General features: G+C 39.6%; 11 protein-coding genes across 35 annotated transcripts in view; 5 read left to right on the top strand and 6 right to left on the bottom strand.

Annotated features, from left to right (window-relative positions):
• Window positions 1–1,505: 1,505 nt before the first annotated feature.
• On the bottom strand, window positions 1,506–6,488 carry fbxl22 (F-box and leucine-rich repeat protein 22). The gene is made up of 2 exons (XM_027003318.3): window positions 6,001–6,488; window positions 1,506–2,591 (listed from the first exon to the last, which is right to left on the bottom strand). Exons 1-2 carry the CDS (start codon window positions 6,333–6,335, stop codon window positions 2,243–2,245), a joined length of 684 nt encoding a protein of 227 aa, XP_026859119.2. The 5' UTR covers window positions 6,336–6,488; the 3' UTR covers window positions 1,506–2,242.
• A 2,329-nt stretch (window positions 6,489–8,817) lies between these two features.
• Window positions 8,818–16,441, bottom strand: usp3 (ubiquitin specific peptidase 3). Of its 2 annotated transcripts, none has more exons than XM_027003294.3 (15): window positions 15,960–16,441; window positions 15,404–15,464; window positions 15,081–15,212; window positions 14,831–14,914; window positions 14,249–14,330; window positions 13,931–14,013; window positions 13,029–13,142; window positions 12,303–12,416; window positions 11,652–11,798; window positions 10,869–10,975; window positions 10,712–10,792; window positions 10,482–10,600; window positions 10,249–10,362; window positions 10,106–10,173; window positions 8,818–9,761 (listed from the first exon to the last, which is right to left on the bottom strand). In XM_027003294.3, exons 1-15 carry the CDS (start codon window positions 16,048–16,050, stop codon window positions 9,581–9,583), a joined length of 1,578 nt encoding a protein of 525 aa, XP_026859095.2. In that variant the 5' UTR covers window positions 16,051–16,441; the 3' UTR covers window positions 8,818–9,580. The 2 variants fall into 2 exon arrangements, with proteins under 2 accessions (XP_026859095.2, XP_081568098.1); XM_081711972.1 differs by having other exon boundaries at window positions 16,341–16,435.
• Window positions 16,442–16,868: 427 nt separating this feature from the next.
• On the bottom strand, window positions 16,869–19,551 carry LOC118240952 (boophilin-H2). The gene is made up of 6 exons (XM_081711973.1): window positions 19,476–19,551; window positions 18,228–18,419; window positions 17,863–18,039; window positions 17,728–17,775; window positions 17,536–17,614; window positions 16,869–17,426 (listed from the first exon to the last, which is right to left on the bottom strand). The coding sequence occupies exons 1-6, from the start codon at window positions 19,546–19,548 to the stop codon at window positions 17,330–17,332; spliced, it is 666 nt and encodes a 221-aa protein (XP_081568099.1). The 5' UTR covers window positions 19,549–19,551; the 3' UTR covers window positions 16,869–17,329.
• A 2,311-nt stretch (window positions 19,552–21,862) lies between these two features.
• ca12 (carbonic anhydrase XII) lies at window positions 21,863–33,859 on the top strand. 2 transcript variants are annotated; one of them, XM_081711969.1, is made up of 9 exons: window positions 21,863–21,997; window positions 23,723–23,743; window positions 26,482–26,661; window positions 27,995–28,137; window positions 30,698–30,793; window positions 30,900–30,963; window positions 31,112–31,269; window positions 31,624–31,750; window positions 32,432–33,859. In XM_081711969.1, the coding sequence occupies exons 4-9, from the start codon at window positions 28,018–28,020 to the stop codon at window positions 33,106–33,108; spliced, it is 1,242 nt and encodes a 413-aa protein (XP_081568095.1). In that variant the 5' UTR covers window positions 21,863–21,997; window positions 23,723–23,743; window positions 26,482–26,661; window positions 27,995–28,017; the 3' UTR covers window positions 33,109–33,859. The 2 variants fall into 2 exon arrangements, with proteins under 2 accessions (XP_081568095.1, XP_026859084.2); XM_027003283.3 differs by lacking the exon at window positions 21,863–21,997 and adding an exon at window positions 22,175–22,319.
• A 6,271-nt stretch (window positions 33,860–40,130) lies between these two features.
• On the top strand, window positions 40,131–50,284 carry man2c1 (mannosidase, alpha, class 2C, member 1). Of its 7 annotated transcripts, none has more exons than XR_014123093.1 (27): window positions 40,132–41,066; window positions 41,363–41,488; window positions 41,569–41,692; window positions 41,784–41,854; window positions 42,286–42,463; window positions 42,572–42,761; window positions 42,852–42,958; window positions 43,058–43,168; window positions 43,348–43,440; window positions 43,647–43,763; window positions 43,849–43,944; window positions 44,029–44,174; window positions 44,267–44,390; window positions 44,481–44,602; window positions 44,687–44,772; window positions 45,029–45,190; window positions 45,339–45,421; window positions 45,500–45,594; window positions 45,686–45,790; window positions 45,895–46,051; window positions 46,160–46,303; window positions 46,447–46,556; window positions 46,644–46,723; window positions 46,806–46,948; window positions 47,034–47,137; window positions 49,993–50,095; window positions 50,253–50,284. XR_014123093.1 is itself a non-coding variant. In XM_081711967.1 (27 exons), exons 4-27 carry the CDS (start codon window positions 41,663–41,665, stop codon window positions 47,328–47,330), a joined length of 2,769 nt encoding a protein of 922 aa, XP_081568093.1. In that variant the 5' UTR covers window positions 40,134–40,541; window positions 40,995–41,066; window positions 41,363–41,488; window positions 41,569–41,662; the 3' UTR covers window positions 47,331–47,609. The 7 variants fall into 7 exon arrangements, 5 of the variants coding, with proteins under 5 accessions (XP_026859107.2, XP_081568094.1, XP_026859106.2 ...); XM_081711967.1 differs by lacking the exons at window positions 49,993–50,095; window positions 50,253–50,284 and adding an exon at window positions 47,216–47,609 and having other exon boundaries at window positions 40,134–40,541; window positions 40,995–41,066; XM_081711966.1 differs by lacking the exons at window positions 49,993–50,095; window positions 50,253–50,284 and adding an exon at window positions 47,216–47,609 and having other exon boundaries at window positions 40,134–40,541; window positions 40,995–41,066; window positions 41,259–41,488.
• neil1 (nei-like DNA glycosylase 1) lies at window positions 47,612–51,605 on the bottom strand. 6 transcript variants are annotated; one of them, XM_027003312.3, is made up of 10 exons: window positions 51,467–51,605; window positions 50,000–50,446; window positions 49,747–49,866; window positions 49,200–49,296; window positions 49,035–49,116; window positions 48,527–48,648; window positions 48,413–48,440; window positions 48,253–48,320; window positions 47,975–48,167; window positions 47,614–47,896 (listed from the first exon to the last, which is right to left on the bottom strand). In XM_027003312.3, the coding sequence occupies exons 2-10, from the start codon at window positions 50,440–50,442 to the stop codon at window positions 47,835–47,837; spliced, it is 1,215 nt and encodes a 404-aa protein (XP_026859113.3). In that variant the 5' UTR covers window positions 50,443–50,446; window positions 51,467–51,605; the 3' UTR covers window positions 47,614–47,834. The 6 variants fall into 6 exon arrangements, with proteins under 6 accessions (XP_026859116.3, XP_026859113.3, XP_026859111.3 ...); XM_027003310.3 differs by lacking the exon at window positions 51,467–51,605 and adding an exon at window positions 50,736–51,325; XM_027003315.3 differs by lacking the exon at window positions 51,467–51,605 and having other exon boundaries at window positions 47,612–47,896; window positions 48,563–48,648; window positions 50,000–51,325.
• Window positions 51,606–51,612: 7 nt separating this feature from the next.
• commd4 (COMM domain containing 4) lies at window positions 51,613–53,447 on the bottom strand. Of its 4 annotated transcripts, none has more exons than XM_027003316.3 (8): window positions 53,368–53,447; window positions 53,090–53,161; window positions 52,817–52,882; window positions 52,691–52,730; window positions 52,418–52,537; window positions 52,173–52,253; window positions 51,890–52,066; window positions 51,613–51,708 (listed from the first exon to the last, which is right to left on the bottom strand). In XM_027003316.3, exons 1-8 carry the CDS (start codon window positions 53,368–53,370, stop codon window positions 51,668–51,670), a joined length of 600 nt encoding a protein of 199 aa, XP_026859117.1. In that variant the 5' UTR covers window positions 53,371–53,447; the 3' UTR covers window positions 51,613–51,667. The 4 variants fall into 4 exon arrangements, with proteins under 4 accessions (XP_026859117.1, XP_026859118.1, XP_081568097.1 ...); XM_027003317.3 differs by having other exon boundaries at window positions 51,890–52,063; XM_081711971.1 differs by lacking the exon at window positions 51,890–52,066.
• A 3,248-nt stretch (window positions 53,448–56,695) lies between these two features.
• sema7a (semaphorin 7A (JohnMiltonHagen blood group)) lies at window positions 56,696–73,575 on the top strand. Its single transcript, XM_027003307.3, has 14 exons — window positions 56,696–56,828; window positions 57,161–57,300; window positions 57,947–57,985; window positions 58,267–58,362; window positions 58,480–58,582; window positions 59,452–59,562; window positions 59,904–60,046; window positions 60,280–60,458; window positions 60,689–60,797; window positions 61,324–61,519; window positions 61,991–62,106; window positions 62,539–62,684; window positions 62,827–62,882; window positions 62,989–73,575. Exons 1-14 carry the CDS (start codon window positions 56,738–56,740, stop codon window positions 63,369–63,371), a joined length of 1,908 nt encoding a protein of 635 aa, XP_026859108.2. The 5' UTR covers window positions 56,696–56,737; the 3' UTR covers window positions 63,372–73,575.
• Window positions 73,576–93,444: 19,869 nt separating this feature from the next.
• LOC145657436 (immunoglobulin superfamily containing leucine-rich repeat protein-like) lies at window positions 93,445–96,896 on the top strand. The gene is made up of 2 exons (XM_081711965.1): window positions 93,445–93,701; window positions 94,444–96,896. Exon 2 carries the CDS (start codon window positions 94,453–94,455, stop codon window positions 95,764–95,766), a length of 1,314 nt encoding a protein of 437 aa, XP_081568091.1. The 5' UTR covers window positions 93,445–93,701; window positions 94,444–94,452; the 3' UTR covers window positions 95,767–96,896.
• An 8,237-nt stretch (window positions 96,897–105,133) lies between these two features.
• Window positions 105,134–109,175, top strand: islr2 (immunoglobulin superfamily containing leucine-rich repeat 2). The gene is made up of 2 exons (XM_035520896.2): window positions 105,134–105,386; window positions 106,129–109,175. Exon 2 carries the CDS (start codon window positions 106,138–106,140, stop codon window positions 108,268–108,270), a length of 2,133 nt encoding a protein of 710 aa, XP_035376789.1. The 5' UTR covers window positions 105,134–105,386; window positions 106,129–106,137; the 3' UTR covers window positions 108,271–109,175.
• Window positions 109,176–110,525: 1,350 nt separating this feature from the next.
• The window catches only part of stra6 (signaling receptor and transporter of retinol STRA6), a 14,774-nt gene continuing 3,403 nt past the window's right edge, over window positions 110,526–121,896 (bottom strand). For 7 of the 9 annotated variants that reach the window (XM_027003193.3, XM_081711959.1, XM_027003192.3 and 4 more), the window contains exons 3-19: window positions 121,856–121,896; window positions 121,020–121,086; window positions 120,181–120,263; window positions 119,888–120,021; window positions 119,183–119,349; window positions 118,619–118,744; window positions 117,925–117,995; window positions 117,248–117,318; window positions 117,103–117,164; window positions 116,843–117,005; window positions 114,525–114,600; window positions 113,946–114,079; window positions 113,503–113,620; window positions 113,181–113,282; window positions 112,860–113,023; window positions 112,286–112,423; window positions 110,526–110,941 (exon numbers count right to left, since the gene is read on the bottom strand). The exon at window positions 121,856–121,896 is cut by the window's right edge. In XM_027003193.3, the coding sequence (XP_026858994.3) occupies window positions 110,688–110,941; window positions 112,286–112,423; window positions 112,860–113,023; window positions 113,181–113,282; window positions 113,503–113,620; window positions 113,946–114,079; window positions 114,525–114,600; window positions 116,843–117,005; window positions 117,103–117,164; window positions 117,248–117,318; window positions 117,925–117,995; window positions 118,619–118,744; window positions 119,183–119,349; window positions 119,888–120,021; window positions 120,181–120,263; window positions 121,020–121,086; window positions 121,856–121,896 (1,971 nt within the window). In that variant the 3' untranslated portion in view covers window positions 110,526–110,687. The other 2 variants (XM_081711963.1, XM_081711964.1) reach the window with 2 other exon arrangements.

Here is a 121,896-nt window from a genome sequence, read left to right as displayed (position 1 = left end):
TACAACCATCTGCTTTTTGTCACTCTGCAGTATCTAATGAGTCCCCATATTGCGATGCCAAACAATTGCTCCTATGTAGCTGTCTAAAAATCTACGAGATTTCATCTTGATTACATAACTCCTGGGAGTGGATTGGCAAGCACTTCAAAAGAAATATCTTACTGACATTTTAGGCAATCAAATCATATTATGCTCTGTTTCATGTTTCACGGCTACATTTGCTCTTTGGATCCCAGAGTAAATGAAAAAGGCCTGTAAAAGCTTAAAAGAGCTAAGATATGACTGGAGAAAAACAGTATGAGTGTTACAATAATTTACTCAAAGCACTCATTAAACATTCTTACATAACGAAGTCAGGGTTCGATTGTTGCTCAACAACCTGGAGTATTACTGGGGTATCCTTCCTAATGATGATCTATGATTGGTGCGTCGTAGTTTCATAGTCGTCCTCCGCCCGCATCTTTATCTTTGCACCAAGCTTCATAATCTCATCGTAAAAATTGGATTATATGATTTCGAGGGCGGTACAGTGGGGAAGGATCGGGTAGTTCGTCTCCGACTATAAGGCCCGCCTATACCTGCCTTAAAACTCCCATTAACATTGAGCTCCACGTATATGTGCAGAGGTCGAAAATTATATCGCTTTGTTTTGTTCAATTAGCAACGATGGGCTAGAAAATAGTTTTTAACTCCATTTGAATTGACATATTTTTCATTTACGAGGAAATCTCAAAGATTATGGAAGACTAATCATGCTGCCACACTACAGCTAATATGTTTGTAAACACAGTACACGGGACCTTTTACAAGACTCAGGGTGACTACTCCAGGCTATCCACAGACTGCGTCTTAAATTACTATTCGAATGTTAAACTGTCCCATCAGCTGCAGTTACTCAGAATTATAAGTTATTCTTTGAATTTCGGATTTTAGCATGGGCAACGAGAGATTCGTAAATACAAATGATCAAAAGGTATTTGAACATTGTCTACTAGCGAATTGCCCGGGTCACAAACATAATTAAGATCACTACATATTGTGGCAAAGATAGTATAGTATTTTTAAGGACTACTGCAGCACCTCATTACTCTTTCCCGGCCTCCGCAGCCTTTTCCGGAGGTTGTAACGTAGCTAAACCATAGGTCAAGTACAGCACATACTGTCCCACCCAATTCAAAATATTAAAAAATCTTTAATCAGCTCTGAGAGACTACCACCGCGTCCGGAAAGAACCCCGTCCATGCGGACACTATTGCTTAGCGTGAGTCTGAAGACAGAACAACTATTGTACGTTGTGATATGAGCAGTATCAGTCTTTGTGTTCAAAATCGACGTGGGTATGAGCGGCAAAAACAAAACGGCCAACAAGATTCTTAAAGCAATCAGAGGGCTCTGTTTGGTCGAACAGAGCAGCGTAACTGGGACGCCGTCCAGTATATAAACTGGCTATTAATAAAAATCTGAGATTATGTAACTGAAACATATATCTTTATCTTTATTAAAATTCTGTCATTCACATATTTATTTTATTAAACACCTTTATTAACCACATACTAATCATTAATTAAAAAACCCAATAGCTTAAAATTCTTGTAAATTACATTTCTGTGAAGTGGGTGAGGAAAATATTGATTCATGTTCTATATGGCAAAGTAAAAAAACAAGAAGTCCGAGAAACAATAACAAATATAAAATTATTCGAGTGAACCTTTCATCTCATTTGTAGCCACCTCAACACTGGAAATGTTCCTTTTGCTTTTGGAATCATCATACGCTACGCAATTTTATAAATGGTATATATTTAAACCATGAGCAGGATCACTGTGGAGTTTTACAGTGTAAGATAACGTCTTTTTCTTTCGCAGAAAAAAAGCTCTGGACTGTATGCATGGAAAAGTTACCGAAACACCAGAAACACATCTCTGAAAGACTCATTAAAAATGCCTGGTAGAAAAAACTTTAATAGTCCTTGACATATTTAAAACAAAATGTAAGATAGAAACTTTTTTTTACCTTATCTTTAAAGATACAGTGACATCAACATAATAAAATAACAAATATATTTTTTTAAATTAAAAATTAAAAAACAGAAAAAAAACACTTGCAATCTTCCTGAAATTGAAATTCTTTTGAAAATGTTTTTCTTAAAGTTAAAAGTAATATCAGCTGACAGCACCACAGCAGAGCTGATTAAAATGTTCTCCATCTTGCCTTCTGTGAATGAACCCAGATGCCACACCCCTCAGGAAAATATGAGGACCTTTTGCAAAGCCCTTCTGCTATGCAGCCTCCGTTCAGGCTGGCTGTCCGGAATCATTCCTGCACTGCGCTCAGCGCTCAGCCTCAGCCCGGGCCTCCTCTCCCTGATGGCCTGCAGTCCTGCTTGGGTGATGTTCCTGCAGAAGTCCACCCTCAGCTCCTGCAGGGCACTGCCATGGGCCAGCGTGGCATGCAGGACAGCATCCGTCACCTGGCAGCAGTTCTCCAGGAATAGCCCCTGCAGCCATGTGCAGTGCCGGAGCACACTTATGATGTCACGGTCCGTGACGTGTCCGCAGCCGGACAGGGTCAGGGACAGCAGGTTTGGACATCTTAAAAGAGGGCAGTCATGTGAGATTCAAAGTGAAGAGAGGAATGGGGAACATATAGGGGTGTGACATCTTTCAATCATAAAACATATTTAAAGACATAAAACCTACAGAGCAGTTGCACTGCTAAAAACTGGACGGATAAATACAGTAGACAGAATAATTGTCAGCATTTAGCTTCTTTGTATGTGATGCCTGGTTGAAAAGATTAAGTTGTTTTCTTTTATTCATTTTTCATTTAAAGCAAAAGCACAGCTGCACGCTCCACATAGCTTTTACTGTGAGAACATGTGTTTTGCTTTTGAAAATAGATGTACTAGTTGCATGATGAAAGCTCTTAATTCACCAAGTGAGAAGCCCGCAGACAGGAATGATCTAAGGCAAGCCTGCGTCAGTGGCATGGTAAACAACACTCACAGTGACATAGGAATCCAATTCCCCTGACAACAGCGACATCTCAGACAGTAACCTGAACTAACCACAGATATGTCTGATTCACAGGGAATTTATAGATTAAACACAGCAAAGATTCTGCTGTGGTTTGGTATATCAATTGTCACTGTCACAAAACTACTATTACCCTTGGCATTGGTTTTGTGTTTATAAAGTAACCCTTTTTTTAAAAAAAAATGCACTATTTTACATACTACACATTAGACCTGGTCACAAAAGATTCTGCTGTCAGTTATTTATAGATTCAATGGATTTGTTGCAGCCTGCCTGTGAACTTACATAGGACTAGCATGCAGAAGACATAGTCTCTCACACACACACACACACACACACAGAGAGAGAGAGAGAGAGAGAGAGAGAGAGAGAGAGAGATCTGATGGCTGCCGCTTTAGGTTGTCATTCACATTTACTGATGTGGATTACATAAAGGCTTATGTAATCTTACCATTTAACCACATGTGAGGCCAGCGCATTCCAGTGGCCTGAGAGGCAAGGCAGAGATATACATGACTCTTCGCTCCCCCATTATATAACCATATCCTCCTTTTTCATGGCACCTCCTTCCTTTTGTGCAGATATGGGGGAGTTTTGATTTGTTTGTTTGTTTGTTTTTTGTAAGTACATGGATTTTATTGAAATGAAGCAACCTGACTGTCTGACAGTTTCACACGTCTGTCACTCCTTCTGTCTCATATGTTCTCTTTTTCTCTACAGACAGACACACACATGCTGTCTTTTGTGTTACTCCAAATATCTTCAGTCCTGCTACAGCTACATATTACAGTATATGGGCAGAGATAATGTCATCTAATGGATATCCCATACACAGTTCTCTATCAGTCATGGCGTTTTAAGGTAGTGCTGTACCACAGTGATATAACATCCCACAGTGAAATACACAGAGGAGCATACAAGCTGCACAGCTCCCAGCCAACCCAGTTTAAGCCAAGAGCACCACAGTGCAGCCACATGCAACAGATGACTGTGGTCTCGGGCAGTTAGGCTTTTTATTACACCATTACATAATATTCATCCTGTCTTTAATATGACATAATATGTCCTGTCTTTGTGCATTGGTACAGGGCTTTAGCCTGATGGTATCCATATACTCTAGTCTATTGGTACTTACATAAATATAAGATTTTCAAATAGATAGCAAAGCACTTCTGTAAATCATTTTGCATAAGTGTCTGCCAAATACTGTACATGAAAATAAGAATCGTGTAATTAAGAATTTCCTCTGTGTCAGAAGCATAGGGACTTTGTGTAGATTTACAGAGCCACATAACATCAAAAAGTATACTTTCGACTAATAAATGCAAAACAAAAAATCAGTTTTCAAAAACATAATAGACTACATTAAAGATAAAAGGCCTAAGCTATTTTTTCTTGCATAATCTATTAGTTTCAATCGAGTTGCAGGACTGTGGTAATGTTACCTTGGAGCTATTCATGACTTATGCAGTGACATTAAATAACAGTCAGCAGAAATTAAATGAAGCTAGACACTGTTATGAGAAAGAAAACTGGAACTTAAAAATTCCATCTACAACTCTCACCTCAATGCACTCAGCATTTCATAGGTTTTCTTTTGAATGGTGAAATATGTACTGGTCTGTGTGTTTGTGTAGTATGGAAGCAAAAGAGGCAGAGAGGCAGAGAGAAAGATGGAAACAAGAATTTCACCCTCAACAAAGAGCTGATTGTAGGCTCCACCTGCAGATGTAAATCATTGCATGGAGGCAGACAGGGGAGGGACCAGACCTCAAGGTGGGGACTAAACTAATTTCTTTGGCCAGACAGTGAAAAGTGTCCTTATCCCACTTATGCCCTCCTATGATTTCTTTGAGTGACAAGCACACTGTAGGAGGTTTAACAAGCCTGCCCAGCCTCCGGTGCCTCTGGGCAGAGATCACAGTGCCTCAGAAGCCACCTTATGGCACAACACAATGGGGCTGAGCTGCAGTGCATTTCACAACAGCAAGCAGTCATTACAGGCTGTTGGAGAAACCTCTGGCACTGTACCTCAAGAGCAGTTAAAGCTCAAGAGGGCAATTCATCTCCCACACGCTGTGCACTGCTCATCTGCTGTATACTGCATGCTGCTTCTCAGACTTTGTGGTAGGAGTGGTTGAGAAGGCACCAAGACAAACAAGCTAGAGAAATGGAAGAGATTCTCAGACTCTTTTCTATATTGATGACACCCTCTAGAAATTGACAGGTTCCTACGTAGATTTTGACATTAAGCAGGGACTGTTTTAGGTGGAAGTATATAGTTAGCTCAGACAAGTTGCCATGTTTAAGTGATTTTTAGTTTCCTCTTGATATAGAGCAGGCTTTAGGAATGCCAAAAGATAGGCAGTTCACGTTCAGACATTCTCTCCTTAGGGGAATACTGACTGTTGAATTCATTTTCAGAATATGTTGGTCTATACTCGCAAGCAAATTTTTCTGTTTGTCATCATACTGATTTTTAAAAAGTATAATTATTAAATATTAAAATTAAATATGTTGTATTCCTGATACACTATGATATATAGCTTTTTTTTTTCCCTTCTAGAAGGGTGAGTTTACACCCTGTGGTTTTGAGTGACAGTTTCTTTGAGTGACGTGCCTGAGTCAGAGGGTCTGGGTGTATTAAATTAATCCACAGGCAAACTGTGACATTTACCTGCTAATGTATTCCCTTTCCAAATGCAGTTAATAAACAAACAAAAGGACACATGAGCACATTTTAAAGTATTTGATTTATAAGTATTCTAATGCATGGCAATTACTGAATATTTTAAAAAGTATTTAATAATGTATTAAAAAACTATGAAAAAGACTATTTCAAATTATTAATACGTGCAAAAAATCCACTCCTTTTATTTCTACTGCTATATTTACCTTCTCACATCTGCAGCGTGGTGTGACATGGGAATAAAAGGGAAAGAGTTTAGACAATAAAAGCACTCACATGTTGCATACACGCTCCAGAAAATGGCTAACCAGGCTCTCGTGCTTGCTGCAAAGGTCCCTCTGGAATGTTGTCTTCATCCAGTATTCTATGTTGCACACTTTGACCCTGCTGGAATGCCAGCATATGTTCAAGTACCTCAGAGATGGGCTCAGAATGAAGTTATTTCTCCTCAGCTCACAAGGGGAACAAAAATGGAGGAGTGACCACAGCTGAGGGTCCAGGAACGCTTCGCGGAGGCGCATGCAGGTCAGAGACAGATTCCACCGAGTGTCCTTATCCAGGAAAGAGAAAAGATGCACTAAGCACTCTTGGTTAAGATCGGTGAGCTGCATGCCAAAGTGAATACAGAGGGAGAAAAGTAAAAGAAAATAGTGCAGAGGCCTCTCTGGCCCAGGCTGAAAGCTGGCCTGTTGACGCACACCCAGAACAAGGGCAGTAGTGGGGCTGCAGTCTGATCTGTGTGGCCTGGATACATGACTCCTTCTCAGGCTCTTCCTTATGCACAGTAGCCTTGAACATATAAGGTCGTAAAGAATGGGAGTTATTTTGAGAGGACAACAGCAGGCACAGTCAAAAATGGAAATGTGTGAAGCATGAGCACTCACACACACACACACACACACACACACACACACACACACACACACAACAAACACACAGTGCTGCTCCATCTGTCTCTCGTGCCTGGACAGGACAGATGTTTGGACGGCAGCAGCTGGTGTTTATCACTCACAGTGAAGGCTTTTATCGAGGTAGGGCTTTCACACTCGTGCATTCAGGAGGAGGGGAGAAGCAAGACAGCAAGTTGTTTTATGAGGCTGAAGTTCCACCCCAATCAAAACTTTCTCATGTGGCTACAAAGTGATCTATGCAGTCATCTTCATGACTGGTGGGAAGTAAGAAGTGGCTTGCAAATGAACAGGCTGAGCAATACGGAGAAACCAAACACTGATCTGAGTGTGCGTGATAATGTGGGCCGACCTGGACTGAAAGACCATGGTGAATTGATTTTGCAATTATTTCTTGACCACAGAGCAGAAAGTACATTTGTAAGCCAAGTACGCAGGGGTGGGAAAACAGCACTTCAGATGAGCAACTGGAGAGGAGATTTCACTCAAAAAATAAATGAACTATGGCTGTCTGACTTCTCAGGCTCATCTGATAGGGTTAGGTGCACTGGTGCATACCGCTTGGGCCATGACAAAGCATTGCCCTGGAGAGCTGAGATTACAGTCTGCACCCTGTGACTCACTGTCACAGAGTCATGACGTGTAACGGCAATAAATGAAGTGGCAGCCCTCCCTAAAGTCACGGCAACGTGAGCGTATCGGCAGCGGCTGGGGAAGGGGAAGGGGGAGGCAGGAGAGAGGGAGAGAGAGAAGGCTTGAGGTGGCATTGGCTCAAGTCGTGTAACTGATGAGGATCGTGTTGCAGCCTTGGACAAACATCTGACTTTGTGTGTAGAAACTTGACAGAGATAGAGAGAGAGAGTGCGAGCACATAAGCCTAACTGAGCAGCTGTTCCTTTTCATAACACAGGAGGTCCTATTCCTAGTATGTCAGGAACACTGCCTTTGTCGGCACGTGGCGCGTGAGCTGCCCCAACATTTGTTCTGCTACGCTGACTCTGCATGTGTGCATGTGGGGGCAGGCAAGTGACTTTTTTAAAATATATATATATATATAAAAGTAACAAATATGAAGGGGCAGTAAACACAAAGCTTAGAGACGCATTTGAGCATGCCCTACGACTGTGGCTCTGAGTGCTCGACCTTCTCAAAGCTGGTCTTTAACATTTTACACTAACAAAACTGAGATGGTTACTCTGACGTGGATCAATTGTAGAGAATATAGCATGCCGAAGCCTCACCTACATTTGTACACTGGAACATAACACCAAAGTGGCCAGTATACCCCCTTTAAATATTCAATTGTCACAGAAAGATCACCCATAAAAATACATACATGTGACTGCCAAGACTGCTGGTTCTCAGTCCAGTACTTGGTCCATGTTTTTGTTGTTTCAGCTCTTCATATGATTACACAGTAAGCATAGCTGCAGATCTGTGGATCACCAGGCTCATGTGTGTAAGAAGCTTGAACAGACTGAATAAGTGGACTGGCCAGAGGTCTCCTAGAACCAGATTGAGAATCTCTTGTATAGGCATCATTGACAGGGCTTGCTAATCCAGGTGCACATAGCATGTAGGCATTTTGTGGTATAGCAAAAACTACCGGATATTGTAAAATAACATAAATCTTATCCAGTAATTCCCTCATGCAATTATCCTCACAAATAGCTGACTGATTCCATATGCCATAGTTTCTTGTTTTCCCAGATAGACATAGCATGCTGCTTCACAGCTACAATAACGCATTGTATTATATTGTGAGCTTGCTCCCATATGTAGCCACTACTGATGTAGTATTACCACACCTGGCACTCTGGCATACTGACAGTTTAATGCACCATCACTTCAATCCCATACAGTCACCAGAAGATTAGCACCACTACATACTGGCACTGTGTATATTGTATTTTGTTGTCCTGTACACGATCTGTATATTATGGAGTGTATGTATATTACCTGTATTGCTTGAGTTAGCAGTCAAATTGAACCAAATTCATTGTGTCAGTATACGTGGCCAATAAATCCGATTCTGAGGAATGTTTACAAAATTCCTTTCAGTGTACTTAGATCATTCTGTAGTGCAAAGAACACAATTGATACTTGTTGCTTTTCATATGGATGAAAGTTGGAAAAAACAAGTTGGAAAAGTTCAATCATGACCTCTATAACAGAGATAAAATCCTTTTAGAAGTTATTTGCCAAGCTGACATCTTTATTGCATCTGTAAAAGACAGCAAGAAATTGAGTGCGCACATGACATGGTAGCATCAGGTTTTAAATTATGGATTATGCTTACTACCATAAACGGTCTGAATGATCACACATCCAAGCTTACACAATCGCTGTTTCATGGCCTAGAGGAACCTCACTTCAAAAGTCCTTTTCACATTTATGTGATGTTTGTTGGAGTAAACCACTTGTGATTAAAAACAAAAACCTTTTATTGTAATTTTGACCCTTATCAAGTTTCACTTTAGAAATAATTCTATATATAACAAATAGCAGTAAGAAAATATTTGAGGTTGAAACATTTAGTTAATTTACATAAAATCCTTTAAATGGACCATAACTGACCTGATCTGGGGAAGAAGTGAGCAATGTCTGCCAAAGACATGACTGGCATTATCATTAGAAGAAAAGAACAATTAATAAGACAACGGGACATTATCATTCACAGCCTCTTCCACTGCTCAGCCATTTTACTTTACATAGCTTCAGCATAAACAAAGCATCATTCTCTCTCAAAAGGACAATTACCTTTGGACAAACAAAAGCATCAAAAACCAACCAACAGAAATGCTTCCTTTAAAAAAAAAAAAAAAACAACAAAAGCAGCAATTAGGTTTAATTGAGGTTTTTTCTGTTGTTGTTATAGGAGAATAATCAGAGTGGGACTGTATGAGGGAGACCATCATTCTGAGTGCTTCCTTGAACAATAAGGCTGTTTAAAGCCGAGACCCAAGCTCTGAGTCGGTGCTCTCCTGCACTGTCTGCTCTGTGTAGAACAGAACGTAGGCCTTGGCTTTGGACACTGTCTCGTCACTGACCAGAGTCACAGTGCTGTCATTGAAGTGATACCACTGGCCCTCGTGAAGCCCATATGCTGTATAATGGCCGGACCCCACACTGTGAGGGGAAAAACAAGGTTAATTCTTAGTATAACTGTACCTTTACCATTGTAGCCTTTACCATTCCTCTTTTCAAAAGCAAAAAAGAGAAATGCAAGAAGAAAAACAAAGAAAATAGTAAAAAAATAAAATAAATTAAACTGACAGAAGGCAGTAAAGCTTCATGTTGCAACAGCCCCATCTACTGGTGAAGTTGTCAAAAATAAAGTGGAAAATCATGCACTTCAATTTTAAGCTACATTAACAACAAAAGGTCCCGTTACACTACACATATACAATTAAGCAGCACACAGAACTAATAGCACTTTTAAAACTAAGACAGCACAGGAGACTTTTACTTACCCAGATCCATGATGCACCACTACAGCAGCAAGGTCATACAGGCAACTCTCAGGAAGGATGCTTTCAGGCTAAAAACACAACACAGTTTGAAATAATAACAAAAGCACAAGTAATACAAGTTGAAGGCAGAACACAAGTCTCACCTCCAGTAAATAGCACCTCATGTCCAGGCCATGCAGTGGGAACTCTACATAGGTATCAACCTTATTCCTCAGAAAAGCTGTCCAGTGGAACCTCTTCAGGTGTAAACACAGGACCTGCGATGGGGCGATGAGTAACAGCATAAGCCATAATGAGGAAGTATGTTTGGAATCAAAACCTTAAAAACTTGTGTTTTTTTTAAATCCAGTTCTTAAACACCAATATGGCCCCTTACTTTAGGCAGTTTCTGGATCCAGAATTTCTTGGTGGACTTCTGTCTTTTTTTACATTTATGGCACATGTAAAGCTCTGTTTCATCAAGCTCTTCAAGGTCAGTAAAACTAGAAAGGCAATCTGGAGAAAAATCCAAAACCCAGTACATGCACACACACGCACGTACACACGCACACTTTAGTTTCTTTACAGATCACCATTGCATGTTACCCAAAACATCCAGCTGCTTACCATGCAAGGTGCAGGCTGGGCCTGGCTCTTGGTCCTTTGCACGCTTCACACGGAACCAACTGGGAATGTCCAGAGAAAGGTCTGGAGGAAAGACACTTTACTCACCCAGACTGCTCTAAACTCATACAGATGGGATATCTTGGAGGAAAAGATTCACCTAAGAAAGGGTCAAACTTCTTTGACTCGGTTCCACATATCAAGCAGTTGACTTCATTCTGCAGCACTCCACCAAATACAGACGTGACAACTGTGACGATCCCGTTACTGAAATGCACAAAAAGGATCAGAGAATATCAGATGGAACGCCACATATGCCCTACTTGCACATTATACACTTTTCATTGCATTCGGTGTGTCCTCTGAAATGTTCCTCCTCGAGTCTGCATTCTGTAAGACATCTCCCATGGCCTGTCTTCCATTACAGGATTATTCAACCATACTGCTAAACACAACCAAGTGAGCATGGCAGAACACTGCACTCCTGTTTCACTACGCCCGGCAAATACACTTAGGCTGCATCCCAGAGCAGTGGGATTCGTGCGCTCAGCATGTCTAACACAGGACTGGAAATGTAATCAAAACCGGATGGCTGCTACAGGCGCCTGAGTGCAATCCAATGGCTGTCTCCTGTGCAGCACAAAGTGAGCACTACAGTTATTAAGCAGGAACTAATATCCTGAACTACAAGGAGAGCCCTGCAGAGCAGGACTTTAATCTGTGGTTCTCCACTAGCCCATCTGGGCATGCTTCATTACAGAACTGTATAGTACTGATATTCTGGGACCATATGCAATCGCTCATTATCCGTCACATTCTGTACAAATTCATCGAGTGGCTGATAGTGGTGTGCCATAAGAGCAAAGATAGAAGTGCACCAAGATAAAATAAAAAACCCCACAGAGCCCCGTGGTGTCACGGCTGCTGTGTGCTCAGGTCTTACATGCAGCATTTGCCATCTGAGGTAAGGATTGTGGTGTCTGGAGGCAGGCTGGGACCAGGCACTCCATTCCTGCTGCCCTGCAGCTCTCTGTGCAGGTGATCCAGCAGGTATCGCAGGAACTCATGCGCATCCTGCTGCTGGTAGCCCCTGCGGAAGCACGCAGCACACCACTGCAGGGTTAACAAGACGCATTTACCTGTAACTCATTCAGGAAACTCACTACAATTTAGACGAATGAACAAACAATTTACATGTAGATTAATGTTTGGAAAAGAAATTCAACACTCATTGACTGAACAAAAATGAGCCCATCACAATCCAAGTCAGTCTGTGTGTATAATATAGTTTCCCAAAGAGCCCAAGACAGACAGAAAACTACAATTTGGCTACACACACACACACACACACACACACACGTCCCAGTTAATCTGTCTTGACCACCTCTCATGTAACTGAATATCTCTGATAACCAGAAGAAAGTGAAAATAAATGCTGTGTTTCTCAGCTCTGAGGGCAGAACTACTGAAGAGTTGAAGCCTTAACAAAACACGAGAAATTCTATTGCACTATAGCGTAACTCCCAGAGTCACAAAGGCAGACAATGGAGCCTAAAATAGTGCATGCGACTTTCTTGTACACAAGTCACATTACCTGAAACTTGGCATTATTTTCCAGATGACATAGAAGAGGGCATCTGGGCTGAAGGCAGTCTGACTGCCCTGCCAGAGAGAACACAACGTCTTCCTGAGCTCCTCAACTAGAGACCTGACAACACACAGGAAAATATACGTCAGCTCAGGATGGATACACATCAATACGGTCACACTCTCAGCCAGGTTTTTAAGGGAGATAAATTATAGCATTTACTTTACTCAAATAGCAATTTGAAAGAACAGCTCGCTTCTTGGTTATAGCTCATCAAAAAGCAAACACAGTGAGGCACAGGATATTGCTTCATATTATTGTGATTTCACATCATTGCTGCACTCTGAGAAGAGAAGATGCCCCGGTGCCGATAGTCCCACTGCAGCACAGAAACTGTTCAGCCTGTTCTAGGCTAAAGGCATGCTCAAGGGCCTGATTGCAATCACCACTTGACTGGTGACTCATTTTAATAGCTTGCAACCAAACAGTGAGCAGACTAGGCTGATAAGCAGAACTGCTCCTGAAATTATACTGATCAAGAAAGATTTATTTCATCATGCAATACTACCTTGAAACCTGCAATCAAGGTTAATCACTACAAAAAGGTCATAAAATGGCCTCTCAAAACACCATTTCATTTAAGACACTAGTTTCCAAAGAATGCTTTAAAACTGATTCGCGAGTATGATGCAAACCCTCCCCTACTCCCCCATCCATTGGAGACGACCTTACACACTGCTGTCCCCCTGGCTTCTTGTATGGTACATTCTTCTTCCTGCAGTTTTCCCGCTCCGTAGTGCCATGGCTGGCATGTCTTTAAAATAGCAACTAAACTGTGGAATGTTGCTGTGGAGGAAAGGGAAAAAAAAAAAGAAAGAATAAAATTCAACTTTCACACAACTGAGGAAGATAAACATGTTAGTAAAGGAATAGTCCAAACTTTGATTGGTAGATGTACTTATATTTATAGACATATATATTTGTTTTAGACAGAAGATTAGAGAGGCCAGGAGATGCTATGATCGGTTAAAGATGTGGCAATGTCCCCACAATGGACTAGGAACACAGAGAAGGAGCAAATAGGTGTGTATAGTGAAAGGTTAGTGCCCCTTCACAGCCACATGTCAAAGCACTACTAGCTGTATTATGTGTACAGATGATAAAGGACACTAAACTAAAATAGTTTTTACTATAATACTATTCGTACAAAACGGTGTAATCATTTATTTACACAGAATGATTAACGTATACATATAGATTCACCACTCACCATAGTAACCATGCGCAAAATTAAGTCAAATATGTTTCGTGAAATAGAGGTTTTTGACCATCTGATGTGAACCACTTCTAAAGATTGAAATCACTGACATGAGTTCTGGCTTATACCACTGTGGTATTTAACAGGCAGGTCAGCTACTCTGAGCCTGGCTGTAGTCAGCAGGCAGTCAGCCCAGTGCTTCTGGCCGACATCCAGCATCCATTACTGTCAGCTGACTGGCCAGATGCCCCGCGAATGGTTCAGTTGCTTCAGAAGAGATTGGGGTGCATTCCAGACCCAGCAAGCCACGCCACATACACCCTGCCTCCCCACATATGCCATTGTGCCCAGAGCCAGACCCACAAGCAGCCCTTACCTCAGTGACTGGAGGATGGCATTCATGAAACATGTGTTGCCAAGGTTGCGCAGGCCAGTGGCGCACAGAGCAGGAGAGACATCCTAAGAGCAGGTAGGCATAAAAATGTCTTAGAACCAAAATTATACACAAGGCTGAAGAAAGAAGTTGTATAATTTCTCCAAATCACTTTCTGAATATGCACTAAAGCCATTTGCCACAGACATCATTCAAATACTTACTATGTCACACCCACAATCCAATAAAGTCAACGCAACATTTAGTTTTTGTAGAGCAAGACAAAAGACTAGTTCAGAGATTCTTGGAGTGCACACTTACAAAGCCTTCTGGCACCCTGCTGTCAGGAGAGCAATCACCTGAAAGCTTTCTTTTTCGTGGTCTGTCAGCATTTATCATAGAGCTGAAACAGAGAATTCATTTGTCACCTGTTGAGCATAGGTCACATTAACGAGAGTTTAACAACGTTTCACATAAGGCTCAAAAGGTTTCAATCAATATACAGAATATATGTATGAAAAATACACAGTCAGGAAGTAAACTCTGGCCATTGGACCAGTAGTCAGGGTTAGGACCTGCTTATCATTATGTGAGTAATCTTTACCACCAACGGCAAATAAGCAAAGAAATGACCTGCAATTGGAATTGAAAGGTAACTTCAAAAAACTAGAAAAATCATGGGTATACTATCCCACATAGACAACCAAGACAACTGAACAATATTTGGTGAAGTTCTAGTAAACAAGTATTTGCACATGGTCAATAAACCACAAAGAGTATGGACAGTGATATATGCACATTAAACTTTCACCATTAGATACTTTAAAACTTCTCCCGAGCACTGTCAAGTAACCATCAGGTTGCTAGTGCATTCTCTCTTCAATGAGCGCAGACAGTACTCACTTCTCTAAACTCTGAAGATGCTCTCTCACTCTCTGGACCAGGCCCATTTTGGTGTCATTCACCACAAAGTCATCACATCGATAACTGAACGGTATTAAAACAATAAAGTTCATTACAAGAATGCAAGAATTCTTGGGTAAAGACAAGTTTATAAGAAACTTATAAACATATCTGACACTAAGAAAGTTTTAGTGGCAAATATGTTTTTAAAAGTGTTAAGTTAAAAACCTGGACTTCAGGTGAGACAGACCAGAATGTGCTATAGCTGCTGCAGTCCATACACACAGAGTGCTGCTGTAACTTCTCCTTCTCTGGTTTGCTCTGACCACTTGCTGCACTCTTAATCTCCTCAAAGTGCTTCTTTGCATGGCCATTGACATACCTTACAAAAGATAATTATTTTTTTTAACCTGTGCCACTGATCCTCTGAGAAAACAGAACAAATTTAAATAGCTATGTCACATCACGTGATAAAATATTAACTTTGCAATTGTATTTGAACAGTAAATAAATTACATTTGAGACTAAAAAAGTTGATATGCTATCAGTGTGTGAGTGTAAGCAAACACTTACCTTCCACAATGCACATTCAAGCATGTAAGGCAAACCCAAGGACTTTTGTTTGACCGGCAAACTAGATAATCAGAAAAGAAATACGCTTTCAGATCCTAATATCCTAGGAAACCTAGGTCAAGCGTTTTTTGAGGTTTCTTCCATTTCTCTCTATATCTATATCTATATATATATATATATATATATATATATATATATATATATAAACAAACTTTTTCAAAACTAAAAATTTGCCCCCCGGGAAAATAACGGTGCCACAGCGCCGTCCATAGGAAAGCAGACGAGACTGCATAGCAATAATGAAGACAACATATTCCCGTCCTTTCAACAAACTAACCAAGCTACCTCATCAATACATAATCGAGCTAACCTCAACAAGAACAAAACGAATCGGTACACGAAGGCTGTCTGAAGCTGTGTAGCAGGATAGTTAGCTACTTTGGGTAATTAGGTTATTCTACCTAGCAGTAACCACTCATCTTCTAGGTAGTGATGTTAACTGCCGTCTTTTAATAACTTTACCATGGCTTTAAATGTCTAGTCCATGGCAACTCACCGCTACAGCACCATGAAGAGGGCGAACCGTGAGGGAAGCGGGCAGGATCCAGCGAGGCGCACACGCTGGAGCCCAGATGAGGGCACTCCATGGCCAACGTCGCTAGATAACTGATTTAACCTAGACTAACTTCGAGATAAGCAGCTAAAGCTAACGCCACCCCCACGAAATTCAGATAAAGTCTGTAAAAACAGCAGACGAAATAACGGCGAACTGGTTTGTATAGGCGGCTAGTTAACCGAGAGCACTAGGCCAGCCAGCCAACGTGTTAGCTGGCAAGAAGATCTTGACTTCGGCTGCATCCGCCATCTCCGACGCAAAGTGGCTACAAAAATGCGAACGCGAGGTACATTTTACAAAAAGAAGCCGCGGTTTGCTTGCCCAGATCGTCGGATGCTACTCTTTGTCACCGACACCGTCAATCTTGATCCATAGAAAGCGGCGTGCAGTTAGACTAGGAAGTGGTCACGAGGAAGACGGAGCGCTAACAAATGACGTCAGAAGCCCAACGTGGTTGGCGGAACTAGAGGAAGGCCAAGAGACCTAAAAATACTCTACAAACACCTAAGAAACTTAGAAATACTCTACAAACACCCAAGACACCTAAAAATACTCTACAGAAATCTATGAACACCTTACACACATTTAAACATTGTTAAATTGCAGCTGTGCGAGGTTCACAATTTTCTAGGCAGTAGCCTAGAAAAATTGCTTAGGCTACTCTACACTGTTGTGCCCATCTGAATTTTGAACTTTTTCATTGTTGAAAAGCATTTCGTTTATGTATTAATTATTTAATAGGTTCATGCATTTAATTTTTAATTAGACTATTGCAAGTTGTGTCTTTATCTTTTTTTAAAAATGTATCTTTATTTGTTTTGTTTTGTTTTTTTGTATATTCCAGTATATTGTACATTCCATAATGTGTCACCATTCTACAAAAAGCAAAACTTATGTTGTAGATGAAAATTTAAATTGCATGTTTTATTTTACAAAAAATATAGGATTGTTGGAAAGATGATGACACTCTACAAAATAAAATTAATTACATAATTATCAATCAAACAGATTCTTTTATATTTTTCCAGTGTACTTTTGGTACCCGATCTGAATAATATGACCTCAAAAAATAATATACCATGAATATAAATGACAATGACATTAATAACCTTACTCTCTTAGTTCATCAGCTTGCATTGTTATGGTTGAAAATATGCATATCTTAAAGGCAACTTTACAATGCAAATACTTTTCATTAATGTTCTGTAGTGATGACCTAAGATGCTGATAGGCTTTTATGTTGTGTCAGAGATATGGTAGGAAGATCAAGTATTGATGCTAACTTTTGGCATTCAAACTGCATTGTGTACTCATGCCATTTCAGTCTTTTCTTTCTGGAGTGGCATGTCTAGTCCAGAAGACTTTTTATCTTCTTTTGCCTTTGCTTTGCTTTTTTTAGAACCAGGCCTGTTAAGAAAAGATTACAAATTTTTCAGTGAGAATGGAATTGTAAAAAATATGTTCAGAAGAACATTCAGATGGTAAAATACACAAATATACACAAAAAGACACTAACTTGTTTTTTAACATCAGAACAAGCACAATGGTGAGAATGATGCCTCCAATAATGCCCAAACTAACTCCCAAAATGACACCTGTGGAAAACAACATTAAAATAATAAACACTGTAAAAGCAATATTTCAAATAAGCTTAATAAATAAATAAATAGATGGATGAATAAATTCATGAATTAATTAAAAAGCCTACCAACTGATGTGTCTGATTCCACATCCTCCTCCTTCTCCATCTGTTTATCTGTTCACAACAGACACCCCAAATTTAGGCACTGCCTTTTGTGTTCTTAGACACATAAAACATGTAATTAACATATTTTATATTTACCTTTTAGTCCAAAACATGTAGTATTGCAACGTTGAGGATCCAAGAATCGGTTTCCATTGCCCACACAACCAGTCCAAGAGAATATTTTACACTTTCCATGTCCAGAATCATAGTAATACCGCAGATAATTGCCGTAGCAGTCCCCTGCAGCCTTGGGTAAGTGGCATGCTTTGGTTTCTGGAAAAAGATGTGTAAAATGTAACTTATTTTATAAATACTGTGTCTATAATTTATTTCACCAGTAGGTGGCAGATTTCACATTTGTCAAGACCCTAAAATGTCACTTTATGATAGCATAACAAGAAAGCGATTAAAATTAACATTTACACTAGACATGTGTTATGTTAAAGCTAAAGGAAACTCACTATTTGTTGGATAGACAGACTCAGCTCTGGCTGAGCAGTTTCTCATACAGTAAATCTCAGCAATGAAGCGATTTTTGTTTCCTCCCTGCCCCTGGTATCGGAATGGGTAGCACTTGTCTGCAGTCTTGTTGTAGTACAAGTAGACTACAACATTTGATCCTGTTCCCTCGTCTTTTGGCAGGTCACAGAATGCTAGATTTTGAGAGAGATATTGTATAATATTTTCATAAAGAAATAAAACCATGTTACGTGTCACAAAATATTTATTGGTAAACAACCTACAATAAATATCAGTAAAAAACAAACAAACCAAAAAACCCAGAGCGAATAGCCTGGAAAACCTGTCAAATTGTATTATCTTTCTTTTTCCTCTAACAGAAGTAAGGAAAATAGGCAAATGGGAAAATTTACTGCCTTGAAAGAGTAATGGTTAACTAGTTTGATGATTGCCCACACCTAGTTTTTATGATGGTTGTAAAGTCAATAAGATACATGAAACTAAACCTTGGTTACTATATATGAAGTTTGTGATCTAGCTCTTCACCTCACAAAAAGGTTCCACATTTGACACACATTCAGTCAAATATTTGTCCATACATATGACCTAAATATGACTTCCCTACATGAAGATGAATTATTCCAAAGAAATATAATTGCAGCAAAGAGTAAATATAAGGAAATTAATACCAGTGGTTTAGTGGATTATCCTAACTGTTTTGGTGCGTAAATGTGGTTTATAGTCCTATTTAGACAATGTAAATAGCTTCTTGCTTTGAAAAGACTACTGATTATAGTTGGGAATATATCCCAATATCCCAATATTTTGTTTATTTGTTTAGTAAAAGGCCTTCAAAGCCATGGGCTATTTTTTACTCACACACAGGGAGCAAAATGGAACTAACTGGTCCAATAAATCTAGGGTCATTGTCCAACTGAATTCATATTTTGCCAAAGCCAAACTCAATAAAACATAATGATTCTGATATTTAAAAATGTTACATTTTAATATCCAACAGCAAATGAAATAAATGTAATTTCTAATCACCTATAGTTACATCTTGAATTGTCTCTCACTAAAGGACTGAATCGAAAACATCTTACTGGAAAATAGTTTTGACAGTCTAATTATAAGTATGCATGTAACACAGGGTAAAATATGGCAAAATATTTTGATTAACATATTTGGAACCAAATATTGTACTGCGAATAAGGGAAATATACATTTGAGAAAAGTATCAGTATACTTACGTGGTGTAGTAGTCTGGCCCTTGATACAGTAAGATATAGCAAAAAGGATCAAAATTACACTTAGATGCCTCATGGTGGAGTGTTCTGTGATGATCTAGCAGAAGTGAATGAGGGTTCATAAATTACAGTGAAAAAGGGAAGGACGTTATGACCTTTGTACTTTCTTATGATAAGTAAGCAGAAGAAACTTGAAGGGGAAGAAAGATCAATTTAGTTGTAACACATCCTCTGCTATTGGATTAGCCTATAACCCAGTGAGATCAGATTGGATATTATTGAGTATTTTTTTGAATGTCTGAATGTTCATTTTTGTAACATATTTTATCACGTAATACATAATACTACTTTGTTAATAGTTCAACCACTCCTGAATCCTACATTTGTTATCTTGAATGGTGACATGGTTTACGGTAGCATGGAGTAAAATTCTTTTGGGTATGTACATATTTAAAACAAACTGCAGGGAGCAGGGTATAAATATTATTAGATAAATGAAAACAAGATTCCAACACACATGCTTAGTGCTCCCAAAAGGGATTTAATGTAACGTTTCTACCAGAAAGTCTTCATGGGCATGCCTAATAGTATCAGAGGACAAACCCAAATCTATAAACACAGGCAAATAGCCTATGAAACATGGGCTAATTAATGAAACAAGGCATTATTAATTAAAGGGCCCCTATCATGGAAAATGAAATTTCCTTCACTTCTTTGAAATAATGAATTTTGAAGATGTATGTAAATATTGTTAAAGTTTCAAAACACAGCCTATAAAATGAATAGTTATGGTCCAAAAATCTGATTGGCTGAGCTGGGATGGAAGCCATTGTAAAATTACAACATGAGAGAACATGAGAGGGAATGTGTGATTTATCTGCAGTGGATCATCAAAGCTATTGCTTATTAGCAATAACACACAACCTTGAGCATTCTATTGCGTTTACACAACAATTCTAAATAAAGAAAAGAAGGTAATATGTTTTAAAATTGGTAATTCCTTCTGCAAACATCACTATTGGACAGACACCAAGGGTGAAGGTGTTTTAAAATGCCCTTACACATGATAAAATTGCTGTAATGCACAGCCTCCTATGTCTTAATACTTTAGTTCACCCTCCCAGTCCATACAGTCCATAAAAACTGCAAAAATGCCTGTTTTGAAATCACTGTTTCTCTGTGGTCAGAAGAACAGACTCATTTATCTTCACCCATTCAACCTTCAGCAGTTTAGCCCATCCCACTTACATTGCAGTTCTCAGACGTGTTTCACTCATAGATACAGTGTATAGTTTCAACTCTGAGTGCTTGAATGTGGCAAAATAGGATAGCCAATTAGAACATGGCTCATTTATCTTATATCTTTGTTAAAAGCACAGAAACAGGGTGTTTAAAGGATAAAGAGGTGGGAAAATGGTCGAGTAAAAATGAATTATGACTGTTTTTGGAACATAAAGCTGCACAAACATTGGAAGTAAATGTCAGAAAATGATAAAAGAAAACTAGATTTTCATTTCCTGAAGGAAATACATAGTGAATGAAAAGAGATGAAAGTATGGTTGCTATGCTGTTACTAGGTGGTTGCTAACTGGTTGCTATGGTATACTAGTTGGTTGCTATGGTCTTACTAGGTGGTTGCTATGGAGTCCGAAGTGTGCGTGTGCTCACGTGTGTGTATATGGCAGAAGAGTGAGCAGGGTAAGAGAAGCGAGGACCACGCTTCTCTGCTGTGTCTGTGAGACTGTAAACTATTGACTGCAGTCTGCGTGAAGGCTTCTCTGAGACCTGCCCAGACCTTCGAAATGGAGTTTGAATGTAGTCTGTATGTTATGCGATTCAGGCTGTATTAATTGCAGAAAACTGGATAATAATAATAATAATAATAATAATAATAATAATAATAATAATAATAATAACAACAATAATAAAAACAACAAGTATGAGGAATAACAATATAGTGCTTTTCAAGCACTATAAATATATGCTATATGGGCCCTTTAAGTCATCATAGTGAGAATCCTACTTCGTTAGCAGCATGATTTTTATGGCAGATACAATAACCATTCAGACAGATTCATGTCACGGAGGAAGAGCCATTGAAAGGTTCCTCGTAAATATTAAGATAACTTTATCTTTATCAAGCTAACTTTATCATGGCCCTTCCACAACAGATCACTGCAGTGGTCATCGCCAGCCCACCTGCGCTTAAAAAGATTTTAAAAGTTTAAAAAAAAAAAATTTATTTGTTTGTTTTTTTTAATTAAATGATTATTTAAAGTCAAAATTAACACGAGCTAATAAATGTTCACTTCCTGTTCTTTACTGTTACGATTTTTTTAAACCAGCACAATCGTCTCGTAATCGGAGCCTGTGCGCAAACTCGTATAGGCTAACTAACTCATCGCTTCTCTGCCAGTTGGCTGCATTTTAAACTTCAGAAGCAGTGCCTCAAATTTCAGCCGCACTAATATTAATCTTAAATTTTGCCTGGCGTCTATACTGGACTATCGAATTCTCAGTTGGAGGTAAGACTAAAAGTTAAACGTTTAGATATAACAGTTTGTTTTACATTGCCTCAACCTTTTGTGTATATTTACACTTAACTAGCTTTGCATGAGGTTATACGCTCCAAAGACAAATCAAGTAAATAAGACTTTGAGGAGTCGCTGTAATCGCTGTGACGTCATGGCCTGAGAAGCTGAACTTGTCGTATATATAAACGCCGCATCTCAATACGTTGTTATAATTTCTCTTCTGTAGTATCTTACGGAGGATACAAAAAGATCTTTTTTACGATGATATTTACTCAGTTAATAATCCTAATAGTTTTTCCGCTGTCATCCAGTGGTAAGCATCTTTATCTAAACCCAAACGTATTAAGTTTTTCTTTTCTGCTCGCTCTTGATCGTTTATTAACGAGTAGTTTAAATAATTTATTGTTTAGACTTATGCTACACTATTTTAAATAGTTTACAAAAGCTACTATTTTTTACTTGCAGACTAGCAATGGCTAGTTATACAAATTTGTTTGACTCTAACTTCTCTGTATTGAGATTGTCTGTCTGTGAGAGGTTTAGATTTAAGATATTTAGCGTTGGTCAGTCTTATAAAGATCTAATGTTCACGGAGTTAGTGCAGAGTTAGTAACCATAGAGATGTGGATGTGAGACAGCGCATCAATATTAAAGTTTCTGGATGAGAAGACTGTAGGCTGCAATTTAAATTGCCCAAGGTAGAAAGGTTTTAAATTTGATTGTATTTAAACAGTACCTGAGAGTGTGGTCTATTTAAAATTTAATAGTGCTAAAGTCAGCATTAGACGCTACTGTTTTGGGGGTATTTGGGTTATTTTATTGCTTGAATTGGTAGCCCCCAGTTAAAAGTAGTGAAAGCCACATGCAACCCATTTGCCCTGCATAGGTGCTAGCGTTTCTGAGCCTAATATCATTCCTTGAGAAGTCAGATGAGAGCAGCTGTTTCAGCTGCAGTCAACGCTCAGGACACAGAGAGAATGAATGTTTTGGGAAGGGGAAAAGTTTGTGGGTTAAATTGCTGTTTTTTTGGTTTGTTTGTTTTTTTTAAGTTTTTTTTTTTATTACTTCTTGTTTTGGAAACTCTGCATCATGGAGCTCAGATTGGAAATATAATTGTTTCCTTTGCAATTAGCAAAATTGTTCAGCACTGCACTTTTTAAAATAACTTCTATCACTTCATGAATGCTGGTCACTGTTGTCTATGAAAAGATAAATCATGTGTGTGCCAGACATTTCCACAGGTTTATCAGAAGGATTTCTAAGGATTCTATTTATTGTTCTACTATTCTTTATAGCCTGTTTAGGTCTATCAGCAGAGAACAGCCTTAGTGTGAACTGCGTCTCAATGCTAGGATTTTATAATTCTCCACTGATACCCAGTGATCAGCCTTAGTGTGAACTGCATCTCAATGCTAGGGTTTTAACATTCTCTACCAATACCCAGTGATCTTTTTGTGGAGAAGACTGGGGCCCAGACACTAGGCTTCAGAGTGGGACTGACGGAAAGTTCTGGGCAGTGAGGAGCTGGCAGGAGCCATTGAGATGGGGTGCCTCTGGAATGCATTATCTTCACTGATTTAGGACTCTGTGTGTCACCACTTTAGTGAGAGACCTCTAAAGAATGATGAGCCATACACTGCAAACCCCCATTTAAGAAACTTTGCTAAAGTTCTTAGATTCACAATGTTTTATTGAATGTTTCTCTTTCTGTTACAGGTGGAAAATGGACATACAATGGTAAGTAAATGAATATCAAAGGTGGAACTTTTCCATGTAATATTTTTGAGTGCATAAAACCATTCTTAATTTAGTATATGCTAGAGGAACATTAGTAAAAAATATTTTCTGTACCTGGGCACAGTAATAAGAGATGACAGCATTGTGTTTTACTCTATGCAGAACAAATATAGTTGTCTTTCTCTTTGATAAAGTGATTTGATAAGTAGTATAGGAAGGAGACAGATATTATGGTAAAAGGGTAAGAAAGCATCTGCTAGATTCCTTTTGCCCTTTGACATGCATACTATCTTGCAGCAGTAGTTTTGGCAGACCTGAAAGAACAAGTAGCTCTGAGTGGAGAGGAGCTCTACAGAATGACTTGACTTTCTCACAATCCTCATCCTACAGAGCTTGTTACAGTCTGTTCATCACCATTGAGTGATTTACATGATGCTTTTTTTAGTGGTTACTATAGTTTGCATTGTTTGAGGTCAGACAGTTTTAATTAACACTCCAAGAACCAATATGAACTGTGATAAAAGCTGCTATCATTTCATTTATTTTTTAAATGCATTATTCCCGTCACTACTTGGGTCTTGGTTCTCATTTAGACGATTCTTTAGACTTGCAAGATAACAATGAGAGATTATGAAATCTTTTTATTACTCTTTTATATTTGCGATTTTATGAAATGTGGTTATTGTGCAGATTTATAATTTCCATCCTCAAGTTGAACCCCTTGGGTTCAGCTGATCTGATTTTTATTGTGGGTTTAAGTTGCTAGGTGGAGTGTTTTTATCCCTTAAAAATGCAAGAAATATTCTCCTATATCAGTGCCAATCTGATCAATAAACTAAACAAACCTATAAATGTGGGCAAAAGGCACTCCAACGTTCTGCCATTCTTGAAACATGATTGTGAATAGTGTACAGGTATGAATGACTGTTTAACACACAATGCCACTAAGGTGTTGGGATGATCCATCAGCAGAGATTGGTCCCCTGGACTCTTAACCAAACTCAGATGGGCTGAGTGGTCCTCTCTGACCTCCATTCATGAGAGCCCTCTGGCATTCTCTACATTCAGTCATTCTCTGTTGTAGGAATGAATAACCTTGCCCCAGCAAATTCTCAGATAACCAAGCAGACAAAAAAATGGGTTGCTTGTGGCTTTACATATCTGAACTAACTGTTGGATGTTCATGTTAACTGAGGCTTTAGGATTTTCTGGGTTTTTTATGCTATACATTGTAAGTGTCTGACCTTCTAGTTTGTCATGCTATACTTTTAAGTCATCTTGGAGTTCTTGCTACCATGTCTATATGGTGCTCTTCAGAATGAGCAGCTTGAAATCACTAAGGTATTGGCCATATGCAATGAATGTGGTTACAGTAATCAAACTCGGCCCAATTTAAAATGGCAAATTAAATGGACAGTGAATAATTATGGATAAAAGAAAATGTGTTGCTTTTTATAGTGAGTTTTCCTTTCTTCACCTTTTAGCCTGATGGCCTTTTATCATGCATCATGATTATTCCTTATCTATTTATGTTAAGTGCTTTTGTTTGATAGAATGGAGGTTTTTGGGTGCAGTTCTCTGTACCTTCAGGCAATCCTGGCATTTATTCTGTTCCAGCACTTCATACACAATACAGCTAATTAAGGGCTGCTGAGCTCTGGATGGCCTGGAAAAAGTAACCTGGCACAGGGTAAATATGTGGACCAGCCTGGGGACCCCAAGGACTTGACTAGCAAACTTTGAATTATTAAATTACTTGTCTAGTGGGTAAATGTTTACCTTTTTTGATTAATTTAATAATTGATGTTGAAAATTTAAAAACAACCTGGATAATCTGTTTGCCTAAAAAGAATTTGTGAATACATCTGCCAAACTATGACTTTCCAGTGCTGTAGTTGCTGTATAACACTTATGGGGAATGCCCACAAAACAATCACTCGAGAAGAAAGGAGTCATGTAGAAAGAGATGTGAGCACAGAGCAGCACTTGGCAAAGGTTCTCTTGTGCTGAATGATTGAGCATAACATTTCAGAACACAGAGATACTGCAGATGTATATGATTTTCCTCTGTGAGGCAACTGCATGTACCCATGAAAGGTTGTCATTACTTCTTGGACACACAAAATTGTTTCTCTTATATTACATAGCAACTTTTTTGTTCCTTTTTTGGGGGGATGGTAAAATCTTCAAGCCACTCACTGGATCATGTCACAGAGCACTGCATGATTTTGTAGTATGTCTATTGTTTTACTGTTTACTCACATCGACTGTTTCAGAATTCATACTGAGTTTTCATTTTGTGGTCAATTTTGCACATAATGATGACAGGATAAATTTTGACAAGGGGTCCAGCTCACAGATCTTTATTTAAAGGACAGTCTATGCCTGGAGCCTCTGGAAACATAGACTTTGCAGGTTACAGGGTTGCTCTGTGAATATTGCATGTGTGCACAAGTTTATTGCAGATGCAGACTGCCTGGCTGAAGTCTTACAGACTTGTAAGATGTACTCATAAAATGCATGCATACTTGGAGACTGGCATTGTTATTCTGTAGAGTTAATGTTACTGTAAGTTAATGTTCTCTGTAAAAACTGTTACTAGTAAAGCTTTCAAAAGGGCAACATTTTTTCGGAAACAGTTTTTGACCAAATTAATTAGTCTAAAATTTCATGTAGACATGCATAATGCCTTATGATAATTTATGAACCCAATTCTGTGTACTGCACTCTGGTTTTAGGGCCTGATGGCGAGGCCCACTGGTCGAAGCACTACCCATACTGCGGAGGGGCATTTCAGTCTCCCATTGACTTCCAGCCAGAGCTGCTGCGATATGACCCAGACCTGCTCCCCATCCAGGTCTATAACTACAACTTGTCTAGCAATGAGCAACTCACTCTCAGCAACAATGGACACTCAGGTATGGGGAAACCCTTTTTAAAAATATTCATTTGAATACTGATAGTTCATTACATTTCACCTTCTGGTTTGAAATAAGCACTGGTATAATTTACCATGCCATGCATGCATCTCTTCATAAACTTTCCAACTTTTCCATTTTCATATTAAATGCACTTCTTATTTACACTTTGCACACAGCGAAACTGCAGGATTAACTGTTGTTAAACTAATGGGGATATGTGCAGCAACCACAATGCCTAAAATGATCTTTCTTCTCAAGCCTAATTTCTAGCTCAACAAGAAGTAAATGACAGGAGGATCCTTTTTGTATTTCAGCCACAGCAATTTTCTGTATTCACCCTCTTATTATGATAACTGTCCGTGTACGTAAAAGCAACAACCAGCTCATATTTTGGGAGAGTAAAGTATGGAGTGGTCTTTACCTGCGACGTGAGTCATGACAATGTTTTAAACAACAAAGCTCTTACCATGTCTCAGTCTTTGATTGCATTTTCAGTCATAATTCAAGCAAAATATTAACCATGATGATTACCCTGGAGAAAAGTAATACTACAGAAACCAGAGTATAACATTTTCTTTCTCAATCATACATTTTATGAGCAGTTGCTTTGTGAATTGTTTTTACTTTTGAGTCTTCCATTTCAGCAGAGACTCTCTCTAGAGGCAGAGTTGCGCATATAAACAGGCCACACAGGCTGGCAGACATGTGGGCCTTGCCCATGTTGAGCCTCACCCAGGTCAGGCGTGCGTGTGTTGCTATGGGCAGCCAGGTCAGGCAGCAGTGTGTGTGTGTGCTGCTATGCTAGGCTGGCTGAGCCACAGCCGCTGACACTATGGTGCAGGAATGCTGATGAAGCTTCCTGTGCATCACTGGGTTCCTCACTGTATTACAGTGTGTTACTGACAGCTGTGTTACTGATGCTGCCCTGAGGCAGCCCTCAGGTTTTAGTGACTGGCCATGTATTAAGAGCCAGAGATGCTCTGAGCCCTTAAGTGGACAGACAAGATACAGCAGTAGCAATGACTATAGTTGACTGTTTTGAGGTGGTCTATTCTAATCTGAGTGTTTCTAGTGCTCTAGGATGAATCTCTTCACATTCATTTATGATTGTTCATTGCACCTCAGCTGGTACTATTAAATACATGTTTCATCCCAACCCTTGGAAAATGTTTATTAATAATCACCAAATTCTTAAAATAAGTTCATTGAAATAGTTTCTAATACCCAGAAATCAGTCTGAACAGCTGAACTTGTGTTTTCTTCAGGTGTGAAGATCAATGCATACAGTTTTAATTTGTGACTGAGGTGTTGTGTGGTTTTTCACCCACAGTGCAGCTGTCTCTGCCATCACACATGCATCTCTCCAGCCTGCGTCACCTCTACACAGCAGCTCAGCTTCACTTGCACTGGGGCTCCCCAGACATACTGGCTGGATCTGAACACACTGTCAATGGCAGGCAGTTTGCTGCTGAGGTGAGACAACATTCAGGCATACACACACACTCACTCACACATACACGCACACACACACTCACACATATACATACACACACGCATGCATACACGCATGCATACACGCATGCACACACATACACACTGTGGTGGAAATTTGAATAAACAGCAAGTCGGACGTGATTAAAAGAGTAATTTAATAAAGAAAATAGAACATACACAACACAGCTGTGTGAGAACTAATGCTCTGAAGCAAAAGCTCTAAAGGGGTAGACTGACTCTGCTCCTTATATCTGAACTTCACATCCCGGAAGGGATGTTCTGTCATCCTGTTTACCCATTTCCTGCTCCTTATCGCGATAAACACTCTTGCACATACCGGGATGCTCTGTTCCACCAGGACGGACACAGTTTGCTAGTTCCTCTTTATCAGCATTAGTCGCATGACACATGCAAGATCACGAAGCAGCTGATTCAGCAGTTATTTTGTTCACACAATATACAGAGACAGAGTGTGCAGACTAATCTATTCATGCAGGATTATATAATAAAAGGATTAACATGATTATATATGAATCATTACATATGAATCACATGATAATACATGATCAAATAATATTTTCCATCACAACACATATACACACACATACATACATACTCACACATACATACATACACACACACAAACACACACATACATACTCACACACACTCACACATACACACATACACACATACATACTCACACACACTCACACATACACACACACACACTCAAACATACATACACACAGTCACACATACATACACACACACACACATACACACACACACACATACATACACACACACACACATACACACACACACACACACACACACACACACACACACACACACACACACACACACACACATATCGCTCAGACTATAAAAAGATTCAGGTGATTATTCACAATATACCTTTATTGCAAGGTTAGGATTAGTTGCCTCAGTTGCTTTGAGTTAAGCTCATGATTTTGAAACACCAAAATGCAGCATTCATATGGTTCACACAGCATACCATTTGAATAAGGCAGATAAAGCAGCAGAGCTTCAAATGAATTTGGTTGCCCTGGTTTTCAAAGAATACGGCCTTTATGTTGAGGTAGAAAGAACTTATGGTGCTTTTACAATCAACTCCTTATTTGGTGTCTGGTTTTGTAGCTTGCATTTTAATCACAGCTCATTTTTGTATTTCACAAACAGACTGAATTTGATTTTAGGTTCAAGGGCATTTGGATTTTAGGGTAGTGGAAATGGACGCTTGCATGTTGGTGTCTCGGAGACCAATAAATTATACAACTTGATGTACTGTATCATTATAAAGTAATATAATTAGAGACATGCTTCTTTCAGAAAATGTCTTTGGGCTATATATACATTCAAACTGAAACATTATGACCCAGTAGACATTAACACCGTAGTCACTTTGTGACTAGTCAGTGTGTTCAAAACAAATCACTTGTTCAACATTGAAACCAGGCACTGGCATTATACAGCTACAGATCATGCATTTGCACATATTTTATGAGCATGCCTTACAGGCTGTCCACGAGGGTTCATCCAGGCACTGACATTTAAATCTTTTTTTAGCAAAGTCTTTAAGGGGAATAAGTGTAAAACATCACTAATATTTATCATGTATTCCATAATCACCTATGGAATAAGGGGGTGTATGCTGATGAGGATATAGCATGAAGTGGGGCTTCCTGTGGTTTAGCATGCCCCTCTCTCCTGCCATTTTGAGAACAGAGGCTTTTTCTCCCCTTTTTGTTTTTTCCTCCATGGCTGTCTGACCCCCAAAGCCTTACACAGAAATTCTTGAAGACATTCCACTTGGAGATGGGAGACTCATGGTAAATTGAGCTTGAGTAGTGGAATTGCCTCCGTTGTATCAGTGCTTGCATCTCATCTATACCTTTCCCAGTGTTTGCGTCAAAGGAAATCTTCTCTGATGCAGCACATACCCCTTAGAAGAATATATTTTCTATGGAAGCCCTGAATGGTAATGTTAAATTAGTGTGTTTTGTAGTTTTTCTCCTGCTATTTATTTGTTTGTTTGTATTTTAGTTACCCCGACGGTTAATGGGGGGTGGGGGTAAGTGTTCTGGAGTCAAAATTCTCCCTCCTTTAAAAAAACAAAAAAACAAAACACTTTTTAAATTTTTACTGAATAATGTTTCAGTTCAATGGACTCGACAAGGCAATGGTGTGTGTGTGTGTGTGTGTGTGTGTGTGTGTGTGTGTGTGTGTGTGAATTAATGTATGTCATTTATCTTTCGTCCATTTGGCAGTACTGGCACGTTTTCTCTTTCACATCACACATTAGAATACTAATGGTTATAAACTACAAATGGGAAAATCTAGCAAAGTACCATTGTGTAACAGGCAAAGGCAAATATATGCTGCTTTTTAATAACGGCTGTGGACATAAAGCAGCTTTACAGTAACACATTGTATTGGCCTAAATGAGAAATGTCAGGAAAATGTCAAGTTGCTTTTTTTTCCACTTTAACCTCTTTCTCCATGGTTGGTTTAGATGCATGTGGTGCATTTCAATTCTGGCAAGTATCCCAACATCTCCATAGCAGCAGACAAGTCTGATGGTCTTGCTGTGCTGGGTGTTTTCATTGAGGTGAGATGATGATTAATGTTTAGATGCAGCATTACCAGTTATAAAAATTCTTTCAGTTAAGTGTTAATAGTTGTAAAAAAGTTCTTATTTTTATTTTTTAAATCAGGTTGGAGAATTTAATCCTGCTTTTGACCGATTCCTCAAATTTGTTAAAGGCATTAGATATAGAGGTGAGTTCTTTCTTGTTTTCAGTGAACCACAAAATTCCATTTTCCAATGTCATTAAGTATTTACTGCATTATGCAACAGTTGGCTTCATGCTGAAATGCACAGTAATCCTCCACTGTAGTGACACTTGTTCATACTACAATGTACTAGACCAGAAGGTGCAGGTTCCAGCCTTTAACATCCAGGATTTGCTGCCTGCTCAACTGGACCGGTATTATCGTTATGATGGCTCTCTTACTACCCCACCCTGCTACCCCAGTGTGCTGTGGACGGTGTTCAGTATGCCTGTCACCATCTCTCTCAAACAGGTATCCTGTGATATTTATCTAGTCTATAAGCACTTAAAAAATTTTTTTTTAACCTGATACAGCTGCAGATGGTCTAACTACCTAAGGCTGCTTTAATACAGGGGTTCTTTAGCAAGAAGTACAGTAAAAACAGGTGCTGTTATGAAGCTAGCAAGTGTTTCCTGAAGGCAATTGTTTTAGCTGCACCCAAAGCTAGCCTACCAGTTGCAGTCATTCTGATAGCTGCTTTAAATAGAAAGAGACGTTTAGGTTTTTACAAAAATATGCAGTGCTTTAAGATATTTGCAAGTAAACAAACTGGAGGCTATGAATGCATGGACATTTTATTTATTTACTTTTGTTCTGTGTTTACAGTACAAGGCTTTAGCCACTGGACTGTTCTCCTCTCAGGCTCAGGAGTTTGACCCAGTACCTCTGCTTGGGAACTATCGTAAACCCCAGCTAACAGACAATAGAGTGGTTCTGGTGTCCTTCCAGGAGGGTGAGTACTGTATGGTTTGCACACTCTGCTGGGGATGCTAGTGGTAAAATCCACCTGCTGAATGCATGTGAGACTAAATGTTTGGGGAGATATAGGGATGCATCAATGGGTTCTGCTGGGAAATAGACTGCAGAAATTACGTTTGCTTGTGCAAAGGTTTTTTTCTTATAGTTACTGATTTGTGATGTGTATCCAACCAGCCACCCTCTTTCTTGTAACCTTTGACAACAAACTATTTCAAGCAATTGTCTCGTCAATTGCATTTCCAACCAAATTGTTTGGGCTTCAAAGCAGATGCTTTTTTCCTGTCTTGTAAACTGCAGCTTTACGGAGTGCCCTCCGTAGCACCTCATTCCAAAGGCCGTGTATTTGTAGTACTGCAGAAAGCAACATCAGCAATATAATCACTGCAGGGCTGCTTCATCTCTACAACTTCTTTTCCTGCAAATGGCGCCCTAATCTGAAAACATGCCTTTCTTACGCCTAATGCCTATGGTTCTGTCTGTAAGGCACTTTTCCCCCCTGAAGTTTAAATACATGAGTATTACAAAAGAATAACAGATTGGCTGTCAATGGCTGACTTCTTTACAGCTGCTGCTTCCTGCTCACCCTGAATTATAGCACTCAAAGCCTTCACTTTCTGTAATTTAACGGAACGTCTTTCCGTCCTGTGTCTGGCAGTCGGGGGACAGCATGGTAGTCTTTTAGTGGCATCTCCCATGCAAAGGAGGCTGATCATCCAGCAGCTGCTGATGGGAGACGTTGCAGACGTGATGGATGAAGGAGTCAACCATCTTTTGCCACAGCTTGCACAAAAGCGATGGGCAGCTAAAAAGTGGAAGAACAATCACAGGCACCCACACTGGAGTCAAGTCACTGAGAAAAAGCAGAACAACCAGGTGTCAGGAACACCTGGAAAAACTCTAGTCTGGAAGAACACACACATAAGCCCCTTTTGGGGAAAGCATGGTATAAATGAGGATTCGCTGTCTTATATATACCTAGAAAAAAATGTAACACTTCAGCTGAGTAGACATCATACAGATATTCAGGTGGTCAAAGCTTTGCGAAAAGCAGTCTTTCCTCAGCTAAATCTGCAGAGCTACTTAAACTGCAAATCTGACTTGGACCTGCAGACCATCAGATGCCTTCTCCGTACACGACTCACAGATGAGTCAACTGAACTGGAACAAGCCCTTACCATAGCCACCCTGAGGCAAAAGCAGAAGCCCATGGCTGAGTACCATGGCTCTGCACTGACCAAGCTAACAGGGCAGGCCCCAGTGACCATCCCTAAAAATGCCCACAGCATGGCTCCAGCAAACCTCAGAGAGCAGCCCACAGAGTTGGAGGATTAGAACCCCACTGAAGCCATAAACACAGCTTGCACACCGCATTACAGTAGTTATCCAACTATTGTGCAGGCCCAGAATGTTCAATTCAGCTATATTAAGCATTACAAGTTCTTATCTTAATCTATGTAGAAATAATTGTGGTTCTTTTGTCATGCAATTGTTCATGGGCTTAAAAAGCATGTTTTGATTTAATTTCATTTTTCAGCAGTTGGAGATTTGTTCTTTTATTATTATTTATTCTCTTCTACCTTATTCTTATTAAAAAATTATTTTAGAAAAGTCCAATTTAGTTTTAGAAAAGTCTAAGTCTTACCAAAATGCCAAAGCCAGTTGTTTCAGTTTATTAGAAAAGGTTTCAGTCTGGGTCACATACATTACAAAGTAAATCAATTTCATGGAATATGGAAAAGGACCATTAAAGATGGGGGGGGGGGGGGGGGAATGTGTTTTAAGCATTTTAACATTGTGTGTGTGGTTGCTTTTGGATGTGAGTTTTGACCAAAGGGAAAGCTCTAAAGAGTATTTATGGATTGACATGGTGTGTGTGTGTGGTGTGTTTGTTTGTTTTTTGTTTTGTTTTTTAAATATATATAAAGTCTCTTGGACTGTAGAATAAAAGCATTACATAAAGTGCATAAATTCCAGTAGTGTTGCTTTTGGAACACATGGTTTATTCTGAATGCTTTGTCAGTAATCTCACTGCTAATAAGTGAGTGTCTTTTGTGAATGTAATAAACCCACTGAGTTATTGTTAGTTTACACACTGCAAGTTACTTGCCTTTTGCGTTTTCCTCCACCCAAACAGGAAGCTACACTGCAACATCAGTACTGTATCATTGTTCCTTGATCTTTTGATCTTTGTTGTGAAATCCCCGCAAACGTCGGTTCCTCAGAGTATAGACACTTTCTTGCCTAAAATGCTTTAACTCCTTTTTTCTCCCCCCCACCCCAAGGTGACTTTAGCTGGACAAGCTGGGGTATGTTATAGTGTGTTCGTGTGTGTGTGTGTGTGTGTGTGTGTGTGTTCGTGTTCCAATCTTCTGACCTGACTAGCCATCACTCACAAGGATATGCAAGTCCTAGTCCTACACTGTGTCCATGCATGCATGTCCATTACTCATATAAGTTAGAACGAGTGTGGCCACTGAACTGTGGCAGCAAGCTTCCTCTTTGACTGACCATGGTGCAACTGCTGATGACATCAAATTTAACATAAAACATGTTGATACATTTGCTGCTTTAGACCTTGTACCTATGTACATAATCAAACTTTACCCACTAAACCACCGAACCACAGCATTGGTCTAATTTTGTAACATCTGTTTTGTTATCTGGTAGTTCTAACTACTGTCCCCCTCTTTGTAACCATCCAACCACACTTATCCAGTTTGAATGACATTCCATAGTCGTTGCTGTATTGCCTGGTGAGATGACTTAGTGAGTCGACGTCTCATTCACTTCTGGCATACAGCTCGATGTCATCCATGTACAGGAGGTGGCTGATGGTTGCTCCATTCCATAGTCATTCTTGGTGATTCTTTCACTGTGGGAGTTTATGCAGAACAGCAGCAGGGAACCCATAAAAGGGCATTGATTTGCATCTCCGACAAAAAACAAAAAACCTGTTTTACCATTTATGGCATTTAGCTGACGCTTTCATCCAAAGCAATTTACAATTATGACTGAATGAATACAGCTTGAGCAATTGAGGGTCTTGCTCAAGTGCCCAACAGTGGTAATGTGGCAGTGGTAGGTTTTGAACTGGCAACCTTCTGATTACTAGTAAAGTAACCACTATATTATAAACACCTGAACAAACTGTTTTTGTATGATAAAGGAATAATTTGAGATATTGAGATGAAAGCTTATTTTCTCAAGGTAACAACATAATTAATTTCATATCATATGTGATAAACTAGAAAATGAATAAAGTTGAAAAATCTCTCCATAACTGCAGTGCTAATGAGGAATAGGCCTAATTAATGGAGTAGCATTTTGGGGATTTTGGCATTTGTATTTCTGGCACTGTTCCACCTTATCTAATATACAATAGATTCAAATATTTAACATGTTTTCCTGTCCTAAGAAGATACTGTAAAGTAAATAAAACCTTTTTGAAATATTTCCTCAATAAGCCTAGTATGTTTTATTTATTCCAATAGAGCATCTCATTACACAAAATAAACACCTATATAGTAAGTTGAAAAAATACAAAAGTTAAAATAACAGTCATTTCCTAATCAATACTGGGAAAATACTAAAAACAGTTCAGACAACAAACAGCAGCTTGTAAAAATTGATTTGCTTCAGATTGTTACAGAGTACATTACAGGAACAACAAAGTTGCTAATACTATTTGTAAATAGCAACTGTGGTGGTGTGGCTTAAAAGTAGCAGAATGCATTACGTAAAAAGTGTCAAATTGCACTTTACAGTAATTTCTTAGGACACTTTATTCATATTGTAACATGGAGCGATTATGAGGCAAACACATTCGTTGAGAAGTGCGAGATTTATTAAGGGCAGATCCAAAATCCGGGTCATAATCATGTTGCTGGGACAAAGAGCCAGCATGAAGAGTTCTGGGATACACTGCAAACACAAGAAATAAAAATACACTGAAACAAAAAAGGGAAGCAGGCTACACTGAATAACAAGACTTGCATGAGCAGGGGTATGCACAAACAAGTATGACAAGCAGTTTCAGTGGAGGCTCGGCTAACAATGACCAGCAAAATAGGACAGAAAACATGGGGTGTATATACACAAGGTAATAACGGCTAGCAAGAAACAGGAACTAATAAAAGAACTAACTAATGAAACAGTGAAAACCAAACCAATGTTCATGTTTATCATAATTATATCAAATTAATCATGTCATTATCTCAAGAAAATGTTTTGTTTTCTCAGTCCCTCAGTAAAATGATTCAGTTTTCACGAAAGACGTCTTGTACAATAAAATACATAGTTTGAGATTTCAGTAAACTAAAATAAATTTATCACAGTACAATAGAGCAAAAAAAAAAAGCAAATTCATGGCCTTTTAGGCCTTACGTTTTATATATACAAACATGTAGTACACAAAGTTACCAAAGAACCAGAACATTTTGGACAGAGGTCCTTCATCAGTTGTGCAAGCAAAATTCTAATGAAATCCTTTTGTATTCCACTACAATTTCTTTTACTAAAGTATACTGCCGATGCTCACCTGGAATCTCTAACTCATAGTTTCTTCCCATTGGCTGCCAGCTGGTGGGTCGGATGATGCATCCATGGCAGATGGGACTCATGTATCGGTCAGACTAACCGTGGTGATGTCTCTACTTTTTTCTTCCTTGTCAGCATTGACACATATAGATCTTTGTTTCCACTCAGGCATTCTCTGATGCTCTGTGCAATAGACATTGGACTAACAGTCAACAGCCTGCCCAGTAGTCCAAGTGACTCTGAAGTAGTCCAAAAAATAATGCTTGCACCATCCTGCTTTGTAGTTGATGTGGTTTTGTTTTTGCTTTGTGACCAAATAAATCCACTCGTTTGACATTTATGTTCACATGTCAGGAGACTTGCTCTATGCCCAGGTTCTAAAATTTTATTTTGTCAAAAATGTAGGATGTAAGGTCACATTAGTCTATTAATAGCATACAAATTAGGTTTAGATTATTATCTAGGACCTCACAAAATACTTCTGACAAAATATTTATAATTCTTTCATTCAACTTTGTGACAAATGGCATGCTGTGGTCAGTGTGCTGTTCTGAATAACATAATGTGTCTTGAATTATCAGAGATCCAATCACCTGTAACTGAATTCATATATTTTACAAGCACACTCTCATATTCATGTAATATGTCTCTCACACCCATATAACAAAAGAAAAAGTCAATCACAGTCCTTTTCTTACAGGTATACTGACATCTGTAGTGGTGGCCTCTGGGATGGGGCTCTTTCTGATCACTGCACTCAGCTGGTGTGTTTTGAAGAAAAGGTAGGTCACAAAAGATTTTAAGTCTTTCATTTTGTCACCTAATTTGATTATATAGTAGCTGTTTTAAACATTCTAAATTCAAATCTCTAATATACACTTGTCCTTGTTTTGAACTAGTAAGATAGATAAGACACACCAACAACTGTTATTATGTCCCCAATCCATGTTTCTCTACACTAACACCAGACATTACACATCTGCAGCTGTTTAGCTGGATGAAAAAAATATTAGTGACTCAAGCTTTATTATGTAAAGCTGATGTCAGCACAATTCTTGAAAAAGACATGTTAATTAATATATAATTAATGACTATAAACATGTGTTATTTACCAGGCTATTTCAGGAGTCAGGCCAGTCATTGTGTGACAGTATGCATGTCTTATTAGACAGGGCCATCCATCTAGAACCTCTCTGTCATTGTAGCTTTGATATGGCTTGCTTTGAAGAGTGGCAGACTACAGGAACTGACAGACAGTGGTCAACATCATTGTGACTAAATATCTGTCTATCTTATAATATACATTTCTACCGCACTAACCTCTGATAGCTGTGTCAGCAATGTCAGCTATGGCACACTGTGGCCTAATTGTTATAGGTTAATGAGTCCAACAAAGCTGTGACATTTTGACATATAGTATTTATTTTTGCTAAGAAAATCTAAATATATTTTTGTCTACCACAATAAAAATTGTAATACACAGTCTTCATAAGTGAAGTTCACAGCACCGACAACCTCTCCAGAATTTACAAGTAAGTGTATAATATAGTGCTATATTGTGTCCTTAGATCACAGGCTGAGCAAAAAAGGATGAAAGCCCACACGCCAGCAGAGAGAGAAGAAATGATCTCAAAAGTATAATGCACTCTTTACTTCTCCACATCTGAAGTCCTGTGCAATGAAGCATGTTCATAATTTTGCGTTTGAAAGTACCCACTGAGCTGAATCACTGAGAAGGACAACATAAATTTTGTATTTCTGAACTTATGGTTTTGGAGCTGGCTGGTTGCATGCATGCACATTTAGGTGATAAAGAACCGTGTACATGCAGTGCTCACATTTTGCCCAGTCAGTCTCCCTCTAGCCGCATGCCATTATGGACTCCCCTCTTTGATTTATTTTTTATTTTTTATTTTTTTTTGGACTGATGCTGCTAGAACTGTAAATCCAGACTCTGACAGAGGAGATGATAGGATATGGCTGCATTTTTTCTTATGTTTGGGAGAGCAACAGATGTCACTGGCAGAATTTCCTATATCTAGCCATTGCACACTGAAGACTAAGCTCCTTGCACAGAGTGCCAACAAGACTGCGTAGGACAAGACCAGCAGGACAGGGTTCAAGTTAGGATGCCCTCCATCTGTGGTTCACACAGGTTGTGGCATCTCTGTCTTTCCCTGCAGCCAGACATGGGGGAAAAGCACAACCACTATCCAAGCAGAGAGCACATTATAGCTCACTGTTGATCCGGGGTGGCACGAGACGGGTAGTTATAATGGTTCCACCCTGTATTTACTATTGTGTGATTAGAATAATGAAAGGGCATTATTCCTCATGCAAATGGAACACAGTTCATTCCCAATGAACGTGGTACAGAAATGGCTCATTGTTTCTTGCCCTGTATGTGGGCTGACCTTTCACCTTGCTGTCCCGAGCCAATCATGAGACAAATTCTCATGCTCTCCCTGTCTTCTCTGAAGTTAACTCAGTGAGGACATTAACCTAAAGCTAGCCTGACTTCCCAGAGAATAGGTCATAGTGAAAATTATACTGTTGGAAGTGTGAATTCAGTTTCTAGATTATTATGTAGGTAGTATAAAGCATTATAATATTGAAATTCTAAGAACTTCACTGAATCATCATTGATTTGAATGGTGTATTTTCTCACACAGGTTGGGAGTATTTTACAACATCTGTATATTATATGCCCCCATAAACCACTGGCAGAGGCATGTGATCTCATGGTTTGCTGTTAAATACTATACATCATAACCCCTTCTGAAAATCCCTCACACATTCTCTACATTTTTGTCTTTCAGTTCAAGATCTTGAAACATGCACATGCATAAAATTACTGTTAGAAGTAGTTACTGAGGAAGTAGTGGCATATGTGTACTTTGTGTACATTAGCATGGTCTTTTTAAAATTATGTTCTAGACCTTATTAATTTAGGTGTATAATGATTAAATTGTTTTTAACATTAATGTTTTCTGGCATACAACTGTTAAAAGCACACTGACAGAATGAAAAACTGGCACATTGCACGTTTCCTTCCTTAATGACTTTTTAAATACAAAACGGCTTAAAATGTATTCAAGGATGGCACCAGGATTACAACTGACTAGCACCCAGTTATAGCCATAGTTACAACAACTATATAATAACAGAACACAGAGTACACCGATCAATTGTTTTAATTTCCACCACCAACAACCATGGTTTCACCATGCCATCTCAAACTATTTGAGGAGGAAGACTGAGAAAAGAAGTGTTGGTGATAATCTGACCCTAACACTGCAGAGCTGAGCCGTTATCCAGAGGGAAAAGTCATCATATGCAGAGCCATTCTTGTTCCAGAGAAGGCGACAGCTACAAATTAAGGAAAACAATGTCACAGAAACTTTGTAAACATAGTTCATAGCAAGACATCACGTAATGCTGTCAGACATCTGCATAAGCATCATAACGGTACATCACTCACTTCGTATGTTCATGTTATTTTGATCCTCTGAACATAGGGGTAGCCTAATGAAGCGCTCAGAACTATTGTTCTTTCAACTGGCATGTTGAGTGTGTTGTGCAGCCGTCAAGTGAAATGCTGGAAGCAGTCTGATAACCTAAAGGTGCTCACAAGGTTTGATATAATGTACTTTCCTTTCAGAAAGGAGTGGAAAGATCAGAGGCATGAGGTCAGAGGAATGAAGATCAGAGGAACCTTCCTCTGGCTGACAACCGTCACCACAATATTAACAATTTTAAGAAGAAAAAAAAAGAAAGAAAAAATAAGCAATTAATGTCTATTCCAACTTTCTAGAGGTCCCAGCCTTGTCTCGATGGTGTGCACGTGTCCGAGACCCATCCAACAAGAGAACGTCCATCAAGGGCAACGGTGAAGTAGTTGGCTTGGGTGGAGGTGTGGTGGGCTACAAGAGGGAACATCAGGGGGTGGTGGGAGTAGCCATGGCAGCTGAGACAGGTTGAGGCTCAGTAACATCATGACATCAGTTGTAGGTGCACCTCAGCAGAAAGAGAGACTAGATTATTAGGCATGTCCGGTTATGAGGGTGTGTAAATTAGGGAACTATAATGTGCAACGATGGACTCTGGCAGATCTAGCTATGGCAGCACAGCTAAAAGGAAAGAGCCAGAAGGAACCACAGGCATGAGGGCACCCTGGAACGTCAGCACTCCGCCGCTCTCAGTCAACAAACTTGAGTGACAAATGAGAGGTGAACTGACAACATCATAACATCCCAGTTTACCATTACTTTCAATGCCCATGGACCCCCTGACCTACACCTTTACCAAAGATGAGAAGTACTTAATAAAATGCCTGACTGCACAGGTTTTCATCCTAGCCTTAAATATTGAGACTGTGTCTGAACCTCGAACATTTACAGGAAGGTTACTCTATAGTAGATTTTCTAATTCTTGGTACTAGTAAAGAGCCATAATATATGTTGCTAACTGTCTGAACCTAAGAATTCAAGAGTACTTACATGCAACATCCACTTCACCTAGAAAATCATGTGCAAGAGCGACATCTAGAGCTGACCTCTATGTTCTCACTAGTTCGAGCATGCGTTTCACTTCCGGGCATAAGTGCAACAAAGCGACTGGTAATTCATGTTAATGAGTTTTTTATTTTAAATCATGTATCATCCACCGGTGCTGAAGAACAGGAGGACTCTTTTGGAACGTTCAGAAAAGTTTATCTCTGACACATATTTCACCGACTGCAATCTCAGAGGAAGGTATTTGATCTAGTTTCTTCTCTTTTTGGTTGACTACCTATGTCTATCTGTACGTGTATTTTGCTTGACGACAAGAAACGACTGAAAATCCAAAATTGTAAAGACACTCGTTTTAGAAATGCAATGGTTCACACCTCTATATGTACTGCTACTACTACTATTACTACATTATTGTTTTTTATTTAATTGCAGTACTGTTCCGAAGAGGTTTTTGTGAGGGACTTCGCCCTTCTGCCAGTTGCTCTTTTTTTAATGACATAACAGCAGTAATTTCAGTTTGGGTTCGTTCATTTCAGGCTTTATGGCGATACTCATCAGCTCACGTCTCTCTCAGTATCTCAGACTGCAAAGCGTATCTCATACTCCGAGGCTGTCCAGCAAAACTTTCAGCCGTGCAAAGTTGGTGACGCATTCGGATCCACGTACGTTTCCACAGATCTTCAGTTTCTGTATGGGATTTAAATTAGAAAATCTTTGTAATTTATACTAAGCATTTTGTCAGGTGGTGGACATGCTGGTTCAAAGTTGTCCTGAAGATTCCAGAGGCTTGGAGAGGGAAGGAGGTTCATCTGAGATGGGAGAGCGATGGGGAGGGAATGTTGTGGCGGGATGAGCAACCTGTCCAGGTAAGAGTCTGTAGAATAAAATTGCAAGCAAACCACCAGAGACATTGGACTGGTATAAACACATGCACACTAACTAATTAATTTTTTACAGGGTTTAACAAAAGAAGGTGAAAAGACCAGTTACATTCTGTCAGAGTGTTTAAAACAGAATGAACCTCACAGGTTAGTTGGAATGCTATCATTGTTTTTGCCTCTTTACTGAGTAATTTCTGGGATAAGAGTTGTATGCTGCAGAGATAAAGAAACATTAAAAAGATGAGTATTTAACACTATCAGTTCTACAATTAGTCTCATATTTTAATAATTGCTAGCTGCCAGTCTGCACCTGGCTCACTTGCTCTCCTATTTACGCTCTCACGCTCATCCTACTGATGTGTGTCATCCTAAGGAACATGTTGCCAGAGTAACCCATTTGCAGTATGGATAGCAGTGATATGAAGTGTTTTCTCACTTGTGTGTGGTTTGTGGTGAACTTGTGTGGAATAACAATTTGACCTTGCAGTAAACATCCAGTATAGATCATGTTTTGTTGCTCTCCCCACCACTAGTCTGGTTTTTCATGGTCTCTTCTCAAATCCATTAATGTGTTACAGCATCACTCTGTATGTGGAATTGGCGTGTAATGGATTGTTTGGAGCTGGTCAGGGTTCCTTTATAGCTGCCCCTGACCCAAACAGGAAGTATACTCTTCAGAAGGCCGAGCTTGTTGTTTTTAATCGTGATGTGCAGGAGCTTCTAACTGACTTTGAGATGCTAGTGGACATTGTGAAGGTAAGACATGTAACATTTTTGAATGGAATTAATGACTGATGGATATTGGAATTTGAATTCAATAATGATTTAGCTTGTATTCTTCTTTCATTTCTTCATTTATCTCAGATGTTGGGTGAGGAAGACCAGCGTGGATATCAGGCTTTGTTTACAGCCAATGAGATGGTGAATTTGTGTGACCCAACCGATCCCGATTCTTTCTCTTCTGCCCGGAGCTTAGCCCAGAAGTTCTTTAGCCAGAGGAATGGGCAAAGCCAGCACATTGTGCATGCCATGGGCCACTGTCACATTGACTCAGGTTTTACTGTACTAATGCACATTTTTAATTTGGTAATTAATTAAGAGTAGGCAAAGTTTGGGTTCTAATTCACACTTTGGGCTCTCACAGCCTGGTTATGGCCATATGAAGAGACTATCAGGAAGTGTGCACGCAGCTGGGTCACAGTAGTACGCTTGATGGAGAAGAACCCTGAGTTCATTTTTACCTGTTCTCAGGTAAATAAATGTTCCCTCATTTTTACTTTTTATCTATCCTAAGTTAAATGAATTGATACATAAGATGTAGATGTATACATGTATATGTATCTTGTATAGGCACAACAGTTTCAGTGGGTAAAGAACTGGTATCCAGGGCTGTTTTCTCGGATCCAATACTTTGTGCAGAAAGGGCAGTTCATTCCAGTTGGAGGCACTTGGGTGGAGATGGTAATAACGTCTCTTTATTCTACATCCCTTATTCCTTTAGTGGTGTGTCAATAAAAGCTTTGGGTACTGTCTGTCTGTCTGTCTACACATGCTTAGCCTTATAAAGCCTTACTGTAATAAATACTGATCTTGCAAATGTGCTTAATGTACAAAATAATGCAGTGTCTTTTTAAAATCAGGATGGCAATTTACCTTCTGGAGAGTCTATGGTTAGGCAGTTTCTAGAGGGACAGAACTTCTTCAAGGCAGAGTTTGGACAGTACTGCAAAGAGGTATTGTAAGTTTAGAAATCAAGAGACAATAAACTCTAAAATGAGTGTTCTAATGATGCAAGAACAAATCACAGCAATCACTTCTTTGATTCATATCTTATTTGTAGAGCTGAATAATTGATTAAACCCCATTTTCTCCACTGACACTGAGGTAGAGCTCCTTGAGTGAGCCATATTTTTCTGTTTGTGTTTCTCTTCCACCACAGTTCTGGTTACCAGACACCTTTGGCTATTCAGCGCAGCTTCCTCAGATAATGCAGGGTGCTGGAATTGATCGCTTTCTCACTCAAAAATTAAGCTGGAATCTTGTCAACACATTTCCAGTAAGAAGCCTCATCAGTCTCTCATTTTGAAACTACTTCACCTTTTGTCATTGTGAAAATAATAATAAATATCTCCATCTGTTAGCACAATACTTTCTTTTGGGAGGGTATCGATGGCTCCCAGGTGCTGACTCACTTCCCACCTGGAAATTCGTATGAGATGAAAGGGAAAATTGAGGACGTGAGTGATTCTATTTCTGATTAAACTTGCATTAATGTCTCCCCCTAGTGGCCAGCGAGTAATTTCTTTTACTCCATTTTTCAGCTAATTAAAACTGTAAAGCACAACAAGGACAAGGGACGTGCAAATCACAGTGCCGTGCTGTTTGGGTTTGGGGATGGAGGTGGTGGTCCCACCCAGCTCATGCTGGACCGCCTGCAGCGTGTGCAGGATTCAGATGGTCTGCCAAGGTCATTTCCTGTTTCATATCTACACAGGCTGTTTTGCCAGTAATTTGATTTTTACTCTGAAAAGTTGAACATGGACATATTTGGTTTCTTAGGGTAAATATGTCCACCCCGGATCGGCTGTTCTCTGAACTCCAGGCTGAGTCTGGACTCCTGTGTACTTGGTCTGGTGAACTTTTCCTTGAGCTGCACAATGGCACTTACACTACACAAGCAAAGGTGTGCACCCTGACAGAATATTTATAATTTTGTAGTGCGCTCTCATCCTGTGTGATTTAAAGTGGCCAAACAATACGGGTAATGTCCCAGATAAAGCTTGGGAATCGTCGTTGTGAGGCCCTGCTCCATGACGTCGAAGTGGGCAGCTGTTTGGCCCTGAGCCAAAATGTTGGCTTTTCCTACCCAACAAAACAGCTGCAGGAATTATGGAGGTAAGACCTTGACCGGTCTGTTATGGTGATCTGGGCTGCCCTATGTATGCCCATGACACTTATTGTCATTTCCTATACTTGAAGGCTTCTCCTGCTCAACCAGTTCCATGATGTAATTCCTGGCAGTTGCATTGAGATGGTGGTGGAAGATGCATTAGAATATTATAAGGGTAACAGCCTGTCACTTGATGAAGTACACTTAAGTACTTTTAATACACCAAACATCTGCATTAGTACCTTCAGTACTGAAGTGTACTGTTACAAAATCTCTTGATTAATCACAAATACCTGTAAAAACACCTTTAGGTTTGTATAGGCAATATATAATGGCATTATAGCATGGCTAATCATTTTGATGAAACTGTTGTTTAATGAACTATTCATAAATGTATTTTTGCTGAAAGTGCTTTTTCACTGTATTTGTAGAGATTCAGAAGACTGGCTCCAGATTACTGCTTTCTGCATGTCATGCACTGAGATCAACTCCTTGGATGGAAGTTGGCTCCGGCACTGCAGTTCTTAACACACTATCCTGGGACCGCACTGAAGTCATAGCATTGTCAGAAGAGGGAGCTCAGTCAAGGCTAGGTACTCCAAACTTAGACAAAGGGCATCATTCTTTATATGGCAGAAACCTTGCTAGGTCCAAAATGCCTATCCACCTACAGTTACTGACAAAGAATTATTGTTGTTGAGCCAGGCTGCATAATAATTCTCTCACAACTGCTATCAACAGCCTTGGTCAAAGTCCCCTGTGTGGGTGTAGCTTCGCTCACAGATTTGGCTGGATCTGTATCTAAAGTGACTGTAACAGTGCAGGTATTGTATTGTGGAATACATTTTTCATCATAGCAGACTGCACACATCAGTGCTTTGAGGCATGGCTCTTATTTACAGGCTGATGGTACTGTGCGAATGGAGAATGGCCTTTTACAAGCTGTCTTGGACAGAATGGGGCACTTGGTGTCCCTGCTTCTAGTGCAGACAAACAGGTAAGGTCCTACAAATTGGAATCTTTGTGATGAGACAGAGTGCAGAAAAGTTATTTTGCAACACTTTTGTTTTAATGTGTTTTGGTTATAGGGAGGCCATTTCTGATGGTTGTTTTGGAAACCAGTTTGTGTTGTTTGATGATGTTCCCTTATACTGGGATGCATGGGATGTGATGGACTACCATCTTCAGACCAGGTAAGTCAAATACATAATGTCAGCTCTTACTAGTACCGCATTTTCCTGTCCATTTATTTTTGCGCACCCTATCCACTCATGTATTGGTCTTATTCTGTTATCAGGAAGCCAGTAGTGGATGTGATAAAGCCTGTTCAAGTGTTGAGCTCTGGAGGGCTGCGGGGCAGTGTCACCTTCTCCTTGCGCATCAGTGCAAAGAGCAGCATCACACAAGAGGTCATACTGGATGCCAACTGCCCCTACATCAAGTTCAGTACACAAGTAAGGAGAACATAACCCCAAAGTAATGTAGGACTCTTAAAGCGTAGATACTGAGCTCAAAGCCTGACTCCCTGAGACCAATGCTTTAAGGAGAGATTTGTTTTTTAGGTGGACTGGGCAGAGGCTCATAAGTTTCTGAAGGTGGAGTTTCCAGTACAAGTGCGCAGTTCCAATGCCACCTATGAGATCCAGTTTGGTCACCTGCAGAGACCGACACACAGAAACACATCTTGGGACTGGGTGCGCTTTGAGGTGCTGATAATTTGAATGTAATAAAATCCATTTTAAAACTAAGGTATAATATGATTTGGTAATGACCAATAATTATGCAAGCAGATAATCTTTCCAAAGTTAGTAGTGGATTCCATTCAGATTATTTCTGTTGGAACCAGTAGGTGTGGGGCCATAAATGGGCTGATGTCTCAGAACATGGCTTTGGTGTGGCTCTTCTCAATGACTGCAAATATGGCTACTCTGTTCATCAGAATATCATGACCTTGTCCTTGTAAGTTTGATCACACAGTCACCACCATAAGATGATAAACCTATAGAGTGCACGTCAAACCTGTTTGAACAACTTTCCTTTCTTCAGACTACGAGCGCCAAAAGCACCTGATGCCAATGCAGATATGGGACATCATGAATTCACATATGCAGTGATGCCACATGCAGGTGGGTTCATACAATTTTTCAGTCACTATAAATAAAAAAGACAAAACATGATCTAACCAAAGCCATAAATGGCGGGCAACAGGCTCATTCCAGGAAGCCTCAGTCATCCAGCATGCATACAACCTCAACTTCCCACTGCGCCTAATTCCTGACATGAACAACATTCGTCCTTGGAGCATGTTCACTGTGAGCTCAGCAGCAGTCATTCTGGAGACCATAAAACAGGTACCCACCCTGGAAACGGGAACAAACCCTGGAAATAGTTTGCTGTCTATTGTCAGAATTGAATCCGCACCTCTCTCTTACATAGGCAGAAGGAAAAAACAATTCCCTTGTCGTTCGTCTATTTGAGTCACATGGAAGCAGCGTCCTTGCAGTGCTGTCCACTCCCTTTCCAGTGAAAGAGGCTTGGCAGTAAGTTTTGTCTTGTGCAGGTAAAACAAATAATCTAGTATGACTAAAGTTTTAAGAGTTTTCCTTTACTGACTACAGTTGTGACCTATTGGAGCAGCCCAATTACAGTCGTCCTGCTGAAGTCAACGATTCGAAGGTCTCCCTCACTTTTAGACCCTTTCAAATCATCTCACTCCTTTTACGGATATTTTAAGCCAAATCAAATGGCAGATGCTGGGTGGTTGTATTCTTAAATTGTTATAATTAGCCTTTTATTATCAACCTTGATATTAACATTTTTAATGCCATTTAAAAGTTTATTTTATAATGTAATTTTTTTTTGGTAATTTCTGTAAATTGAGAAAATTAAAGTTGCATCAACAGAAAGATTGTCTGGCAAGATTACTGTATCAAATTCAACAAGTGTGGAATGTGGCTCATACCATAAAACAGGAGAAAGGCTTTATAAACCAAACTTTTATTTTTCCTCCTTTCATAAAATATAGAAAGTTTAAAATACATCTCCGGTAGTTTATCAGCCTTATGGAAAGATTTCTCATCCTGCACAGCAACACCTTTGCTTAGGCTCTGCAAATGTAATATTTACATACATATAAATGCTTGCAAATATCTTGATATGGTCATGGTCACTGATGGTAAGAAATGATCCTAGGTTGCAGTGTTGGTCTTCTTTTGAGGTTTGGTGATGCCTTTGGCTTTAATGCTTGCCTTCCAGTCCACACGCTACTCTTGTGATTTTAGTTCTGCTCTTCTGCAGCCCTGAGGGGAACTCATTTCAGTTAAACATTTTTTTGCCTTACTGTGAGCAAACTGTAAACACCTGAAATAAATGCTCACCACCTCTCCGTTGAGCTGCTCTTTCTGCATGCTTTATCTTATGGGCTATTTTCGACTCGAACCCAGTCTTGCTAGTATTCTGCTTCTGTGTGCTGTGCTGCATAGCTGCATAGCCCTTTTCTTTTTCAGCCCTTGGCTCCTTTTCCAGTGTTTCTTTTTTTAAAATTCTTTCAGTTTGTTTCATTTTTGCACCCTGAAAAGACATTATTAGATTATACAGTGTAGGTAATGTAAGATACACCAAATCCAGGTTACTTTATTAGGCGGTTTAATCTCACCTTCTTTGAACATTTATAGTCATATTCATCCTTCTGTATTTTTCTCTTTGTCTTGGGGGATTTGAAACCTGAATTGTGAACAGTCATCAGTAACTGATGTTTCATTACAGTAAACCGCTTCCATTAGATTATCAATAAGAAGTGATGTATAATAAATTACCTTTAGGGACCATTGGCCCAGGATCACCCTGAAAGTAACATGGAAAAAAATATGATGTAACTACCATCTTGTAGGTGTTGAGCCTTTTTGCAGGTTAAAGGTCAAGTTCCTAACCTTAAACCAAATAGTTCTTCCATTGTGGTCCCTTACTGAATTCATCCCATCCACATAATAACACTGCAGCCAGGCTTCAAATTCTGTGTAATCTCTCTTCTCTGGGTCATAACCCTTTCCACCTAAAAGATTATTAAACATGAGAAACATAAAGGTAATGCACAAATATACCTTTTCTGGTTTACATGTAATCAAGCCTTTTGCACTTACACAGACAACAAACACAAATATTAATATCCTGTTGGTATATTAAGAAGACACCACTGGCCACTTTCTCCCACTAATTCTCAATGTACAACCTGTGTCATTGGCCATTCTTATGAAATTTGGCTTTGGTTTAACACTTGGACTAGGCATGACTCTGAACTTCATGGAGTCCATCTTATCCTCGTTTCAAAAACTGATCTTAAATACAGCTGATCTAAAACAGTTGTACTAGAGTTGGCATTCTCTTGCTAAACAATGGTTCACATTGTGTAAAAAGTGTCCCACATAGTGCATATTTTACCAAGGCTGACCACCTCCAGAGGCACTGTGTGACAGAGTGAGAGGAGGTCTGACTTTGACTTCCTTGTTCCACCCTCAGAATTCTGAATATTAGAAAAAAAAAAAAAGTTATACAATGGCTGTTATACAAGGCATGATCAAAGCCTCCATCACAACAGATTTGTACCTCTGTGTTTTCCTCTGTAATCATTGTCTTATCTTCATCTTTCAACTCAAGTTCCTCTAGCACAGTCCTTGCCTTCATAAAAGGAGGAATACTTAATCTGAATTGGAAACAAAGGGCCAAATAAGACATCTTTGTTATTTTGCATGTGTTCAAGACAGTGGCACAGATTTAATTTTAGCCTTGTTGGGGGACAACGTTGCTCTCACCAGTCAATGTAACTCTTCATTAAATAAAATATGATATGCTACACAGGGAATGCCAATAAATTATTTCAAACCCAAAACAAACAAACATTCTTAACTTAAATAATTTGATTTGGTAGTAGTATATTTCAAACAAACATCTTCACATTAGAATAGTTCACAATGCTGACACCCCCCCTTTCAAGATGTAAGTTTGGGAAAAAGGACAGCCCGAGCACACACAGATCCCAGCCATACAATGGCTACATTGCATTCTATAGTAAGAGCTACTATATATTACTTGCAGACGGTGTGCAGGTGTTTTATTGAACGCTGAATGATACTGAGTTACAAACTCAAATGACCTGTGCAGAATTTCTGCTCGCAAGTAGTTCCCAATCCCGTTGAAGTACTTCTGATTTAACAGAGCTTCACAGATGGGCCTATCAAATGCCTTGTCTGCAAGACGGGACAAAACATTCTCCCTGAAAGATAAAACATGCAGAATATGCAATTAGCGTCAAATTACATTTAGTACAGTATTTTTTTTTTACATATCTGTTTCAAAGCCAGTACGATGACACCTGATTTTGTGACGTTAACTATTTTAGACCACACCTGAAGCTCTCATACTGAGACATGACGCATGGTCCTCTGTCTCGCTGCCAGGACCCACTGGGTTGCCAGCTGCCAAATCTGCGAGCGTCTACGAAGGTCAGTGCTCTTTGTGGGTCCTCATTGGTGTAGAAGCGCAAATGTGCATGCTTTGGCAGCTCTTCCACTGTAGTAAACCGGAAAAATCCTGACATTCCAAAACGAAAGACCACATCCATCGACAGCTGGCATTTATCTGCTTTTGCTTTGCTTTTAGTGACGGATGTGAGCGTGAGTTTGACTTCCTTTCCTCTGGATACCGCACTGATGCAGTAGGCATCGCTGGCAAAAGGCACCACGGGCCCTTTGCTAATCTCAGATTTCTCCACAGCTCCGGTAAAAACTACATCTGCACACACTCTGTTCACAAATAGGCTGGCCAAGTGAAGCTCTGGACCCTCTGGCATCGTGCTGTGGAAAGTAAAACTAGAGTAAGAGCTCGATACAGGTCGAGCCCATAACCTACCCAGTGAGTCCCACTGACATATTGCTGCGGGTACTCAAACATGATAAACAGCTCAACAGTTTTATTATCGTGACCGTGGTTGCTAAATTGCTTTTTTAACAAAGGGCTATGCTGATACAAACTGTCAAATTAACAGTAGCTCGCAGACTAACAAATACCGAAGTTAACATTGTAATGTACTCTAGAATTGCGATGTAAACACTGTATGTGGTGCTATTGCACAACCAAACGTACCCTTTCCTGCAAGATGCTAGGTAGGTAGTTGGTTTTCCTATTTGTCCACCTTAGATAGTATAATCCTTGAGAATGGCCAGGAAGGTAATCTGACATGTAGCCGGAAACTGGGGGCCGACGGGAAATGTATTTATTTTTATATTTTTGCCGATCGGGCGTAGACTTACGGTCAAATTAGCTACTTAAATCATTAGGTGTTGCTGAAGTAGTGAAATATATTAAAGTTGTTAATTTATTTAAATTCTATTTACAAGAAATAATGTAATTATAACCTTGAAATCCCGGCCAGTTTGGAAGTAGTTAGTTCCATAAGCGCAAAATTCGGTGATTCTCAAGTCAGAATAACATTTACATTTACCTGACGCTTTTATCCAAAGCGACAATTATGACTGAGTACAACTTCAGCAATTAAGGGTCTTGCCAACAGTGGCAACTTTGCAGTGGTGTGGTTTGAACCAGCAACCTTCCATTTACAAGTCAAGTACCTTAACCACTCAGCTGTATGTAGTTTTGTTTTCTATCTCTTCTATGGTTTTTGACATTGCTTATTCAATTTTCAAATATGTTTTTGATTTATTCATCTTTGAAATGCCCAATTGCACTCAATTCAAAATGACTAAATCTAAATCTAACTGATGTACCCACAAATATGTTGCTCTAAAATATATATATATATATGTTGTTTTTTTTTAACAGAATCATACACATTGTATAAGTAAAGCACCATTTACCATTCACAAAATGGATTTCTTCATTCAAATTCCATTGACCAGCTCTAGTATCATAACATGAATTCAGGCTTTCCATACAACATGCACAAAAACAAATAAAAGTGTGTCTGTGACAAAAAGTAAAAAATTGCTGCATACTGTTCCTGTCAGATATGCTGTAAATATATTTATAATATTATATATACACAATACACAGTTGATTCACTGCAGTGCATTCATCATGGCTTGAGCTTGCTTGAGTTCTGGAAAGCAAATTAAAAAGTTCAAAAGTGTTAGTGTTATGCAGATATAAACTGTTAATTCACATAATATACACATACATATACATAATAGATGAAAGAAATACAAATCTGTACATGAAAACTACTGTTACTCTATGATAATTTATTTAGCATATAATTACTTTAACATGCTCCTTGATACCTGTTAATAGCACTCTGAACTTGTCTGCAGTGACAGAGACTACAGTGGTCGCTGTGGAGCCAGACTCTGGATGCTGAGCCTGGAGCCTCAGCTGCACTATAGGCTCGTTCACCTCCATCAGTTCACTGGAGCTCAGAGTGTAATCCACCCTCCAGTTCACTGCTTCCAGACGACCTACTAAATACATATGACCTACTAATAAAAGGCCACTCATTTGGGGTGCACAGGTCCACAGCATGTGCTCAGTGTCAGGCAAGCAGCATGCACTCTGTTCTATACTTACAGCGCAGACTACTCTGTTTCAGCTTCTCCTGCAAGGCTGAATGCTTGTCTTCATAGGATTTACACAGTCCCGTGGTGTGCTCTGCATGATACAGGCCATCAGTAACTTAATTCCCATGTAGTTTAGCTCAGATCTGTGCAAAAAATCAACTTCACAGTTCCTAGTATGTAAACTATACTAAATATTACCAGTTTAACTGCACTGGCTTCACAAATAACAGTAACCAGATTCCAGAGTGTTCTCACCTTTAGGCAAGCCTAGCTGCTGAAGTTCACTGGACAGAGATTCACTGTCAACATCATGCTTTGCAGCACTAGAGAGAATAAAGCTCAGCACTGCAACACTAGCTTTAATATCTCCAGTCTCTGGGACAAGGACAGAGATAGTCAGAATTAAAAAAAACAAAAAAACAATCAGTGTTAATGGCTGCAAGATATGGTTTATGCAAGAAAAGTGACAAAAGTAGCTTAAAAGTAGCTTTTTCATGTTTAAAAAAACATGAAAAATTTGCAACTCACCAAATTTTGCATCAGAGGTTAGCTTTGAGACTTTGTCATACTGAGGAAAAAAGGTCACACATTATGCCTTTGCTAAAATGTATGACATCACTAGTTAGCTAGCTATAATTAAGACCTTAAACTTACATCGATGTCTTCGTCGAAGAGGTCTCTTATGACTTGTACACAGAGTAATTTCATTTTGACACTTGACTGTGGTCCGAGAAAATAAAACATTCTGTCATGAGTGGCTCAATGTTACTAAGAGAACGAGCTAGCTAGCTAACTAGCTAATGGATTTAGACTTTAGGTATCCTAGGGAACTAGCTAGCTAGCCAAGTTAGCTAACCGACGCTATTAACGACTGACATGTGATATGCATCTATGGCTATAGAAAATGAAGGAAAGACGTTACTCAACTATTCGTGCTAACGTGCTGATTTCAGCTAACACCCAGTCCGGACAGTCCAAATCTCCACAAAATCGGAACCTCTGAAAATACAGAAACAAGTTAGCTAGCTAACTATAAGACTAGCAAGGTAGCTAACCTAACAAGCTACAGCTATCTAATTTGAAAGGTTCAGTCCGCTAACTTAACTGCGTTTATAAGACACTGCTTTGCAGACGCATCATTAAGGGAGAATATATCTCCATTAAAGAAAAAACAAATGCATAAAACAATATGAGCAAAGACTCACCATGATATCTTGTAATCCAACTCAGTTTATGGCTCTTCTTCTGTATCAAAATGGATTAGAATGGCTATGTCTAATATTTTCTATATCCCCACCTATGGTCAATAAGTGTACGACAGTGTTGACTTTCGTACACAACAGATGCCACAAGGATAGAGTGTGCAGCGAATTTAATCTGTTCATTATCTTCATAAATGTACGTTGAATAATAGTCATTTTTGCTTTAAAGACTGTAAAATTAGTTATGTATAATAAGTTATAATCCTTCACTGCAATCCATAGTTATGTATAATAAGTTGCAATCCTTCACTGCAATACATCCACTTCTAAAAAGCACGTGGAAAGTGTCTGACCCGTAGGTACCCGTCTAGTTTTTTGTGACTTTTGACAATCATTTGATTTTCTTAGCTAAATATCTGAATATCAGTTTGAACGAAGATGAGTGAATTATCCAGCCAATACTGAAGCTGACTGGTGAGACTCATCAACAATAGGTTATCCTATAAGTACTACCATGTCAAACTACACACTTTATGCACAGAACACAACTGATAATAATAGCTTCCAAACTAATCCCACATTGTTAAAACCACATATAGAATAGAAAAAAAATTCACACTTGTAAAATATCACATGTAATTTCATTTGTTTTGTGACATGTTCATGTTATATAATATATGGAACATTCACATATTTTCTGAATAAGACGTGTGAAATGTTTCATATTTATTTGTAATTTACACATACAATTTATATCTTTTTTTTTTTGCGTTTTTTTTTTCACAGAGTTACCACTTTATATATTTTATTTACTGCTCTGCTGAAAATCTAGATACCAGTTTGTTTGGTTGTTTGTTTTTTAAAGGCAATAGGTGTTTTACATTTGGACACAGCATAACTTAGTACTTGCATCCCACATAGTCACATCAAGTCAGGTTTATTTAACATATGCACAAATGTCCAGGACAAGTGAATGATTAAATTACTTCCAATAGTAAAAGAAGGTATCTGCATAGAATAGTATATATATAATATATGCACCAAACATCACAGATGTGTTGAGAAATAGGAAAGTAACCTTCACTGTGACTGCTATACTAGAACATAAATAGATAATAAATATGCAAATGTTTGGCAAAATATATAAATAGCAGTATTATGTAAACAAGATATACAGGTGACATTGTGAATTGACCATAAGGTGACACATGAAAATGACTAGCAGTTTTGATACAGGTTCCCTTGCTTCCAGGCACTACCACCCAACCTCATAAAAGGCGCACACTTGTCATGGCTCTCTTTTCTCTGGACAACCTGGTAAACATGCATCTCATCACATAACATCACACAGTCACGGGGTGTCTTATATTGTCCTGATGAAAGGGCTGATCATCTGCCCTCATTCCATACCCAGAGAAAGACGCATCAACATGAATGAAATAGGAATGATTCTTACATTTACATGATTGATTCTGAATGATTCTGATAACAGATTTTAATTTTAATTTTATGATCATGTGTTACATATGGGATTATGGGGGTGTTGAATTGTTGCTATTTTTATTATAACTATTGATCTTAGAATAGGTACATTGCCTATGACAGTGTAGCCTATTCTCTAATATGTATTTAGATAAATTGCATACATTCTAACTGGTCCTGGATTTTAATAGGTAATAACCCCTTTAGTCTGCAAGTGCGAGCGGCAGGTATTTAATGCACAATATAAAAAGAAGAGCAACAGTGACAGCTGTGTACATCTTACTTACTTTGGCACTGATGTTAACCATGGAAATGAGTCAAACCAGGGGCATTGTTAGGGGTGGGCTTTTAAAGTCTTAAACCCTGAATGTTTTGATACCATCCCAAAATGTTTTCCATCTCAGGTTTAGAACAATAAATGCTCCTCCCCTTAGGCCACCTACTCACCAAAACAGAAGGCATGAGACAGATGACATGGACATGTGTTTGTTTGTTTTTTTCCCAAAAGCAGGATAAAAAAGGATGGTGAAGGGGAATTTGCTACAGTTCAGGTTATTGAAGGACAAACAAAGCAACTAATATATAGATTTTAGTTACTTAACTAAAATCGTAGCTAAAGATTTATTTTTACTCTTAGATGAGAAAACATGAACCGACACCATTCTGTTGCTGTACACTCGCAGCCTTATATAACTGTGTTGTTATAATGTTAGCCCTCTTCACTGTGAAACAAACCTGTTTGGTGATGTTATAAAAGTATATATGGCTTGGTCAAATTTACATTTATGGCATTTAGCAGATGCTCTTATCCAGAGCACCTTACAAAAGAGCTTTGTCATACTCACAGAATGCCTCCTAGCCAGTACTGCGATGGCTGTAGAACGTGCGGAAAAAGAAAGCAAAGCTGCTGGTTGAGGTAGCACTGTCAGGAATACAATAAAAACAAACCCACATGGTGACATTATCTTGGTAACCAAATAGGAAGCAAACACACAGAATTACGTGGCTCTCGGTGCCATGTGAACAGTGACACTTACATGGAGTGGGAAATCATGACATACCCCACCCCCTTCAATACACTGGTCATGTAATGCATCTGAGGTCGTTAGGCTTCGAAGCAAGAAGGGACCATGTGGTAAGACCACTGAGGCAAATGTTCCAGATCAGGATCAGTGGCAGGAAAGGAGCATAGATGGGCACTGAGACGGGAACAGAGACCAGGCCTAAAACAGGGACCACAGAACAATCATGAGCCAGGATAGGAGCTGCACATGGATGTGGGAATGCCACAAAAGCTGTAGATGAAATAAAAGATGGGCCTGGGACCGAGGCTGGAGATGGAACAAGAAACAAGAAACAGGGATGGACAGGGACCTGGAGCTGTGGCCAGAGATGGGAACAAGATGGGAAAAATGAGCAATGGACTGGACATGGGATTGAATAGGAGGCTGGACAGGAAGCAATATGATAGCAGGAGTAATGTGCTGAACAGTAGATGGGACAACTGGTGGAGTAGGGAACTGAACAGGAGAGTGGATGACATAAGATTGAACAAGAGACAGTATAAAAGGGAGCATAGGGACAGGAACATAGTCACACACAGAGATAGGGAAGATATCAAGGCTGAACTCAGGGCGTTTGGGAGGCAGCAGAGCAGCGATAACACACTCGGCGTATGCGGAAAACCTTTGTGAGTGGTTGAAGAAAGTCTTGGCTGTAAAACGGTAGGTGGAGCTCATTATTACTATAAATGGATGCAAAAATTGGAGGAACGCTTTTTACGGCGTTTAAAACCGTCATACGTAATGAAAAACAATGACGTATTTTGCAGGGTAAAAACACCCAATAGGACGCTTTTTTTCGCCGTAAATCGAATATAAATGAAGATAAAATGAAAACTGCATGTCAGTCACTCCTTTTAGGCTTATGTTTTCTCACCGTTTTCTGTTCGTGGACGATTCCTAGATTAACCTTGAGACAAGGTAGGATCATATTACTTTGCCGTTTTGATCCGCTAAAATACCCTGTATGACGTATTTTGTGCATGCTGTTCTTTTAATCTCTTTAGCCTATTATTATTATTATTATTATTATTATTATTATTATTCCTCGCAAAATTCTAAACTAGGCTATTTTTCCATTTTAGGATTACAAGCCATTTGTGTTTATAGAAAGATCAAATATAAGATTCTAGTTTAATATATGAGATGGTTTTAATGTCTTTATTAAATCTTACAACTTATTGCAGATAATCAGTACTGTGATGTCATTTTTTCATAATCAGTATAAAGCATTTCTAAACATTTTTGTTCAGGTGATTTAGATTTCCAAATACCCTACATGAAAAATGTAAGTCATACAGTTTTGTACAGTCGAGGGGGATCAAAGATCCTCTTTGTTGGTGGGTCAAATTATGTTTTAATGGTGGATGTCAACACCGATCATATTATAGAGGTAAGCATTTGATTCATGTGATCGCCACTTCACTTACATTTACATTTTTATTTATGGCATTTAGCAGACGCTCTTATCCAGAGCGACTAACAAAACTGCTTTGTCATTTACTCATAGAATACATCCAAGCCAACAGAGTAGGTTAGAGTCCAATATACCAATGATCTAGAATACTGTAGAAATACAGGGATCACTGCTGATGCCTAGAAGTACAAAGTGCATAAGGTCTATCTTAGACAATGATAAGTGCAATAAACAATAAGTACTAGAGTTTGTTAGACAACATCAATGTAATAAACAATACCCTACAATAAGTATTAGGTTAGTTACTCAATATAGGAGCAGGGTCAGTGGTCATTTAAATATTCCACTTCAGACAATGTAACATGGTCAAACCTATCCTGTTATCACATTAGCCATTATAAGGAATGCTTGTATTAAAAAGTTTAATTCATAAATCAAAAGGAATGTGTTTTAGAGTTTCTTACAAATGAGGGGATTGTAAAATATTTACAGGTTTTGTAGTAGTAACATTTTTGTTTTACAATTGATATGTTTATGCATGTGATATTTTGTTATACAAGCAACAGAAACAGTAGACTTGAATTCATGATATTCCAGAAATGTATAATAATTTTCCCTATAGAACATCAGTCTGGCAGCTAACATTGATCACCTTTGTGAGGTATGTAGACCTATTTTGGAAATACAGAACATGATTTATCATGCTGGGAACATTTCAAAATCTTATTCAAGAATAACCATATTTTTAAAATCCTGTGGATATTTCTTATGGCTAAAAATACCTGTAGAATCTGGAGTGGGTAGTGTCAAGACTTTCCACCACAATGCAATGCAAGTTGAAACATGTAAAACAAATATTTTTCAATTGTTGACAAAATTAGTCTATGTTTACATCGTCAGTTAATTAATTACTTTTGAATAACAACTAATTACATTTTTCAGAGTTCTTCTGAAAATATGGTAACAGTAATTGAGGAGCTTCAGGATTGCCTTTTAGTTTGTGGGACAAATGGAGAACAACCAAAGTGCTGGAACGTGGTACGTTAAACTTCTTTGTGCCACACATAAAATCTATCGACCCTCTTCAGTCACCAGTTTCTTTTGGACCTAGTCTATCCTTGCTGTTCAATCAAACAATTATTTATCCCCTCATAGTATCCCAGTGAGAACAATCACACTAGTAAGGTCTTGGAAAGTGTTGATGGCATTTGCATCTCTCCTCACATATACTCACAGAACTCCTTGACTCTTGTGGCAGGTATGTATATGACTTCTTGCATGTCAAGGTATTGCATAAGAGACAGCATGGACAGGACAGACCCCATGGTACATGTTTACTTATATCAATATATATTGGTGCATTAAGGCTCCAATGAAACAAACTCAGTTTCAGTTGAAATAATTCAAATTTGTTTTTATGTTTCAAAGCATAATCTTTTTCTATAATACCTCATTTAGGGTAGACACACCTGTGGCATAAATTCACAGCTTTGCATAAAATAAAATAATGTTGCTGTATTATATAGTGTGCTGGGTTATTGCAAATAAGGCACTAGTCATAGTGTAAAACACAATAATAACAGTGCAGTGCAAAGTACAGTGGAGTGCAATGTGAGTAAACAGTGACAATAAATGGTTTAGAGGTCAGACTTGCCAGTAATAAATTAGCTGTAATAATAATAACAACAGATTCATCTTGTTGTTATTAATCTCCACTGTTTGATTAGATGTTCCCATTCTTATGTAAAGTGGACTGTAAGAAGTAAGGTGATCTACCATGTATCTTTTTAGAAAAGATGAGCTAGTCAAAGACCTCACTTTTAATGTGCTATTTGATCTTGGCCCAATCTGTTCTGACTCAGTGATGACTATTGGAGCTTCTCTTGCAGTTTCTTAGGGGTAATTGCCAAATCCAAACTGCTGGCATGTGGAAAGCCTTAATGAACATCACTAAAACATTGTCTCAAAACCTTTCACAAATTACTTGACTCAACATATCCTTGAAGAGTAGAAAGCTAGCTTTACATTAAAGTCTTAGGATATAATTCTTGAATGACCTTAACCATAATCGCCAGTGTGTCGATATCATTTTCTTACTGTGGTGTACTGTATGGGTGCTTTGTCCAGATGGAGACCTTTATGCTGCAGCTCCTCTTTACAAGGATGGAACTTCATTACAGTTCAGACGGAAAGCTGGCAACAAAATCAACATGTGGATGTATGATGCATGGATTGCAGGTAGTTAATACACACACACACACCCCTGCACATAGATTTTCAAGTACTCGGATTTTTGTTGACAACAACTTTTCAAGGCTTTGTACCGCTCCTCCATTTGTTAAGCCACATATTTTTCACCAGGGCTTATCCATGTCTCTTTTTGGCCACAGTGCTTACAGCGCTCCAGTATGTTTTGAAATAACAGAGTCACTCACTTCTAACAGCATCATGTTTTAATCCAATTCACATGAACATTGTAATGGGTTGCCTATGAATATGTATGCTTTAATAAAGTGATAACTTCTTAATAGTGGTTCAGGTTGTTTTATTAAGGTTATCAATTTCTCACACTCCTCCAGAACCGACGTTCATCTCTGCCTTCTTTGCCAAGAGAATTGAAGACCCAATTAATGAAAAAATATATGTTCTTTTTCGAGAGAAAAACCCAGACAACAGCCCAGAGGCTGATCCTTGGCTCTCTAGAGTTGCCAGAGTATGCAAGGTATAGTTTGACTAGCAATATCCCTGTTCAATCCCATATATGAGTACAGCGGTATTTTCCTTTGAAACTAAATACTTTATACATAGCACAGGCAATGCATTACTTAATGCTGTGTCAAGAGGCTTGGAAGGCATCTGGTATGAACTTGGCTTGTAACATTAGAACACTGATCTGTTGTAACAGAAGTAACAGATGTAACAGAGCATTTATTTGTTGATTGTTTGTCTTTACAGACTGATCAGGGAGGGCCTAAGGGACTTCTTCAGAACATTTGGACATCCTTTCTTAAGGCTCGGCTTGTGTGTGCGATTCCCAGGGAGTCTTTGTATTTCAATCGTCTGCAGGATGCCTTTGTATTGCACTCTGAAGACTGGAGGGATTCACGTGTCTATGCTTTGTTCTCAAGCAGCTGGTATGTACAGCATGAAGGCACAAGGAGGCAGCTCTCCATGTAGCACCACCTCCTTCCAACAGTGTCAACAATAGCAATTTAGGCTCACAGATTCTAAGATAAAAATTTAAATACACTTTCTAACACACTTGCTCTAAAATATTCACAGTGTATTGGATTATTTTTGGATTATGTATTGGATCAAATCCTTGTTTGTTATAACATTGTTCACCTGTTAACCCATGTTACAGGAACTCTACAGCTGTTTGCATATACTCCTTAGCTGAGTTAGATGATATTTTTGAGAGTTCCACTTTCAAAGGCTACAGTGATGACATTCCCAATCCAAGGCCAGGAACTGTAAGAAACTGCCCATGACTTCTTTTACTCTTGAGTTAGTTCATTAACTCAGTTCACGCTGATGTCTTTCCATCAGTTATAGTAATTACTCTATATCAGTACAATTATAGTAATTACTCTATATCAACTTAAAGCACAGTAACTAATCTGAACTCTAAAGCAACATGATCTTGACCAAAATGTAGTGTCATTTGGTTTGTAAAGCAGTGAAAAACCCATGTCTAGGAAAAACCCGTGCTGTTTGTCTTTCTACTCAAGCAAATATTCACCCCACCCTACATCTTCTGATGCAGAAAAGAATTGCTTAGATTGATAGTTTCAGTCTCCACAAACCACTACATTAGTTGGACAAGTCATGTGTATATGCATTCTATTGTGACTTTCATTCCAACTGTTTTAACCTCCATGTTTGCACTTGGTGCCAATTCCTTAAATCTCAAATCATTCAAACGTGTATACATAAGTGATGTTCAGTAGCTATAACCACTGAGAGGAATTATTACTGTTGTCTTCTTTAATTTTCCAGTGTGTCAACAACAGTAAATCTCTGCCTATCCACACTATCACTGTCATCAAAAACCACCCAGAGATGACTGACTGGATACACCCTATACAGAAACACTCTCCTTTTTACATTAGTAATTACAATTATACCAAAATAGTAGTTGACAGGGTGCAGGCCGCAGATGAAAAAATGTACCATGTGATACTGCTTGCCACAGGTAGGGACTCCTGCATTTGTACTAGTTTTACACAGTTTTGTTTTCAGAAAGTGTTCAGACTGTCCCTCAAATTATTATTTGTATTTCATGCTCATTCATATGTGATCCTTATTTATTTATTATTAACATTTTTATAATCATGTAAATCAACTGCCATGATGTTTGAATCCTCAAAGTGAAATATTGAAAATGGAATATTAAAATTATTATGTTTCTGCTATGCATTATTTATTGATATTGTGATTAGATTTACTTCATAAAGACCAACATTTTATATATATAATATATAATATGAGGTTTTTTTTTCAATTACAGCCACTATATGTCTTAATACTTACAAGAATTTTCCAGCAAATAAAGTCTTTTAATACTGTGGTCATCCAGTTGTTTGTAACCTCAGAATGCATAATTTCAGTCAGCCTCAGATTTAATCATCTAAAGTTGTGTGTGTGTGTGTGTGTTTTCTTTCAGACACTGGCATGATCCATAAGGTTCTGGAGGATGATTCTAAACCTTTCATTATTTCTGAGACACGTCTACTTAATGGCTCAGCCCCTGTGCAGTCTATGAAACTAAATTCTGAAAAGGTACAAACCTATTCTTTAAATGGTGGTATGAATCTGTTTCACTTTTTCCACAAAAAAACATTAAAAAATCTCATGACATTCAGGAAAAAAAGCAGTTTAAAGGTGCACAGGATTTTAAAAATATTTCTGTATTTACATATTTGTACAATAAATAAAATAATCTAATAATCTAATAAATTATCTAATAATCTTTAGTGTTTTAAAAAATAATTGTATTATCACAAATATTTTCAGTTTATAATGCAAAGCATTTCGACTAAAGATCAAAGTATAATTCTGTGTAGGAATTTGATGAATATCTTTACTTTAAAACTATATAATAGGTTAAATTGTTATATCATTTTAATTTTTATGAATTGTGTTGTTATTCATGTAGAGGCATTACAGTGGTAATGCATTCACTCTTCCTATTAATGACCCCACCTTCCCCAGAGAAAGCTGTTCATAGGTTACCCTGGACAGCTGTTTGTCTTAGACCTACAGAGGTGCCAGGACTATAATACTTCGTGTCAGGATTGTGTTCTTGCCCGTGACCCATACTGTGCTTGGACTAAAAATGGATGTACCTCACAAATCAGGTATGTTTTCTCAAGTTTGTTGTGAACACTAAAAGCTCCCATTGCATTTATGTGTCCTTGAACTGTTCTTAAAACATCAGAATTTATACCAAAATAAGAATTTAAATGAAAAAAAAAAGTTACTGTATCATTTTAACTGCAGAGGGGGCACTCAAAACATTGCCACTGGTAAGACACATGTATGTCCTACAAATCCAGGTATGATTTTGCATTAAAGTCCTTCTAATAAAAGTAGAGTGCACTTTGTATGTTATATGTAATGGGTGCTACATGAAATTACATAAATAGTGTTTATTCTCCACAGCTCCAAATGCAGTGAGAACCAAGCGGCATGTACCATCGTTATTGGCATCTTCCTCAATAATAGAACACACTGTGCCCCATGGCTTTCCCTTCTACCTCTCCTGCCCTATCATGTCCCACCACGCCACCTACACCTGGATGCACAAAGGTGAGAGAATCTCCTGCCAGCAGACTGAGACTGACTGCCTCCATCTCATACCAGCAATTGGAGCAGGTGACTATGGAACATACAGATGTGAAACAAGGGAGCGTGACTACAGTCAAGTGGTTAAAGAATATCACCTGGGTGTCTTCTGGTCTGTAAACAACGGGTTTAGACTGACAGAGCAGAAAGAACCGCTGCTGGCTGTGTGGGCTGCTCTTCTTTTTATACTGCATGTGTAAAGTATGAGTATGAGTCTGAATTACACATAGCATGGCACAACCCTGGTTAGACTGTTAGTCACTCTGTCAGTGAAGTCATACTCTTGCAAAAGTGATACTCCCTTATTTATTGTTGTGGTTGTTTGGCAGATACTAGAATAACTGAAATATCTTGCTCAGGGCTCATATTTAAATAAATACAACACAGGATTTAAGCAGTCATAAAATGTTTTTTTGTCATTGTATTAGTAGGTTACATGTTTGTCTAATTATACCATGGACTCTGGACAAAAACCCAAGGTTCCTTGGAACAGTAAGTAAGTACCGAAAGGTGCAGTGGTAGTTCAGTGGGTAATGTACTGGACTTATAATCAGAAGGTTTCTGGTTCAAGTCCCGTTGCCACTGTTGGGCCCCTGAGCAAGGCTCTTAACCCTCAAGTTGCATTCAGGCATAATTGTAAGTTGCTTTGGATAAAAGTGTCAGGTAAATGTAATAAGAGCAGTATGTAGCTAATTATTTTTCATGAAAGTGCTTATTACTTTTTCTTCTATAAAGTGCAGTGCACATGAGATTCAAATATCTTTGCAGTCCTTAAATTACCCAGTTTATGCTCCACATGGGGGTGGCTATGTTTAAAATAGGTTTAGTACAGAATCTCTGAAACATCCAGGCCACTAGGTATCACTATAATGGCTATTTCAAATTGTGAAGAAAAATCGTTGGAAAAACTGACTTATTGCTCCTTTAAACATTATTGAAATGACAGAAAATAACTTAATTTGCAGTTGACAAGAACAAGAGTACCCTCAACTTCAAACTATTAAAACTACAAGCAGAACAAATTATGGAGATAGTGTTGTAAAGAAATTGGGTTTTTGATTAAGTAGGATTTTGAATGGTGAGGCAGAATAACCCAAAATGGACAATACCAAAATTTTGGGTGTGATGGCATGGATCTGTGTTACTGTAAAGACGGTGAAGCAAGGATGGAGGCTGAGCTATTATTTTTTGTGTGTGGCACGAACACCATTTTGTGCTAGGATGACTTGTCAACGTAACAACGTAATCAATTACGTAAATACGTCGATTTACATGTTGCTATGAAGCAAGACTGTTGCGCCCATTCAAAATATGGATACCCCCAGAGGAAAAACTACAAACTCATCCACGATCTTTAAAATCTTATTTTGCTTGCATACTGCATACTGATTTGGGGCCCAATCAATACATGAGTTGTATGTTGGAGGCTATTTCGAACACGGGTTCCTTTTTTTTCTCACGTTTGTTAAACGTCCTCACCTGTGTCTTGTTTCCCCAGTCACTAGTGTGTGTATGTATTCTCCTTTGTTGTTTCTTTTGGTTGCTGGTTGTTTCTCGAGTTTGTGTTTTGCTGTGTATGAATGAGTACTAGAAATGACTCCCGTGAATGTTCATGCGCTGTTGCCGTTTATGTGTATGTGCTTGAGTATTATGGACTGCTTTGTCTTTGTTTGTATTACTTTGTTTTAACTTTTGGTTTCATTGAATGGTTTTGTTTGAAAAGCTCAACAATATTTTTTTAAAAAGCTCAACAATATTTTATTATTTATTACCTGGTTCGTGTAGGTTTCGTTAATCAGTTTTCCGTTTCTAATCCTAAAACAGAAGAATGAAAAATGACCCCTTATCTTTGATTCATCCACTGAATCGGAAATGAAAGAAACGAGAAATGGCTCATTTTGTTTTTTATGCACAAGAAAGCAGAAAAACAATTAATCCGAATTTTTATTATGTCTACAAAATAAACTTAAAAAAAGTTAAATGCCATTGGCCAGCCTGTGAGGTCACTTATTTTTCTGCAAAGCCCTCCAGTTAAATTAAGTCCTTCAATTGCTATGTCCAGATATAAGCTAGCATTGCTTAACAATAAAAAATCATGTACAAGCTGCAAGACATTTACATCATTATATATGAAACACTTGTGTGTTTATTTGCAATTATTAAAAGAAGAGAGAGGCCTGCATCTTTTTCAAAATAATTGAAAAAGTTATATTTGAACAGAGATTTTTATTTAATTGGTTAAGATCTTATGAATTTCAATCTGGTTTTTGGAAAGCACGCTCTACTGGAACGTGCTTACCTTTTTAAACTGATCTTATTATGAGTGAGATAGATAAAGGGAATTTGTGTGATATAGTAAAGTTAGGTCTGCAGAAGCCATTCGAGACTGTTGACCACGATATTATATTACTTAAGTTAAAAGCTAGGGGTTCTAATGATTTAGCAGTTAAGTGGGTTGTTTCTTACCTGTACGGACAAAAACAACAGGTTGATGTAGGGGGTACATTATGCTTTCCTAGAACTACTAGTTGTGGAGTATTTTGTGTCCTTGTTTTTTTTCACTCTTTTATATATTAATGATTTAAAATATGCATGTTTGTGTAAGTTACTTTTGTGTACAGTACAATTGTGTGCAATTCTATTTTCTCATAAAGAGAAGAGTGTTGTAGTAAGGTCTAAAAGTGCCAGACAGAGTTATATTAATAGAGTTATGTAAGGTGAATATGATTTTGCATGGGGTTGTTCCACAGTATTTTAAATATTATTTTGTGCAGGTGCAAGAAGTCTTTGGACTTTTTTGTTATCCTGGGCCGTTTCTGTTTTTATTATAGGCACCACATGGCATGTCAGTGTGAATATTGATTGTATAAAATATGAAATGGTCTAATAAAATCAAATCAAATTTTAGTTAGAGTGCAATGGCATACAACCAGCACTTTAGGCCAACCCACATTTCCCAATCAAAAAATGAATCATATGTTGGTAGACATAAATGCCATAATGAAAATTTGGTCAAATTTTTGTTTCTGCTTTCTTGTGCATAAAAAACAAAAAGTAAGCTGTTTCTCAATTCTCTCCAATTCAGTACATGAATCAAAGATATAGGGTCATTTTTAATTTTTCTATTTTAGGATAAATGTAAAACCAATTAACAAAATATTTTTAAAGACAAATATTAATGAGACAAGTTTTATTTTTATTTATATTTATTTTGGATAGGTTTATTTATTTTAGATAATAATCAAGATCTTTAGAATATCTTTAGACTAACAGACAACAAAATAATTGTTAGGTACCGCCCTACACAATTTCACTTATTTTAAGGACTTTTAGTGAAACTTAGTAGGTGTGAAAAGTGAGGACTTTGACCTTTGCAACACACATAGGGGAAACAAGTCCAAGGCAATGATCACAGAGCAAACAAAACTATAGAAACTGGTGTCAATGAACAGGTGGTGCCAGGGCAGAGCTGAAGCCTCTGTAAGCCAATCAGAACTGTAGAAACTGGTGTGGGGTCTCATTGTCCCTGCACATGATCCATCTTTAGAGTTTTACAGGTAAAGACACTGAGTTTTAAAGTAATAAGATATAGTTAAATTACAATGAGGTAGATACCATGTGTAAGTGATAAATGTAGTTTGATTAGCTGCAGTTCAAGTGAAAAGATATCGTCACTGTCTTAAAATTCGTACACATCTTGGATCTAGGCTTCCAAAAACTATACTTAAATAGAAATCTTCTAATACACTGTTATCTCACCTTTATTTGTCCCAACAAATCAATCACCAAAAGAGCTTTCTACAAACTGAAGAATATCAGTAGAATCTAAGCCTTAATGTCCTAATGAGAGCTATAGAATTTAGTCATGCTTTTATCTCAATCGCGGTTGATTACCTAATAGCTAACTGGACATCCCACAATTACCATTCAGTAGCTACAACCAGGACAAAGAAAACAGATTACATTACCCCAGTGCTAAAATCTCTACAAGGCCTTTCAGTTAGTTGACTTGAAAGCATTACTAGAATACAGATCACGGAATGGATTAGGCCCATAAACGACTAGGCCAGTAGGTCTTAGATCCATGAACACAAACCAGCTTGTAGAGCCTAGAAACCAAACCAAATACGTTGATGCAGCATTTAGCTCTTATACTACACATACCTGGAACCAACTCTCAAACTTAGATGTGCCCCCAATTCAGCAATTTTCCTGAGGTGTGAAATCTCAGGATGTATTATTTTATTTCATAATTGCACTTTAGTTTTTTAAAGTATATATTTTTTCTTGTTCCATTATGTGTATTTGTGACGAGTGCTCGAGTACCGCTGTCACAGGCTGTGCCTCCCCACGAGTCACATGATATGGCCTGCAGCGTGCAGGGGGTTCGTTTGTTTGCAGCCACACCCTCCGTGAGGGCGCAGACCTGTACAAGGTTTAAAGACGTTAGGTGTTTGTATGTCTGTTTAAACCGCTGTCAACGTGCACCTCTCCGTTGGTCATTGCAGCCCTGTAAATGTCAAACGTTTGTGTAGCTGTTATGCCTGTGTATATTGTCCGCAGTTATGTGTGAGTTATTCGTGTCTGTTGTAGAGTTGTAATACTGTCGGTGAACAAATGGCACAAACAAAGTAACGTGAACAGGGGCAATGACCAACAACCAAGCACACGCCTACAGCGGTTTAAATACAGATGACCTAAGACTAAACAAGGCGCAGGTGTGTGCTAAACCTCATGATGTGGTTACAAACGAGACACACAACTCCCACTGCACGCGGCGGGCCGTAACCACGTGACGGTGAGAGGGGAGCGTTACAGTATTGTTCTTTAAATCAACTGTATTTAATTTTATTACATTACACTTTCTTATCTTGTAATACGCTTTATTATAATTTTATTCTGCTATGTCTGTGTTAAAGCACTTTGAATTGGCATTGCCATTGTGTATGAAAAGTACTATACAAATAAACTTGCTGTGCCTTGCTTCTGGGAACACTGTAACTGTCATATGGTCTGGCTGATCCTTCTTCCCATCTCAGGTTGTTTGGCTATTCTTTAGAATAACAGACAACAAAATAATTGTTAGGTACCGCCCTACACAATTTCACTTATTTTAAGAACTTTTAGTGAAACTCAGTAGGTGTGAAAAGTGAGGACTTTGACCTTTGCAACACACACAGGGGAAACAAGTCCAAGGCAATGATCACAGAGCAAACAAAACTATAGAAACTGGTGTCGATGAACAGGTGGTGCCAGGGCAGAGCGGAAGCCTCTGTAAGCCAATCAGAACTGTAGAAACTGGTGTGGGGTCTCATTGTCCCTGCACATGATCCATCTTTAGAGTTTTACAGGTAAAGACACTGAGTTTGAAAGTAATAAGATATAGTTAAATTACAATGAGGTAGATACCATGTGTAAGTGATAAATGTAGTTTGATTAGCTGCAGTTCAAGTGAAAAGATATCGTCACTGTCTTAAAATTCGTACACATCTTGGATCTAGGCTTCCAAAAACTATACTTAAATAGAAATCTTCTAATACACTGTTATCTCACCTTTATTTGTCCCAACAAATCAATCACCAAAAGAGCTTTCTACAAACTGAAGAATATCAGTAGAATCTAAGCCTTAATGTCCTAATGAAAGCTATAGAATTTAGTCATGCTTTTATCTCAATCGCGGTTGATTACCTAATAGCTAACTGGACATCCCACAATTACCATTCAGTAGCTACAACCAGGACAAAGAAAACAACTAACATTACCCCAGTGCTAAAATCTCTACATGGCCTTTCAGTTAGTTGACTTGAAAGCATTACTACTAGAATACAGATCACAGAATGGATTAGGCCCATAAACGACTAGGCCAGTAGGTCTCTTAGATCCATGAACACAAACCAGCTTGTAGAGCCTAGAAACCAAACCAAATACGTTGATGCAGCATTTAGCTCTTATACTACACATAACTGGAACCAACTCTCAAACTTAGATGTGCCCCCAATTCAGCAATTTTCCTGAGGTGTGAAATCTCAGGATGTATTATTTTATTTCATAATTGCACTTTAGTTTTTTAAAGTATATATATTTTTTTCGTTCCATTATGTGTATTTGTGACGAGTGCTCGAGTACCGCTGTCACAGGCTGTGCCTCCCCACGAGTCACATGATATGGCCTGCAGCGTGCAGGGGGTTCGTTTGTTTGCAGCCACACCCTCCGTGAGGGCGCAGACCTGTACAAGGTTTAAAGACGTTAGGTGTTTGTATGTCTGTTTAAACCGCTGTCAACGTGCACCTCTCCGTTGGTCATTGCAGCCCTGTAAATGTCAAACGTTTGTGTAGCTGTTATGCCTGTGTATATTGTCCGCAGTTATGTGTGAGTTATTCGTGTCTGTTGTAGTTGTAATACTGTCGGTGAACAAATGGCACAAACAAAGTAACGTGAACAGGGGCAATGACCAACAACCAAGCACACGCCTACAGCGGTTTAAATACAGATGACCTAAGACTAAACAAGGCGCAGGTGTGTGCTAAACCTCATGATGTGGTTACAAACGAGACACACAACTCCCACTGCACGCGGCGGGCCGTAACCACGTGACGGTGAGAGGGGAGCGTTACAGTATTGTTCTTTAAATCAACTGTATTTAATTTTATTACATTACACTTTCTTATCTTGTAATACGCTTTATTATAATTTTATTCTGCTATGTCTGTGTTAAAGCACTTTGAATTGGCATTGCCATTGTGTATGAAAAGTACTATACAAATAAACTTGCTGTGCCTTGCTTCTGGGAACACTGTAACTGTCATATGGTCTGGCTGATCCTTCTTCCCATCTCAGGTTGTTTGGCTATTCTTTAGAATAACAGACAACAAAATAATTGTTAGGTACCGCCCTACACAATTTCACTTATTTTAAGAACTTTTAGTGAAACTCAGTAGGTGTGAAAAGTGAGGACTTTGACCTTTGCAACACACACAGGGGAAACAAGTCCAAGGCAATGATCACAGAGCAAACAAAACTATAGAAACTGGTGTCGATGAACAGGTGGTGCCAGGGCAGAGCGGAAGCCTCTGTAAGCCAATCAGAACTGTAGAAACTGGTGTGGGGTCTCATTGTCCCTGCACATGATCCATCTTTAGAGTTTTACAGGTAAAGACACTGAGTTTGAAAGTAATAAGATATAGTTAAATTACAATGAGGTAGATACCATGTGTAAGTGATAAATGTAGTTTGATTAGCTGCAGTTCAAATGAAAAGATATCGTCACTGTCTTAAAATTCGTACACATCTTGGATCTAGGCTTCCAAAAACTATACTTAAATAGAAATCTTCTAATACACTGTTATCTCACCTTTATTTGTCCCAACAAATCAATCACCAAAAGAGCTTTCTACAAACTGAAGAATATCAGTAGAATCTAAGCCTTAATGTCCTAATGAGAGCTATAGAATTTAGTCATGCTTTTATCTCAATCGCGGTTGATTACCTAATAGCTAACTGGACATCCCACAATTACCATTCAGTAGCTACAACCAGGACAAAGAAAACAGATTACATTACCCCAGTGCTAAAATCTCTACAAGACCTTTCAGTTAGTTGACTTGAAAGCATTACTACTAGAATACAGATCACGGAATGGATTAGGCCCATAAACGACTAGGCCAGTAGGTCTCTTAGATCCATGAACACAAACCAGCTTGTAGAGCCTAGAAACCAAACCAAATACGTTGATGCAGCATTTAGCTCTTATACTACACATACCTGGAACCAACTCTCAAACTTAGATGTGCCCCCAATTCAGCAATTTTCCTGAGGTGTGAAATCTCAGGATGTATTATTTTATTTCATAATTGCACTTTAGTTTTTTAAAGTATATATTTTTTCTTGTTCCATTATGTGTATTTTTGACGAGTGCTCGAGTACTGCTGTCACAGGCTGTGCCTCCCCACGAGTCACATGATATGGCCTGCAGCGTGCAGGGGGTTCGTTTGTTTGCAGCCACACCCTCCGTGAGGGCGCAGACCTGTACAAGGTTTAAAGACGTTAGGTGTTTGTATGTCTGTTTAAACCGCTGTCAACGTGCACCTCTCCGTTGGTCATTGCAGCCCTGTAAATGTCAAACGTTTGTGTAGCTGTTATGCCTGTGTATATTGTCCGCAGTTATGTGTGAGTTATTCGTGTCTGTTGTAGAGTTGTAATACTGTCGGTGAACAAATGGCACAAACAAAGTAACGTGAACAGGGGCAATGACCAACAATCAAGCACACGCCTACAGCGGTTTAAATACAGATGACCTAAGACTAAACAAGGCGCCGGTGTGTGCTAAACCTCATGATGTGGTTACAAACGAGACACACAACTCCCACTGCACGCGGCGGGCCGTAACCACGTGACGGTGAGAGGGGAGCGTTACAGTATTGTTCTTTAAATCAACTGTATTTAATTTTATTACATTACACTTTCTTATCTTGTAATACGCTTTATTATAATTTTATTCTGCTATGTCTGTGTTAAAGCACTTTGAATTGGCATTGCCATTGTGTATGAAAAGTACTATACAAATAAACTTGCTGTGCCTTGCTTCTGGGAACACTGTAACTGTCATATGGTCTGGCTGATCCTTCTTCCCATCTCAGGTTGTTTGGCTATTCTTTAGAATAACAGACAACAAAATAATTGTTAGGTACCGCCCTACACAATTTCACTTATTTTAAGAACTTTTAGTGAAACTCAGTAGGTGTGAAAAGTGAGGACTTTGACCTTTGCAACACACACAGGGGAAACAAGTCCAAGGCAATGATCACAGAGCAAACAAAACTATAGAAACTGGTGTCGATGAACAGGTGGTGCCAGGGCAGAGCGGAAGCCTCTGTAAGCCAATCAGAACTGTAGAAACTGGTGTGGGGTCTCATTGTCCCTGCACATGATCCATCTTTAGAGTTTTACAGGTAAAGACACTGAGTTTGAAAGTAATAAGATATAGTTAAATTACAATGAGGTAGATACCATGTGTAAGTGATAAATGTAGTTTGATTAGCTGCAGTTCAAGTGAAAAGATATCGTCACTGTCTTAAAATTCGTACACATCTTGGATCTAGGCTTCCAAAAACTATACTTAAATAGAAATCTTCTAATACACTGTTATCTCACCTTTATTTGTCCCAACAAATCAATCACCAAAAGAGCTTTCTACAAACTGAAGAATATCAGTAGAATCTAAGCCTTAATGTCCTAATGAAAGCTATAGAATTTAGTCATGCTTTTATCTCAATCGCGGTTGATTACCTAATAGCTAACTGGACATCCCACAATTACCATTCAGTAGCTACAACCAGGACAAAGAAAACAACTAACATTACCCCAGTGCTAAAATCTCTACATGGCCTTTCAGTTAGTTGACTTGAAAGCATTACTACTAGAATACAGATCACAGAATGGATTAGGCCCATAAACGACTAGGCCAGTAGGTCTCTTAGATCCATGAACACAAACCAGCTTGTAGAGCCTAGAAACCAAACCAAATACGTTGATGCAGCATTTAGCTCTTATACTACACATAACTGGAACCAACTCTCAAACTTAGATGTGCCCCCAATTCAGCAATTTTCCTGAGGTGTGAAATCTCAGGATGTATTATTTTATTTCATAATTGCACTTTAGTTTTTTAAAGTATATATATTTTTTTCGTTCCATTATGTGTATTTGTGACGAGTGCTCGAGTACCGCTGTCACAGGCTGTGCCTCCCCACGAGTCACATGATATGGCCTGCAGCGTGCAGGGGGTTCGTTTGTTTGCAGCCACACCCTCCGTGAGGGCGCAGACCTGTACAAGGTTTAAAGACGTTAGGTGTTTGTATGTCTGTTTAAACCGCTGTCAACGTGCACCTCTCCGTTGGTCATTGCAGCCCTGTAAATGTCAAACGTTTGTGTAGCTGTTATGCCTGTGTATATTGTCCGCAGTTATGTGTGAGTTATTCGTGTCTGTTGTAGAGTTGTAATACTGTCGGTGAACAAATGGCACAAACAAAGTAACGTGAACAGGGGCAATGACCAACAACCAAGCACACGCCTACAGCGGTTTAAATACAGATGACCTAAGACTAAACAAGGCGCAGGTGTGTGCTAAACCTCATGATGTGGTTACAAACGAGACACACAACTCCCACTGCACGCGGCGGGCCGTAACCACGTGACGGTGAGAGGGGAGCGTTACAGTATTGTTCTTTAAATCAACTGTATTTAATTTTATTACATTACACTTTCTTATCTTGTAATACGCTTTATTATAATTTTATTCTGCTATGTCTGTGTTAAAGCACTTTGAATTGGCATTGCCATTGTGTATGAAAAGTACTATACAAATAAACTTGCTGTGCCTTGCTTCTGGGAACACTGTAACTGTCATATGGTCTGGCTGATCCTTCTTCCCATCTCAGGTTGTTTGGCTATTCTTTAGAATAACAGACAACAAAATAATTGTTAGGTACCGCCCTACACAATTTCACTTATTTTAAGAACTTTTAGTGAAACTCAGTAGGTGTGAAAAGTGAGGACTTTGACCTTTGCAACACACACAGGGGAAACAAGTCCAAGGCAATGATCACAGAGCAAACAAAACTATAGAAACTGGTGTCGATGAACAGGTGGTGCCAGGGCAGAGCGGAAGCCTCTGTAAGCCAATCAGAACTGTAGAAACTGGTGTGGGGTCTCATTGTCCCTGCACATGATCCATCTTTAGAGTTTTACAGGTAAAGACACTGAGTTTGAAAGTAATAAGATATAGTTAAATTACAATGAGGTAGATACCATGTGTAAGTGATAAATGTAGTTTGATTAGCTGCAGTTCAAATGAAAAGATATCGTCACTGTCTTAAAATTCGTACACATCTTGGATCTAGGCTTCCAAAAACTATACTTAAATAGAAATCTTCTAATACACTGTTATCTCACCTTTATTTGTCCCAACAAATCAATCACCAAAAGAGCTTTCTACAAACTGAAGAATATCAGTAGAATCTAAGCCTTAATGTCCTAATGAGAGCTATAGAATTTAGTCATGCTTTTATCTCAATCGCGGTTGATTACCTAATAGCTAACTGGACATCCCACAATTACCATTCAGTAGCTACAACCAGGACAAAGAAAACAGATTACATTACCCCAGTGCTAAAATCTCTACAAGACCTTTCAGTTAGTTGACTTGAAAGCATTACTACTAGAATACAGATCACGGAATGGATTAGGCCCATAAACGACTAGGCCAGTAGGTCTCTTAGATCCATGAACACAAACCAGCTTGTAGAGCCTAGAAACCAAACCAAATACGTTGATGCAGCATTTAGCTCTTATACTACACATACCTGGAACCAACTCTCAAACTTAGATGTGCCCCCAATTCAGCAATTTTCCTGAGGTGTGAAATCTCAGGATGTATTATTTTATTTCATAATTGCACTTTAGTTTTTTAAAGTATATATTTTTTCTTGTTCCATTATGTGTATTTGTGACGAGTGCTCGAGTACCGCTGTCACAGGCTGTGCCTCCCCACGAGTCACATGATATGGCCTGCAGCGTGCAGGGGGTTCGTTTGTTTGCAGCCACACCCTCCGTGAGGGCGCAGACCTGTACAAGGTTTAAAGACGTTAGGTGTTTGTATGTCTGTTTAAACCGCTGTCAACGTGCACCTCTCCGTTGGTCATTGCAGCCCTGTAAATGTCAAACGTTTGTGTAGCTGTTATGCCTGTGTATATTGTCCGCAGTTATGTGTGAGTTATTCGTGTCTGTTGTAGAGTTGTAATACTGTCGGTGAACAAATGGCACAAACAAAGTAACGTGAACAGGGGCAATGACCAACAACCAAGCACACGCCTACAGCGGTTTAAATACAGATGACCTAAGACTAAACAAGGCGCAGGTGTGTGCTAAACCTCATGATGTGGTTACAAACGAGACACACAACTCCCACTGCACGCGGCGGGCCGTAACCACGTGACGGTGAGAGGGGCGCGTTACAGTATTGTTCTTTAAATCAACTGTATTTAATTTTATTACATTACATTTTCTTATCTTGTAATACACTTTATTATAATTTTATTCTACTATGTCTGTGTTAAAGCACTTTGAATGGCATTGCCATTGTGTATGAAAAGTACTATACAAATAAACTTGCTGTGCCTTGCTTCTGGGCACACTGTAACTGTCATATGGTCTGGCTGATCCTCCTTCCCATCTCAGGTTGTTTGGCTCTCTACAATACTAACATTTCTTTGTAAACCTGTTAGTAATTTACACTCATTATGTTGGTTATATATTGGTTTCACAAACCTTATAGGTTTGCCCTTGATTCTGAGCTGTCATTCTCTGATTGTTTACCTCATTTTTGGCTCATGAGATTTGCTCTGCTTCTCCTGAGTCTTTGTTTCCGTATTGCCCTTTGAACTCTTGTGTGATTTTGGATATTGAAATAAATCTGCAAATGGATCCTGTGTTACAATAGCCTGGATTTCAAATCCAATATGCAGTGCATTTTGAAGTAATTTGCATACCACTGTCAAAAGATATTTTGTTTCATGCACAGGATTGCTTGTTAGTGGTAATTTATTGCTTTTTGCACTATTTTCAGTAATAACTTTGAAACAGTTGTGTTTGAAAAGCCAAAGAAGACTATAGATATGCTAGAATTGTAATAAGATGTTACAAGTGTCTAAGGGCTCAATTGAAAGTTTGGGCTCAATTGAACGTTTCTTTCCTGTCAATGATTAAACAACTAAAAACTGGGAAATATATAGTAGTTATTTCCAAGAAGAAAAAAAACCCTAAAGTGGTGTAACTCTACCCAATTGCCTTCATTCAGTATATGCAGATCTATGAATAAGCAAATAGTCCCCACCTCTGCCTCTACCCAACTATCTGCCATTTTCCTTGCAACTTTAGCATTTTCAAGTGAATATTTAAAAAAGAACGTTATCTTATCTTGTTTGTGTTACGGCAGTGTGGCTTGGTGGTACCATGTTTGTCTCTCAGCACTTGGGTTTGAGTCCCTGGTTGGGTGGAGTTTCCATGTTCTGTCTGTGTGGGTTTCTTCCTTGAACAGTCTAAAAACATGGAGGTTAGTGTAATGGTGAGAGGTAAGGAGGTGGACGCAAGTGAGGAGAAGAGCAAGATTTATTAGGGACAAATCCAAATTCAGAGCAGTCCAAGGTCATACAGCCAACACATAGGTGATAAGGATACTTGATAAACAAACACACTAAGGCAAACAAGGGAATCAGGATATAACAAAGAAGCTGGGAAAAACACATGCAGGTAAGGAAGGAAATGGCTAGAATCACGAAACAGGCTAACATAAATAAAGGCTTCAAAACACAGTGCCAGAAGCAGAGGCAGCAGGAGACACAGGCCGGAGCAGGACGGGCAGGGAACATGAAGCCACATGAGTCAGAACATGAGTCAGATGGCGGGTCTAAGGATGTTGAGGAGACAAATCCAGGGTGCACGGAAGCGCGGTTGCAAAGTTCAGCGGCGGGACCGGGAGGTCTGGAGGGCACGGTTGAGCTGTTCTTTACACCAGGAACAGGAACTGGCAGGGCGATGACCTCTGCGCCAAAGACAGAGACTGGCAGAAAAGTATCCTCTACACTGGGAACAGAGTCTGGCTGGGGGTCCAGCAGTGCAGCAGCTGTGGCCTACAGCAGGTCCAAGAGTTCCAGAGTAGACAGCGGAGGCAGGTGCATTCACCCCGCCTACTCATGTCTTGCGCTGCAGGCCGCTACCCCCTGCAGCATTGGTCAAGACGGGTAGACTTTTGGTGCTTACCTGTGATCTCATCATCGTCAAAATACACTGGATCCTGCTTTTTCTGGGAACGGTATGGAAAGCCAAAGTGGTCAACATTTGCCTCAAACGAAACGCCTTTTATTTGTAAAACGGCGAAATAAGCGGCACTTTGGACGTTTTTACTCCAAAAAAACAAGCCGTTTTTTTTCACTATGTCATAAAATACGCCAAAAAAACCTATCAAAAACATAATTTTTATGTCAGTTTAAAACTGCATAAAAAGCGCTGCTTTAAGTGTTCTAAAACTGAGTTTTTTTACGTTGCTTTGGTGTCCCAACAGCGTTTAAAACGCAGCTTTATAGTAATATTATAAAGATAAACCTACTGGTTTTGACAGTCAATAGACTTGAACTTTCTTCATCCAATTGCTCACGAACAAGGTCAGACCAGACCAGTTCACTACAGCTCTTAATTGGCTGATAAGACAGTGCTTAAGTTTGTTTGTTTATTTTTGGGATTCACATATTTTAATTTGCTCAACAATTTATTTAATCATACACTTATTAGCTAGCTAGCTAGCTAGAAGTTTAGTAGACCTAGCAGTAGTGGCCATGGTTAGGTTCTTCGGACATCATAATTTAAATGGGTAGGTACTTTAAATAGGCAATTGGCTAACTAGTTAGTTAGCTAGCAACATTTCCTACAGCAGGAAGATGGTGAGGAGGAGCTTCATTTTGCCTCGTAGATAGATACAGAATGACTGCACTTGACAATCCAGGACCCGATTTAATCCAATCAAAATTAACGAGATAAAGGACATTTTAAAGTTAATCGCTGAGTTCATTAAACTGGCAAAATACTAACCCGAGACAACTAGCTAACTGATAATTGGCTGCAAAACAAAGCTTGTGAGTTGTTTTTAGCGCTCGACTGAAAGCAAGTTTGTTATCTTGCAGGAACAAATGGATGTTTGTGTTGAACCTAATGGCTAGCTAGCTATCAGAGGTGCGGTTTGGTAGTGTCATTATAGCAATTGTTGACTTAGACTTTTGTTATGGTTAAAACTGAATGAAAGGGGAAGTGGTTATCACAACAAACTCAAGAGGGACACCAAACAGCGAATATGGATAATAACGCTATTGGCCTTGGAGTATTCCTGTTTTGTACACTTGTGTTCTTGCTCCAAGTCTAGCACTGAGCAGTCAGGAGCCCCTCTGTCTCACTCAAAGTTTCAAGAACTACCTGGTCACAAAGCCTTTGAGTTTATTTGGTTATTTATTCACATTTGAGCAGTGTCTGTCTTCAAATGGGAGCTACTGAGTATTTCCAGCTTAGAAGATGGCTAGTAAGAAATAGCCTTGTTCTTTAAAAACTATACAGATTTTAAGAGGGGAAAAATGTTAATTGTAATTATCTACATGACAATGATCATCTAAAATTAAATTCTTTGTACAGGCTTTGTGATGTTTGAGAGAATCTATATAAAATATCCTTTCCCCATTCATGCTAGTCCATTTGGCTTGTCTGTGTTTTTTTTCTGAGTTATAAAACATTACACCCGATTTTTTTTAAAGAATGTTTGTTTGGTGTTCCCTCATTTGTTTTTCTGTTTGTCTCCCATTCTACGTGCTGTTCATGTGTGCTCTTGGTCAGGTTAGTCCCTACCACAGTGGAGTCACCTGCATGCCAGAGACACTCCTGCTGCCTCACTTGTATGTTCACTCACCCTGCTGAAGAGACTGAAAGCCTGGGCTGGAGATTTTAGTAATTAGACCATCAGCAGCAGCTTTATTCTGTTTGGTTTGGTGACTCTGACCTCTGTGCTCTCCAACTACAGTAGTTTCACCCTCTGACATAGCTGTGATGGACTTAATTCTCATTGTCACTCTCTAGGTGACCTCACATTACTAGGTGCTCACACATTACTCATTGGTCTCATCTGATTAATCTTAAGATTTCTGTTTAATGACTAAGATAGCTATCTGTCTATCTTTCCTAATGCATTACTAATTACTGTATGTTCCCATCTTTTCTTAAATTGGCTCCTAATTCCCATTTCTTTTTTGCATTGCTTGTGATATCTGGTATCTACAAGAGGATGGGATATACTTGAGTCTTGGTTGCTCTCAAGGTTTCTTCATGATCTGAAAGGAGTTTTTCTTTATTAATGTCACCATGTAGTTGGATTCTGATGTCTGTACAGCTGGTTTGTGATGACACCTGTAATGAAGTGCTATACAAGTAAATTTGAACTAAACAATACATGGGCAAGCTCATTACATTTTAAACCGATGTAAGTTAAATAAACAATTTTATTACCACGAGGCTAGAAATGAGGGACAAGTGTGGAATATTAAACAAGGGCCAGAGAAAATGAAACTACAGAATGGAACTGAAATGCACAAGACAGGGAAAACATGGAACATGGAAGCTGAGAGGGACTAACCGTGACAGTTAGGTTGATTTGGATATATGAAGTTGTCTTGTATGTATAGGTATACATATATAAATGTGTGTGTGTGTGTGTGTATGTCCAGTGATGGTGCGCTGTCTTGGTCTTAACCTTCTCCCTGTACCCTGTGCAGTCCCCCAGGGGGGCTGAGGTTTATGATTGAGAGTATATGGTGTGCAAATGTCTCCTTTGGTGCATAAGGGACAGAACCAATAAATCTCACTCATCTGCACATCTGGCTCGAGTCCAGTTGATTTTTCCTCCACAGTTGCTTCTCATGTTCTTGTTTTGAAAAACACATCTTCCTTTGTATCACCGCGCATAATATACATTGATGGTGAATATTAACATCATATCTTTCAGCTAGCCAATGGTCTGATTAGCTGATTGTCAGGGAAACATGACTTCTGAGGAATATGCAGATTAAAATATACCATAGTAAGATACCTCACTCATGCTATTGGAGAACCAGGGTTATGTTAGTAACCTAAAGTTTGTTTTGCCTGCTGTGTACACTGAACCAATCACAGGCGTTTTGGCATAGTGACTCTCAGCAGAGTTTGCCCAGCTGCCGTGTGTGTGATACAGTGAGGACAGCTCACTGACATCTGCAGTTGTTCGTTTTCTCCGCAATTACATCAAATTGTTTGCCAGAGACGAACATCATCTCCACAAATATGTTGAGGCATTAAAGGTGGAGTAGGTCATTTGGAAGCATTTTTGTTATATATTTTAAAAACTCAAATGTTTTGATAATAAAAACCAAAAATCTTTATCTGTGGCAGCCATAGGACTGTATAATAATATTTTTATAAGCTACAACAAAAAAGAGGTTGTATAAAGCAAGAGATTTATTTTAATGTATTTTAATGTACGTTCATCAGTGTATCACTGATCACCAGGTAGTTAGTTAACTTTATATCTATGTACTGAAGCTATATTGTCAACAAACCTTATGGATGAAATTCACTGAAAATAAAAATAAACATTCAAACATTCAAAATAAACATTCAAAACTAACTTTGGGTGTCAAAGTCAAAAAATGTGCAGGGAAAAATGAAGAAGCAAAGAGTTTAATGTTCAAGTTCAAGTTTGGTTTATTTGTCACATACATAGTCATACACGGTATAACTTGCAGCGAAATGGTTTGAAAGTGCTCTGTCCAAACCGAGGAAAAAACAGGGGTGCATAAGGAATGTTGTGGCAGTATGCAAACTGCAGTGGGTCCGTGGAGGCTGTCAGTGAATAGGTGATGAAGTCTCTGACTAGCTTTTCAAAGCACTTCATCACAACTGATGTGAGGGCAACAGGCGGTAGTCGTTGAGCCCGGAGAGTCGAGGTTTCTTTGGGACGGGGACAATGGTGGATCGCTTGAAGCTGGATGGGACGGTACCGAGCGTCAGAGATTGAAGAGATGTCGGTGAATACCGGGGCTAGCTGGTCTGCGCAGGCTTTGAGGACTCTCCCGCAGATACTGTCTGATCCCGCCGCCTTCCTGGTAGTCACCCTTTTAAACACTCTCCTCACGTAACTCTCCGTGATGATGAGAGGGCGCTGTTCTATGGTGGGCTCTGTGCATGCGCCATAGGCTGCGCCGATGACACCATTAGCGTTGTTAACGCTGTTAGATGTAGCCTCGAAGCGAGCGAAGAACGTGTTTAGCTCGTTCGCCAGAGACTCATCTGCACTCATCAGTCCGGAGGGTGGGCTCCCGTAGTCCATGATTGTCCGTAGTCCCTGCCACAGGGATCTAGAGCCACTTTAGAATAACAGACAACAAAATAATTGTTAGGTACCGCCCTACACAATTTCACTTATTTTAAGGACTTTTAGTGAAACTTAGTAGGTGTGAAAAGTGAGGACTTTGACCTTTGCAACACACACAGGGGAAACAAGTCCAAGGCAATGATCACAGAGCAAACAAAACCATAGAGACTGGTCTCAATGAACAGGTGGTGCCAGGGCAGAGCGGAAGCCTCTGTAAGCCAATCAGAACTGTAGAAACTGGTGTGGGGTCTCATTGTCCCTGCACATGATCCATCTTTAGAGTTTTACAGGTAAAGACATTGAGTTTGAAAGTAATAAGATATAGTTAAATTACAATGAGGTAGATACCATGTGTAAGTGATAAATGTAGTTTGATTAGCTGCAGTTCAGGTGAAAAGATATCGTCACTGTCTTAAAATTCGTACACATCTTGGATCTAGGGTTCCAAAAACTATACTTAAAAAGAAATCTTCTAATACACTGTTATCTCACCTTTATTTGTCCCAACAAATCAATCACCAAAAGAGCTTTCTACAAACTGAAGAATATCAGTAGAATCTAAGCCTTAATGTCCTAATGAGAGCTATAGAATTTAGTCATGCTTTTATCTAAATTGGGGTTGATTACCTAATAGCTAACTGGACACTCTGCTGGAACTGTGTCTCGAGTTTCCTCCCATAGCGCCCCGTAATTAAATGAAAGAAAACTAAACCGAACATAAAAGTGCATCAACTGGAACAAAAGAAAGCCAGTGTAATGACAATGATGGAAACTGGCCAAAGAAACAGAAACATCTTATAAAAGGATAAACGTAATTTAACATAACCCCTAAGTGGTGTGCTAAATCAGGCACAACACACACTACCTGAGGGAGGCATGGCAAGAAACCAAAATACAGAAACATGCTTTAAACAAAAAGACCAAACATAAACAAATGCAACGTGCACCCCCCTCTAATGGAGGCTACTGGCAGGTGGACACCGTCACGGCTGTGCAGTAACATGTGGCTTTGTAGCTTTGACTGATATCTAATATTATAAGCTTCCCAGCAATAAGTTGATGCATCCAGCTCAGTTTTGAGCCTTACGTTGGGGAGGCAAACATTTCAGGGCTACTTTAACATTACAATCACATGCGAAGGTGTACATAAAATAAACCTCAACCAGTCACAGCCAAACCAAAAAAAGAGGAGGTGGTATTATTCCCAAAGTAACCAGTGAAGAAGTCACTCAAAAATGAGCCTCACCCAAACAAAGCACTCAGTACCTGCCTCAGAGTTTGCGAGAATTGCAAACTACATAGGGGTAAGTAAACAGGAAGAATCCAAAATTAAAATAAACAATAAACAAACCAAATAGAACAGAAAAGACCAAACACTAAATGAAGAAAAACAAAACTAACGAAGACTAAAAACAGATGGAAGACAAAAACAGCAGTGTAGTCCACAGCAGGACACGACAACTCCTCCTCTTGGTAACAAGTCCAACCAGGCTCAGTCTATTATCACCTACAAATTGGAAGCTTCAACAATGTAGAACAAAACCAATATTGCATGTAATATGAAAACAGCATTCACAAATATGTACCCAGCTCCCTTAAAGGAGAGTACAGCATTGGATGCTCTCACTGCCAAGGACCCAGCAGCCTTGATGGCAACTGTAGTGTCTGTTTCTCTACAAACAATATTTTTCCAGTTTGAAATGTGTCCCACAATTCCTGTCTGCATATCCCAGTGTACACACTGCAACATCAGATTTGACCACCACAGCACTGGACATCGCAGTCACTCCCTCCACTCTCATAGCTTTTTAAATTTTTCTCTTTCCCTTCCTCCACTTTCTACCCACACCTCCCAGGCATGTTCTTCCTCTTTCCATCACAATTTATGCTGATCACTCCCTTCTCCCTTGCTTCTACTATGTTTTCTACCCTTCCTCAACCTGACACTCTTTTTTCTCTCTCCCTGAATACAGGGAGAGACACCAGCTGCTCACATACTGTTCTAAGAATAGAGATAGAAGAAGCCTTAAGCACTCAGGCTAACCAAAACATGAATTAGCCTGAATTTCCCTTTTTTCTTTCTTTTCTTCTCTGTGTATAAGGGGAGGGGGACTTGTACTGCGAGTCAGTTCTCTTTCTCTGTTATACAAGGGACAGAACTCAATAAACTTTTTACTACTCAATGCATGAGGCTGTCTGTGTTTGATGTGCTCTCATTTTTCCACTACACCATAAATTCTGACCTCAGCTTATAGCAATCTCTTCAAAGTGCCCACTTGAAGTAACATCTGCAAAATGATCCTACCACAGAGCAAAATTAGAACCATCAGCATCTGATCCATGCAAGCTCTTCAGTATTTTCTGTTCTCTCCTCATCCCTCCCCCCTCCTCCTGCATCTTTTACTCCTGAGGATTTCATCACCTTTGAGGAGAAGGTTGCAGCAATCCACCAGTCTTTTTCTTTTGTTCCCACTCTTCCCACCAGTCTTCATACTCATACATCTATCTCTCTGGCTTTTTCTCCTGTCTCCATAGACAAAATCCTTCAATTCCTGACTTCCAGCAATCCAACATGTCTTCTGGATCCCATTCCTGTTCACACTGTCATGATTGACCCTTCCTAGCACCTACATTGTCATGGTTACCCTGTCTCGTGTATTTGTTTTACTTCAGTGTTTCCTTTTTTTCTGCCTTTCATTCATTTCACCTGTGTCCTGTCATTAGTACATTTATTTAATCCCTGTTTCTGTTGCTGTTAGTTTGATGGTCATTGTTTTTTTCTAGCCTCTGTTTGTTAGTCAAGCCTCATTTGTTATCTCTAATGTTAGCTGTTTGTTCTTATCATTGCTTGTGTCATTGTTAGCCTGCTTTGTCATCTTGTAATTTGTTTCTTTTTTTATTATTAAGTATTCTCAGACTATTGATATTGGCTCTATGACCCTGGACTGTTCTAATGATTATGGTTCTGGATTTGCTCATAATAAATCTTGCTCTTCTCAGCGTATACATCCGCCTCCTAACCAATCATTGTTACGACGACAATTTCAAGAGATTTACTTTCATTCATCTCTACCATTATCAAAACATGTACCTACTGCATTAAAGTCTGCCAGGGTGGTACCAATCCTAAATTAGGTCATACTCGATAGCTCAGACTTATGCAATTACAGACTGGCATCACTTCCTCTCAAAAGTTCTTGAATGAGTAACCTGTAATCAATTATCACACTTGCTCACCCAGACCCAGCTTCAGGATCCCAATCAGTCTGGCTACAAATTGGCGCATTCAACAGAACCTGCCCTCATAGCGGCGACTGAGAAACTGCTCGCAGCCAGAGCTGCTAAACTGGCAATCTGAATCAACCTGTCTTGATTCTTCTCGACCTTCCGGCAGCCTTTGTTACAGTAAACCACAAAATCCCCTTCTTTGTTCTCTTGTCATCTCAAAGCTTGACAACTGCTACTCATTACTTGCTGGCCTTCCACTTCAGTATATCAGTGAGTACAGAGCAAAGAACGAGCTCCCCCATCAACCTGCTGGTACATAAGGGGGTTAAAGGGTTGATCACCTCCTCCGAAGCATACAGAGGAGACCCCAACACCTGTGAAGGTTTTATCGTGCAGTGTGAGCTGTTCTTCGGATACCAGCCGCGACTGTCCGACCATTGGAAGGTGTCATTTGTTATCTTGAGGCTTACGGGAAAGGCACGCGTATGGGGTGTGGCGTTAGTCACAAACAGTTTTCCACTTATGAACGATTATGTGGGATTTGTCAGAGAACTACGATCGGTATTCAACCATCCCCGCCAGGGAAGGCTCTGCGGGCAAGCACTGTTGCGCCTAAGGCAGGGATTGAGATCCGCGGCCGACTACGCCGGAGTTCTGGACCATGGTAGCAGGAACATGTTGGAATGAACCCGCGCAGATAGACATGTTTGTGAATGGGTTGCGGGCCGACTTGCAGGCGGAACTAGCCTGTAGACAAGAGGGGAACACCCTGAATGAGGTGGTACACCTAGCCATAACGTATGACTGCCTCCTGCAGGAAATGGGATGCCCCGCAACGAACCGGGACCGGAACCGCAAGGCAAACCAACACCCTTGAGGAGCCCATGCAGCTGGACGCAGCCGGGATACAGCAAGGAAGAAGATGCAGTAGAGTGAGTTGTTCTTTCTCTCATTCCATGATTAAAGTGCAGGTCAAGGTGTTGTACAAAGGCCATGTGCTTTCAGTCTCTGCCCTAGTGGATTCGGGAGCTGCAGGGAATGTCATGGATTGGGGCTTCGCAAAGAGGCGAGGTATCAAGGCTATCACCCTGCCCTCTTCGCTAAGCATACAGGCCCTGGATGGGGGTCCGGTAGGCCCAGGTTACATCACCCATGTGACTCCTTGTGTCCTCCTCATCACCGAGGAGGGACACACTGAATGCATCAGCTTTTTCCTCCCTATCTCACTCTCTCACCCTAGGTCTGCTATGGCTGCGTGCACACAATCCACAGATGCTGTAGGCAAAAAAACATTCTTCCCCAACAAGGGGGAAGTGCTTCCCCAACAAGGCAGTACCCCTCCAGGCAACCTCAATAGGAAGTCCTGAGGCCGAGAAGCAGGTTCCGATTCTTTTGGAGTACAAGGACTTGGAGCAGATCGTCAGCCCCAGGAAAGCCACACAGCTTCCACCACATCGAGACTGGGACTGCACCGTAACACTCAAGGAGGGAGACGAGTGGAAAACAGCCTTCAGTACATCCATGGGCCACTACGAGTATTTGGTTCTGCCGTACAGCCTGGCAATGGCTCAATTGATATTTCAGGCCTACATTAACGAGGTTCTGAGGGACTTTTTGGGAAGATCCGTCGTCGCTTATATCGATGACATTTTGATCTATTCCCCCTCATGGAACCAACATGTGCACGACGTGCAGGCCATGCTCCAGACCTTGTTACAGAACCGTCTGTACTGCAAGGCTGAGAAATGCGAATTTCACCACAAGGAAGTTGACTTCCTGGGGTATGCTATTCAGGAGGGGTGTGTGATTATGCAGCCAGGGAAGGTGGAGGCAGTGAGGGCTTGGCCAAGGCCGCTTGCACGCAAGGCACTACAGCGCTTTCTGGGCTTTGCTAACTTTTGTAGGAGATTTATCAAATCCTTCAGTTCACTGGCGAGGCCCCTCACAGACCAACTCTGGGGATCTGTACGAAGGATCAAGTGGACCTACGAAGAGGAAAAGGCCTTTGAGGAGCTCAAGAATGCCTTTGCCACCGCGCCCGTCTTACAACAACCGGGCCCAGAGAGACCGTTCGTGGTGGGAGGAGATACACCAAAACCTACGTAAGGCAATCGCTGCCTATAAGAGGAAGGCAGACAGGAAAAGGGGAGTGACCCCACTGTATGATGTCAGGCAGAAGGTGTGGGTCTCTAACAAGGATGGCTGTGCTGGCACCACAGGCAAGCTCGAGGCTAGATATGAGGGCCCGTACTCTATTACTGGCTGGATCAATGAGGTAACCTACAGGTTAGGCCTGATGGGGAGTAGTCGGGCTTCCCAGGCCTTCCACGTTTCCGCGCTGAAGCCCGTGAAGGAGGGTCTCCTCACTGAGGAGGAGGGTTCCTCAGGAGGCCCTCCCCCACCTCTGGAGACGGAGGAGGGCCCAGCTTACAGTGTGCATGCTCTGATGGACTCTCGTAGGAGGGGGTGGAAGCTCCAGTACCTGGTGGACTGGGAGGGGTACAGCCAAGAGGAGCACTGTTGGGTCTTGGCCTCCCAGATTTTGGACCCACTACTTTATCAAAATGGATAATAACGACCGTTTGATGCAACTTCACCTCTCGCTTCCTCCATGCTGCCGACGTCAAAATGGCCATCCTTCAATCAACCCCTCAGACCATTAAACCAATAACTTTCCACAGCATAACGAAACCAAACATGAAGAATTCACAACACATTCATAAACAACCCAGAATTATATTGTGACAGCTATATTCTTAGTTTGATGGTGCAGGGTGAAATATTTGGTTTGTGGAGAATGTTTATGGTGTCACTGTTTGGAAAAGGGTTAAATTTACATGCGATCCTTGGGTAATTTCTTATTTTCAGGTGATTTTATTTACATGGATTGGCCATCTTGGAATTTCCATTCTCAAGTGAGAAAATTACTAGCCAAATTACCTATTATTTTTAGGCAAACCCAGCAGTCATGTGACAAATTGGGTCTTGTCCAATACATATGTGCATGATTTTCCTTGCAGATGTCACATTGTCTTGGGGGGGGGGGGGTTGGGGGGAGGAGATGTTTGGGCCCTGCTTCTTGCCTTATTTAGTCTTGCAGCATGGTTATCACGGACTTTTCCCCATATATTAAACACTTTCCAAATAATAAAATAACCCTTGACTATGCTTTAATATTCTGTCCATGAAAACTTCAAAGAGGAGTGGAAACAAAACACATCCTTGGTGTAGTCCAACACTTAAAATGAGTGAATTTGGCTTAACACCAAATAGCCTTTTGTTATGTCAAGCATACTAATAGGCTAGTAAATATGGCTAAAGGAATAAGCTCTAGAAATAAAAAAACAGGAACGAGAGGCTGAGCTGCTACGTCTTCGGGCTCTACAGGTAGAGGCGGAAAGGGAGGTGACACCTAAAAGTATGAGTTTGGGCTTGGAAAAACCCATACCTCTTCCTCAGAAAGCTGTCTATCCAGCACCAGCAAGCCCTGTACCTTCGGGTACACCAGTGCCTAAGCCCCGTTCCCCTCGGGTCTCTGTTACCCCAGCTCCTTCCGACTCTGCCACTGGATGTTTTGATGTCAGTTGTCAGATTCCCCTGATCCCTACTTTTAAGGAACATGAAGTTGATGCATATTTCCCAGTGTTTGAGCGCATAGCATTGACTTTAGATTGGCCCAAGGAAGTACGGTCTCTCTTACTGCAGTGTAAGTTAGTTGGTAAGGCCCAAGATGTGTGTTCTTCCCTAATGCTTGAGCAGAGCCTAGATTATGATATTGTGAAACTGTTCTCCGAGCATATGATCTAGTACATGAGCTGTCCAAACCACTGGGGAAAAACAGAAGGAAAAAAAGGGTTTAAAAAAGGAGAGGCAGGAAACTACAATCTTCCAAAATTCTTCCTCTCACTTTTGTAGAAACCCTTGCATACCTTGAGTCCATGTGGGAATACAGAAATGAAAAGATGCTCAAAGATAAAATGTGAAAGGTAAACCACTGGATTTAGGGCAGTCTAGAAACATAAAAGAGAAACATGCAAGGGTCAAACTGAGAGCAGAACAAACCATAGCCAAGGGAGTTTTCCAGGTAATGCACAGTAACAGGCAGAGTCCAGAACAAAGTGTGAAGGATTTTTACATATATTGCTTACTTTATATTGTCTATAACTGTTATGGCAACATATGTATTTGTCTGAACCATTAATCCATATGCCTGAGTTGATGTCTGAGTTTTAATAATTGCAGAACTTTAGTCTCTCATGCTGAGTGGAACATGTCATATATGACAGCAAGATTGAGCTGGCTGCCGAAACCACAAACGTGGAGGGGAACTATAAAAAAAATGTGAGAGACCATGTGTGATGGAAAATGTTAGGAAACTATGTATTATGTAATTCATATATAATCGTGCTGATCCTTCTGTTGCCAAATGAATAATGTTGTCTGCACATTTGTATCCGCCTGTTGCTGATTAAGTTGAACATGTATCAGGAACTGTTAACATCAAGGTCAACTTGACACACAACCCACACTGTTTGGAACCAGTTTGGGTTGGTTTGGGGAACAAACCAAGCCGAGAGCTGATTGGCTTATAGCCACAGCAACAAAGGGAAGAAGAGCTGCTTGAGAAAAGATGATTGTTTAAAGACAGAACAGGAGTAGTATAACTAGCCACGCTTTTGTATACTCGGGGCTCCCTATCTGAGGCGAGCCAAACTTTGTGATCTTTTTCTTATTAAATTACTTTCTTAATCACGTCTGACTTGCTGTTTGTTCAAAATTCCACAACACCATGTTTGGGGCTCGCTCTGCTTGGAGTTGCACTTGAGAGAGACGTAGTCCCTTGTGCACAAAGGTGTTTTAATAAAGCATTCAAATATGCTTTTTACTGAAGTGTGATTGATTTCCATAGTTCCACCACTTCTGGCGGACAGAGAGAGAGAGAAACAAGACAGAAAGGCAAATACAGAAAGGCATAAATCCAAATACACAAACAGGTTCGAAATCCAGAAACTACATATTACTATTGTAGTGTCTGTTCTCGGCTAGAGAAAGATGCTACCCCCCCATGTCTCCATGTCTTCAGCTGCTCACATTTTCCACCACTGTAGCAGGCCATGCTTGATTGTGCTGGACACACACAAAGACTCAGGAAGTCTGAACTGTACAGTTTATTAAGCAGTGTTACAACCCTGTCTAGGCTGGCAGGCCATAATATAGGGTTCAAGTGCAGCAGTAATAATGAGTAATGGAATGCAAATCAGACAAACAGGTTGATGACAAAGGTCAAGTCTAAACCTGGTACGGATTGGCATGGGGGCACTGGAGAGTCAGGCAAAACCTGGTACACAGGTGGACATAACAGCAGTCAGAGCATTAAAACCATTAAAACCAATAGCAACCATATAAATGCCCTCAATCAAGGGAAGGGAAGAGCTACATGTAGGTGTTGAAAAAACAAAACAAAGCTCTCAGAGTATTCCCAGCAGAGTGCAGGCTGTGTCATGTCAAATAGCCTAGACAAATGGACCAGAGTTAGAGGTACCACAGCAGCTGATACTGATTTTTACCAGGATCCTGGTTTTTAACTAAGGTTTCTAGCTCAGTGTGGAGGTCATGCCTAATAATGGAGAGACAAAAAAAAAACAGGTTTGTGTTTTTCCCCTTCTGCTACTTTTAATGGTGCTCCTGACTCACGCTACCTGTCCTCATTAGTGGCGACCATCTATAGATGATCAGGAACCACTGCCCTTTCACATGTGCTTGGGCTGTGGCCAAGCAACAAAGGTGGATGTGTCTGGTGGGCGTTGAGGACTGGGTTGAGAAAAACTGGTCTAGACCAGTCATTTTGATCACTTGGAGTGGTAGCCCTGAAAACTGTATAAAAGAAGTTCTTTTGTATAAAACAGTTTCCTGTTTCTTCAAATGTTAATGTACACCCCACAAATAGACCACAATTGTAGGTAGATGCTTTGTATTCTAATGTCTTGATGCTGTGATGAGGGGCTTAGTTCCTTGTCTGCAGCCGGAAGCAGCTGCTGCTGTTGTCCTTTGTGCCTCACAAAGGACATCAATTTCTTGTTGATGCAGGCACAGAGCTCCCACTTAACTGTTGCTTGACTTTTTTTTAATGCACCATGTCTCATGTGACTTTGAATTGATGCACCATGCTTAATCTATGAACACTCCTCCCTATTGAAGATGACAGAGATCTCCATGATTGCTGTTCTGTCAAAATGTTTCAAGTCCTGGCCAGACCTCTGAAGTACCTATTATGGTTGCATAGGAGTGGCCTACAAAGTGCACTGCTCAAAGCAAATGGCAAATGGCCAGTCAGTCTATAAGTACTGCCATTATGCTTTTGGTGTTGGTAAATGTTGTCCAATATACAGCTGCATTTTTAAATCAAGTTGTTATTTTTGCAGCCCAGTGAGGTTTACCGCAAACAGAATAAAAAGGAAGTAACAAGAGCAAAGTGAACTAAATGTAGTAGGCATATGAATAATTGTACCAAACTTCTGCTTTAATCAAAATGTTTTTCCCCCACATCATAGGAAAAATAACCCAGGTCCCCGATCATGTTGAATGGTCAACTATGTGTGCCATGGCATGAAAGAAATTTCTAACACTGCCTGTTCACAATAGACTTGTTTTCGAGGTGGCTTGAGGCCTTCCCATGTTGAGAAGCACCAGCCACTAAGTTGGTGTTAGGAGGCCAGCCCTGACCCATTATAGGCAACTACTGTGAAGAGTGAAATACAGCAGCAATGAAACAGGGACCAGACCAATGTATGGGTAAATATGGGTATGCTGATTAGTCACATAACCTGGTAAGTTCAGTTTAGATCTAGCAAATATATGACATGGAAATTGTTCTGAATTAGACTACTGAAAGAAGACTTCCTCCAGAAAACAATGGAACAATGTTTTTTGGAACTGTGCATTCCATAAATAAGTCATAATCATGCCTCTGCATTTTCTAAGAAAATGTTTTTCCTAAGGAAGTCATAAAAACAATCATAATAATTGTTTGTGTTTATAGGTCAGTGCATATGTTCTCTGAATAGCTAAACAATCTACTGTAAAGACAAAAATAATTCCTTTGGTGCTCACTTACCATCCTACCAGTAACACAGTGATTAACATTAAACACTAGGAAATACTTTTTTATGGAGCCTTAACTAATCTCCTGCAGACCAGATAAAACCAACAAACAATCAAAGTGGTTGAATCTTGATGTGTGTGTGTGTGTGTGTGTGTGTGTGTGTATTTTTGCATTTGTGCAATTAACAGGGTTGAATGCCAAATAATGAGAAAATAAACCCAAAAGCATATGACAATTATAAGCAACCAAAATATGCATGCAAACAATAATTAGAATGAAATTCTTGACATTCTAGATCACATAACCCAAGAAGTGATAACATCATGACCAATTTTTGTAGCAGGCTTAAGTAGGATATGCTGCTGTAAAGATAACCAGAACAACACAAACATATTGCAGCCTCTCACTTTTAAATGTACACATTTACACATTCTACGGTAGAGCACGAGGTGTTAATATCTATGGGTTATGTAAATGTAAATACAGTGTTGTACATTTGCCACAAAATAAATCCACAAGGGTAACAAGGATAATTCACTTTTGAATTTGAACTGAATTTGCGCACACTTGACACGAGATGGCAGTGTACATTAAGAATTCACAATGTGTCTAGCTGGCTTAGTTTTCAGAAGCATCAAGGTGCAGGTCTGCATAGAATGATGGGCGTTTTTTGTCTCGTTAATTAATCACGAACGCACAAAGTCTTTAATTTTGAATATTGTATTACATATTATTGAAAGAGGTACTGAATCTACTACTAAATCATTATGTGGTAATTTAGCAGTTTCTATAGGTTATTCTGGATTCACTTATGCTGCAAGTCTGCGAATATTCAAACAAATTCAGTTTAATTCATACCAGTGCTGTTGTCGTTTCTTGCATTATCCGTCAGTATTCTGCCTACAGGATAGAATTTTGTTTTAGCTGGTAGGTTTCTTCCTGTTTGTGCAGCTGTGATTATTCGACGCAAGGGCATGGGTTTTTACTGTTGAAGCTGGGCTCCATAACTCCCCAAACAAGATCAAATAGTAGAGAATTTCATATATTTTAATCTACGGAGCACTACTTTAATCATAAGAAATCCAAGTAGCTCCCAAGTTTCAAAATCAGCTAAAACGGGATATGTGTTAAGGCGTATAATCACATATGAGGAAAATTGCACATATAACCGTCTGCAAACTGCTGATCATGAAAATGAAAGGATGCGCTTTCCTGTACATTGTTTACAGGAAGACCCAGAGTTTGCTTCTAACGAATACATAACTAATACATGCTTATTGTCTTATTTTTAAAGGTATCTCCTTATTTTGCGAATCTTAGAAGAGTTTATGTCGATCACTTTTTAATTATTCATGATTTAGTAGACAGCGCTCCTAAATGTTCTTTGCATCTCAGTCTAACCTGGAAGGCAAGCAAGCCAGCAAACAAACAAAAACCCTGGCACTGGCTAGTTATCTTGAACAATTTGATCCTTTAGTCTAATAATATTATCTTTTGTTTTAGTGTTTTGTTTACTTTATAGTCAAATTTTGAATAAACAGGAAATGCAATATTTCAGTTTACACCTGCTCTTTCTCTACAGGTTTCATTAGATAAGCAATGATGTGTAAAACCTTTCCACCCCTAATTATAATGGCTAGGGTATGCTGCTGATTAATGTTTAGTACTTTGTCTATTCATACACTACATGTAATAGTGGATAGTTATTGGATAATTTAAAAAGTCTGACTGTTATCTTAATTTCCAGTGAAAAGTCGAATAAGACTTTGAATATGTCGCCTTTTCATCCTCAGTCAAAACAAAGACAATAGACAATAATAATAAATCAATGATCCGCATCTTAATCATATATTTTCTGAGACAGCATACTCTGTAGCTTTAATATGTGATGGGAGGACGATGATGCGCGTTCACAATCCCTCCCCTTCCAATATGCAGGCGGGCACGCGCAAAGATTCCTGCTCAAACTCGATCACAAGGAGAGAACAACCTCCGCGTGGCTTAGCGTCACACTGAGACTAAAATGTCTCATCTGCTGTCCATCAACAAGTATTGCTTCGTCTTCCAAAGTAATATAGGAGGATACATTATGTTTTGGAATAATTCTGCTTATCACATCTAATTGATCGCGTTATATTTCATCGTTATAGTTCATCGTTATATTTCATTTATTTTCATACGAGGAGTGGGGATACTCACGTACAGGTAAGGCAATATCATAAGCAGTTTAAACAACGCAGTTTTAAGACCTCTTGGCTTATCTTACATTCAGAAGTCATTAAACTGAAAATACATTTGATATTAAAATATTAAGTTACGTTAGAAAGTTGCCTGTACTTATATATTGTTCCAACCCCAACGCAGTGCAGTTGTTTTAAATGATGCAGTTTATTTTTCAATGAGAAATAGTAATACGTTTATTTTCAAAGTGGATCATATAGCTGGATGTTTTCAGACATTTTCAGCACAGTGGATAGGAAATATTTCAAATACTCGTGCACCCGCAAGTCTGTATGCGGCCAATAGGACATACGGGCGGACTGCAAATACCACATGTTCTTCTTTATGTAACCTTTACATGTCCGAAGCACATAGAATAGATATGCTTATGTGAAAAGGATGTTTTGGTATGTTCGGTATTTCATATTAAAATCAACGGAAAATGTGATTCGACACTGGCTTTCTCGAACAAGTAGACTATTACTTCCTAAAATGATTAACTGCTCTTAAGTTAGGCCTGAAAAACTGTTTTGTCTTCTTTTTCAAATATGTTTTACCATCTATATCTACATTTTATTAACAAAACAAGCTTATCTATGTCATACAAGAGGGTTTCTCATTGAAGCAACAACGCCTACCTTCAGATATTCTTACCTGTGAGTTTGTGCAGTTTGACTATGCACAAACTATATACTCATCCCCATTCTTGTAAATTTGTTCAATGCAGGTGCTGAAAATGGCAGCCAGGTACCTGGTGCTCCTTGCCTTGGGGACTGCAGTAATTGTAACTGTGCATTGCTGCCCTGAGCAGTGTAGCTGTTCAGATAAACATCCTCATATACTTGTGGACTGTGCTTACAAAGAACTTCTTCTGGTACCTGTGGGCTTGCCATCTAACGTGACCACACTTAGCCTCTCGGCAAATAGAATCCAAGTGTTAAAATCAAAAAATTTTGTAAATGTGCCCCAGGTTACGTCTCTTTGGCTGGCCCACAATTCAATTGTGACCATTGAGAGAAACACACTGACCCCAATGTCCCAACTGAGGAATCTGGATCTAAGCTATAATAAAATTATTCATTTTCCTTGGGAGGATATTGCCAACCTCACTGCACTGCAGCTGCTGAAAATGAACAACAATGAGATGGTTAGTCTACCGAAGGATGTTTTCACTAACCTTAAAGACCTGCGTTCACTCCGCATCAACAACAACAAGTTTACCACCATTGTAGAGGGAACTTTCGATGCTCTCACTTCTGTGTCACACCTTCAGATTTACAACAATCCATTCAGCTGTTCTTGCAAACTGGAATGGATGAGAGAATGGATCATTCAATCTAAAATTTCCATCCCAGAGAAGAACAGCATTTTGTGTGAAGCCCCTGCTCATTTAAAAGGTGTAGAGGTCACAAAAATGCCAAAACTGGACTGTCAAGCTCCAACTGTTACCATAACTTACCAGCCCAACATCGAAAACACAGAAATATATGAGGGGCACATGGTTGTCTTGAATTGTGAAACTAAAGGAACACCAAAACCTGATGTTGAGTGGCACATTTCTGCAGGAAATGAGCTATTAAAATTCACATTGCCCTCCATTGTTGAAAAAAGTGAGATCTCTATTAATGGGGCACCCTCTAATACTAGGTTTCTCATTTTTCAAAATGGCACCCTAATCATTCCTCACATGAGCAAGAAAGAAGATGGAAACTACAGTTGCTCTGCTACCAATGACATAGGCAAAGCTGATAGTACAGTGAAACTTATGGCTGCAACCAAAAAACAAGACATCAACATGTTTTACCAAAAGGTGGGCATCAGTTCATCTGGAAACAAGCCTGGTCCTAAGAGCTCTGAAAACAGTATGATTAGTACATGGCCCATCTCTAAGGAGAAGAACAAAATCACACCAACTGGAACATCATCCATTGGTATTAATACTAAGCAAATTGTTGAAGCATCTGATACTTCACCTTTTGCCAGCAAGTGTAGAATAAGTGATGGCACTTATTCCGTTAATTCCATAATTTGTTTCTTTTTTTATTATTAAGTATTCTCAGACTATTGATATTGGCTCTATGACCCTGGACTGTTCTAATGATTATGGTTCTGGATTTGCTCATAATAAATCTTGCTCTTCTCAGCGTATACATCCGCCTCCTAACCAATCATTGTTACGACGACAATTTCAAGAGATTTACTTTCATTCATCTCTACCATTATCAAAACATGTACCTACTGCATTAAAGTCTGCCAGGGTGGTACCAATCCTAAATTAGGTCATACTCGATAGCTCAGACTTATGCAATTACAGACTGGCATCACTTCCTCTCAAAAGTTCTTGAATGAGTAACCTGTAATCAATTATCACACTTGCTCACCCAGACCCAGCTTCAGGATCCCAATCAGTCTGGCTACAAATTGGCGCATTCAACAGAACCTGCCCTCATAGCGGCGACTGAGAAACTGCTCGCAGCCAGAGCTGCTAAACTGGCAATCTGAATCAACCTGTCTTGATTCTTCTCGACCTTCCGGCAGCCTTTGTTACAGTAAACCACAAAATCCCCTTCTTTGTTCTCTTGTCATCTCAAAGCTTGACAACTGCTACTCATTACTTGCTGGCCTTCCACTTCAGTATATCAGTGAGTACAGAGCAAAGAACGAGCTCCCCCATCAACCTGCTGGTACATAAGGGGGTTAAAGGGTTGATCACCTCCTCCGAAGCATACAGAGGAGACCCCAACACCTGTGAAGGTTTTATCGTGCAGTGTGAGCTGTTCTTCGGATACCAGCCGCGACTGTCCGACCATTGGAAGGTGTCATTTGTTATCTTGAGGCTTACGGGAAAGGCACGCGTATGGGGTGTGGCGTTAGTCACAAACAGTTTTCCACTTATGAACGATTATGCGGGATTTGTCAGAGAACTACGATCGGTATTCAACCATCCCCGCCAGGGAAGGCTCTGCGGGCAAGCACTGTTGCGCCTAAGGCAGGGATTGAGATCCGCGGCCGACTACGCCGGAGTTCTGGACCATGGTAGCAGGAACATGTTGGAATGAACCCGCGCAGATAGACATGTTTGTGAATGGGTTGCGGGCCGACTTGCAGGCGGAACTAGCCTGTAGACAAGAGGGGAACACCCTGAATGAGGTGGGACACCTAGCCATAACGTATGACTGCCTCCTGCAGGAAATGGGATGCCCCGCAACGAACCGGGACCGGAACCGCAAGGCAAACCAACACCCTTGAGGAGCCCATGCAGCTGGACGCAGCCGGGATACAGCAAGGAAGAAGATGCAGTAGAGTGAGTTGTTCTTTCTCTCATTCCATGATTAAAGTGCAGGTCAAGGTGTTGTACAAAGGCCATGTGCTTTCAGTCTCTGCCCTAGTGGATTCGGGAGCTGCAGGGAATGTCATGGATTGGGGCTTCGCAAAGAGGCGAGGTATCAAGGCTATCACCCTGCCCTCTTCGCTAAGCATACAGGCCCTGGATGGGGGTCCGGTAGGCCCAGGTTACATCACCCATGTGACTCCTTGTGTCCTCCTCATCACCGAGGAGGGACACACTGAATGCATCAGCTTTTTCCTCCCTATCTCACTCTCTCACCCTAGGTCTGCTATGGCTGCGTGCACACAATCCACAGATGCTGTAGGCAAAAAAACATTCTTCCCCAACAAGGGGGAAGTGCTTCCCCAACAAGGCAGTACCCCTCCAGGCAACCTCAATAGGAAGTCCTGAGGCCGAGAAGCAGGTTCCGATTCTCTTGGAGTACAAGGACTTGGAGCAGATCGTCAGCCCCAGGAAAGCCACACAGCTTCCACCACATCGAGACTGGGACTGCACCGTAACACTCAAGGAGGGAGACGAGTGGAAAACAGCCTTCAGTACATCCATGGGCCACTACGAGTATTTGGTTCTGCCGTACAGCCTGGCAATGGCTCAATTGATATTTCAGGCCTACATTAACGAGGTTCTGAGGGACTTTTTGGGAAGATCCGTCGTCGCTTATATCGATGACATTTTGATCTATTCCCCCTCATGGAACCAACATGTGCACGACGTGCAGGCCATGCTCCAGACCTTGTTACAGAACCGTCTGTACTGCAAGGCTGAGAAATGCGAATTTCACCACAAGGAAGTTGACTTCCTGGGGTATGCTATTCAGGAGGGGTGTGTGATTATGCAGCCAGGGAAGGTGGAGGCAGTGAGGGCTTGGCCAAGGCCGCTTGCACGCAAGGCACTACAGCGCTTTCTGGGCTTTGCTAACTTTTGTAGGAGATTTATCAAATCCTTCAGTTCACTGGCGAGGCCCCTCACAGACCAACTCTGGGGATCTGTACGAAGGATCAAGTGGACCTACGAAGAGGAAAAGGCCTTTGAGGAGCTCAAGAATGCCTTTGCCACCGCGCCCGTCTTACAACAACCGGGCCCAGAGAGACCGTTCGTGGTGGGAGGAGATACACCAAAACCTACGTAAGGCAATCGCTGCCTATAAGAGGAAGGCAGACAGGAAAAGGGGAGTGACCCCACTGTATGATGTCAGGCAGAAGGTGTGGGTCTCTAACAAGGATGGCTGTGCTGGCACCACAAGCAAGCTCGAGGCTAGATATGAGGGCCCGTACTCTATTACTGGCTGGATCAATGAGGTAACCTACAGGTTAGGCCTGATGGGGAGTAGTCGGGCTTCCCAGGCCTTCCACGTTTCCGCGCTGAAGCCCGTGAAGGAGGGTCTCCTCACTGAGGAGGAGGGTTCCTCAGGAGGCCCTCCCCCACCTCTGGAGACGGAGGAGGGCCCAGCTTACAGTGCGCATGCTCTGATGGACTCTCGTAGGAGGGGGTGGAAGCTCCAGTACCTGGTGGACTGGGAGGGGTACAGCCAAGAGGAGCACTGTTGGGTCTTGGCCTCCCAGATTTTGGACCCACTACTTTATCAAAATGGATAATAACGACCGTTTGATGCAACTTCACCTCTCGCTTCCTCCATGCTGCCGACGTCAAAATGGCCATCCTTCAATCAACCCCTCAGACCATTAAACCAATAACTTTCCACAGCATAATGAAACCAAACATGAAGAATTCACAACACATTCATAAACAACCCAGAATTATATTGTGACAGCTATATTCTTAGTTTGATGGTGCAGGGTGAAATATTTGGTTTGTGGAGAATGTTTATGGTGTCACTGTTTGGAAAAGGGTTAAATTTACATGCGATCCTTGGGTAATTTCTTATTTTCAGGTGATTTTATTTACATGGATTGGCCATCTTGGAATTTCCATCCTCAAGTGAGAAAATTACTAGCCAAATTACCTATTATTTTTAGGCAAACCCAGCAGTCATGTGACAAATTGGGTCTTGTCCAATACATATGTGCATGATTTTCCTTGCAGATGTCACATTGTCTTGGGGGGGGGGGAAGGTTATGTTTGGGCCCTGCTTCTTGCCTTATTTAGTCTTGCAGCATGGTTATCACGGACTTTTCCCCATATATTAAACACTTTCCAAATAATAAAATAACCCTTGACTATGCTTTAATATTCTGTCGATGAAAACTTCAAAGAGGAGTGGAAACAAAACACATCCTTGGTGTAGTCCAACACTTAAAATGAGTGAATTTGGCTTAACACCAAATAGCCTTTTGTTATGTCAAGCATACTAATAGGCTAGTAAATATGGCTAAAGGAATAAGCTCTAGAAATAAAAAAACAGGAACGAGAGGCTGAGCTGCTACGTCTTCGGGCTCTACAGGTAGAGGCGGAAAGGGAGGTGACACCTAAAAGTATGAGTTTGGGCTTGGAAAAACCCATACCTCTTCCTCAGAAAGCTGTCTATCCAGCACCAGCAAGCCCTGTACCTTCGGGTACACCAGTGCCTAAGCCCCGTTCCCTTCGGGTCTCTGTTACCCCAGCTCCTTCCGACTCTGCCACTGGATGTTTTGATGTCAGTTGTCAGATTCCCCTGATCCCTACTTTTAAGGAACATGAAGTTGATGCATATTTCCCAGTGTTTGAGCGCATAGCATTGACTTTAGATTGGCCCAAGGAAGTACGGTCTCTCTTACTGCAGTGTAAGTTAGTTGGTAAGGCCCAAGATGTGTGTTCTTCCCTAATGCTTGAGCAGAGCCTAGATTATGATATTGTGAAACTGTTCTCCGAGCATATGATCTAGTACATGAGCTGTCCAAACCACTGGGGAAAAACAGAAGGAAAAAAAGGGTTTAAAAAAGGAGAGGCAGGAAACTACAATCTTCCAAAATTCTTCCTCTCACTTTTGTAGAAACCCTTGCATACCTTGAGTCCATGTGGGAATACAGAAATGAAAAGATGCTCAAAGATAAAATGTGAAAGGTAAACCACTGGATTTAGGGCAGTCTAGAAACATAAAAGAGAAACATGCAAGGGTCAAACTGAGAGCAGAACAAACCATAGCCAAGGGAGTTTTCCAGGTAATGCACAGTAACAGGCAGAGTCCAGAACAAAGTGTGAAGGATTTTTACATATATTGCTTACTTTATATTGTCTATAACTGTTATGGCAACATATGTATTTGTCTGAACCATTAATCCATATGCCTGAGTTGATGTCTGAGTTTTAATAATTGCAGAACTTTAGTCTCTCATGCTGAGTGGAACATGTCATATATGACAGCAAGATTGAGCTGGCTGCCGAAACCACAAACGTGGAGGGGAACTATAAAAAAAATGTGAGAGACCATGTGTGATGGAAAATGTTACGAAACTATGTATTATGTAATTCATATATAATCGTGCTGATCCTTCTGTTGCCAAATGAATAATGTTGTCTGCACATTTGTATCCGCCTGTTGCTGATTAAGTTGAACATGTATCAGGAACTGTTAACATCAAGGTCAACTTGACACACAACCCACACTGTTTGGAACCAGTTTGGGTTGGTTTGGGGAACAAACCAAGCCGAGAGCTGATTGGCTTATAGCCACAGCAACAAAGGGAAGAAGAGCTGCTTGAGAAAAGATGATTGTTTAAAGACAGAACAGGAGTAGTATAACTAGCCACGCTTTTGTATACTCGGGGCTCCCTATCTGAGGCGAGCCAAACTTTGTGATCTTTTTCTTATTAAATTACTTTCTTAATCACGTCTGACTTGCTGTTTGTTCAAAATTCCACAACACCATGTTTGGGGCTCGCTCTGCTTGGAGTTGCACTTGAGAGAGACGTAGTCCCTTGTGCACAAAGGTGTTTTAATAAAGCATTCAAATATGCTTTTTACTGAAGTGTGATTGATTTCCATAGTTCCACCACTTCTGGCGGACAGAGAGAGAGAGAAACAAGACAGAAAGGCAAATACAGAAAGGCATAAATCCAAATACACAAACAGGTTCGAAATCCAGAAACTACATATTACTATTGTAGTGTCTGTTCTCGGCTAGAGAAAGATGCTACCCCCCCATGTCTCCATGTCTTCAGCTGCTCACATTTTCCACCACTGTAGCAGGCCATGCTTGATTGTGCTGGACACACACAAAGACTCAGGAAGTCTGAACTGTACAGTTTATTAAGCAGTGTTACAACCCTGTCTAGGCTGGCAGGCCATAATATAGGGTTCAAGTGCAGCAGTAATAATGAGTAATGGAATGCAAATCAGACAAACAGGTTGATGACAAAGGTCAAGTCTAAACCTGGTACGGATTGGCATGGGGGCACTGGAGAGTCAGGCAAAACCTGGTACACAGGTGGACATAACAGCAGTCAGAGCATTAAAACCATTAAAACCAATAGCAACCATATAAATGCCCTCAATCAAGGGAAGGGAAGAGCTACATGTAGGTGTTGAAAAAACAAAACAAAGCTCTCAGAGTATTCCCAGCAGAGTGCAGGCTGTGTCATGTCAAATAGCCTAGACAAATGGACCAGAGTTAGAGGTACCACAGCAGCTGATACTGATTTTTACCAGGATCCTGGTTTTTAACTAAGGTTTCTAGCTCAGTGTGGAGGTCATGCCTAATAATGGAGAGACAAAAAAAAAACAGGTTTGTGTTTTTCCCCTTCTGCTACTTTTAATGGTGCTCCTGACTCACGCTACCTGTCCTCATTAGTGGCGACCATCTATAGATGATCAGGAACCACTGCCCTTTCACATGTGCTTGGGCTGTGGCCAAGCAACAAAGGTGGATGTGTCTGGTGGGCGTTGAGGACTGGGTTGAGAAAAACTGGTCTAGACCAGTCATTTTGATCACTTGGAGTGGTAGCCCTGAAAACTGTATAAAAGAAGTTCTTTTGTATAAAACAGTTTCCTGTTTCTTCAAATGTTAATGTACACCCCACAAATAGACCACAATTGTAGGTAGATGCTTTGTATTCTAATGTCTTGATGCTGTGATGAGGGGCTTAGTTCCTTGTCTGCAGCCGGAAGCAGCTGCTCCTGTTGTCCTTTGTGCCTCACAAAGGACATCAATTTCTTGTTGATGCAGGCACAGAGCTCCCACTTAACTGTTGCTTGACTTTTTTTTAATGCACCATGTCTCATGTGACTTTGAATTGATGCACCATGCTTAATCTATGAACACTCCTCCCTATTGAAGATGACAGAGATCTCCATGATTGCTGTTCTGTCAAAATGTTTCAAGTCCTGGCCAGACCTCTGAAGTACCTATTATGGTTGCATAGGAGTGGCCTACAAAGTGCACTGCTCAAAGCAAATGGCAAATGGCCAGTCAGTCTATAAGTACTGCCATTATGCTTTTGGTGTTGGTAAATGTTGTCCAATATACAGCTGCATTTTTAAATCAAGTTGTTATTTTTGCAGCCCAGTGAGGTTTACCGCAAACAGAATAAAAAGGAAGTAACAAGAGCAAAGTGAACTAAATGTAGTAGGCATATGAATAATTGTACCAAACTTCTGCTTTAATCAAAATGTTTTTCCCCCACATCATAGGAAAAATAACCCAGGTCCCCGATCATGTTGAATGGTCAACTATGTGTGCCATGGCATGAAAGAAATTTCTAACACTGCCTGTTCACAATAGACTTGTTTTCGAGGTGGCTTGAGGCCTTCCCATGTTGAGAAGCACCAGCCACTAAGTTGGTGTTAGGAGGCCAGCCCTGACCCATTATAGGCAACTACTGTGAAGAGTGAAATACAGCAGCAATGAAACAGGGACCAGACCAATGTATGGGTAAATATGGGTATGCTGATTAGTCACATAACCTGGTAAGTTCAGTTTAGATCTAGCAAATATATGACATGGAAATTGTTCTGAATTAGACTACTGAAAGAAGACTTCCTCCAGAAAACAATGGAACAATGTTTTTTGGAACTGTGCATTCCATAAATAAGTCATAATCATGCCTCTGCATTTTCTAAGAAAATGTTTTTCCTAAGGAAGTCATAAAAACAATCATAATAATTGTTTGTGTTTATAGGTCAGTGCATATGTTCTCTGAATAGCTAAACAATCTACTGTAAAGACAAAAATAATTCCTTTGGTGCTCACTTACCATCCTACCAGTAACACAGTGATTAACATTAAACACTAGGAAATACTTTTTTATGGAGCCTTAACTAATCTCCTGCAGACCAGATAAAACCAACAAACAATCAAAGTGGTTGAATCTTGATGTGTGTGTGTGTGTGTGTGTGTGTGTGTGTATTTTTGCATTTGTGCAATTAACAGGGTTGAATGCCAAATAATGAGAAAATAAACCCAAAAGCATATGACAATTATAAGCAACCAAAATATGCATGCAAACAATAATTAGAATGAAATTCTTGACATTCTAGATCACATAACCCAAGAAGTGATAACATCATGACCAATTTTTGTAGCAGGCTTAAGTAGGATATGCTGCTGTAAAGATAACCAGAACAACACAAACATATTGCAGCCTCTCACTTTTAAATGTACACATTTACACATTCTACGGTAGAGCACGAGGTGTTAATATCTATGGGTTATGTAAATGTAAATACAGTGTTGTACATTTGCCACAAAATAAATCCACAAGGGTAACAAGGATAATTCACTTTTGAATTTGAACTGAATTTGCGCACACTTGACACGAGATGGCAGTGTACATTAAGAATTCACAATGTGTCTAGCTGGCTTAGTTTTCAGAAGCATCAAGGTGCAGGTCTGCATAGAATGATGGGCGTTTTTTGTCTCGTTAATTAATCACGAACGCACAAAGTCTTTAATTTTGAATATTGTATTACATATTATTGAAAGAGGTACTGAATCTACTACTAAATCATTATGTGGTAATTTAGCAGTTTCTATAGGTTATTCTGGATTCACTTATGCTGCAAGTCTGCGAATATTCAAACAAATTCAGTTTAATTCATACCAGTGCTGTTGTCGTTTCTTGCATTATCCGTCAGTATTCTGCCTACAGGATAGAATTTTGTTTTAGCTGGTAGGTTTCTTCCTGTTTGTGCAGCTGTGATTATTCGACGCAAGGGCATGGGTTTTTACTGTTGAAGCTGGGCTCCATAACTCCCCAAACAAGATCAAATAGTAGAGAATTTCATATATTTTAATCTACGGAGCACTACTTTAATCATAAGAAATCCAAGTAGCTCCCAAGTTTCAAAATCAGCTAAAACGGGATATGTGTTAAGGCGTATAATCACATATGAGGAAAATTGCACATATAACCGTCTGCAAACTGCTGATCATGAAAATGAAAGGATGCGCTTTCCTGTACATTGTTTACAGGAAGACCCAGAGTTTGCTTCTAACGAATACATAACTAATACATGCTTATTGTCTTATTTTTAAAGGTATCTCCTTATTTTGCGAATCTTAGAAGAGTTTATGTCGATCACTTTTTAATTATTCATGATTTAGTAGACAGCGCTCCTAAATGTTCTTTGCATCTCAGTCTAACCTGGAAGGCAAGCAAGCCAGCAAACAAACAAAAACCCTGGCACTGGCTAGTTATCTTGAACAATTTGATCCTTTAGTCTAATAATATTATCTTTTGTTTTAGTGTTTTGTTTACTTTATAATCAAATTTTGAATAAACAGGAAATGCAATATTTCAGTTTACACCTGCTCTTTCTCTACAGGTTTCATTAGATAAGCAATGATGTGTAAAACCTTTCCACCCCTAATTATAATGGCTAGGGTATGCTGCTGATTAATGTTTAGTACTTTGTCTATTCATACACTACATGTAATAGTGGATAGTTATTGGATAATTTAAAAAGTCTGACTGTTATCTTAATTTCCAGTGAAAAGTCGAATAAGACTTTGAATATGTCGCCTTTTCATCCTCAGTCAAAACAAAGACAATAGACAATAATAATAAATCAATGATCCGCATCTTAATCATATATTTTCTGAGACAGCATACTCTGTAGCTTTAATATGTGATGGGAGGACGATGATGCGCGTTCACAATCCCTCCCCTTCCAATATGCAGGCGGGCACGCGCAAAGATTCCTGCTCAAACTCGATCACAAGGAGAGAACAACCTCCGCGTGGCTTAGCGTCACACTGAGACTAAAATGTCTCATCTGCTGTCCATCAACAAGTATTGCTTCGTCTTCCAAAGTAATATAGGAGGATACATTATGTTTTGGAATAATTCTGCTTATCACATCTAATTGATCGCGTTATATTTCATCGTTATAGTTCATCGTTATATTTCATTTATTTTCATACGAGGAGTGGAGATACTCACGTACAGGTAAGGCAATATCATAAGCAGTTTAAACAACGCAGTTTTAAGACCTCTTGGCTTATCTTACATTCAGAAGTCATTAAACTGAAAATACATTTGATATTAAAATATTAAGTTACGTTAGAAAGTTGCCTGTACTTATATATTGTTCCAACCCCAACGCAGTGCAGTTGTTTTAAATGATGCAGTTTATTTTTCAATGAGAAATAGTAATACGTTTATTTTCAAAGTGGATCATATAGCTGGATGTTTTCAGACATTTTCAGCACAGTGGATAGGAAATATTTCAAATACTCGTGCACCCGCAAGTCTGTATGCGGCCAATAGGACATACGGGCGGACTGCAAATACCACATGTTCTTCTTTATGTAACCTTTACATGTCCGAAGCACATAGAATAGATATGCTTATGTGAAAAGGATGTTTTGGTATGTTCGGTATTTCATATTAAAATCAACGGAAAATGTGATTCGACACTGGCTTTCTCGAACAAGTAGACTATTACTTCCTAAAATGATTAACTGCTCTTAAGTTAGGCCTGAAAAACTGTTTTGTCTTCTTTTTCAAATATGTTTTACCATCTATATCTACATTTTATTAACAAAACAAGCTTATCTATGTCATACAAGAGGGTTTCTCATTGAAGCAACAACGCCTACCTTCAGATATTCTTACCTGTGAGTTTGTGCAGTTTGACTATGCACAAACTATATACTCATCCCCATTCTTGTAAATTTGTTCAATGCAGGTGCTGAAAATGGCAGCCAGGTACCTGGTGCTCCTTGCCTTGGGGACTGCAGTAATTGTAACTGTGCATTGCTGCCCTGAGCAGTGTAGCTGTTCAGATAAACATCCTCATATACTTGTGGACTGTGCTTACAAAGAACTTCTTCTGGTACCTGTGGGCTTGCCATCTAACGTGACCACACTTAGCCTCTCGGCAAATAGAATCCAAGTGTTAAAATCAAAAAATTTTGTAAATGTGCCCCAGGTTACGTCTCTTTGGCTGGCCCACAATTCAATTGTGACCATTGAGAGAAACACACTGACCCCAATGTCCCAACTGAGGAATCTGGATCTAAGCTATAATAAAATTATTCATTTTCCTTGGGAGGATATTGCCAACCTCACTGCACTGCAGCTGCTGAAAATGAACAACAATGAGATGGTTAGTCTACCGAAGGATGTTTTCACTAACCTTAAAGACCTGCGTTCACTCCGCATCAACAACAACAAGTTTACCACCATTGTAGAGGGAACTTTCGATGCTCTCACTTCTGTGTCACACCTTCAGATTTACAACAATCCATTCAGCTGTTCTTGCAAACTGGAATGGATGAGAGAATGGATCATTCAATCTAAAATTTCCATCCCAGAGAAGAACAGCATTTTGTGTGAAGCCCCTGCACATTTAAAAGGTGTAGAGGTCACAAAAATGCCAAAACTGGACTGTCAAGCTCCAACTGTTACCATAACTTACCAGCCCAACATCGAAAACACAGAAATATATGAGGGGCACATGGTTGTCTTGAATTGTGAAACTAAAGGGACACCAAAACCTGATGTTGAGTGGCACATTTCTGCAGGAAATGAGCTATTAAAATTCACATTGCCCTCCATTGTTGAAAAAAGTGAGATCTCTATTAATGGGGCACCCTCTAATACTAGGTTTCTCATTTTTCAAAATGGCACCCTAATCATTCCTCACATGAGCAAGAAAGAAGATGGAAACTACAGTTGCTCTGCTACCAATGACATAGGCAAAGCTGATAGTACAGTGAAACTTATGGCTGCAACCAAAAAACAAGACATCAACATGTTTTACCAAAAGGTGGGCATCAGTTCATCTGGAAACAAGCCTGGTCCTAAGAGCTCTGAAAACAGTGTGATTAGTACATGGCCCATCTCTAAGGAGAAGAACAAAATCACGCCAACTGGAACATCATCCATTGGTATTAATACTAAGCAAATTGTTGAAGCATCTGATACTTCACCTTTTGCCAGCAAGTGTGGAATAAGTGATGGCACACAATATATATCCAACCACGCGTTTAACATGAGTTTGGATGATCTTAAACAGTACACTTTTGATTTTGGGGTGATTGCTCTGGAGGTGTCTGAGACTGAGGCTAAAGTCCAGCTCAATCCTCTGCAGATGGCCAATGCTAAATCCAACCTTCACCTCAACCAGCCCCAAGACCTGGAAACTGTCAATAAGGAGCCTTTCAGTCTCTACCAGACATCAACCAAAAAATCACCCCTGGACATGCTGTATATTTGTGTTAGCACAGGCAATGGACATTCAGTGGTTCAGTGGTCCAAGATAGAGGAAGGTGTCAATAGCTATCGCTTTCAAGGTTTACAGCCAGGCACCAACTATACCCTGTGTCTCACCTATGCAGGCCAAGACTGTCAGGTACAAGTGGTCTTCACAACAAGAAAGAAAATCCCATCTTTGCTTATCATAGTGGTAGTGAGCGTTTTCTTATTGGCTTTGGCTACAGTACCCCTGCTGGGAGCCACCTGCTGTCATTTGTTGTACAAGTATCAAGGCAAGACCTACAAATTGATTATGAAAGCACAGAACCCAGATCAGATGGAAAAGCACATAGCAACAGATTTTGATCCGAGAGCGTCTTTCGTGGAATCGGAAAAAAACTTCAACCCCAGTGAGCTAGGTGAGGGAGACGGCGAAGCAGACGGCGATGAAGGAGAGGGAGAAGGGGAAGAAGTTGAGGGCAGTGTGGTGACCGAGTCGATCCCCGAATCGCAGTGCAAAACTCAGGAAGAATTCGAAGTGGGCTCCGAGTATAGTGACAGGTTACCATTAGGGGCTGAGGCAGTGAATATATCGGAAGAAATTAACGGCAACTACAAAGAGCCGCGCTAATAATCTTTCGGCACAGTGTATAAATCAGTAACTCTAACACATTCCAAACCAGGTAAATACCGATTATGATAACACGTTGTTATGCCGTGCAAAATGTGCATTACTCAAATTTACCTCAGTAATCTTTCAGTAAATGTATATATTTCATCTTGCAAAATGAGGTTCTTGATTTTTGACAGTTGCGAACAAAGGGTCTGCACTCCAACAAACCTTAAACTGATTTGTACATTGAACTAACGCAGAATTCATCTCCAGAAAGTCTTAGCATCCCTCCATATATGTAAGCAAGTGTAGATTCATGGTAGGGGTGAAACTGAAAAGCTCCTTAATTTAGGGCTTTGGGTTAGCTTAACGCTGTGATCATCCGTAGTGATCATCAGTTGAAAGTTTCAGCCGGAGTGGTTGCTGGAACGCGCCAATGCACTGACTGTTACTTTACCTGTAGGCATGCGCGCGTCTACAAAACTAGGTAACGTGTGTAATGTGCAACTTATAATGTGGGACTTAAAATCTCTTTAATGAACGGGTGCTTAAATATCCTCTCGCCTTTATTGAATTGATTAACCGTGTCCTTCCTCTACTTTAAGATACATGTTCGTGGCATGTCACACAAGTATTTTCAAATGTGTTTTACTAGAAAATAGGTAGATATTCTCAATGTCGATATGTGGTGTAAGCCATTAAACTGAAAAGATGTTCCCTTTTTTATAATCAGTGGTTGGTTCTCACCATCAGTCTGTGCGCACGAGCCACGGGGGCGTATATGGCGGCATCGAGTGTCTTGTAAATTTAAGATTGGTGATTAGTGTCGAACTGTTCAACAATGTTGTAAAGATCTTCAGACTTCACTCAAAGATTTTGATATGATTTTATGTACGTGGACTTAATAAAATATTGAAAATAAATATTTTGGTTATTTATTGCAATTATACAAATTTCATTTAGACCCGTTAAAACATAACTATAACAAATCAGACTCTTGTGCACATAAAAACTCTTCATTTTAACAAAAGTAAAATATAAGAAGAAAGTACAATCCTCGATAAACATTTACCTTTTCGTTTTCGGATAAGTTCTCATCACGAACCTTTTTTTTTTTTTTAAAGAAAGAAAATGAAGAAGTTTCGCAAATATTTAGAGAATCAAACCATCAAATACGAGGAAATTGTTAACGACACATAAAAAACCCCATTAAATTTACATTCATTAAAAGGGATTAAATAATTCAATATTTTGAAAAGCATACGGATGTTTATTTTTTACATTCAGGCATTTAGAACGTAAAATACGCAAATACGCAAAGTTTAGGGTGTGATTTTTTAAATTGTTTTTTTCGCGGCGTCCATTAAATGTTTCGTGAGGAATATTACTGTCCTTCTGGTGGTAAGAAACTGCGCAGAACAAAGGCATAAAAGGTAGTCATAAGGTGCAGGCTGCACAGCCAACTGTGGCTTGATACTCTGTACACCGGCAACGCTTCTGGTAACCATTTACAAACGAAGAAAGAATCCAAACGAAGACTTTTCAAGTGAACTATAGATTTTTAAAAAGGTACGGTCTTCAAATGCAAAGGAACGATTACATTTAACTTAATAACACCGGGATCTTTCATGAGTTTGCACAGCTGTTATACATTAATAATGAGACGTTTTCCATCCTTATGGTGTATTTGTACTGTGAGACATCTCGTTCTGTCCGTTTCAAAAACCTCCGAGGATATCATATATATTTTTATTTCTAAATGTTTCGTTTAGATCACACATTCATTATTTTTTATTCAAAAGCAAAAGGAGGCGATTATAAAAGTAAATATATCAGAAAATATCAGTCTCATTTCTACAAAGGAGAATCCTACGAAACAGATTCTTAAATTTAGATGTAAAACTTTAATTCTCGGGAAACCAAAAATGACCTGTTATAGCAAGACAACAGTAATGAGTAAGTATAACCTTCGCGAACCAACCTTCAGTGGACATCTATATAGGTCTAACCATTTCACTACTTAGTGCCACTCATACTAACGAATGTAAGATCAAACTTAAGCTTTGAAATGAATAAATGGTTTATAAATGATTTATTAGCACGAACAGTCAAACAGTTTAACTTGGACATGTAATTATAGGGGAGTTCAGAGCCTCACTAAATGTCTTGATAAATGTCATTATATATTAATTAATTAATTGATTAATCAATCAATCATATATACACACACATCTATCTATCTATCTATCTATCTATCTATCTATCTATCTATCTATCTATTTTCCATAACACAGACAGAGAAAAATTCAAACACCCAACAAAGGAAACAGGGCACTATTTAAGACAAATGCAGGTCAGTTCTACACATAACACTATCTTCAAATAGTTTAATCAGAGTGATGCCTCACAAGCCTGACCATGGGTAGACGGTAGTTTCAGTCCTTAGTCTGGGCCCTCCCCGATCCTTCTCTGGCCTCTGTGGTGCCACTCACTTTTTTGCTGCTGCCTTTAGAGCAATGTTTGAGGGTCCCGTTGAGGAAGCTCTCAGAGCTCTGCCGTTGAAAGTGTTTTCTGGACCCCACCAGGGATGGGTTATTGACCAGTGTGTAGAGGAGATGCCAGTGTCCACGTGCCAGCTTGGCACTGGACACTTTGCTCCGTTTTTTGTCCTGTGAGACCAGGTGGATTCCTGCAGGATTTCAGCATCATGGCCAAATCAGAAGATTCAAAATTAGTCTGCTTTTGTCTTGGCTATATTTGTAGTTTAAATGTATGTATATGTAAGAAACTATCACATCCATAATTTCAAGTGTACTTTCATTTTTATGTGGGGTGTGTATGTTTATATATATATAAATATAATTAAAATTCATAAAGTAATACATAAAGTACTGTCAACCTATTTAAATGTGGAACAAAGTCCACAGCAATGCAGTAAATTAGGGTCATCATGAGAACTAAGCTACCACATTTATATACAGCCATGATGCAACCTTTTGAGCACAGTTGGCCATACTGAGCTTGCCATTACTATGCTGGAAACACAAGCCCTGTGGGTTGCATAAATATGAAACAGTCAATTAGAATGGTCCATCTGTGTAATCCTCCAGCCTAATGCTAATCTCTCCTACACAATAGAACCCTGTTTAAACAGGAATTACTACTGTGTCTAAATGCAAACATGCCCAACGTATATTCCCAACTTGGGATGCTAGGACATGGCACAGAGCAATCAGTTTTTGGCTGAAAATTGAAAGAATGATTAATGCACATTAATACACAGACATCAATGCTGTGTCAGCTGTCTCGTGTTTAACATCTGCATTTACTGGCCATTTTTTAACTCCTTCAGAAAATAACTGTTGGTACACTCTGTCCCCATGACTGATTTCCACAGAGGTAAAAATTTCTCATCTTATGTCATATAACGATTCTACGAAGAAAAGGGCTTTGAAAGGCTGATAAATCCCCAGTCACCAGCTTGTACTGGGCATAAGACATTTGGTGCTATGAACTGTGCTGCTTTGTCTGTCACAGGTCTAATACAGGGCAAGAGTAAGACCTGAAAGACTCATTGCACATTAGGGCCCAATTTAGACTGACAAATTTAATCAGGACAGATATGTGCGCCTGCTGCGTGCAAGAGAGTGTGATGAATCAATTATGTTCTACTCAAGGCTGGCCAACTGCCTGCATTTGCAGCCTGGTTGGCCCTGGAGAAATCAAACTCACAGACATACAGCATCACTGACACACCTGGCTAACATTAATTTACAATGGATTAATTAACATTGTCTATTAACAGTTACATTGGGCCTACAGTCATAACACAAACTGGAATATGAGAGCTGGCCTGGGATCAGACTTTATCCCTCTTGTACAGGGATTTAATCACGCTGTTGTAAAAAACAAACTGCTTCAGAATCAGCACTCCCTAATGCCTGTAATAATAACTTCAGGCTAATTAAAGACCAGACGGCCATGCTGTGCACTGCTTTATGGAACGAGCACACAGGCAAACCGAGGCACCCACCTTCCTCAGCATCCCGCGCCTCCTGTCCGGATGATTGGTCCTGCCTCTGAGACTGCAGCAGCAACCCACAGAAGGCCTTCATCACTGGGTGAGACTGGCTAACCTCAATCTTCAGGTAATGAGCATAGCAACGGTAGCCTGTGGATTCACACCATGGGGGATGGCTGAATTAGAGAAACATAATCTGCTGACCATCATGTGCTATTGTGTGAAATGGCACTTCTGCCTGCACTTGCATTAGACCTGTTTCCCAGTGGTCCACAGCATTCATCGCAAGTCACTTTAAGAGATTATATAGTAATCACAGTGGTACATATTACAGATTGAAAATTCATTCAACTTTTACAGGTGCCAAATATGAGGGAAATACCACTATTCTGCCACATGATCTTCTGAGAAATATATGCTGCATTTATTAAGCCTAGTCTTGAACTAAATTCCACTGCCAATGGTAAATTAAATTGTGATTTATTTTTTTCATCCACAACTTGGATGTAACCTAGGTCTGGTAAACTGTCCTATACTATACCCATTATAATATACAGTATTTTCTCTTTCTGCTACTGTGACCAACCTGGGTCAAAAGCCTCCACACTGCGGTTCAGGAGGCTGATGTCCATGCGGCCCAAGTGGATGATGTTGAACAGAGCCGTGATTACTAGCCTCCAGATGCTCAACAGCACCCCCACCAGGACATTGGTTGGAAACAGCAGGTAAGTCAGAAGGAACAGGCTACCCCTGAAGGCCAGCAACAAAAACATTTCCACACTAAGTGAGCAAAATTAACATGGCCACAAGATAAGTAAAGTCTAAAATGGTTATAAAACTTGTTTCATGGGCTGAGAATACAATTTCAGGTTGAAACTTATGTCAGCCTGTGAATAAAGCGCTGTACCTGTTAGCTAGGTCTCGTGTCCCAGCTTCTTTTTGAATAAACCAGAACCTGGACATTAGATGCTGGATGAGCACAGCCAAGAACAGCAGCAGCCAGAAGGGCCTGGAATAAGAGTTAGATGACACTTATGTAAATGCTGTAAGGAGTCTAGGGACTAGGTGGAGAGACTGTTGTCATAATGCTTTTGTGTAGTGCTCTTGGGGATAGTGTCATGACCCTGGAGTCATAGGGAGGGCAGGGCAGACTCTAGCTCATGGTCACTGAGCACTACCATGAGGCATTATAATTGCCATCATCCTCAGTGAAGTCCATGTCCACTCACCACATCCTGCCAATGAAGTGGAAGAGCACAAGGTTCTTTCCATAGAAGATGGGAATGATGACAAGGAACACAGCAAACACAAGGCAGATGAAGAACACCAGAGTCTGAATGATAGTGCCTTCATGTGGAAGGAAACAGAAACAGTGATAAACAGGAGTGTGCACACACGTTTAAAAACATTACACATAAAATGTGTTACGCATAATCTTTATTATAAGGACAACATATCCTTATAATAAAGAATATTCTACTGTGTGACACACCACCTTCCTTTCTAAGCAGAAATTTTAGAAAAAGTTATAGAAATGCAAAGCATTATTAATTTTTTTTCAATGATAAACAAATCTACAAAAATCCCCTTCTCAGAAAAAGACCAGGTAGAAGAATGAACATGGGTGAGAGCGCCCTTTAGTGTCCAGCAGAGTGTCCAGAGTTTAATGTACCGAGACAAATGAAAGCAGCCTGGTAGCTGGTGTAGCCTGTCCAGCAGACCAGGGCAGGACGGGATGGCCTGATGTTCCTCTGGCAGTTGTACACATTGTAGGTTTCCCCTCGGTACAGACCCCTTAGATTAGACCTGCAGTCAAACAAGTGCCATTTTGTGAGTTTAAAGAGGTATAATATATAAGACAAAGAATATAATGAGTACACCCCTAAAACAGGTAATGCAATTGGATTTCGTACCATTAAATTAAACTGCCATGCTAAATTAAAAAAAATAAAAATTTAAAAAGCCATTATTTTCAGTCTGGTATTATTTGGTATAATTACCCATTTTCATTAGGGACAGATAATGCCCACTTCCATTTGCTGTAACTTATCATTATGAAAACGATGCCCACTGCTATTATTCTCATTATTGGGGGGGGGGGGGGGGGGTGACTATGAAGGAGAGAGTGACTGAGAAAGCATAAGTAGGTGTTTTTAGTCTGTAAAAGGGAATAAATAATAAAAAATAGGGTTAAATAAAAAATAAAACCAGGAGATTGTATTGAATTCCAAAATCAGCTATATACCTTTACCTGTGTAGCACCATGGACCTCATAAACATAACCAGATTGACCAAACAAGACAGGGTCACCGCTGAAACATAGCACACTGGAAAGTGGAAAAAAAAACAGGCACATTACATTTTATAGATACACCATACAGATTGACCTCATAGGCCCACACACATGCACATACCAAAATCAGCACTTTTCAGTATTTGTTCATTAGCAAAAAACCTCTGCTACAGTCCAGCAGTTGGCTCTGCTGACTCCATTATTATTGCCCTGTGTGTGTGTGTGTGTGTGTGTGTGCACTTATTCATGGTTGCTGTAGTTAGTATAGATTTGCACACGCATAAAGCAGAGTGACGGTGGATCCAATACACTCAGCACAGGATCCATTACAGGCCTCTGGGCATTTTTTTTCCTGCAATTTGCAGGAAGCTTAATATGATTAGATTCAGGCAGCTGCCTTCATAGAGCACACAGTCTTCTGTGCTGTCTGTTTACTTCGATAAGAATGTATCCTGACATCCTGAATGACTTCTCAGATACACAGTTAACATGTTTTTGAGAATTTATTTCAGGTCTACAATTTATGTAAAGAAGAAGCCAAACTTAAAACACCAAGACCTGCTGAAATGGCATTACAGACATGACAGGGCCACTTCTGAGCAGAGGTGGAGAGTTCAGGTTAGGAAAATGCATAGCAAAAAAAAAAAAAGCAAACATCTCATCAATTGAAAATGTCTTTAATGTATGCAGTATATCTAATAATTTTTCATTCTAAAATTATTTAAAACTATTGTAACATTGTTCAACGTATAACTAAATATATACACTACCTGGCCAAAAAAAAAAAAGGTCACACACTAATATTTAGTTGGACTGCCTTTAGCTTTGATTACGGCATGCATTCGCAGTTGTATCATTTCCACAAGCTTCTGCAATGTCACAGCATTTATTTCTGTCCAGAGTTGTATTAATTTTTCCCCCCCAAGATTGATGATGGGAGAATTGGACCACTGTGCAAAGTCTTCTCCAGCACATCCCAAAGATTCTCAATGGGGTTCAGGTCTGGACTCCGTGGTGGCCAATTCATGTGTGAAAATGATGTCTCATGCTCCCTCAACCACTCTTTCACAGTTTGAGCCCAATGAATCCTGGCACTGACATCTTGGAATATGCCTGTGCCATCAGGGAAGAAAAAATCCATTGATGGAATAACCTGAGTGTTCAGTATATTCAGGTAGTCAGCTGACCTCATTCTTTGGGCCCATAACATTGCTGAGCCTAGACTTGACCAACTGCAGCAACCCCAGATCATAGCACTGCCCCCACAGGCTTGTACGGTAGGCACTAGGCAGGATGGGTGCATCACTTCAGCCGCCTCTCTTCTTACTCTGATGCGCCCATCACTCTGGAACAGGGTAAATCTGAACTCATCAGACCACATGACCTTCTTCCATTGCTCCAGAGTCCAATCTTTATGCTTCCTAGCAAATTGAAGCCGTTTTTGCCAGTTAGTCTCACTGACAAGTGGTTTTCTTAAGGCTACACAGCTGTTTAGTACCAATCCCTTGAGTTCCCTTCGCATTGTGTGTGTAGAAATGCTCTTACTTTCACTATTAAACATATCCCTGAGTTCTACTGTTTTTCTACGACTTGATTTCACCACACGCTTAAGTGATCGCCGATCACAATCATTCAAATTTTTTTTTTCAACCACATTCCTTCCTCGAAGATGATGTTTCCCCACTGTCCTTCCACTTTTTATAATTCGTTGGACAGTTCTTAACCCGATTTTAGTAGTTTCAGCAATCTCCTTAGATGTTTTCTCTGCTTGATGCATGCCAATAATTTGACCCTTCTGAAAGACTGGCCAGGCAGTATATTTTACAGGTAAACATTTTACTAATATCTTCATTTGCATTAATTTTAAAGTAAAAATATTAATGCACTGAAACAACTTTGATTCTTTCAAACATTTACCACATTTTAAAGTTGATTTTTCTTGATTTCTTAATAGGCTGAATTACTAAAAATAAGATTAGAAGTCTTACAGAAATCTTTGATGCAGAGAAATACTTTTACATATTACCTACATTCAAGATATCTCCACTTGCCATTTGGTTCCAGCTGCTGAGCTTTTCTAATAAACTCACACCAGCAGGTGTAATTAAATAGTGAATATACCTAGGTGATACAAATCAAGGACATTTTTACTTTTGGAACCTTTTGAACCTTTACAACCATTACAGCTTCCAAACAGACGATATGGAAAATGGGCCTGCTTCCAGAAACAGCTGTTTGGTGCTTTCACTTGCTGAGGGAAAGAAGACTGGACTCACCCTCAATGCACCACATGTAGTACACCACTATCTTGACCACTTCTTTACGATCTTGTGACAGAATAATGTTAAATCCTGCCAGGAGGAAGGTGATGTCTTCATCCACCCCACTTCGGGCCTTTTGGAGAGTGGGCACTAGTCCAGTTACCATTAAGAGGGCTATCTGTGAGGGCATGGGCAAGTGGCAGATCAGCATGCATGCAGAGGTCCAACGATAATCACTCAAAATGTTTTCACATGGGTGATGCAAATACACACACCTGATAGAGAGCAATGATTTCCACAACTAGAGAGATGGCTATCTTTAGTGGAAACCTGAAAACTGATACAGCAGAAAAATCACTCAAAAATAACCTGACATCACTACGCAACACTAATATATATATATAACTCACAGTTAATTACCTTCATCAGGTATGTAAATGTAAGACTTGAGAGTATGAGAGATTATTTCAGACATCTTGGGTTTAGAACTGCTTTAATAAGAAAGGATAAAAACACACAGATTAGTCAAATTTGGTGGCACAGGCACAAATCACTTTGCTAGCTGTTTGATTAATCTCTGTTAGGTAATAGGGAGACCTTTTATGTGTATTGGGCAATAGAGAGACCTTTGTAGCATGTGGTCTGCCTTTACAGTATTAAATAGGACTTTCCACAGAACAGGAAACAACTGCTCACCTGGCTCAATGTAAACCCTATGACTATTTCCACTGACCTTTCTTATCACTCACTGCAGCTTTGCATAAGGGATCTTTGCATGGAATGAAGTCATCACAGGCAGATTAGGAAATTTCACATTTAAGATTGTGAAGCTTCAGTGAGCCCTACCGATCACTACCTACTGAATATTTTTCATGTGTTTTCATACTCTTACTGTAGGAAATATGTCACTCTTTTTAATTACTATCATTAGGGCATAAGTTGCATTCCTGTATTTTATTTACATATTATTTGTAGTGTATAAATAGCTTTTGATCAAAAAGGTCAATGAACAGAAAAACTTTTGATGGGCAGGTCTCATTATTCTCACTTTGTGGAGCATTTTTAGATTAACCACAGCACAATTCACACCATCTGACCTGGCTTTAGATAGCTTCTTTTTTTTGAGGATCTTCTTTAAGTAGTCTCGGTAGTAGCTGCTCTCTAGATCCTAGAACAAAAAATAAATACATAAATGCCAGTTTTTTAAACAACTACATACATTCTACAGACACCTGTGGACAATGAACTAATGTAATGCAAGTGTATCTAAAATAGTAATGCAAGTGTATCTAAAATAGTTGGCTTATCATTTGTTTATCTAATCACAATCTCTAAGCCAAATGTGATCCTCAAACATATTTGTCATGCAGATTATGAGCAAATAAGACCAGCATTGTGCATTCTTTGCAGGAAAATAATGCAATGCCTATGTAGTCTGTTCTGCCATGAACCAGAACCCAACGTCAGAAAGCTGCTTATAATGATTAGAGTGTGGAAAGCCATTCTGGCATGTAATTTTCTACTTTGCAGTTTGCTAATGAAATAAGATTCATCATTAGTGATTTAAGAAGCGTCTCATGTGTGCACATGACCTGAAAGAAAAGGCATTGCTGTAAAAGACTGTTTTGCCCACAACCTAAACTAGAATTCATGACATGTATATGTAGCTCACAAAAGCACTGAGCATCAGAAAACACACCAAAATAAAAGTGTGTGTATTCTTGCACAGGACTAATATCAACTTACTAGGTAGACACTGATCGCAGTCTAGCACTGCAGGTCCAAACTCACCTCTGAGGAATTGTTTTTCTCTGTGCCTTTCAAGCCCTTGAACAGGAGTAGAGGATACTGGAAACTGAGAAAGGCCAAGCAGGCAATCTGAGGCAGGCTGCTTAACAGGGCATAGTAAATATATATCTACAGAGGAAGAGAAACACAAAAAAGAAAACCAGATTGAGTTGTGATGCATTCTTGTAACTTTTTCTAAGAATAGTTTATGTCTTCCAAATGCATTATGAGATTATACTCTCTGAAGATAAAAAGTTTTTCCCCTTTACTTACAAAAACTAAATTAGGTAACTCAGACAAAGTGTCTGTGAGGGTAGAACTAATCACGTGGAGCCTTGTTCATTCATTAAGAAGAATGAAAACAATACTTAGAATAATGACACAGAGTACAATGTTGGGCTGAAACAAATACACCAGAACCTGACATATTTCAGACTCACAAACACAATGGGAAAAGACATTGGACCACATTTCCCACTGTGACCTGGTTTTAACAAACCTGAACCTGACTAGGCTGAACTATACTGATTGTACGCATTTAACAATAAGGCTGAGGAATTGTCCTACCTGTGGTGTTTTGGGGCAGTCCACTTTCTGCCAGACAAGGACCCCAAAATGTGTCCATGACAACAAGCTGCCGAGCACGTAGCCCACCTTGTTATGGAAAGTGCCACAGGCCAGCAATGGGTAGTACAAAGCAGGGTAGTAAAACAGTGCTAGGATCAGCCAGTACTCTAGGGACAGGAATAAAAAAAGGGCTATAAATGTATAATTTATCTTAACCGTTTCTTAAAAAAATATTTAAACAGCATATCTAGTGTAGGGTATTACAGAGGAAAAAAACTCTCAAATAAATACAGCAACCACTTTTCTCTTGAGAAACGTATCTATAGCAGTTCGAATATGCTCATTAATATGAGCTCAATTACTTGATGAGACAGCTTTCCATCCTTCTGTGTGAATGGAGCTTGGTTTTGGATAATCGCCATTTTTGTGAATAGACAAAGTGATCATCTGATAGCTCTGATACAGGTGTGACTCACTATGACCCTGTTTCACCACCCTGTCTTTACCAGTTGTTTTTCCCAGCCACTCTGGTGGTCTCACACACAAAAAAAGATTATTCACTTCTTTTCTTCTCCATAAATCCTATACTGTGCTTGTATTAGAATACAAAGAAAATGGGTGATACTGACATTTGTGTATTGTCTGCACTATCTCCAGGTTGTCTTCTAGCTGAACTTCAGCACAGATGAAAACCCATTCCCATACCTCTGTTTTGTATGTCCTTGATAAAGGGGAGTGGGTTGGGGGCCATGACCAATTTGACGAGCTTGCAGAAAAGAACCCCAAACACAGCCACTGAGAGGCCTTTGTGCTGTGTATGGTCCAGAAAATTTACTGGGCTTAAGAGAGAAAAGTATGCAGTAATGAAACACTGTCATTTTACATAGCAGTTGGGTTTAGTTCTGTGTGAAGTAAAGCTGAAGAAAAGACATGGTTAATGAGGATCCTTGGTGTGAATGTGGTTGAGGTTGTAGGTGTACCAGAGGCCCATGGCTCACCTGAGTAAACCTGAAACTCCTTGTAGACTGCCCCCAAGTTTCTGCTGTCTTGCCAGAAGTGCGAGGATTAGCATGATCACCAACTTTACACACATCACCCACACACACAAACACAGGAGGCAAACTCAGTCGGTCTATATTGACTCCTGCTAAAAGCAAACCACCCATACCCAGCTGTAGGTCTCCACAGCCCTGTATTTGATCCCACTGTGCATTTCTACTCCAACATACAAATCAAACAATAGACCATCATTAAATAAGGGGAAGACACTTGTATTCTAAATAGGAACACACTCTGATGTGAGCACAGATTCTTCATCATGTTCAATGAACACCAAATTGGAATTAGTGACCTTAAGGAATCACCAGGGCCTTAAGAGCATGTTGAGGGTTGCCTGCCCTGACGCATGGCCATCATGGCCAATTACCATTCTGCTGTTTTTATAAACATCAAAGATGGGAGAATGGCGACAGGGCAGCAAGGGGCTATATGTTAACTTGGTGGGAGGCCTGGGAGGTACACAGCATGACATGATGGGTAATAATGAATGCTGCCCATTTGACCTTAATGGTTTGCCCACCAAGTAACATTTCTTGTAAGAGATTTAAGTTTACTTGCAACTTTGTCATAAACTGACTATATGGTTAGTGTTTGCAAAATTGGCAACTAATAACATTTACTGTATTTATTTTACCCTATTTCTTTAGTAATTATATTTTTAAGAGAATCTTAAAGTAAATAAAGCTAGTATGAAAAAAAGAGCTAGCATGGAAAAAGGTATGGTAAATGGTGTGTGTAAAAATGAGAGAAAGAGCAGATAATATATACAAAGACTCACAGATATGGCTGTGATGCATATGTGGTAGAGGCCATCATCCGCTGTGGGGTCACATGGTAGAATAATTCTAGAAATTTCAAACACATTGCATTTATCATAAACTGCTGCAATCCAGGCAGTTTATTCACCCAGCAGATACTGATGTCCCAGAGTGCCCTCTCATAATGCCCCTCCCCCCATCCACCCAAGCAAATCAACAATTTAACCATTCAGCCTCTCCAAGCACAGATTATGCATTTAAATAGATTTATAGACACTGTGATTCAGGGGAGGGGGATTGTGACCACATTTTCCAAAGTAAACTGGAATTACCACAAAAGAATGACAAAGCCAAGGTAAACAGGAGACTGGGAAGAGGCCATTTGTAATGAGACTGGGACTAATTTTATTTGACCAACAGTTTAATGTCTTGAAAGTAAGCAAAATATGACATATTGTAAAACACCACAAAAGCAATTTGTAGTCAGTCTGTATAAAGAATGCAACAATTTTCCTGTATTGTGAAACATTACAAAAACTGATGACTAATTATGAGAAAGACAATGTGAATCACAACAGTTGAAATTCTTTCCCCACATATGGTATTCTGTGTTGTATCTTACTATGTTACACACAAAAGTGCACAAAAAGCACAAACACATGGTAAAGAACAATACTGACCAGGCTAACATCAAAACATGAAACCACTATTAAGCATGAAATTAGTCTTCTCTTATTATGAGTGATACAAGCATTTAAAGAAGATTTGGGTTATGTTTGTAACCTCTTATTTTACAGGAAAATAATCCAAACAAAGCGTAACCTATATGTACATGAGCAAAACAAAATGCACTTACTCAGTAGAAGGCTTGGTAGGTAGATCGTTGTCTTGCCATTC

Source organism: Electrophorus electricus, chromosome 4 (genome assembly GCF_041902795.1).
Source record: "Electrophorus electricus isolate QZ-2024a chromosome 4, ASM4190279v1, whole genome shotgun sequence".
Classification (NCBI taxonomy): domain Eukaryota; kingdom Metazoa; phylum Chordata; class Actinopteri; order Gymnotiformes; family Gymnotidae; genus Electrophorus; species Electrophorus electricus.
The sequence above is the reverse complement of the archived record's forward strand: the minus strand, read 5'-3'. Positions and strand labels throughout refer to the sequence as shown.

Bases quoted from the DNA above. Each gene is read 5' to 3' on its own strand.
- sema7a (XM_027003307.3), top strand. From the start codon at position 56,738: ATGAAAACTGCATGTCAGTCACTCCTTTTAGGCTTATGTTTTCTCACC. The intron at 60,798-61,323 runs GTAAGAAACTGC...TTAATTTTCCAG, and splicing joins CCAATCCAAGGCCAGGAACT to TGTGTCAACAACAGTAAATC. The intron at 62,883-62,988 runs GTATGATTTTGC...TATTCTCCACAG, and splicing joins TGTATGTCCTACAAATCCAG to CTCCAAATGCAGTGAGAACC.
- LOC145657436 (XM_081711965.1), top strand. From the start codon at position 94,453: ATGGCAGCCAGGTACCTGGTGCTCCTTGCCTTGGGGACTGCAGTAATT.
- ca12 (XM_027003283.3), top strand. From the start codon at position 22,268: ATGATATTTACTCAGTTAATAATCCTAATAGTTTTTCCGCTGTCATCC. The intron at 28,138-30,697 runs GTGAGACAACAT...TGGTTGGTTTAG, and splicing joins GCAGGCAGTTTGCTGCTGAG to ATGCATGTGGTGCATTTCAA. The intron at 31,270-31,623 runs GTATCCTGTGAT...CTGTGTTTACAG, and splicing joins TCACCATCTCTCTCAAACAG to TACAAGGCTTTAGCCACTGG.
- usp3 (XM_027003294.3), bottom strand. From the start codon at position 16,050: ATGGAGTGCCCTCATCTGGGCTCCAGCGTGTGCGCCTCGCTGGATCCT. The intron at 11,799-12,302 runs GTAATGTGACTT...GTGCTTCCGCAG, and splicing joins AAAATAATGCCAAGTTTCAG to GGGCTACCAGCAGCAGGATG. The intron at 10,976-11,651 runs GTAAGACCTGAG...TGTGCATTTCAG, and splicing joins TCAGATGGCAAATGCTGCAT to TAACGGGATCGTCACAGTTG.
- LOC118240952 (XM_081711973.1), bottom strand. From the start codon at position 19,548: ATGAGGCATCTAAGTGTAATTTTGATCCTTTTTGCTATATCTTACTGT. The intron at 17,776-17,862 runs GTAAATATAAAA...TGTTGTGAACAG, and splicing joins TACATGTTTTGGACTAAAAG to ATAAACAGATGGAGAAGGAG. The intron at 17,427-17,535 runs GTTAGTGTCTTT...TTTTCTTAACAG, and splicing joins GTTCTGATGTTAAAAAACAA to GCCTGGTTCTAAAAAAAGCA.
- man2c1 (XM_027003305.3), top strand. From the start codon at position 40,966: ATGTATCATCCACCGGTGCTGAAGAACAGGAGGACTCTTTTGGAACGT. The intron at 42,959-43,057 runs GTAAATAAATGT...TATCTTGTATAG, and splicing joins TCATTTTTACCTGTTCTCAG to GCACAACAGTTTCAGTGGGT. The intron at 43,945-44,028 runs GTGAGTGATTCT...TCCATTTTTCAG, and splicing joins TGAAAGGGAAAATTGAGGAC to CTAATTAAAACTGTAAAGCA.
- neil1 (XM_027003312.3), bottom strand. From the start codon at position 50,442: ATGCCAGAGGGTCCAGAGCTTCACTTGGCCAGCCTATTTGTGAACAGA. The intron at 49,867-49,999 runs GTGTGGTCTAAA...TTTATCTTTCAG, and splicing joins TCTCAGTATGAGAGCTTCAG to GGAGAATGTTTTGTCCCGTC. The intron at 48,321-48,412 runs GTAATTTATTAT...TTCACAATTCAG, and splicing joins TGGGCCAATGGTCCCTAAAG to GTTTCAAATCCCCCAAGACA.
- islr2 (XM_035520896.2), top strand. From the start codon at position 106,138: ATGGCAGCCAGGTACCTGGTGCTCCTTGCCTTGGGGACTGCAGTAATT.
- commd4 (XM_027003316.3), bottom strand. The intron at 52,883-53,089 runs GTTGAGTAACGT...CTCGGACCACAG, and splicing joins TCAGCACGTTAGCACGAATA to TCAAGTGTCAAAATGAAATT. The intron at 52,254-52,417 runs GTGAGAACACTC...TGTATCATGCAG, and splicing joins GCAGCTAGGCTTGCCTAAAG to AGCACACCACGGGACTGTGT.
- fbxl22 (XM_027003318.3), bottom strand. From the start codon at position 6,335: ATGCAGCTCACCGATCTTAACCAAGAGTGCTTAGTGCATCTTTTCTCT. The intron at 2,592-6,000 runs GTGAGTGCTTTT...CCCTCTTTTAAG, and splicing joins CTGGAGCGTGTATGCAACAT to ATGTCCAAACCTGCTGTCCC.